The 144,179-nt window shown below is 45.2% G+C and overlaps 2 protein-coding genes across 2 annotated transcripts; both read right to left on the minus strand.

Annotated features, from left to right (window-relative positions):
- Positions 1 to 492: 492 nt before the first annotated feature.
- Positions 493 to 76,173, minus strand: LOC137522198 (carcinoembryonic antigen-related cell adhesion molecule 5-like). Its single transcript, XM_068242229.1, has 13 exons — positions 76,042 to 76,173; positions 75,549 to 75,902; positions 67,180 to 67,446; positions 63,315 to 63,572; positions 45,069 to 45,200; positions 40,418 to 40,500; positions 37,638 to 37,773; positions 22,481 to 22,831; positions 19,226 to 19,492; positions 12,165 to 12,314; positions 7,197 to 7,270; positions 5,298 to 5,330; positions 493 to 1,647 (listed from the first exon to the last, which is right to left on the minus strand). Exons 2-13 carry the CDS (start codon positions 75,883 to 75,885, stop codon positions 1,600 to 1,602), a joined length of 2,136 nt encoding a protein of 711 aa, XP_068098330.1. The 5' UTR covers positions 75,886 to 75,902; positions 76,042 to 76,173; the 3' UTR covers positions 493 to 1,599.
- A 48,401-nt stretch (positions 76,174 to 124,574) lies between these two features.
- LOC137522199 (carcinoembryonic antigen-related cell adhesion molecule 1-like) lies at positions 124,575 to 143,945 on the minus strand. Its single transcript, XM_068242230.1, has 6 exons — positions 143,786 to 143,945; positions 141,100 to 141,444; positions 133,853 to 134,119; positions 129,615 to 129,872; positions 125,995 to 126,129; positions 124,575 to 124,603 (listed from the first exon to the last, which is right to left on the minus strand). Exons 1-6 carry the CDS (start codon positions 143,943 to 143,945, stop codon positions 124,575 to 124,577), a joined length of 1,194 nt encoding a protein of 397 aa, XP_068098331.1.
- Positions 143,946 to 144,179: the final 234 nt, after the last annotated feature.

Here is a 144,179-nt window from a genome sequence, read left to right on the forward strand (position 1 = left end):
TGTCCTTCTACTCCTAAACATGACTCTTTTAGATATCTCAAGGTTTTAGTTTATGTATAAACATTTACAAAGCAGATTTAATGTTTCATGGTCTCTGCTCAATTGCAGTGTCTCTAAAGTCCCAGAGTGAAAATACATGAACTATTGACCTGTTTATCTTTTCCTCTCACAGTAAAAAGCCCAGGTATCTGCTTAGGAAAGTGTTTTTAAGCTTTAATTTGTTATCAGTGAGCCGACTGGGTCCTGACTGGAGAAAAACAATCAGTTCCATAGCTAATTATAAACTCTTTCAGGCAGGAAAGAAAAGAAAAGGAGCACAGCATAAGTGTCTGTATGCTGGCCACTGTATATGCACATGTCTATCTCACCATGTCACGTTATCTCTGGTACACTTTAAAGGAATAATATCAATACCCAAGTGTTCTAAAATGACAATGTACAAATAATGTCTAAGTAGCTGTGTAAACATTTTCCTACTTTTCATGTTAAATATCAGAGGCAAAAGCTGTAATTTATTGAGGGTAGGATTTAGCTATATTGGGACAAATCAATTGCAGAAGGGGTGTCTGCTTCAATGCACAGCCAGAGTTGCATATCAGACTACAGAAAGCAAATATCAAACATATCAAACTCTGAAAGCAGAAACAGTATGGAAAGCTGTGACAATTAGTTACATTTCCTCTGCTCTCTTCAGACACTTCAGTCAGAAACACAGGACACAGAAGCTGCAGCTGTCGGGAGCTTTCTCTCTGTCACACACAGAGTTACACAGAGTTAACTGATCAAGTGTGAGGGGAATTTCCCCTCTCCTCATGGCTCAGTCTGCGTCAGTAAAGTTTGAAAGTATTTTGATAACAGTAAACAAAGAGGTTGCTACTAATATGTATACACCAGTACTTAGCAGCACTTCCCAAACAATTCCTGTGTCAATTGAAAAAAATATGTGAATCGATAGTATTCCTTTAAGGACTTTCTTAGCTCAGGATATAAGAAATGGTAGCCCCCTTTGCATCCTTTGAAGCAGGACCACTTGGTAAGGTAGATACTTTTTTCCGATCAAGAAAAAAACAACTTTCTGGTCTGGCCCTCCTCTTGCAGCCCCCCCCCCCCCCCCTCCAGTCAAGGGCCATGTGAGTTGGCAACATTGGAGCCACAGAGCCTTCTCGGGCAATACCAACCTGCAGGTACAGGTTTCATAAAGCTTATGCGCACAGTATTTGTTTGTTTATGTTTTTCAATTTTTGATAAAAACATTAAAAAAACATACATTCTAAAAACTGGTGAAAAGTTTCTCTAAATTTTAAATATTTGGGCCGACATAGTTTTAGATGACTGTAGGGAAGTATGTAAAAGAGGTGAAAGAGACAAAACATACAGTATAACTGTAGCAAATGCTGCATACACACTCTGCATCAAACAACTGTTCACAACTGTTTCAAAGGCAAATAAAGAATATATGACACAGCTGCACTCGGTGAGCTTCTGGCAGAGGGGCTGACAGTGGGCAAAAATAAGACTAAACAGTAGAGGTAGAGGATGGAAACCCAGATACATCAAACTGTCCCAGAATGGAGACTCCAGAGAAACAAGCCGCTGATTCTATCGGTTGAGCTCATTGTAGGCACTTTCTGATGCATACTGAAGAACCTGAAAAGAAATTAAATTAATAAATAGAATTTAGCGAACACTTATTCATCAGTTCTGGAGCTTCACACTGACAGTGATGATCCTAATCAGCTAATTACGATTTCGTGAAATTGTGTTTACATTTTTGCAATTACGCCTATACGTAATTACGATTTGTACATTCAATTGATGTTTTATAATCATTCATAATTTCCTGTCATTTTTGCGTAATTTCGTGCTGACTTTAGCAGTGAAAGGCCTCAATACTATTGTCACCAAAATTGCTTTCCCTTTCCCTTAACATACTTAGCAGTTTTGGTGAGCATGTATGGGAGCTTTGCTATTATTGCCAAAGTTGGCATGAAATTACGCAAAATGTTGTGTAATTATGCGAAATTACACATGGATTACATTTACAGGCAAAATTAATAACGAATTTTCCTGAAATTTCGCATTACAATTTAGCCTTGTAATGGCGAATTACAATGCGAAATTACAATTAGGCAAAATTTGTGCTTACTATCAGACACTCAGTAAAGGGGCCCATACACTGGTCGATTTCAGCCATCGATCGATTCTATAGAATCAATCAATCAGAAATCGATTCTATCAAATCTATTGATCAATCAATTTGTGGCCAATTTTGATCGATTTTGATGGATTTGATCTGTCTGACAGGATAGAAAATCAAGGTCAATCTGCTGCTGGTAGCAGATCCATGGCCCATAAGCCCCGTCTACACCATACAATTGTTTGTGCGATTCGATTCAATACGACGTGTCCGATCGAATCAAATCCCGATCGGACATGTCGGATTGAATTAAACCGACCAAAAAATTGTATGGTGTAGATGTGACTGTAGAGTTGCATTGAATCTTTTGGTCCAATAATGCATTTAGCTAGATTTCCAGTAGATTTAATTCTGAAATCTATTGGAAATCTGTTCCTAGTGTGTGGCACACATCAGATAGATTCCTGTCAGATTCAACTTGACAGGCATCTGACAGAAATCTATCTGATGGTTGAATCTGCTGCAAATCTATAAGTGTATGACCACCTTTACTGTTGCCTGGACTGGGTAATTACAAATGATCCTTTAATACTTGGGCACTGATAAGGCTTAAAGCTATTACCAACACCAATCACGAAAAACGAATGAGGCTTACCGGAGCCCTCAGACCCCAAACTATGAAGTTTTGGCACATTTTATCAAAATCATTGGCTTGTCAAATATCTGATAACTCCTCCCATGATCTATATCAGTGCTGTCCAACTTCATGGACGTGGGGGCGTGGCTAGCATCTGATTTTTCGGCTAGAGGGGGCAGAGCATCAATGTCCTGGCTTTGGGGAGGCAGAGCCAAGCGCCAACAAGAGGTGGGCCTGCCAGAGGAGGGGGACTGACTCAAAAAATAGTCCGGGCAATTTAGCCCGCAGGCCACCAGTTGAAAAGCACTGATCTATATTACTCCATTCCCAGCAGAGTATCTAATGTAATGGGAACAATAAAGAAAACAACCGCTTGTAAGTGCATACCATTAACAGTTACATTTAGATCATAAATATCCTCCATACAATAAAAACTTTTATTGTTTCAACTGACATCCGGGCCTGTACTCTGGGGGCCCACGGTACATATATGCATATATCAGACACCGCTGCTGTGCAGCCAATGTCCACCCCGTCCCACTGATTTTGCTAATGTGCTTCATCAGAAACAATTCTGGCCAATTAGCAACAATAGTTGTACAGATACACTAAACTGCAGCAGAAAAGTAAGCTGTTTGTTCTGTTCTATGGAAAGGGGATGGTGAGTGAAGGATGAATGATATTGCTGAACTATAGCAGTCATACATAACAGTTGTGTAGTTATACACCTTATTGTTGCCCAGTTTATTTTTTTTTCTCTCAGTTTTCAAATATGCTTCTAGGTGGCATAATATGGTATAATTATAGAGTTATGGGAATATAAATACTACACTGAGCAGTTTTTCCCTAAGGTCATTGAAGTCTAGTTTTCCAAAACAGAGCAGTACTGCCGTAAAATGCTTATTGCTTCCTGCTACTATTTTGTAAATGTATTTGGTGCCAGTGCAATAACCTAATATTATGGGAGCTAGGATCCACTGAAAACGGGCTATGGAAGCCTCTCTTCTGCACTCTTCTGCATAGTAGCGTAGTAGAGCTACCTGCCCCAGCACTGCATCCAGTCTCCTCTTCCTGGCAGCCGCACGCTCTAATCTTGTATACTGCTGCTCACAATGCATGTCACATGATTGGTAGCTGGGTATGCAGCATAGAGCTAATGGCTTCCAAGAAATAAGAGGCGATCCAATGCAGCGCTGAAGCATACTTATAGGTGAAAGTATGATGTTGTTGTGTGCCTGGGGCAAAAAGGAAGCCCCACACCCAGTGGCGTACCTACAATAGGGCTGCAGGTGCTCACAACACCGGGTGTAGTCATGGCTAGTGGTACCACTGTGGTGCTAAGCCACTGTGTTCTTCCACCTGGGACCTTTTTTTTATAGCTTGGGCAACATTTGGGAAAATAGCAGCACACAGTGCAGGGGACTGTACTACTTCCTGCACTAGATGTAGCACCCCTTCCCCTTCCTGTCCCATGGGCAATGTGTCTCTTCGCTCTCTACACACAGCCTGCAGTGAGTGAATGTGCAGAGCAGCAGGGTGAGTAGAGAGAATGATTGCTGTGCTGCAGCTGGGACATTAGCAGAGAGAGGTGTCAGGAAGTGTTTATTGCTTCAGAAGTTGCCTGTCATTAGTAGCCATGTGCACTGGCTGCTGTAATACCAGAGTGCCCTAGACTATTGATTATTCATCCTGATCAGAGTAATTAATCAATAATGCAGGGCAGTCTGCTGTTGCAGAAGCCAGTGATCCAGGTGCTGACAACCAACTTCTGTAGAGAGCAGAGAAGCAAGCATCAGGCAATTTGGATACGTTTGATTGCAGGTAATCGTATCTCTTTTCCCAGCTCCCCCTCCCACCATGTTACCTTCCCCATGACTCCTTCATCTTTTTAGATTTTAGTGGCTTCTTTTTACAGCATGTCCCTGTCAAACAGCAATGGTGATGTCTGCAGTCCTGGTGAGAGGTCTTCCTGCCATTTCTCCTCTCCCACCAGGCTCTCAGTCTTGTGCCTCTGCCTCTTTATCCCCCCCCCCCCCCTACGCATCCCCCTGTTTCGTATGTCACCCTTTTTTGACTGTCATCAGAGGAGTTTACAATCTAATTGTACCATGGTCATAGTCTAATGTCCTACCATATTATTATTGTGTACTATTTATAGTACTATTTATAGTACTGACATTTTCTGCAGCACTGCATAGTTGTCAACTCTGTCCACATCCTGATGACTCCTCTTCCTTCAAATCCCCCAAAATTTGCAGCAACATGCTTTCCTCCCCAACCCGTCAACCCTCACATCCAAAAAAATTGGCTGTTGGGGGAGGGGGTGTCTGTAAATAAGCAGCGCCGGGTGTCAAATTCCCTAGGTACGCCACTGCCCACACCCCACCATTTATAAAAAAAATGGGAGGAGGTGAGTATCAATGTACAGTAGAACATTGCTGATCTAGTCAGCAGCTCTTGTTCTGCTGTAAGTTTTTTATGTTACAATTAGATGCTCTTTAAATATTTAAACACTAGACTTACCATATATGTAGGTTCTTCTCTTGACTTCTCAGCCTAAATGTAAACAAAAATAAAAAATAAAAATACTAATTTACAACAAAGTTAGAAAATGTGTTGCAGGGAATATATGATGCATTAGATTAATTATTATAAACTGCTGGCAACAAGTTTTTGTGGACTCCCCAAAATAAACCCATAGGGACCTGATTCACAAAGCGGTGCTAACAGTTAGCATGCTGGTGAAAAGCCGTTTATGACGCCTAAACTCAGTTTAGGCATGATAAGTTTAGGTGTGATAAGTTTAGGCATGATAAGTTTAAGCACCAACTGGGTTAGCACCGCAGTGCACAGGTGATCAAAAGTTTTGCGCTAGCAAAGTCTGGTGCACTTCGCATAGAATTTAATGGCGCTGCTTTGCGTGCGGGACTTTGCGCGCGACCTAAACTTATCTAAACTTATCACACCTAAACTTATCATGCCTAAACTTATCATGCCTAAACTTATCACGCCTAAACTGGCTTTTCACCAGCGTGGTGCAATGGTTATCACGCCTAAAGTCTCTAACTGGGTTAGTACCGCTTTGTGAATCGAGCCCATAGTGTAATATTTCCTCCATTGGGACAGATTGGATAAAGTGCCTGAATATATACAGTACATGTCTACACACACTTTCAGCTGAAGCCCAACTGCAGGAGAAAGTTTTAGTTTCAGGACAATATGGAAATGTTTGATTTTCTCCTCACTTCCTGTCCCTGGGACCTCCATAGATTTTCCTAGCCTTAGCGTGAACCCTGGTGGTCTCTGGACAGGACTCCATCTTTTTTGCAACTGTGTAAAAGGAGGAGAGGGACAGGATTTAAGGGACATTTTTCCATATAGGCTATATTGTATTTTGTATTCACACTGTTAAAACTGAAATAAAATGTTGCTCAAGAGGTAGACTAAAAATTGTCTTTCAACCCAAATGCATTATTGCAATAAAATCATTCTTCAATGTGTTAGCATGTTATTTATCCAGCTTGCCACTTGGTGGCGCAAGCTGCTCACACATGCTGTTTTGTTCATCTATCTCCTTTGGTTCTGTTATATTGTAAACATTATATACTTAAAGAGAACCCGAGGTGGGTTTGAAGAATGTTATCTGCATACAGAGGCTGGATCTGCCTATACAGCCCAGCCTCTGTTGCTATCCCAAATCCCCCTAAGGTCCCCCTGCACTCTGCAATCCCTCATAAATCACAGCCACGCTGCTGACAAACAGCTTGTCAGAGCTGGCTGTGTTTATCTCTATAGTGTCAGTCTGCTGCTCTCCCTGCCTCCTGCAGAACTCCAGTCCCCGCCTGCATCCCTTCCCTCCCTGCTGATTGGAGGGAAGGGACGGGGGCAGGGACTGGAGCTATGCAGGAGGCGGGGGAGCAGCCGAGACTGACACTACAGATGTAAACACAGCCTCAGAGCATGGCTGTGATTTATGGGGGATTGCAGAGTGCAGGGGGACCTTAGGGGGGTTTGGGATAGCAACAGAGGCTGGGCTGTATAGGCAGATCCAGCCTCTGTAAGCAGATAACATTCTTTAAACACACCTCGGGTTCTCTTTAAGTAATACTTCATAAACTTTTTTTCATATTTAAATATTTTCGCTCTCCATCAGCAGAAATCAGGTAGATAGCAGCAGCAGCATCTGTAAGCTGCATTTTGATTTATGAGGGTTGCCGCACAGTTATCACATTTTTAAAATGTCCCCTGCCTACAGCATGCTTTTGGGATGAAGAGTGTAACATGAATGCAGCCAGTGAAGCGAGACTTGGTGAGACCCATTCTGCATCGCAGGTACCCTGGAAAGGCCATGCTCAATGTATACAGCTTTTTACTGGACGAATAAAGTTATGGCTAATTACAGTAATTCTTTATCTTACTTACTGTCGCCAGATCCAGCACATTGTCATATATGGCATATGAGTCTTCTCCTGCCATTTCTCTCTCCATGGAATATCCTAAAGAGATAATAAAGGATACTGTATGAAATTTAAGAGGCACTGCAGTAACGTATAGTAGAAGTATAGTAGTGTGCAGTCAATTATTTAGGATGCTCAGATGTAGAGTTGGGCCGAACGGTTCGCCTGCGAACGGTTCCATGCGAACTTCAGTGGTTCGCGTTCGCGTCCCGCAGGCGAACCTTTGCGGAAGTTCGGTTCGCCCCATAATGCACATGGAGGGTCAACTTTGACCCTCTACATCACAGTCAGCAGGCCCAGTGTAGCCAATTAGGCTACACTAGCCCCTGGAGCCCCACCCCCCCTTATATAAGGCAGGCAGCGGCGGCCATTAAGGCCACTCGTGTGCCTGCATTAGTCAGAGTAGGGCGAGCTGCTGCAGACTGTCTCTCAGGGAAAGATTAGTTAGGCTTAGCTTGTTCCTGTCTGGCTGCATACCTGTTCTGTGAACCCACCACTGCATACCTGTGCTGTGAACCCACCACTGCATACCTGTGCTGTGAACCCACCACTGCATACCTGTTCTGTTCAGTGGACCCGCCACTGTATACCTGTTCATTGAACCCACCACTGCATACCTGTGCTGTAAACCCACCACTGCATACCTGTGCTGTGAACCCACCACTGCATACCTGTGCTGTGAACCCACCACTGCATACCTGTTCTGTTCAGTGGACCCGCCACTGTATACCTGTTCTGTTTAGTGAACCCGCCACTGCATACCTGTTCTGTTCAGTGAACCCACCGCATCAGTGCGCATACCTGTTCTGTTCAGTGGACCCGCCACTGCATACCTGTTCTGTTTAGTGAACCGCCACTGTATACCTGTTCTGTTTAGTGAACCGCCACTGTATACCTGTTCTGTTTAGTGAACCCGCCACTGCATACCTGTTCTGTTCAGTGAACCCACCGCATCAGTGCGCATACCTGTTCTGTTCAGTGGACCCGCCACTGCATACCTGTTCTGTTTAGTGAACCGCCACTGTATACCTGTTCTGTTTAGTGAACCGCCACTGTATACCTGTTCTGTTTAGTGAACCCGCCACTGCATACCTGTTCTATTCAGTGGACCCGCTACTGCATATCTGTTCTGTTTAGTGAACCCGCCACTGCATACCTGTTCTGTTCAGTGGACCCGCCACTGTATACCTGTTCTGTTTCAGAAAGGACCTTCAGCGCAGCTGGAGGCATTGTCACAGAGAAGAGAAGTCGCCTAAGTCACAAAAGTGTTAAGTACCTCACCTTTATCAAAATGAATGAGGCATGGATCCCGGAGGGCTGCTGCCCGCCCCAAGACTAAGTCAGTCCCCGCACATACAGCATCTCTGCCTGCACGCCGTGTGACTGGCTGCCTGGCCTGCCCCAAAAAGACTAAGTCGCTCCCAGTCCCTCCACACAGCATGTCTGCCTGCAGGCCGCTTGACTACCTTCTCCGCCACCACCAACAGGGTCCGGGACTCCAGGCGGATTGCTGAATTTTTTAGGCCGCTGCTAGCAGCGGCCGCTGTAATAATTTTTCGGGTGCGTGTACATGACTGCCTAATTTTTCTGGCTGCACTGCGGGCAGCTGCAACAACAAAAGAAAAGGCATGTACATGCGCCCATTCCCCTTCGTGATCATTACCTTGCCGTGGTGAAGGGGCTTGCGTATCACAATGGAGCAATGACCGGCGCCTAGATGAGTGTCTCGGGGGGCACACCCACGATAATAAGGTCGTTGCCTCATTGTGGTCAGACCAAATTTGATCAGCTGGACAGTCACTGTTCTGTCATTCAGCTACATCAGCCAGATGACCATATGGGCTGTAAAGCCACCAAAACCTGCACTCTCGCCATGGTGCGCACCAGTAAAGCACGGCCGTCACTACACAAACAGCTGTTTGCAGTGCGTTACACGATGAGTTTGGTGTGTCAGTGTGAAGCAATACCTTAATTACACTACCTGATTGATGTATACACATGCAAGATGTTTGAAAGCACTTTAGGCCTGTCATTTAGCATTCAATGTGATTTCTGCCCTTAAAACGCTGCTTTGCGTCAAATCCAGATTTTTCCCGGGGACTTTTGGCATGTATCCCACTCCGCCATCCCCCCCTCCAGGTGTTAGACCCCTTGAAACATCTTTTCCATCACTTTTGTGGCCAGCATAATTATTTTTTTTTTCAAAGTTCGCATCCCCATTGAAGTCTATTGCGGTTCGCGAACTTTAACGCGAACCGAACCTTTCGCGAAAGTTCGCGAACCCGGTTCGCGAACCGAAAATCGGAGGTTCGGCCCAACTCTACTCAGATGTAGAGGTGTCACAAACATCAATGTTTGGGTTTGTGGATGCCAAACTCGAAGTTTGAGTTTGCGTGAACCGGTTGAACCGCCATAGATTTCAATGGGCTGGTGAATTTTAAAACCAACAGGGACACTTTCTGGCGACAAAAGTGATGGAAAAGTTGTTTCAAGGACTGTGGTATGCCGGAGGGGAAACTATGTCAAAAGTCCCAACAAAAATTATGGAGTTGACTCAGAGTCGGGTTTTAAACTTTAAACGGCAGAAATCACAGTACATTCCTACATTTGAGGCATAAAGGGCTGCTTTAAAATGTGTGTATACATGGTGGTAGTTGTAAGGGTTATGTCTGCTTCACAGTGACAGACTAAACGCCGAATTTACTGAGATTGAGCGCTAACAGGTCTGTAAGGCCCTTCGGTGTGCGGTGCTGCATGTGTGCTCAACTGAACGGACCAGTGGGGCGTGTAGCACAGGTTATGATGGGAAGTTATTAATAGAACTGTACGATGGAACCAGTGTACAACCTAATTAGTATTTTTTTTTAATTTGGCTTATTTGTGAGCTTCTCCGTGTTAACTAGTTACGCGACCAGCCACATGAGATTGAGTGCTACCAGGTCTGTAATGTGACACTGGTCAGTGACACTGACAAGAGATGCGATGACTTAGCTGTGCACATGTATGCATAGGTTTTGTAAATTGACGTAAAAAAAAGAAAAATGTTTTGCAACGCTGTAGCAAAGGCAAGACAGTTGAATGTTTGTTGCATCCCTGGTGAGTATAACTGGCAAGCACAAGCATATATGGGTCTGCATGTTGGTTTTTATACAAAAAAATGTAATTGTTATTTAGAAAAAAATGTTATTAGTGCACTGGGTGGGGATTGCCTTCCTGGAAAAATAAGTTCTTCTGGGTACCTTCCACTGCGGTGTCCAACAAATTTTTTTAAGGCCTCAGACTCCACTATCTTGTATGGTAACAGCGGGCTAACAGTTCCGACAAACCAGCTGTCAGATGCTGGGCAAGGGGGTGACTGGCAGACATTGGCTTCTTACGCTCAAAAATTTATTTGACAGAAACCTGACTGAGAGGAAGTTGAAGGTTAGTTGCCTTTAGTTGTCAGGCTCTCAGGACAGGGAAAATAAACTTCTCCCCCCATGAGGCCCCCTGCGGCTGCATCCCTTGTAGGGTCTATTGCTACGCCCCTGGGCACTAGAAGATCCAACTGCAGCAACCTCTGCCCCAATGTCTGCCTACATGCGCTGCCCTAAATGCCTGCATGCGCAACCCCGTCTGACCACAAGTGTGGCCACATCCAAACGTGCACGACCACGGCCATCGAATGTGCACTACAATGGCATGCATGGATGCAGATTTGGGGATTTTATTTGGATGGATGCAAGAGGCAAGCATGTACTCTTTTCACAAAATGAAATGGATTATCTGTTAATTTGTTGAATATTGTTTGCAAAGTCAGTTGTTCCTAGTTTTTTGATCAGCTACTTCCTTTATATCTTTATTCTGAATGAAGGTAAAATATTGATATGCCCATACGTGTTTACCCCTGCAGGTCATGTCATTGCATAATGCACAGTAAAAGTTGGTAGTACCGATAAGATTCCCATGTGCTTCCTGCTCATGGCAATCTTACCAACCTATAATGAATAATTCCCATAATAAGATAAACGTGTATGTACAGTGCCAGTCCTACATTCAACTAAGCGGTGTTCCTTTTTTATTTTCCTTATTGTAAGAGTCAAGAATCCAGGGTTTGTTTTCTGCAGGCAGAACTCACTGAGAAGTAATTACAGGTAATAAATCCAACATTTAACTGAAATAAATACTTGCGAGAGCCAGAAACAGATGTATAGTTGAATATTTGTCTTTATGTGAGTTGAATACATATTAGAGGCAGTCTAGACTTTAAAATGACATTTTTAGCCTTTCAAAGCAAAATAAGACTATGGGCTTGATTCGCAAAGTGGTGCTAACTGTTTAGCAAGGGTGTGCTAAACAGTTAGCGCGCAAAGTGTCGTTTGCGGTCTTTTGCGCGCGCAAAGATTCACGCGATTGCGGACTTTTGCACGCGCAAATCGCGGCAAGTTTAAAAGTCACATTACTGCAGCAGACATATATATATGTATATACATTTGCTCAGTTAATACACATAAAATTAATCTAAATATTAATAATCAATACAGTCCTTATAAAGAAAGAAATAATTATTGGTAAAACCTATAATACAATGTATTACTTTGAAATACAGTTAAATGCTGGATTCTGCCAGTGATGCTTTGGGCCAGTGAAACATTTTTGTTGGATTGTTTTGGTTCTGGAGGATTGTTGACGTGTTCTTGTTGCAAGGCCGTCTCAGCTAGCTGAATACTCATAGCTGATAACATATGCTATGTTTTGGGAACAGGCCTCATAAAATATGAGAAAAAAAGAAGGGTTTTTCCCAATTAGTTAAAGATGTTAAAATGGTGGCATCTGGCGGTTGAAAATATTATATTTATATCTTCTTAAGAAATATATAGAACATGCCTCTATGGAAGTAAGGCGCAGTAGGTACATTAGATTTCATTCATTTCTCTTTGCCTCCTCTACATACCTCTTGTGACCTCGTCCCTCACAGGCTGTACACACTTCTTATATAGGAGGAAGCAGACAGTAAACAGCACTGCAACAACCACTGCCACTGCACAGACCACCCCACTAATGAGCGCAGTGCTTGCATTACACGTGGAGCATTCTGCTGTATCTGAAAACAAAAATAATTCAAAATCAACTTAATTAGCCAAGTACAACAGAAGTCACACTCGGAATTATTTATGGTACACACGGCATTGGTAATAGTGCAATTAACAGATGTTAAAGGACACCTGAAGTGAGAGGTATGTGGAGGCTGCCATATTTATTTCCTTTTAAGCAAGTTGCCTGGCAGCCTTGCAGATCTATTTGTCTGCAGTAGTGTCTGAATCACACACCTGAAAGAAGCATGCAGCTAATCTTGTCAGATGTGACAATAATGTCAGAAACACCTGATCTGCTGCATGCTTGTTCAGGGTCTATGGCTAAAAGTATTAGAGGCAGAGGATCAGCAGGGCTACCAGGCAACTGGTATTGCTCAAAGGATACCAGAGCCCAAAAGAAGAATAGAAAACAGGGGGGTAGCAAGCATGTATGGTGAGCTGTCCTGATGCTCCCCCCTCCCCCCGTTCTCCTCTCTCCCCATCGAGCACCTGCAATTGCCCTGTGGCCTGTCATCTGGTCGGTTTGGTCGGGATCCAGTGTACCTGCGCTGGCCGGGCTGTACGCGTACTACAGCACGCAACCACATCCAAAAGCGATCTGCGCATGCGTGTAACCTCACAATAAGATCACGCGCATATGCAGAGCACCTTCAGCTGTTTCTATTCATTTTTTTGGGCTCCGGCATTGCTTAAAAGGAAATGAATATGGCAACCTCCATATACTTCTCACTTCAGTTCTCCTTTAAAACAAAAGACTGTAGGAGCTGGTATGACAGTGGCGGTCACTTAGGGCTTGTTCACACCTAGGACGTTTTGTGGTTTTTTGTTTTTTTTTTGAGCGCCGGCGATTTTAACCTCTTGACGACCAGCTAACGCCGATTGGCGTAAACTGGTCGTCTGCAAGTTTCCATGGAAACGGCCGCTCGAGCGGCCTTTCCATGTCCGTTCACGGAGGTTGTCTCCGTGAACAGCCGGAGAGCCGCCGATCGCGGCTCGCCGGCAAAATGTATACACGCGAGGAAGAAATCCCCGCTGTTTACATCATACGGCGCTGCTGCTCAGCAGCACCGTAAGGCAGATCGGTGATCCCCGGCCTCTGATTGGCCGGGGATCGCCGTCATTTGATAGGCTGAAGCCTATCCTACAATGCGCAGGACGGATATCCGTCCTGCGCAGCTCAGAGGGGAAGGGAGAGGGAGGGAGAGGGACGGAGCTCTGAAAACGCTGCGGAGGGGGGCTTTGAAGAGCCCCCCCCCGCAAAGCGCAGAGAGCCGGCGGCGATTAGACCCCCCCAGCAGGACATCCCCCTATTGGGAAAAAAAGGGGGTAAGTCTGATCGCCCTGGCTAAAACCTGATCTGTGCTGCGGGCTGGAGAGCCTACGCAGCACAGATCAGCCAGAAAGCCACTGGTCGGCAAGTGGTTAAAGAACACCTTAAAATCGCTTGTGCAATGAATCCTTATGGGATAGTTCATATCAGCGGGTTTTGTCTGCATTCCGCTCACCATTTTTAGGGCGTTTTTCTACAATGGAAGCTGTAGGAAAAGCACAAAATGCTCACAAAATCGATTTGTGCAGCGATTGCGTTCTCGCTTTTAAGAATTAATACATTGTATTTATTATTTTCCGGGTCAAAGAGTTCACTTCCTGACTTTGTAGTTCACTTCCTGACTTCGTCAGGAAGTGAAAAAATAGAATCGCTCTGCAAAAGCGCTTTGAAAAGCGCTGTACACAAAATAATACTGCGCAGCTAGCTAAGCGCCAGGAGGGGGGTGGGGACACACTCACAAAATCGCAAAACTCTCTAGATGTGAACAAAGCTTTACAGCGCCATCTGGCATCTTTCTTTTTTTTAACTCAAAAAAGCAGTTTATTTAAATGTCAAGGTAATGCTACAACACTGCCGATGTGAAGCAGAATTCAAGCACAAAGTTCAGCACATTTAGACAAGATAACGTACTGTAAGGTCACTTAGTCCAGTATAGATCTTCAGTGCAATGGGGTATCTCACAATAAAAAGGTGGGTATAGCTGACATGTTACAAAGTAAGTTCCTATAAGGTATGCAGCACATATATTCACATATATAACTTTACATGTACATATTATTACAAATTATAAGGAGGATGTTTGTCTGTCTATCCACCTGTCCCATATTAGGTGAAATTTGTTGGGGGCCTTCCTATGTATATAAACCAGCTTCTTATAAGAGATCATATTATCCACACGTCTCACCCAGTCTGCAAATAGTGGGGGTCTGCTGAGAGCTATTTAAGAGAAATTTCTTGTCTAGCGTGAAAGAGGGTTTGACACATAAATAATTGATCATTATTTTGAATATCCTCATCAGTGATGAGGCCAAGAAGACATAGTGCAGGGTCAAGTGTGACTGGGCATCCCATTTTGTCATGGAGAAACTTTATTACCTGGGACCAATATGTAGCAACGGGCGGACACTCCAAGATCAAATGAAAGAAAGTTGGTTTGGGTGTTAGACATTTGGGGCATTTATCAGAGCGGTTTGTGTCAAACTTAGCCACCTTAACGGGGGTAAGGTATGTCTGGTGAATAATGTATAGTTGAGTAAATTTTTCCCTTAGGGCCCGTTCACACTTAAAATCGCAGAATGCCGGCGATTACCGCTGGCGTTTTGCGGGAGTGATTTTCCTGCGATTAGCGTGGAAAAATCACTGGACACTGCGGCGGTTTTGGAGCGATCGCGATTAGCGTGCTATGCACGCTAATCACGATCGCAAATCGCGGAACGCTCATCGCCGGCAAACCGCTGCATGCAGCGCAGTTGCGGTTATCGCTAACCGCAACCGCGGCAGTGAGAACACTGCCACTCGCTACATTGTGTAGCGGTTCTTGCAGAACCGTTAGCGGTTTGCCGTGAACGGGAATCGTGCGATTCCCGCTCAGGTGTGAACGGGCCCTTATGCAGGGAGAGACTAATCTTACTGCTGATAGAGCATATTCCCAATCATCATCTTCTAGAGTTAAGCCACATGCAACCCATTTATCTCTTGAAGGGGCGTTGTAAGTATCAGCTTTGTGGTGTATGAGAGCTGAATAGAGAGTACCAATCATCATCTGGGATCTTAACCTCCTGAGCGGTATGGACGAGCTCAGCTCGTCCATCACCGCCGGAGGCTGCCGCTCAGGCCCTGCTGGGCCGATTTTTATCAAATAAAGCAGCAGCAGCGGCGAAAGAGGGCCCCCCTAGCCGCCTGAGCCCTGCGCAGCCGGAACAAAAAGTTCCGGCCAGCGCTAAGGGCTGGATCGGAGGCGGCTGACGTCAGGACGTCGGCTGACGTCCATGACGTCACTCCGCTCGTCGCCATGGCGACGATCTAAGCAAAACAAGGAAGGCCGCTCATTGCGGCCTTCCTTGTTTATTATGGGCGCCGGAGGCGATCGGAAGAACGCCTCCGGAGCGCCCTCTAGTGGGCTTTCATGCAGCCAACTTTCAGTTGGCTGCATGAAATAGTTTTTTTTTAATTAAAAAAAAACCCTCCCGCAGCCTCCCTGGCGATCTCAATAGAACGCCGAGGAGGTTAATATACTGTATTATGTATAATATACATTTTCAATGAGCAGACATTTTAATGGGCTGAAGCAGAATAATCCAAATTCGATTAGTGCATTTTCACGCTACCTAAATTTTCATAATTTGCATAAGAATTTTCACAATTCTTCTTCAACTTAGGCTATCATTCATAAAGCATTTCCGCATGCGGAAATGCTTAATACCGCTGACTTTACCGAACACTCAGCAAAATCCCCATTCATAAAGGCTCTTTCCGCATGAAAAGCTGACATTCCCGTGAAGAGCGATACATTTCCGCCTTGTGCGGATTTTTCTAGATTAATCTAGAAAAAGTAACAAACACATCCATTCATAAAGATTAGAGCAAGCGGTATGCGGAAGGAAAATACCGCTTGCTCGACAGTAGCGATAGGCGGGCGGATTACTTGTGAATGAATGGGACGGACCTCCCAAGCAGCATCAGACAGAGGAGCACGGAGGGAATCGGGCATCTTTTATGTTTCCGCATGTCTTCCGCCACGCTACCACCAGCTTCCTCCAGAAAACCTCTGCACTTGTATCGCAACAGGCAAGTTTTTTATGAATGACCACCCTGAAGTCTTAAGTACCGATTGCGGAGAAGAACGGTGTTTTCCCGCACTACCGACTGCACCTTTATGAATGATAGCCTTAGAATTATTTGCAACTCGCTGACCACCCGTAGCAACAACTTTACAAGGAGGTCCTGGGGCTACCTAAAGAAAAGTTGAACTTCTGCTGGAGAAATTCTTTTAAACTGGACACTAATTCTCTTAAAGGAACACTATATCAATACCCAAGTGTTCTAAAATGACAATGTACAAATATTGTCTAAGTAGCTGTGTAAACATTTTCCTACTTTTGATGTTAAATATCAGAGGCAAAAGCTGTAATTCGTTGTGTGTAGAAATTAGCTGTGTTTGGAATCTCTCATTTGCAAAGGAATGAATCTTTGCAGTTTGGCATGCTAAGAACAGTGTAATATTGAAACAGAGTGATATGAAATGCTCCTGGTTTCAGGTTTCACACACTCACAAATGTTTATGTTGCACATAAGATGCATTTCCTCTGCTCTCTGCAGGCACCTCTCTGAGAGCTTTCTCTCACACACAGGGTTAACAGATGTAGTGTGAGGGATCCCCCTCCCCTCATGTTCCACTCAGCATCAGTTTTGGCGACACTGAAGTGTGCAAGGAGTTATATAACAGTAAACAAAGAGATACGCATTCAAATGTATACACCAGTACTCAGCAGCACTTTCCAAACTATGCCTATCTCAATTGAAAAAACATGTTAATCAATAGTGTTCCTTTAATTCTAGTCTACAGTATATTTTGCTACCACTAAGTCCCCTAACCCTAAGGCAAGGTTGACACCTATCATTGGGATAAAAATAACTTTTTTTCTGCATTTATTTTTCATGTTAAAAATTCATGTTCACATGCAAATTTTGTGCGCATTTTTTAACCACAGCTAATGAGTCAACAGGAATTTGCATGCAATGTGTGAATTTATGTTGTGAGATGTAAGCGGGTTTTTGTGCATGCTAAAATGCAAACGCCAATTTTGTGAATTTTAGAAGTGCGATTCTCCATTGGCTTTTATGAGCTGTATGCTAAATTGCTTTTTACACATTTGCAATTCACACGGAAATTTTAGTAAGTATGAACACTGCTTGTCTAACTCTAATTCTGATAAATTCAAATGACCCTAATTCTCCTAACCTTAATCCCCTGGCCCCAATGACTAATTGCTAACCTCAACTCTCCTAATCCTAATTCTAAACATTACCCCAATTCTCCTACATCGGTGGCGTAGTGGTTAGCGCCCTCGCCTTGCAGCACTGGGTCTCCGGTTCGAATCCCAGCCAGAGAACTATCTTCAAGGAGTTTGTATGTTCTCCCCGTGTCTGTGTGGGTTTCCTCCGTGCACTCTGGTTTCCTCACACATCCCAAAAACATACAGATAAGTTAATTGGCTTCCCCCTAAATTGGCCCTAGACTACAATACATACACTACATGATATAGACATATGACAATGGTAGGAATTAGATTGTGAGCTCTTTTGAGGGACAGTTAGTGACAAGACAATATATATACTGTACAGCGCTGCGTAAGATGTTGGCACTATATACATATAAAATAATAATAAAGTCTAATTCTCCTTGCTCCAGTTCTGCTCATAACCCTAATTCTCCTAAACCTAATTCAGTTAAGCCTAACTCTCCCTCTAAATTCTCCATATTTGTCAGTTACATATGTACTGATTGTGTTATCTCCATCTGTTGGCAGTTTGTGGTAAGTGTTGGCATTTTTTTTATTTTTTTTATTTTTACCAAGCTCAGACCATCAGGCCCACTCCTTTTGATTAAAGGGAGATGCTGTGTGTCAATATGTGTGAAATGTGTCTGACAGCCTGAGGAAGAATCTGCCAATTTGAAACCGTCATGCTACCTAGTCCTAGACCCGACACATGATTTCTTCATGTTTTTTTTTTTTTTTTATGATGTTACAAATAAAGCTTAGAAAATGTTAACTAGTGCAGAGCCTTTGTGAGGACTACAGATGGGGGGCCAGGGAGCAGCACCACAAAGGTAACTACAGGCTTGCACCCTGCCTTTCCCCAACAGCCCACACAGTGGCGTAGCTAGAGGTTATAGAGCCTCATAGCAAAACTTTCATGGGGCCATCAAGATGCAGACACACAAGCAATGTCACCTACCCCTACTGTATAGATATGAGTCAATTGGGCAATCAACATTGCATATAGTCCATGGGAACTAAGACAAAATCAGAAGGTGAAGAAACACAAGAAGGTTAATTGTGAATCAAGTTTCAGTACACCAGGGCCCCATAGCAGCTGCTATGGCTATTGCTACCCCCCTGAGCCCACACCATTATGGGAAGGAACATTTTATACTTTTTCGTGCTATGATGCTTGGTTTACTTTAGCACATCAGCACCAGGGGTGTAGCAATAGGGGTTGCCGAGGTAGCAACCGCATCGGGGCCCTTGGGCCAGAGGGGCCCGAAGGGCTCTCCCTCAACTACAGTATTAGCTCTCTATTGGTCCTGTGCTCATAATAATCACTTCTATAGATATTTTGTATAGTGGTAATCACTAACAAACTGTTCCCCATCCCCTTCTTGCACCTCTGACACTGCAGTTGCCTTTGGCAGGTTTTGGTGTGCCGTATCAATTGTTGTGGGGCCCCATTATAAAACTTGCATTGAGGCCCACAGCTCCTTAGCTACGCCACTGATCAGCACTCGACCTTTTTTTAGGATACTACAAATGGACTAACATGACTAGAGTCACTTAGCCGGTGATATAATTAAAGGTAGGTGCTCACCAGATATGGACAGGTTGAAGAGGTCACTGGTGTTTTTGGTGGCTTCATTCTCAGCCTCACACTGATACACTCCAGCATCCTTGCGAGTCACTTTGGAGAACGCGATGGTCTTGTTATCTGCGGATACAGTGACATCAGGCGCGAGGGGGGTGTTGTCCTTCCTCCATGTCACCCTCTCAGCATTGTCTGCGGAACAGGTCAAGTTGAGGGCGTCATATTCTTGGATGTCCGAATGGGAAGCTGCTATGACAGGTTTGCTGACACGCTCTGTAAACAGAATGTAGAATATTACACAGAAGACCAACGCAAGGCAATAGTTAACCTTACGCAGAGGGATCTGAAAGCAGCTTTGGCTGGACACTTATTCCCATTTTTCTGTACCAATATCATACTTTCAAATTATTTAAATTAAAATAAAGATGTATGCATAGAGGAGAATTCCACAATCTTTAAAGAATAACTATCAAAATTAACTAAAATTTTAAATGCCACATATATTTCCAGCAATTACTAGCAAATAGCAATACAGAGGCTTTTTTTATCTATTCATGTTTTTTATGAAGAAAATGACATTTACAGAGAACAGTTCTCACTGTGGGCATTACTGTGGAGGACTGTGTCCAGCACATCCAGCATACACAATCAATCTTCACTGGCTCTAATCCTGTGACCGGAATAGCTCTGTCACCCAGCCCCCATACAACCTACAGACATACAACTGGTATGGGTGAGTAGTTCTGTGCATGTGCTCATTTGTGCTGCAAAATTCATATTTCTTTCTTTTATAGTTTTTGAGATATTCATGTTTTTATAAAGGTCAAAAGGTCAATCAGGCCCCCCTACAACATCACAAAGGCTGAGTGAGCCTGAGTGAACTTTTGTCGGTTGGTAGTCTTTAATGCCTTTTCACCCCAAAAATTGGCAGACATTTTTTTTAAATTAACGCCAATGTATACCATTATCGCAAGAAATTGCGACAAGCAGGAAAGGCCCAATTCGCCATAAGATTGAGCATAGAAAATTTGCTCGCTCATTCCTAGACGTCATCGATCACGTTTTGGGCCTTGTCTACGTCACTCAGACTCTCCTACTGGAATATCTTTCCTGCTTCTAACACACCACCATCAAAAACAAATTGTTCATTTGCTGGTTTATTCTGGGAATACACAATGAGTTTTTTTTATCAGATTTACTGGCCAATCGATTTTCTGATCAATTTTCCAATTGTGTTTCCAATCAATTTCCATTTACTTCTATAAGAAAATTGATCAGAAAAATGTTCTAAATCAGATCGGACCTGTTGTAAATTATCAATCGAGCCATCTATCTGCCAAAAAAACCTCATGTTGTATTCCCAGCATAACACTGTGACAGGTGCCGTCGTTAATACAAATTCAATGTTACTTGAACTTGTCAGTGGTTTTGATGTTGTGGCTGTACAGTGTCTAGGATCCAGTGTAGTGGTATAGTGATCACCATAGCAGCCATGGCAGCTGCTATGGGAACTGTAGCCAGGGGGGGCCCAAGGTTCTTAACCATCGTTAAGGGGATTGGCTGTGGGCCTCATGGAGACCTGCCCCTATTTGTAGAGTAGCGAACGTAGAGCTGAATGGAAGTTACATACCTCCCTGGGCTCCACCGATGGTCTTCTTTCCTATTGAGGCTTCCCCCGTCCTCCTGTGTCCCACGGCGGTCTCGCTGAAGCCCCCGGAACGCACAGGTGACAAATCCGCCAGCCTGTTCAATATTTACCTTTCCAGGCTCCAGCGGGGGCGCAGTATCCGCTCTTCTGATGGACATAGGCGAAAATAGCCGATCTCCGTCGGGTCCGCTCTACTGTTCAGTAGAGCGGCCCGACGGAGATCAGCTATTTCTGCCTATCTCCATGGGAAGAGCGGATACTGCGCCTGCGCTGGAGCCCGAGAGGTAAATATTTACATCGCCGCTGCTCTGGTAGGATTTTCGCCGCCGCCGTGGGACCGAGGAGGATAGGGAAGCCTCAATAGGATCAAGAGGCTTCCCCCACCCGAGGTGAGTACCCCTCAGGGGAGTTTTTTTATTACAGATTTTCTTTAATGATTATCACTCTTAAAGTGTATAGAAAAGTGATTATTATGAGCACAGGACCAGTAGAAAGCCAATACTGCAGTTGAGGAAGGGCCCCTCGGGGCACCTCTAGCTCAAGGGCCCTGATGCGGTCGCTACCTCTGCACCCCCTATCGCTACGCCCCTGCACCCCCCCCCGCGCAGACCCTCCCCCACCCGCTATTACCCCTCTGCTCCCCAGGGCCCTGAAAGTATATTAGTAGCAACAATTGCCTCAGTCCCGATGTGTGAGCGAGCGGGCAGCAGCTGCACTTTGAGACACGCTGTCTCTCTCTCACTCTATGATCCTGCGCGTGCCTCAAAGCGCAGTTGTTGCTTGCCCGCTCATACGCCGGGACTGAGGTAATTATTGCTACTAATATACTTTCAGGGCCCCGGGGTGCAGTGCGAGCGGGGGGAGCAGGCACCCAGGATCGGTGCTGCGGGGCCTTATCAGAGGTCGGGGCCCTGGGGCAGTTGCCTCCTTTGCCTCTATGGTAGAGCTGGCCCTGCCGGTTCTACACTTTTTGCTGCCTGAGGCACACTTGTGAGGAGGCACCCTCCACCCCCCGGCAATTTGAAATTGTTGCATAGCACCCGACAATTTACTCTGCTTCATTTAATGTTCTCACATGACATGCTGCAGCTCAACACAACAGCACACTGGCTGGCTGTGAGTCTATGACAAACAAACTGCTCACCCTCCGCCACTCCATTCCTCCTCAGTCAGGACAGCAGTGCTACCTCTTCCCTTCTGCTGTGTAAGTCAAATGAAACCCTGCTGCTCTCTGGCCTCCCCCCTCCTCACTCACTGTCAACCTCCTCACACAGCACAACAAGCTGCTTTTCCCCAATGATGACCTCTTGACCTCGCTCTCCTCTCGCTTCTCCTCCTACTCTGACTGCATGCTGTTAGTGTAAACACAGTACAAACATGCTGCCCCTGTAATCTCTGTACCTGATGCAAGTGTTTTATCTTGCTTCATGAGAGAACCAGCCTTGCCTACTGAGCACCTTTCTTAGTTCTAACTGTGAAAGTTACTCTGTAAAAATGATGAAACAACTTGCAGGATGCACAACCTCACAATGAAGCTACTTTTCTGTTTGTAGTACAGTAAAATGGATAAATGAAAATATTCGTAGCAATAGAGTAGATAAACTAGTACCTACCATACACTTTTAGGTAAACTGAGGCTTCCTCTTGCGGGTCAAATGTCTGTATTTTAACAATGTAATTGCCGCTATCTTTCATGCGAAGCTCCGTGATGGTGAGGGAACCGTTATCGAACTCATGGACTCGTGAATGGTACTGTTGCCCGTAGATTGAAGAGCGATCACCAATACCGATGGAGGTGAGGATCAAATGTGCATGGCTTGTATCTCGTCCCTTAAACCAGTTGTAAGCCACCAGCGTTCCAGTAATCCCAGTAACGTTAAAGGTGACAGAACCATGAATCACCGGATACTGAGGGACTAGCTCAATGTTAATTCCTGAAGCCAAGGCCATCCACACATTGAGAACTGAAACATATAATATGTCAAAGTTAAAAGCAATGGCTATATTTACAGTAGATAGACAAATGTGTCCACCTCCCTGGATGGACTCTATGGGCTTGATTCACAAAGCGGTGCTAACAGTTAGCACGCTGTTGAAAAGCCCCTTATCATGCCTAAACTGAGTTTAGGTGTGATAACTTTACGCGTGATAAGTTTAGGTGTGATAAGTCCATAGGTGTGATTGCGTGCAAAGTCCCGCGCGCAAAGCAGCGCCATTAAACTATATGCGAAGTGCACCAGACTTTGCTAGCGCAAAACATTTGATCAGCTGTGCACTGCGGTGCTAACCCAGTTGGTGCTGTAGTTATCACGCCTAAACTTATCACGCCTAAACTTATCACGCCTAAACTTATTACACCTAAACTTATCACGCCTAAACTTATCACGCCTAAACTTATCACGCCTAAACTGAGTTTAGGCGTGATAAGGGGCTTTTCACCAGCATGCTAACTGTTAGCACCGCTTTATGAATCAAGCCTATTATGAGCTCTATGTGGACTACAATAATATATAGCCCCATATAACAAGTTCACCACTATTGGACTCTCAAGACGGATGTCCCACCACATGCTAGGTAACTGACCAAAAAGTGAATAAAAGAGGAACTTTAGCAAAAAAAAAGGGGAGATACTGGTTGCTTGGCACTTGGAAACAGCTGTTATTTCCCACAATGCAACACTGACAGGAAACTGTCAGACCCCCTGATGATCTGTTTGGGAAAAGGTAAAGATTTCTCATGGGAAAGGGGGTATCAGCTACTGATTGGGATGAAGGTAAATCTTTGGTTACTGTTATTCGTTAATGGGATGAAGCTCAATCCTTGGTTACTGTTCCCCTTTAAGCAAGTATGCAGTGGTGTGAAAAATTATTTGCCATTTCCTGGTTTTTATCAGAGCTGCATATTTTTCACACCACAAACTGTCTGATCGTTCAAGTAATGATGGACACAAACAGCAAGAGCCTTCAATGCAGGAGCACAATATACTGTTTATAGTGAAATTAAAGAGCACCTGAAGCGAAAGAAATACGGGGGCTGCCACCCTTATTCTCGAATAAATAGGCTGCAGCAGCCTATTGGGCCAATCAGAGTGCGGGGATCACGTCCTTTCAAGTGACTGGACCCAAAGCGGCAAAGGGCGGGACGAGTGGGGCGCTCGCTATGCTGCACTACAGCAGCATAGGTTGCGCTCCTGTCACTGGGATTGATAATGCACGATACGCGGCCACTAGCGCACGTAGCATGCAGACTCTGACACTAAGGGCAGGCTGATGAAATAGCGCGAGTAACAGGAGGTTACTTGCGCTATTTCTGTTAATGAATCAACTCCACTGATTGGAAGGGAGCAGATAAAAAGTTCAGTAGTTCAACATTTGTTCCGTGTGCGATCTAAATTACATTGAAAAACTTTTCTCATTTGCCTGAGACAGGAAAAAAGTTTAAAAATAGATTATAGCCTTTAATAAAAACCTTTTTTTCATGAAAATTTTCATTCATATTATTATATTCTGACAGAGGGGTATATTTTGAATGACTACTGTGAACCGCTAAACACTTCATTCATAAAAACAACTAAAATTCTAACAAAAAATAAATTAAAAAACTACAAATTGTGAGACAGTCCAGGTAGTCCTGTGCTGGTAAGGCAATGTATAATAAGGCTGGATGGGTTAAATCCACTTAAAGTCAGGGCCTGAATTTAAGCCAAGGCACATAGGCTATGGCCTAGGGCACCACAGGATCAAGGGCAGGTGAGAAGCAGACTATACTGGGGTGGAGGGAAGGGTCACCTGGTTACCAATACTGGAGGTAAGGGGTCATCAGGTTATTTATATGGAAGGGGTTGGGGTCATCTGGGCTCTTATACTAGAGGGAAGGGTGGAGGAGTCATCAGACTACCTGTACTGGAGGGAAAGGGGGGGGGGGGGGTCATCAGGCTGTCTAAACTGGAGGGAAGGGAGGGGGTGATCAGATTATCTAAACTGGAGGGGGGGGGGGGAGAGTTATCTGGATACCTATACTGGAGGGAGGGGGAGGGCCATCTGGCTACTGGAGGAGGGCGGCTGCTGACAGTGGCCTTGGGCAGTAAAGAGTACAAATCCGGCCCTGATTAAAGTGTACCGGTAGGTGGAAAAAATGCCCTTAATGGGTACCACTACCTACCTTAGTAGAGCGAAGTCTCTGGATAATCCAGAGACTTCCCCATCTCCCTCTACCTCAACGTTCCAGTGCTGGGACCCCCTCAAACCTCTATGACACGTGTTTTTCGATGTGTGTATGCCATTAACTAAGTACCATGGAGCCACTTGGGCTTCTTCCACTGAGCAAGAGCAACTCTATGCTATTACGCAGGTGCAAGGCAGGTGTAGCCTCGCTCTTTGATGGACAGCAGAATAGCCACAAACTTTCAAAGAATCCCAGCTACAAAAGGGGGTCTGAAAGAGGATGTAGGAAGCCTCTGGAGGATCTGACCTTTCCTTTTTAAAAACTCACAGGTTTGCGTTAAGCATTATACACACACTATAGTAAACTCGGGCAACGCAGCCGATAATGACCACCTCTGCCAAGAATCTAGAGTGAGCAAAGCGGCTTCCGACCCTCATGGCTCGACCAGCAATCAGCATTGAGAATCAATACAGCCAAGGGCATTGTCCTCTCCACACACCCCTCCCACCACGTGACGTGAGGTTCCTTGTGCGCCACTTCGTTGGCCCTGCTCCTGGAGGCTAGCAACACGTCTGTACAGCCTCCGCCCTCCAATGTCACCTGCTTGACTCCAGATCCCTGACGGGCAACATTCCTCGTACATGTGTACGAGGCTTCATTCTGTAAGTGGAAGCAAATCTAAAGAAAGAACTGATGACATCAACTTTGTCTATACTATAGTCCTCCTGCTAAATACGACTTTACTGGCATCCCAGAGTCTTATTTTGTATTTTCAAGCTGAAGCTCTTGTTTGACTCAAGGCTGAAAACTGTTAACTAAAAGGTTATACATTGTGATAGGTTCAATAGGTACAGAATATTTCTCACATTACCTGCTATCCTAGGCCCGTTCATGGCCATGTCTCAGCCCGATGCTGCTGCTCCTTCTGTGTAGCATCCTGTGTCCTGAGACTATCTGTAGCACATTGGGTTCTTCTTTCAGGATATGCTGCTGTGTTGTGATAAGAGCTGAATATTTCCTCAATGACAAAGGAAGCGATCCCAAAACTGCTGAGTGAGTTGGTTGGATGAGAGGACTCACTGATGTATTACATACAAAGTACAGTGAGTGACGCAGACTTAATTAGCACTTGAGAAATCTACTAACAATATTCTCCTTCCTCTCTCGCCACATCTTCTCATTTTCACACATGACTTCTCCTGAGATGCCCCTCTTCTTTAGAACTCCCTTCCACAATCTATTTGATTTTACATTCACATATGACTTCTCTTGAGATGCCCCTCTTCTCTGGAACTCCGTTCTACAATCTATTTGATTTTACATTCACAAGCACGTTCTCAAAAACTCACAAACCAGAAATTTGCAGCGAGCCCTCTTGACTTTAATGGCAGACATTCTTTTAAATCCTTCAGGGCATCTTTGCAGCCACAATTTCTTTTAAAGGTACCCTGAGCAGTACCTACAATCAAAAATTTCACTTACCTAGGCCTTCCTCCAGCCCAATGTATGCCGCAAGATCCTCCGGCGTCCTGGCTCCTCTCCGTGTCGCGCTGGTGGCTCCATTACCGGCAACACCCGGGCCAGGTGTCGGGCCGACTCACCCTGAATCATGACGCTACGAGTAATTATGCCAGCCACTACGCGTCATCGCGGCAGCTGGCGTGACAGTCCTGTGCATGTATGCGCGTTTTTCTAACTCTAAACCGCGCATGCGCAGGATTGTCATGCCGGCCGCTGTGATGACGCATAGCGGCCGGTTCTATTACGCGTAGCGTCATGATCCAGGAAGAGTCTGCCCGACACCAGGCCCGGGTGTCGCCGGTAATGGAGGCACTGGCGGGACATGGAAACGAGCCAGGAGGACGCTGGGAGACCTCTTAGCCTACGGTGGGCTGGAGGAAGCCCAAGGTAAGTGAAACTTTTGATTGTAGGGTCCCTTTAAAAACGTGTACAAAGTGCAACAAAACCCAGACAGTGGCATGGCGGAGGGGGATTAATGGGGGGGATTAATGTTCTGCAAAAATACATATGTTACGCAGAGGCTTTTTTTCATGCTTTAATGCCAAAAATCGTATATGGTTTTTAGATTTTTCATATTAAGGTCTTTTAATGGCTGCCGTGTTTACCTGCCTAAAAATTGTTATGTGCAGCCCCAGTCTGAGATGCCTGAAAAAAGTTGCGTTTATCTGCCTAAACATTTTAACCACTTTACCCCCGCCCGTACGGATTTCTCCGTCCCTTTTTCCATCCTTTAACCCCCAGGGACGGAGAAATCCGTACTTTCCGCGCTCCCATCGCTGTCCGCGCTCCCGCTCGTAAACACGCCGCCCGCCGCTAGTAAACACGCCGCCGCCCGCTCGCCCGGAGATCAATGAACGGGAAAATCCATTCCTGTTTGTTGATCTAAGCCCCACAATGATCCGCTGCTCTCCGATGGGCAGCGCGATCATTGTGAAAAAAAACAAAACACTCACAGCCTCCTAGTAATTTCTGCGAGCGTCCGGAAGGACGCTCGCAGGTCGCAATAAACAAAAAGTTACTGTTGCCATCTTGTGGCCAAATGGTAAAACTACACCCTAAGCTTTTTTTACATATAAATAAATTAGTGTTACACAAAAAATTAACTCATTACCTCCCACACTCCCCATTTTTTTTTTTTGTAATAAAAAAAAAATTAAAAAATTTACAATTAAAAAAAATACATAAATAGTTACCTTAGGGACTGAACTTTTTAAATATTTATGTCAAGAGGGTATAACACTGTTACTTTATAAACTATGGGCTTGTAATTAGGGATGGACGCAAAACTGAAAAAAATGCACCTTTATTTCCAAATAAAATATTGGCGCCAAACATTGTGATAGGGACATAATTTAAACGGTTTTATAACCGGGACAAATAGGCAAATACATTTCATGGGTTTTAATTACAGTAGCATGCATTATTTAAAAACTATAATGGCCGAAAACTGAAAAATAATTAATTTTTTTCCCACATGTTTCCTATTTTCCCATTAAAACACATTTAGAATAAAATAATTCTTGGCATAATCAACAAAGATACCCCCCTATATATGGGCAGACTACAGGTTTACAATTAGCTTTCATCAATAAAACAGTTGAGGTCTACCTCCACGTTTAATCCCTTCGGATACAATGTTATTGATGAAAGCTAATTGTAAACCTGTAGTCTGCCCATATATAGGGGGGTATCTTTGTTGGGGTATATATGGAATAGGAAGTATGCGTTGGTGGTTGGATAGGGAAAGAGGGGGTCACTGAAGTTTTAGGTGATGTATATACAGGCAAACGGTTCCATGAGGGCAAATGGTGATACATATGAGCAGCTAATTTATAGTAATATGCAGACAGTCATGCACGCAACTATGGTTGTAATAAAATTTTAAACTTTTAACCATGAATGTATAGTATTGATTGTATAACCTTGAATGTCTAAACTTGATGATGTTTTATTATGTATGGGATAATATGTTTATGTGTATGGGCATATTGTAAGTGCGAGCTCCCGGAACGCGGAAGTGAGTCGTGGAGCGCATAGACTAGTAAGGCGTGGAGCGCACCGCGCCGGAACAGTTACACTGGGGAGGAGCGAGCGATTGGTATATCTAGGCTCTATCCGCAAGGTGGCTTCATCCCCTGAATGAGTCACGCAGGTGACGAAATCGATAGGGAGGAGCCACATGCGGAAGTAAGGGCACGCGTGGAGGGTGAGGACTTGCGGAGGAGACGCCGGAACGGGACCCTGCATTAACAACTAAGCGGCGGCCAGCCCGGGAGGTCGCACGGGGGGGAGCCCGTTCATGTACTCCACAAGCTTTCTGAAATACCTCCTAAACGTGAGTGCAATAGCTGAATAAAGCACTGTTGTTTTTAACAAGCTGCGCAATGAGGTTTTATTATTGTTTATTGAGGTATATTGTGTGAAGCAAGTATCCAGTCTTACCATTGAAGAACTGCTGGTGGTAAAGAGGATAAGGAGGATCGAGGGTGAGGGGAGCCCATTAATGCCCCAAAAGCGTCTTTGGCCGATGTAATCCAGGCCCTCTACTGTTGGTGAGTGAGGATCTCACAGGGTGATATTGGTGGAGGTGTAGCGGATTGACAGACCATCATAGGAAGCGCTGATCTGATACTAAGGCATTCAGGTGAAGAAACAACTCATTCTTTGGCAGAAGCGCACCTATATGTAGATGTATATATATGTACTGTTTCAGGACGCTGAAATTTTATCACATTGATGGACATTATTTGATCATATTGATCTACTAATCCCCACACAGATAGACATTTGTTTATCTTTTTTATAGGTGTTTTCTCGTTGTGGTATCCCAATATTTCCTGTTATATGTACTCAGTCTGTGTAAAAGGTCCTTGTGTTCAGGTCCAATAGGAGCTTAAAGCGCTGTAGTTGGTTGTGGATATAATTACCAGCCTAAAACATTGTTCTTGCAACCACACTGGAGGCCAGAAAAATTGGGCAATTACCTGCCCAATAAATATTTGAATTTTAGCCTCTGTATGAGACACAGGCCAGAAGTAAGTGGCAGGGATGTAGGGATGCATTCGTATGAACATTTTCATGTGAGTGTGAGAAGGGTTAAAGGGGTTCTGTGGAGCCTATTAAAAACAAAAATCTGACACTTACCTGGGGCTTCTATCGGCCCCCTGCAGCTGTCATGTTCCGCGCCGTCCTCTTACGATTCTCCTTTACCCGCCCCTGGCCAGGTCTACTTACCTAAATAGACGAATAGTACTCGCTCCCGCGCACGTCATCGGGAGCTTACTGCGCAGGCGCAGTATGACATTTTCTTGTACTGCACCTGCGTAGTAAACTACCTATGATGCGTGGGGTAGCGAGCACGGCCACGCAGTCGCAGTTCTAATTCAGGAAGAATTAGACAGGGACCAGCGGCGGGGAACGGATGATCGTAGGAGGACAGCGTAGGACATTACAGCTGCAAGGGGCCGATAGAAGCCCCAGGTAAGTGTCAGTTTTTTTTAATAGGCTCCACAGAACCCCTTTAACTGTCTTTGCCATTTTGCTGGCCACACTCCCTTTAGCACCTCCCTTATAACGTATTTATATTTCTATAACTTAGTTATCTGAACACGGATCAAATAATGTATGCCTGGCTTTACAGCAAAAGACCATTTTGGTGGGAGCAAATAAGCTTCTTAATATGTTTTGGGATGTGAGAGGATGCCCAAAAGGCCTGGCATTATCTGTATGTAATTGATATACAACTGCTACTATTATGTGTATATCACTCATATTTTCCTATTTGCAATATTTGTAACTGATATCTTCCTGTCAGTGATATAATACACAAAATGGTATTTGCCGTATCTGTATGTCGCTGATAACTGTTTTTGGTAATATATGAATTTTATGATGGCTTATTATCTTAGGAGCATGTGTGACATTGTGGCATGATGGTAGTGGTGTACCTAGGGAATATGACACCCAGTGCTGATTATTTACAGATTCCCACCTCAGTATGTGGACGGAGCTAACCATTATGAAACTCTGTAATATATACAGTGCTGCAGAAGATGATGTCAGTGCTATATACATACACAATAATAATACGGTAGGACATTAGACTATGACTATGGCAGAATTGGATTGTGAGCTCCTCTGAGGACAGTCAGAAAAGGGGGACATACGAAAGAGGGGAATGCATAGGAGGGTGGGGGATAAAGAGGTAGAGGCACAAGACAGAGAGCCTGATGAGAGAGGAGAAATGGCAGGAAGACCTCTCACCAGGACTGCAGACATCACCAATGCTTTCTGGCAGGGATATGCTGTTAAAAGAAAACACTGAAATCTGAAAAGAGGAAAGGGTCTTGGTGGAAGACAACAGGGTGGGAGGGGGAGATGGGAAAAGAGATAAGATTACCTGCAATCAAGCTAATATAAATTGCCTGGAGCTTGCTTCTCTGCTCACTACAGAAGTCGGCTGTCAGCACCTGTATCACTGGCTTCTGGAACAGCAGACTGCCCTGCATTATTGATTAATTACTCAGATCAGGATAATTAATCAATAGTCTAGGGCCTAGGTTCTCAACGTGTGGTACGCGTAATTCAGGGGGTACTTCTGATGGTTCCAGGGGGTACTTGGGCTTGATATACTTAAAGGCCCACTATCGCAGAAAAATGTAAACTTTAAAATACATGTAAACACATACAAATAAGAAGTGCATTTCTTCCAGAGTAAAATGAGTCATAAATAACTTTTCTCCTATGTTGCTGTCACTTACAGTAGGTAGTAGAAATATGACAGAACCGACAGGTTTTGGCCTAGTCCAGTGATGGCTAACCTTGGCACTTCAGCTGTGCCAAAACTACAAATCCCATCATGCCACTGCCTCCCCAAGTTATGCTTAGAGCTGTCAGAGTATTGCAATGCCTCATGGGACTTGACGTTCCAGCACAGCTGGAGTGCCAAGGTTAGCCATCACTGGCCTAGTCCATCTCTTCATGGTGGATTCTCAGCATGGACTTTGTTCTTTATAAAGACATTCCCTGAAAAGGATTTATGCAATGATAGATGGAGCAACCGCCATTCGCTAAGTGCCTTTGAAAATAAAGAAAACCCTGAGAACCACCCATGAAAAGATAGGCTACTCTAAAACCTGTCAGATTTCGACTACCTACTATAAGTGACAGCCAGATAGGAGAAAAGTAATTAATGGCTTTGTTTTACTCTGGAAGAAATGTACCTCTTATATGAATGTGTTTACATGTATTATACCTTTTTACGATTTTCACGGTTGTGGCCCTTTAACCAAGAATAACAAATTTAGAGTTTTAGAAAAATGATAAATCTTTTTTAAACTAAACCAAATTTGTATTTTAGCTAATTAAAAGCAATAGTAAATGTTTGGAAATTGTTTAAAAACAATTATCATGTTTGTACTACAATTAAATATATATTTGTCAAATGGTACTTGAGATGTTTACTATGCTAGGGGGTACTTGGTGAGTACAGGGTTTTAAAAGCATACATATCAATAAAATCTTGAGAAACACTGGTCTAGGGCACTCTGGTATTACAGCAGCCAGTGCACATGGCTACTAATGACAGGCAACTTCTGAAACAATCCCAGCTGCAGCACAGCAATCATTCTCTCTACTCACCCTGCTGCTCTGCACCTTCACTCACTGCAAGCTGTGTGTAGAGAGCGAGGAGACACATTGCTCACGGGACAGGAAGGGGTAGGGATGCTACATCTAGTGCAGGAAGGGGTAGGGGTGCTACATCTAGTGCAGGAAGGGGTAGGGGCAGGGCCGACCCGCTCATGAGGCGGGGTGAAACTTTTGCCTCAGGCGGCAAATTTCCAGGGGCGGCATCCGCCCGTCCGTGCGGGGAGCCGGCCGCCGAGCTGGAGGGGTAGCTGGCAGGACGGGGGTATTGGGCCTAGCGGCGGGGAGGGGGGGTCGGACCTCCCCCCTCCCTCGCCTGGGTCCCCCGTCCTCCGCTCCCCTCCAGCCTTACATAGAAGCAGCCGCTATTTGTAAGAGGCACGGGCGGGGAGGACTCACCTCTTCCTCGATCAAGCGTGCGCTCCACTGACGTCACTTCCTGCAACGCTGCAGGAAGTGATGTCAGTGGAGCGCATGCTGGGAAGAGGTGAGTCCTCCCCGCCCGTGCGTCTTACAAATAGCGGCTGCTTCTTCTATGTAAGGATGGAGGGGAGCGCAGTTCGGGGGACCCAGGTGAGGGAGGGGGGGGTACAACCCCCTACCCGCCGCTAGGCCCAATACCCCCGTCCTGCCAGCTACCCCTCCAGCTCGGCGGCCCCCCAGAGCGCCCCCCACCGGGGAAGGGGGGTGGCGGCGGAAATTTTTTTTTTGCCTCAGGCGGCAAAAAGTCTAGGGCCGGCCCTGGGTAGGGGTGCTACATCTAGTGCAGGAAGTAGTACAGTCTACTGCACTGCCTGCTGCTATTTTCCCAAATGTTGCCCAAACTATGAAAAAATGTCCCAGGTAGAACGCACCCTAGCCATGGCTACACCCGGTGCTGTGAGCACCTACAGCCTTAGTAGGCCACTGCAAAATGGTTGTTTGTGAGAAAGTCCTTTTTTTTTTTTTTTTAATTGACCATGCACACAGTTTGACCCTACCAAAAACTCTACCTAACTCCTAGCTGTGATCATGGCAGTATATCTACACCCCACAGGAGTACTGTTCCCATTCCATTGGCGTCGATAATCATCTGTGTATTTAAATGGCCGTTGCGTGGGCGTTACAGGACAGATTGGTGAATGGGAACATGTTTATGAATAATCTCTGCTGTAACAGCAGAAATTATTCATTGAAAGACAAACAAACAAACTGTAAGGATCCCGCCTGTCGGTTGCAGATTGGGGTATAGTGTCTATTGGGCAGCGGAGCTGCAGCCGAGCAGTTTTGATTTCTCTGCCTGCATTTGGTTGCTTGGTTTTGATTGCATGTCATTGCTATTTGCAATCACTCTGCAGTTCAGAGTAGCCCAGGATGTTGTCATGAATCCACCTAGGGCTTGCTGCAGTTGAACTGCAGCCAGAGAGCTGTGGATTTCTTACATGCATGTGGTTGCATAATCTGGCATGCATTTGTAATGAGAATCCTTTCCATTCACAGGCAGTTTGCAGCCTTCAATCAGTGTAACACAGGATTGCATGATTACCATTCAGCTGTGTGGGATTTTTCATGTCTGTTCCCATTGGCTGATATCCATAGAAAAACCTGCCTCTCTTTCCAGATCTCACCTGACATAGCGTCCAACTTAGCTTTAGTTGTTTGCTTAGTTCATGGTGTGAAAGTTGTATTATTGTATTGCATTATCTTGCCTTGCCTGCCTGAACATTCACTGCACCCGCGGGGGTGCAGCGAAGTCTTTACCATCCTGTTAGTTGGAGACTGCCTTCACTGGTAGTATTCCTGCTTATTCTGTTCCTGTGGACGTGACTGTAGCAACAGTTGCTATTAGTTACGCTCCTACCTGTTTGTCTTGTCTGTGTCAGTGTGGATGTTTGCTTTGCTGGGCAAACAATCCTCCTGTCTGTCTGTTCCTGCTAGTCCTGTTCCTGTGGACGTAACTATAGGCTGCGGTTGCTATTAGTTACGCTCTTACTTGTTTGTCTTGTCCAAGTCACTGTGGATGCTTGCTATTGCTGGGGAAGCGATTAGATTGGCAAGCATTCAGTCTGTCTCTCTTTTGTCTGTCTTGTTACTCAGCCAGAGGCCCAGAACTGCGGTTGCCCTGAGCAACCAGTGTGTCTTCTTTGCTGAGAATTCCATTTGTCTGTCTGTTGTCTGTCTTGTTACTCATTGTGTTGGGCATCAGAGGCTCAGGGCTGCGGTCGCCCTGAGCAACCATTGTATCTTGTTTATTTGTGGCGGTTATAAGAAGCTCAGAGCTGCGGTTGCTCTGAGCAATCTTGCTCCCTTGTCCATAACTCCTGGGGTGATCTTTGTAACCTCTTCCATTATCTAATATCACCCAGCTGCATATTCTTGTTTGTTCTGGTGGTACTCTGGCTTTCTCTGCCTCAGCCGCTATATCTTGCACCTCCAAGGCCTGGGTGTAACCGAAGTCGGGCAGGTGTTATTTCCTCACCTCCCGTTCAAGCGGGGATGCGCCACATAGAGTGAAGAAGGTGGTGAAAGATTGGGGTATAGTGGCTGAAAGAAAGCAGGATATCTGCCAGGCATTACACAAACAAACAAAAAAACACTGTTTCATTATAGTATATAAAGCTCTGATTCAGCTCTCTTTACTTGATGCCATCTAGTGGACAAATGTAATAGTGCACTTCATTATTATTTTTGTCCACAAAAAAATAATAATAATAAAAAAACACATATAAATAAAAACTCTTTTAACCACTTTCTGTCCCTACAGTTACTATAATAGAAAAACCTTAAAAAATAGAAACCAAAGTGACAGAAGTGACATAAATACATTGTTACATTAGGGACTTTCTAAATATGTATGCCATCAAGGTATATTATTGATTTTTTTGCTAATAAGGGAATGTAATTAAAAAAAATACACTTTTATTTTCAAATAAAATATTGTTGCCATACATTGTACTAGGAACATCTTTTGAATGTTGTAATAACCGAGACAAATAAGCAAATAAAATGTAGGGATTATATGTACAGTCGCACATTTTATTTTATAACTATAATGGCTGAAAACTGGGAAATAATGATTTTTTTTTCACTTCTTTTCTTCTTATTCCTGCTAAAATGTATATAAAATAAAATAATTGTTAGCCAAATGTACCACCCAAAGAAAGCCTAATTGGGGGCAAAAAAAAAACCCAACGTGTAGATCATTTTTATGAGATAAATAGTGATAAAGTTATTGGTGAATGAATGGACGCAGTGCTGAAATGTGAAAATTGCTGAGGCCAATAAGGGGAAAAACCCCTTAGTGGTGAAGTGCTTAAAAGTGTGCTGTTGACTCCGCCCCCTGTCCTTCCAAATGTTAAGGTTTCCAGATATTTTGGGCCTTTTGGCCATGAATAATTAGAAATTAGGTTGGCAACCCTGCTCCTATGGAAGGTAAGTATGTGTTTTTTCTCCCAAGATAAATAGGTTCTCTTTAACCTCCTTAGCGGTAACCCCGTGCTGGACACGGGGTAAGCCGCCGGAGGGTGCCGCTCAGGCCCTGCTGGGCCGATTTTCATAATTTTTTTTTGCTGGACGCAGCTAGCACTTTGCTAGCTGCGCCAGCACCCCGATCGCCACCGCCGCGCGCCCGATCGCCGCTATCCGGTGCGGCGCGCGCCCCCCCCCAGACCCCTGCGCTGCCTGGCCAATCAGTGCCAGGCAGCGCCAAGGGGTGGATCGGGTCTCCCAATGACGTCCCGACGTCGCTGATGTCGGTGACGTCATCCCGCCATGGCGACGGGGGAAGCCCTCCAGGAAATCCCGTTCAAAGAACGGGATTTCCTGATCGCCTATCGCCGGAGGCGATCGGCGGGGCTGGGGGGATGCCGCTGAGCAGCGGCTATTATGTAGCGAGCCCTGGGCTCGCTACATGATTTAAAAAAAAAAATTTAAAAAAAACTGCTGCGCTGCCCCCTGGTGGTATTTTTCATACCGCCAAGGGGGTTAAGAGTTTCAAAAATTGGCATATTTCCTTGCCTTGTGATTAATACAAAAGAGTCAAAAGTGCACACCATTCAATGCCTTACCAACCTACTCTGTGTAGGCAATACCGTAGAAAAGTAAAATATTTCATATCTGTCCTGTCCATAAATATGTTTTTAATAACAGACCAGGCAAGCAAGCTGTTCCGTAGAACATAATTATTATGCATCTCAGGTAAAGCTTTGTGTGATCATCTCACAGTAGACGGGTCAGGGATTTTCTCCTGATTTCCTGATCCTTTATCAGTCAGAGTTCTTCACAGCATAATGCTGAAATTATTATTACATAAAGACATTTTTGGGGCATCAACCTCAGTAAATCTCATTTGTTTTGAATACCACCTGAAATAAAAAAAAATACATGTATAACCCTAAATGCAGAAACTAAAGGCCCCTAGGTAAAGGTAAAAGTTCAGTCTTTGGGTCCTTGCAGTGATCCTAATCCTGTTACTACAACAACTGCAGCTAGACTACTACTGCTACCACTACTGCTACTACTAAACTCCCATCCCCAGGCCCTCCCAGCAAGCATGGCCAGTACAGGAACCTCCCTCCCCTCCCGGCTTGGGTGGCCAGTACAGGAACCTCCCTCACCCCACCCCCCTCCAGAAAGAGTGGCTATTACAGGAACCTCCCTCACCCCATCCAGAAAGAGTGGATATTACAGGAACCTCCCTCACCCTCCTTCCCCTTCCCCAGCAAGTGTGGGCAGTACAGGAATCTCCCTCACCACCCCCAAGCAAGAGTGCCTAGTGCAGAAACCTCTCTCATCCCCCCTCCACCTACCACCAAATATGGTCATTACAGGAAACCTCCTGCCCTTCCAGCAAGAGTGGCTGGTACAGGAACCTCCCTTACCCCCCCCCCCCCCCCCCCATTTCCAGTAAGTTTGGCCAGTACAGGAACTTCCCTCACCTCCCCCCCTTTCCAGTAAGTGTGGCCAGTACAGGAACTTCCCTCACCCACAACTACCCCCCCAATAAAGCAGGGATGGCCTGCACTGGAACATCCCCCCCCCCCTTCCTTTCACCCTTAGCATAAACCTCTCCCGAGCAAGTACCTCCACCCAGGTATCTCCTTTACATCAATTTTCCTGCTTTCAGTTCTGATAGGGTCTCTTATCAATGCAGCAACACAGTGTGCTGAATACCTCTGTCCGTTAAGCTCCGGATTCATGACTGAAGTCAGAGGAGACTCGATCAGCTCAGATACATGCATTTTACATTGTGATACTCAAATGGGCAGGAGAGAAAAGAGTAATGTGAGAGCGGTGCAAGTCACCCTGGCCCCCAAACTCCTCCCCCTACCCTGCAGGGTTGCAGAGCCGGTCAGTTGATCATTACACCTGTGATTACAAGCATCTCAGTGCTCATCATATACTGCTACTAATTCCGCTGCTGGGACTCCTACTACTGCTACTACATTGCGTTACTATTACTTCTGAGACTACTACTACTGTCATGACTGTAGTTAGTGATCAGCCTGGTCACCTCTTGTCTGGTCACATCATCATGTATATATGCGCCCTCTTGTGTGTTTGCTTGTCTTCTTGGCAATGGAGTGGGGAAGGACATCTAAGAGAACAATATATGAGCATAAACGTTAGCAGTAGGTTACCCAAAGAAAAAAATAGGCCTAATAGGAGCATAACTGTACATCAAGGCAAAGTAGGAGAGTCCCTCTAGGGATCCTCACTCTAGCACTTCTGTCTACAAATGTGAGGGGGGTTATGGGGGCATGTTCATCGAAAAAAAAGCACATGGAAACTTGGGCCAGTGATTACAATAGTAAAATATTGGCACACTGATATTTTACTATTAACATATAAAACATCGGTATTAAAAATACTAATATTTTTACTATGGCTAAACCTAGGCCTTTTTACACACAGAATCCCCACCACCACCACCACCACACAAAATTTCTACCTGACACCTATCTGCTGATACTAATTAAACAGGTTGAACTGCCTAAACAAACACAGATACAGAGAAGTGAATTCCTTCAGCCACTACATGTGGAATAAAGACTTTTCATTGTGCGTTCTGAAAGAGTCCAGGGGCTTGATTCACAAAGCGGTGCTAACCTACTTAGCACGTCTAAAGTCTTTAGACGTGCTAACCAGGGTGCTAAGTAGGTTAGCACCGGATTTCTCAATCAGATCACGCGCTAACTTTGCGCGCGCAAAGTTTTACGCGCGCAAAGTTTTATGCGCGCTAAGTCCCATAGGCTTTAATGGGCACTTCGCGCGGTGCGCCCTGCGCTCTGTGCAGTGTGCGCGTAAAGTTTTACGCGCGTAAAGTTTTACGCGCATAAAGTTTTATGCGCGAAAAGCTGGTTTAGACGTGCTAAGGGGGTTTTCACAGGCGTGCTAACAGTTAGCACCGCTTTGTGAATCAAGCCCCAGGTCTGCTTTAAACAAAGTTGACTGCAGGCATGAAAAACATTCACTTTAAGGAAACCCTACCAGTCATATATGGGCATTTATTCCATAGTAATGAAAACTGGACTGGCAAGATCTATTATGGAGATAGAAACTTTAACAAACTGCCTCTTACTCCTCTTTCAACAGTAATGAGTGGGTGACTTCAGTATCCTTCCTGACTGCTGAATGGTGACTGATGGTTTTTCAGTACCAACTCTGTTAATCTACTGGTACTCCTACCCCTTCTACTACTACCACCACTACTACCAACACTACTACCCTTACTACTGCTCCCACTAAGACTAAGACAACTTGTTACTACTAGTAGCACTGCTACTAAAGAGTTGTGAATTGGAAAGGGGTTTTTAGCAGCCTATTTTAAAAAGGGACTTAATTAAAATGGGCCAGATACAATTCACTTTTTCTCTAAAGTTTTCTCCTAGGAGATAATATTTCTTGTTCTGTTTAGAATAACTTGCAATTGAAAAAGTACCCCCCCAAAAACAGGTGAAAAAGTGCTGTCAAAATTATTCTGAGTATTTTCTTCTTTGCCGGTGGCTTAAAGAGAACCCGAGGTGAGTTCTAACAATGCTAACAGCACACAGAGGCTGGGTATGCATATACTGCCCAGCCTCTGTTGCTATCCCAAGCCCCCCTAAGTTCCTTTTTTGCTCTGCTATGCCCCATAAATCATCAGCCGAGCTTTGCCGGCTGTTTACTTCTGTAAGTGTCAGTTTCGGCTGCTCCCCCGCCTCCCCCATAGCTCCGGTCCCTGGCACGCCCGCTTCCCTTCCCTCCAATCAGAGGGGAGGGAAGGGACGCAGGCAGTGACCAGAGCTATGGAGGAGGCGGGGGAGCAGCGAGACTGACACTTACAGAGGTAAACAGCCGGCTGCAACACGCTGTGTGTCAACAGCTCGGCTGATTATTTATGTGGCATAGCAAAGCGAAGGTGGAACTGAGGGGGGATTGGGATAGCAACAGAGGCTGAGCAGTATATGCAGACCCAGCCTCTGTGTGCTGTTAGCATTGTTAGAACTCACCTCGGGTTCTCTTTAAAAGGAACTTTATTAAGGTGTGAAAATATTACCTAGAAGAAAACTTAGGAGAAAAAATGAATTGGATCAGCCCAATATCAGTTAATAAATGGAAAAAATTAACGTGATGACAGTGTTGGAAATCTGCGTCTAGTAGGTCACAACAGAACAACCAACAGATGAAGTTCTACAATATTTGCTCTAGTCTACATCAGTCATCAATTCCATCTTCCTCGTCATCATCGTAATCTACTTCCATCAATCTCCTCCTCCTCCTTGTCTTATTATCCTCATCCACATTGTCCTCCACATCTCTATTCTATATTTCCTAATAATGATTTTTTTATTCCTTCTCCTCATCTATAGTCACCCCATCACTATCCTAACACTGCTCCTCTTCTTCCTAATCACCCTTTTCTCCTCCTCTTACCTCATCACAATTCTCCACCCCCTAATAATCATTCTTATTGTTCCTTCGCCTACTTATTATTGTGTTCTTTCTCTCCTTAGTAGCAGAGAAGGATTATCCACCAGGCAACCTATGCAGGTGCTTGTGGCCTAGTGGGAGTTAAGGGGCCCACCTGCTACCTTCTATGACCTCTCTTTACTTCTGCTTTCCAAAAGAACCACAAGGGAGCCCACAATCCACTACCTTGCCTTGGGCCCTATTGCATCTTAATCCATCTCTGCTTAGTAGTCATTCATTTTCTCATTCATATCCTTCTTCTCATCCTCCTCTTCACCTAAACTGCTCACCTTTTCTTGTACTGCATTTGCATACATCTGCTCATCCGGCAAAATTGTGCATTGCTGCTGATGTTGGTCGTCAGGCATCACTGCTGTAAGACAAACATATTACATAGGTGTTAGTCAGCTGCTTAAGAACTTTGACCTCCCCTCCCCCTTCCCCCCATTACAGTGTTAATCACAGGAAGGTAGAAAGAATAGAACATCACATCTTGTACACATAGCTAGGAATATTCCTAAAATATACTGATGAAGACTACACTCTACAGCAATCCCTGGTGCCTAGTGGTTCTTCCCTCCCTCTCATTCAGTAACCTTTGGCGATCAATAGTTTCCTACTTATCCATATACATTAATCCCTGTCCAGTGGACCCCCCTCCCCCATACAGTAATCCCTGGTGTCCAGTGGTCTCCTCTCTCCCCAACACATACAGTAATCACTGGTGTCCAGTGGTTTTTCCCCCTCATCCATGCAGTAATCCCTGGTGTCCAATGGTTCCCCAATGCTCCCATATAGTAATCCCTGGTGTGCAGTGGTCCCCATCGCATAGTAATCCCTGGTGTCCAGTGGTCCCAGCCCCATCCCACTGTCATATAACAATCCCTGGTGTCCAGTGGTCCCCATCCCATTGTAATCCCTGGTGTCCAGTGGTCCCAGCCCCATCCCACTGTCATATAACAATCCTTGCTGTCCAGTGGTCCCCATCACATTGTAATCCCTGGTGTCCAGTGGTCCCCATCAAATCCCCCATCCCCCAATATTGCAATCCCTGGTGTCCAGTGGTCCCCATCACCCCCCCCCCCCCCCCACACACACACACACACATAGTAATCCCTGGTGTCTAGCAGTTCTCCCTCTACTTAATGCAGAGATTAGTGCAGAGAGCGAGGTTTGGGAAGTTACTCTCCTCTCTGCACAGTGCCAGCATCGCTTCTATTAGCCTCTCCCAAAGATAGCTGTAATTACAGCCTGAGTGATGCAGCGTGATTTAAACTTTAACAAAATCTCCTAACAATCCGATCAGATTAATGAAAGGGATCCGTGACAATCCTGTGCCAGGCCGATGTATTCTGCGACAATCCTTGGCCAGGCCAACGCATTCCATCATTTAGCCTATGGGGGAGCGCATTTTCCTGGGGCTACAGCAGGATCACAGCAGTCTACAGCCCACATGTTCTGCCACCACTCACCGCTGCTCGGTCCCCAGTACACAACCCGGGAAACATGAGGATCTACATTGGGCTACAAAAGAGCAATGGGAATCCTCAGCAAGAGACAATTCTCATTGGTTCATGGAGGACTAATGAAAATTCTCCCTGTTGCTAGGGAGAATGGGTCTATTGCTTCCTGTGAAGAGCCCCCTGCTCCTGCTGGACTGAGCAGTGGAGGAACACGTGAGCCGCAATCACTTTGGACGGATGGAGGCTGAGTGGATGGCGCAGAGCGGATGCAAAATGAATGGAGCTACTGTGTTCATTTTGCATCCGGGTAACTAGAAATCACTAAAAAAATCTTTGAATGGGGCACTCCAGCTATCGTTGCTGGAGGGAGGAGTGCTGATGGTAGCCTGAAGTGAGAGGGGGGAGTCGGGCCCCCTCCCCACTGCTGTTTGTGCCCGCTTCTCTCCCTTCCTGCCCCCCTCCTGCCTCTAAAAATGCCCTCCCCCCAGGCTTCTTTCCCTAAGGGCCCCCCTGCGGCTACATCCCTTGCAGGCAGGGCCAGCGCTACCATAGAGGAAAAGGGGGCAATCGCTCCAGGGCCCCAGAGCCTGTAGGGGCCCCCAAGGTGCCTCCCCATCTTAATTGTTGCTCCCCAGGTGCCTGTGCAGAGTCTTTGGCAGAGTAGCATATCACTTGTGCTGGCGGGCAGCTGAGACACTACATTGCCTAAGACTCTGCAAGGGCCCCAGGGGCAGGGAGCACAGTTAAGTTGGGAGGAGATTGGGATGGTCAGGGGCTAAGGTGGGAAATTTGGCTGCAACAAAGGGCCTCTAATGCTGATTTTTGGTCGGGGGTGTCTGTTGGGGGGCCCCAGGCTAATTTAGCCCTTGGGCCCAATTGTTGCTAGAACCAGCCCTACTTGCAGGGGCTATTGTTACGCCCCTGTTTCTATGGCAGTGTTCACTCATAAATCTGTACATTTTGGCTCCCACTTGGGCGGAGAACGGACATTTGTTGTCTATTTTCTGCTTATCTTAAAACTGACAGTGACCGGCTCCTATTTTATAAATAGAAGCCGTTCACACTTATCACTCTGCAATGGATCTGCGGGAGTCATTGCAGTAAGTGGAGCTCAATTCTGTGCAGTCCGCAATAATTCCGGGCAGGCGGATAGCCTATGGAGGGAGCGCATCTGCCCTGGGCTACTGCACGACCACAGCGGGCTAAAGCCCACGTGTCTCACCCGCCACTCGGTTCATGTACACAGCCTGATGGCCAGTAAAAACATGGGCATTTCCAATGGGCTGAAAAAGACCAATAGAAATCCTCATCAATAGGCAGTATTCTCATTGGTTCAAGGTGCACCAATGAATATTCTCACTGTTTCTGTGGAGAATTGGTCTATTGCCTCCTATGGAGAGCCCCTTGCTCCTGCCAGCCTCCCGGGCATGGCCGGCCTTTGACCTGAGCGATCGGAGTGGTCGCTCAGGGCGCCGGCTTCCAGGGGGGCGCACGTGATGTGCATTCAACTGGCCCTGGCCTCATTTCTCTTTGCTAGCTGTGGGCTCTGTCTATGGCTGCTGCCAGTGATAACTCTGCCTCCGGTGCCGCAAGGGGTGATGGGGCGAAGACTCCAGGAACCTGCCGCTGCCTCTTGCTGAGTCTGTGTGAACCGTGCGTGCCAGTAGCACCACCCCTCGCTCACATGTGATGTCTGCGCTGCGCACTAATCAGAGAGAGACCTTCTTGTCACTCCTGACTCCAGCCCATCTTCTGTCCCCAGCTACAAGCAGAAAAGTAAGATTCCCCAACTGCCTCCCGGTTGGGAGGGGAATGCCTATATATGCTAAAGGGGGATCTGCTTGTATACTATACACTATTTATCTGCCTAGCTATAAAATAAAAGGGGTATCTGTTTGTATATACTAAAGGGGGGATATGCCTATATACACTAAAGGGGGATCTGCCTATATGTACTAAAGGGTGGATTTGCCTATATATACTAAACGGGGGATCTGCCTATATATACTAAAGGGGCGACCTGCCTAAATAAACTAAATGGGGGGAATATGTCTATATACACTAAAAGAGGGGGGTGGGGAATCTGCTTATATAAACTAAAAGAGGATCGGACTGTTTACACTAAAGGGAAGGATCTGCCTTTATACAGGGTGGGCCATTTATATGGATTCACCTTAATATGGACATTTATATGGATACACCAGTTTATGTGAATGGTGAGGTTAGCAAACAAAACGACCACTATTGGTCTGACACTAACCCACATTGGATAGATCCCTCCAAGACTGTTGGAACAAAAAAATTGATGGTATGGTGTGGTATATGGGATGTATCCATAGATAAGGTGTATCCATATAAATGGCCCGCCCTGTGTATTAAAGGAGGGATTTGCCTCTATACACTAAGGGGGGGGGGGGGGGCATCTGCCTATATACACTAAAAGGGGATCTGTCTACTATATATACTAAAGGGGGATCTGCCTATATACACTAAAAGGGGGGGGGGAAATCTGCCTATATACACCAAAGGGGGGAATCTGCCTATATACACTAAAGGGGGGGATCTGCCTATAAACACTAAAGGGGGGGATCTGCCTATATACGCTAAAGAGGGGACCTGCCTATATTCACTAAAGGGGGGGACCTGCCTATATAAACTAAAGGGGATCTTGCACATGGGCGTGTGTGTGCACGCGCACGTGAAGAGGATGAATGGGGGGGGAGCACCAAAATCTGGTTATGCTCAGGGCGCTGTGAAACTTAAGGCCGGCCCTGCTCCCGGGTGAGTACAGAGGGACCGAGTGGCAGCGATCTGCGGCAGGAAAGGTGAGCAGTGATCGCTTCAGATGGGTGGACACAGACGGCAGAGTGACTGTGCCCATTTTGGATCTGCTAAAGTAAGAACCAAGCCTTTTCGGTCTGGCCCAGTCCTGTCAGTTTTGTATGAATTTTTTTGTGTTTCTGTGGCTGTGTTCACACATCAACTGACAGGACAGGACAGTACTGGACCGGAAATGTACAGATTTATGTGTGAATTTATGTGGCAAGTGGGTGATCCTGAAAACAGATCTGAGCCAGGGCTCCCCGAGGCTCTGTGTCATTTACAGGTGGTGGGCGCGGCGAGCAGCATCAGTGGTGGGGGGCAGGACCAAAACCAACTCATGCGCTTTAGCCCCGCCCCTTGCATGATCACCAGCATTATTTTGTTGTTTGACGTGCCGGCTCTGGTCCTACAGGGGCGGGAGAGAAGACAGGCACAATGGCAATGGAGGGGCCGGCGATGATAAAAGTATCAGGTGTAGTCCGACACTTTGATCACAAGACGGCGCTGTGCCGCATTTTATTGGCTGACGCAATTTGCTATGTCGGACTCTGCCGGACTTTGGGCCTATACAGGAAAAGGTCAATGTCAGATGTTCGTCAAAGAATAGGAAAGGGTCAACCTCACAGTTACAGGTTGCTCCATTTAGGATACATACGTGTCTCTTCCTTCTTCTTTATTGGAAATGCAAATCTTTTACACAGCAGGACAGCTGCAGTAATGACCAGTATAATTCCCAGAGCAGCGCAGCTGATGATGACAACAAGTGATGTGACTCTAGGCCCGGATTCTGGAAGAAGAGAACACAGCATAATTTACAAAAGCCATGATGATTTTCCACATAGTGGAGCAGTTACCCGGAGCAACCAATCAGGATTCAGCTGGTAAATAAAACAAGGTTTGTGATTGGTTACCCTGGGCAACTACTTCACTTTTGCTTCTGATTTGATAACTCTGCCTTTATGTTGCCAAAATAGCCAGCCCCTGATATACTAAGACATCTGCAGTGATTCCTCAGTATCCCCAGTTTAGTATCTTTAGCTAGGGTATATCAGATCATAGTAAGGATTGCTTAAAAGAACTTCCAGTCTTTGGTAGTTGAAACCAACCTGTTATGGCCTGTTATTCCTGCCAAGGCCTAGATTTCAACTACTCTTGCCACGGAGTCTTGCCACTCTCGCCAATACCGTTGCTTTGAAGCTGCTGCTGCCTACTTGCATAGCTCTCTAAGTCACCATTCAGGTATCGCTGTGTCCCCACGTAAGTTGGCCTCCAACTCGCTGCAGACTTAGCATTAGAATGGATACTTCCGTCACATCGCGTTCAGTGTGCTAGACACCAAAGACTTTTGGTGCCTTAGTGGCATCTTGCAGCAGCCAACGCACGTACTGATGCACAGTGTGAAAGGTGTACATTTGCTTTCACCGCCCTGTTACTTTGGCAGAGGGTTCCTGACTGACGGATCACCCTTCTGCCGCTGAAATTCCATGCAGGCTTAATTGCTATTCCCCCACCAAGTGCTATTCACTCGGAAGGAGAAGTAATTTGGTCCCCTGCAATCGTCGGATCTCCGAAATATCAGCATTGCTGCTATAGCCACACCAAAGTCAGGCACTACATGGCGCACAGAGTGCATCGAGAAGCCCTGCCTCGGTGTAAAGGGAGCCTAAGTGTAGACGTGTCCTAATTTTCCTGTGTAAATGCTGAAAAATTATGTCGAGGAAGAGCTGGCTAATTTTGTGGGATAAATGCCCGCCGCTAATAATGCAGGGGAGGAGCTGGCTATTTTTTGTGGGGGAGAAACGCTGCTTAATTTTATGGGGGCAGTGGGGGGCACCGCCAGTCTGGATCTCTCCGTGATACGTGAGGGAGAGTCAGGGGCTGCTGAACACACAAACTACATCCTCGGCATAGGTGGCCTCCAACCGAATGCCTTGACCAAGAACTGTCTAGTGTGTGTACAAGCCTTTAGATGCAAAAAATAACACTTTAGATGTAGTTAGACAGGTTTGGGCTGGTTTAAGCGGTACTGGGACCCAGGAGCAAAGGTAATCTGGCCCCTGCCCCAAACAGCCCCTCCTCGCTGCAAAGACAGCATCAAGGGCTCTAGATCCGGCTGCTCACCACCCACCGTCCTTCCCACACACACACCTAGGTCACCTCCCGACTACTCCCCAGGTCCCTGGCACGATGTGTGGGTGCATTGTAATAACTCTCCGGTCCTTACATGCTGCTCTGTCTGTGCTCTGTTTTCAGCCCCACCGCCTGCCTCTTCTACATGTGGTGCATTTTATACTTAAATAACCTGCGCCGGATCATGGAGAATAGGCAGACAGCCATGAAGACAGAACAGTGTGCTAGGTCAGGTGAGTTCTTACAATGCAGACACTAATTGTGCAGGGTCCTCGGGGAGACAACCTGAGGGGCCAGGTGATGAGGCGGGTTTCCAGCAATTGCCCCCTTTGCCTTAATAACAGTGCTGGCCATGAGATAGGTAGCTGACTTTGCTTATGTTTAAACATTGCTTTTAAATATCTAGACTAGAGTACGACAGAGATGAGATGAAGAGAAAAGAAGTTAAGTTGAGGTTTTCCTGTATATAGGCATTCCTTGCATATGTTATATTACCTGGCAAAGAAAAAAAGTAATTACAAGTAATAGATAAAAAGAGAAAGTTTAAAGTAATAAAATAAAAAAGCCATGAATCCGATTTAAATTGGAACTCCACTTTTGTTATAAAAATGATGTGTATATGATTTATACACAATGGCCTCGATTTATAAAGCATTACCGCATGCAGTAATGCTGAAAACAGCTGACTTTACAGAGCAATTAGAAAAATGTCAATTCATAAAGGCTGTTTCCGCATAAAAAACTGAAATTATCGAGCAGTGAGTCAAATTACCGACTACCGATTACCAACAAATGTCAGCAAATGTCAATTCATAAAGACTAGATCATGCCGTAAAAGCCTGAAATTTTACCGGCACCTCTAGTGTGCCGAAAACAGAGCAGAGAGTGAGTGATACTGTGGGAAGCCAGTTGTGACACACACAAGCAGAGAGGGATAAGCAATGAATGACAGGAGCAGAAGCCAATAGAAACAGCCCCTGTCTCCTGCAAGTCCGGATGATGGATTTTGATAGGATCTGCAGGCTTCTCAGGCGGGTCTAGCTGTTCTACCCCCCAGGCAGTGAGCAGAAAAAAAAAACGAACAAAAGAGGCTACCCCTGGGGCTGTTCGGCCGCTAACCTCTTAGGTTCCTGTTTGAAGATGCAGAGGAGCTAGTGGGGAGATCACCTAAGCAAGGCATGTTTAAAGTTTCTTGTAAGTTAATCTAAGCTGTGGCAAATAAATAAAATGTTAAGAAGGACTAATTGATAGATTCAGAGGGAGCAGAGGCAGTATAACAAACAGTGTAGCAAAAAATGTACATCTAAAGCAGTATTTAGGTAAAAGAGGCGCCCTGGTGTGTAATAAAAGCATTTAAGAACAGTTTAAAATTGACAAGAAATTGAGGTAGCTTACCTCAATGACAAAAAAACCTTTGCATTAACAAAAGATTTTATTGGTGATAGCACAGGCAACGCGTTTCACGGGTCCAAGCCCGCTTCCTCAGGCCAATACCAGTGCCTACATTTACAGGAAAGAAACTCCTCAATATACTAGTTAGTACCTTAATATTGTATACATACACATACAAATATAGTACGAAAATATTATCATTATTATTGCTGCGTTATGCAATTTAATTCCGAGTCTGTTCCTATATTTCAAGCATTGATTCTTAGTAAATGCTTCTTTGTATGGATTATAGGTCATAGATATTAATATAAGATAATATTTATATATGTTTATACTAGATATTAAGGGTATTTGCACTTATTTCAAGGAATAATAGTATGTGTGCGCCATAGGTGCACAAATAAATAAATAATTGGTACTAATAACCATATTTAACCATTTAAGCCTAACTGGACGAATATATTTGTCCAGTGTAGTTGTGGAGACTGCACCACCAGTTTGTTACTAAATGAGGCATATGTGGTATCATTTTAACCGTGACAGGTTGTAGAATACATTTTGGTGTGTCTTAAAGCTTGGGCGAACGTCACATAAAAAATGGGTCTAACATGAAAAAGTAATTTTCAAAACTATGATCAAACTTGGGAAAGTCTTAGCAAAACTACAAGAGACATACCTGGTAACATTGTAACCCTGATAAGTTGTAGAATTGAGTTTAAAAAGTTTTAGGGTTGAGGCCCATGTCTTGTGTATTCTTTTTAGTCACAAACTGAATCAAAAGCAATACATTTTTCACATATTCTGTACCAAAAGAAAAGACTTATAAAATGAAAACAATGTGACAAAATGTAAGACAAAAAAACATGTTACCTTAGGAACTTGGTTTTTTAAATATGTATGCCATGAGGGTATATTACTATTATTTTTGCAAATAAGGTCTCATAATCATCGATAGTGTACAGTGAGGAAGCAAAAAACACCTTTATTTCCAAATACAATATTGTCACCATACATTGTGCTAGGAACATAATCTAAATGTTGTAATAACCAGGATGGATGAGCAAATAAAATTTGTGGGTTTAACCTATAGTTAGCACTGTTTATTGTAAAGCTATATTGGATGTAAAATGAGAAATAGTGTGTTTTTTCTATTTTTTACCTTTATTTCCCTTTAAAATGCATAGAAAATAAGGTCATTACTAAACAAAATTTTCACACACTAAAAGCCTATTTTGTCCTGAAAAAAACAAAACAATATATAGATAATGTAGGTGTGATTGATAGTAATAAAGTTATTGATGAATGAATGGGAGATGCGCTGACATGTGAAAATTGCTCTTGTCCTGAGGTGGTTAAGTTTCATGTATGAATAAGTAAAATTCAAAGGATACCATAAAACACACTTATCTTGCTAAAATCTAGGAATGCATAAAATACTAGGACTACTAATAGGGACTAATATCATAATATCTTGTTATATATAATAATAAAAACTAACGCCAATCGCACTGTAAATTCTATATAGCCCAGCGTGGGATTCCCCCCTCTAGAGGCTCCCTATGCTAAACCTATTGCATAGTTTGGTAAGAAAAACAAAAGTTTGCTTTCTTAAAACAGAAAGAATTTGCGATAATTCAGGTTGGAGTGAGCTCGAGATGTCTCCCAGGGCATCACTGCTGAATATATGCAAATTAACCATTCTACCCTTAGAAGCTAAACACGGAAACAGTAAAAAAGGGCGCAGGTGGCTAGTGGACAAATCGGGCGCCGCCATTCACTCCCATAATAATTATCGTTTACTGGGCGCCGAACAGGAAAAAAGGGCGCCCGAGAATAATAACGTTTTCCAACGGCGCCCGAAGATTTTTCATGTTTTATAACTGCTTGTGATGATTTACGTTTCCTATTTCAATAAAACATTATTTTAAATGTTATCTCTTAGTGTTTGTAAAACCTTAATTTTTAACGAAACAAAGCGATCAGTACGTAACGTAAATTGTTATATATTTTATCCCTTACTGTTTTTAAAACATTATTCTACACACAATACTAAGGAGGGTCTTAGGTTTAGGTACCATCAGGGGGGTCTTAGGTTTAGGCACCAACAGGGGGGTCTTAGGTTTAGGCACCAACAGGGGGGTCTTAGGTTTAGGCACCAACAGGGGGGTCTTAGGTTTAGGCACCACCAGGGGGGGTCTTAGGTTTAGGCACCACCAGGGGGTCTTAGGTTTAGGCACCACCAGGGGGGTCTTAGGTTTAGGCACCAACAGGGGGTCCTTGGTTTAGGCACCAACAGGGGGTCTTAGGTTTAGGCACCAACAGGGGGGTCTTAGGTTTAGGCACCAACAGGGGGGTCTTAGGTTTAGGCACCAACAGGGGGGTCTAGGAGTTAGGGGTAGGTACAGGGAGGGTTACTTAGGCACCAACAGGGGGGTCTTAGGTTTAGGCACCAACAGGGGGGTCTTAGGTTTAGGCACCAACAGGGGGGTCTTAGGTTTAGGCACCAACAGGGGGGTCTAGGGGTAGGTACAGGGAGGGTTACTTAGTAATTTTTTTTTAAACGTTATTATACATTTCACTATTTAAACGGAAGATTAACGTTTTTACAATTGCCGATTTCATGCACATTATTTAATGATTTATAACTTTATAAAACATTAATTTTAAACGAAATACAGTACAATATATTTTTAAACGTTATCCATGCTTATCGCTTAAAACCCCGCGCCCTTTTTTCCCAGCGCCCCTTTTTAACGTACGCGTTAAACACACCTCCAGAACCGCTGGAATGCAATGATGTGTCAGCTTGTTAATTTGTACAGAGCCATAATAATCCAACATGCATACAGACTGTCGGATTGTTTGATCCTCATCAGTGCATGGCATGGATTAATTTGGCTCTATGCAGTAGGGCTTGTAACACCGAGAGGTACAGACTAACCAGCAAGCTCATGGTGACCCAGAACTCATTAGAGTGTGTAAGGCAGTGCTGATCGTAATGGAAAAAGCTACGCTTACGGATCATTACGCGTAATTTTACGCTATTACGCATTACGAAATTACGCTTACGGCATAGACATTCAATTTCGGTACATGTCTGTAATTACGCATTGCCCTTACGCAATTACGCGTAAGAATACCGTAATTCAAGTTGTTTTGTTATAGGCTTACGCGTAAATTCCTACTAGCAATTAATGCGTAAGGTCATGCTGCCAAGCGGAAAAGTTGACGCATGGATCAATGTTAGGTAGCCGCCGACTTTAAGGGTTAATAGCAAAGCCCCCTTAAGTGCTAAGAGCCTCAAATTTGGAGAATATATTAAGGAGATCAGAAGGAATAAGAGGGAAATTTTTTTTTTCAAAAAGACCTTATAGTTTTTGAGAAAATCGATGTTAAAGTTTCAAAGGAAAAATAGATACATTTAAAAACCCGCCGACTTTAACGGTTAATAGCAAAGCCTGCTTAAAATTTAGAAACACCAAATTTACAGGGTATATTAAGGGGATCAGTGGGAATAAGAGGAAAAAATTTTTTTTCAAAAAGACCTTATAGTTTTTGAGAAAATCGATTTTTAAGTTTCAAGGGCAAAAATGTCTTTTAAATGCGGAAAATGTCAGTTTTTTTTGCACAGGTAACAATAGTGTTTTATTTTCATAGATTCCCCCAAGTGGGAAGAGTTTTACTTACTTCGTTCTGAGTGTGGGAAATATTAAAAAAAAAACGACGTGGGGTCCCCCCTCCCAGACCTCTTTAACCCCTTGTCCCCCATGCAGACTGGGATAGCCAGAATGCGGAGCACCGGCCGCGTGGGGCTCCGCACCCTGACTATACCAGCCCGCATGGTCCATGGATTGGGGGGTCTCGGAAGGGGAGGGGCAGCCAAGCTTTCCCCTCCCCCTCCGAGCCCTTGTCCAATCCAAGGACAAGGGGCTCTTCTCCACCTCCGATGGGCAGTGGAGGTGGAGGCCGCGATTTCCTGGGGGGGAGGTTCATGGTGGCATCTGGGAGTCCCCTTTAAAAAGGGGTCCCCCAGATGCCCACCCCCCCTCCCAGGAGAAATGAGTATAGAGGTACTTGTACCCCTTACCCATTTCCTTTAAGAGTTAAAAGTAAATAAACACACAGACACTTTGAAAAAGTATTTTAATTGAACAAAAAACATAACCACGAAAAAAGTCCTTTAATATTCTTAATTAACCATTAATACTTACCTGTCCCTTTAAAAGCCAGTTCCCACGCAATATCCTCGGAAATATACTAATCAGTTACAATGTAACAAAGCTATTACAATGTAACACCCGACGTCACTCGCCGCCACCGCCGCGTCTGCGCTGACCCGACAGAGCTCTGAGCTATATAGCTCAGAGCTCCCTAAGCATCTTTGTATTTGGGCTCCAAGGAGCCCCATTGGTCCTTAGCAGACCAATGGGGTTCCTTTAAATCAGAAGGAACCCCATTGGTCTGCTAAGGACCAATGGGGCTCCTTGGAGCCCAAATACAAAGATGCTAAGAGAGCTCTGAGCTATATAGCTCAGAGCTCTGTCGGGTCCGTGCGGGACGCTAAGTCCCCGCCGCCTCCCGCTGTCCTCCCCGCCTCTTCCACATGTCACCCACATGTCACCCACATGTGGGTGACATGTGGGTGACAGATGTGGGCGGGGCTGACAGCGGGAGGCGGCGGGGACTTAGCGTCCCGCACTGACCCGACAGAGCTCTGAGCTACAGGGGTGAGCCTGGGGTGCCTGGCACCTGGGTGCAAGATTTTCTCTGGCGCCTATGGGAGTGGTTAAATTAACCACGCCCAACCACATAACCACACCCATGTCCTTCCTAATCACACCCACACCTTCCACCTCTTTACGCATGCATGTGATACCCCATTCCTACCCCTCTTCCATGGGCTTGCTCCTGGCTGGCTTTGGCTTCCTGCGAGTGACAGTCTGCTAGTCTCTGGACTGACTCAGGCTGAGAGGCTCTGCGAGTGCGACGCAGTCACACACTGCGTATTTATGGCTGCCTGCGGCCACCCTACTCTCGCTCGCTGACATCGGCTCCTCCCCCCTGCCAAGCCCAAGGTGGGCTGCCTGTATCTTTCCCGTTGCGCCACACAGCCTGCCAGTGTTGCCAACCTTTCACGTTATTTTTTACTGACAAATACCTAAAAATTTACTGACAAAAGATTATTTTTACTGACAAAAATTCCCCACTAAATGCACATAAGAGACAGCTTTTCCCCATGTAAATGCACATAACGAGAGACTGCTTTTCCCCATGTAAATGCACATAACGAGAGACTGCTTTTCCCCATGTAAATGCACATAACGAGAGACTGCTTTTCCCCATGTAAATGCACATAACGAGAGACTGCTTTTCCCCATGTAAATGCACATAACGAGAGACTGCTTTTCACCAGCAAATGCACATAACAAGAGACTGCTTTTCACCAGCAAATGCACATAACAAGAGACTGCTTTTCACCAGCAAATGCACATAACAAGAGACTGCTTTTCACCAGCAAATGCACATAACAAGAGACTGCTTTTCACCAGCAAATGCACAAAACAAGAGACTGCTTTTCACCAGCAAATGCACATAACAAGAGACTGCTTTTCACCAGCAAATTCACATAACAAGAGACTGCTTTTCACCAGCAAATGCACATAATGACAAACAGCCAGTGTCCCCAGGATATGTAGCCAGGGGGTATATGTGCCCGGGATAGGTAGCCAGGGGGTATATGTGCCCGGGATAGGTAGCCAGGGGGTATATGTGCCCGGGATAGGTAGCCAGGGGGTATATGTGCCCGGGATAGGTAGCCAGGGGGTATATGTGCCCGGGATAGGTAGCCAGGGGGTATATGTGCCCGGGATAGGTAGCCAGGGGGTATATGTGCCCAGGATAGGTAGCCAGGGGGTATTATGTGCCCAGGATAGGTAGCCAGGGGGTATTATGTGCCCAGGATAGGTAGCCAGGGGGTATTATGTGCCCAGGATAGGTAGCCAGGGGGTAATATGTGCCCAGGATAGGTAGCCAGGGGGTAATATGTGCCCAGGATAGGTAGCCAGGGGGTATATGTGCCCAGGATAGGTAGCCAGGGGGTATATGTGCCCAGGATAGGTAGCCAGGGGGTATATGTGCCCAGGATAGGTAGCCAGGGGGTATATGTGCCCAGGATAGGTAGCCAGGGGGTATATGTGCCCAGGATAGGTAGCCAGGGGGTATATGTGCCCAGGATAGGTAGCCAGGGGGTATATGTGCCCAGGATAGGTAGCCAGGGGGTATATGTGCCCAGGATAGGTAGCCAGGGGGTATATGTGCCCAGGATAGGTAGCCAGGGGGTATTATGTGCCCAGGATAGGTAGCCAGGGGGTATTATGTGCCCAGGATAGGTAGCCAGGGGGTATTATGTGCCCAGGATAGGTAGCCAGGGGGTAATATGTGCCCAGGATAGGTAGCCAGGGGGTATATGTGCCCAGGATAGGTAGCCAGGGGGTATATGTGCCCAGGATAGGTAGCCAGGGGGTATATGTGCCCAGGATAGGTAGCCAGGGGGTATATGTGCCCAGGATAGGTAGCCAGGGGGTATATGTGCCCAGGATAGGTAGCCAGGGGGTATTATGTGCCCAGGATAGGTAGCCAGGGGGTATTATGTGCCCAGGATAGGTAGCCAGGGGGTAATATGTGCCCAGGATAGGTAGCCAGGGGGTAATATGTGCCCAGGATAGGTAGCCAGGGGGTAATATGTGCCCAGGATAGGTAGCCAGAGGGTAATATGTGCCCAGGATAGGTAGCCAGGGGGTAATATGTGCCCAGGATAGGTAGCCAGAGGGTAATATGTGCCCAGGATAGGTAGCCAGGGGGTAATATGTGCCCAGGATAGGTAGCCAGGGGGTAATATGTACCCAGGATAGGTAGCCAGGGGGTAATATGTGCCCAGGATAGGTAGCCAGGGGGTAATATGTGCCCAGGATAGGTAGCCAGAGGGTAATATGTGCCCAGGATAGGTAGCCAGGGGGTATATGTGCCCAGGATAGGTAGCCAGGGGGTATATGTGCCCAGGATAGGTAGCCAGGGGGTATATGTGCCCAGGATAGGTAGCCAGGGGGTATATGTGCCCAGGATAGGTAGCCAGGGGGTATATGTGCCCAGGATAGGTAGCCAGGGGGTATATGTGCCCAGGATAGGTAGCCAGGGGGTAATATGTGCCCAGGATAGGTAGCCAGGGGGTAATATGTGCCCAGGATAGGTAGCCAGAGGGTAATATGTGCCCAGGATAGGTAGCCAGGGGGTAATATGTGCCCAGGATAGGTAGCCAGGGGGTAATATGTGCCCAGGATAGGTAGCCAGGGGGTATATGTGCCCAGGATAGGTAGCCAGGGGGTAATATGTGCCCAGGATAGGTAGCCAGGGGGTAATATGTGCCCAGGATAGGTAGCCAGGGGGTATATGTGCCCAGGATAGGTAGCCAGGGGGTAATATGTGCCCAGGATAGGTAGCCAGGGGGTATAGGGTCCCTGTTTAGGTAGTGACAGGAGCGCACCCAATCCTCCCCTCCCGCCGCTGCTGCCTCTGCCGCCGCCGCTCCCTCCTCACCTTGCAGCAGCTTCAGACCTCAATCAGCAGGCGACCCGACCAGTAAGAAGGCGCCAGGCGCACCCGCTCTATATGCGGAAGTGATGTCACTTCCGCATATCAGTGCGGCGTGCTAGGTCCTAGCGCCCGCCCGCCTGATCGAGGTCTGACGCGGCGCCGGCGGCTAGAGGGAGGGAGGGAGCGAGCGAGCGGCGGCCACAGGGGGAGAGCGGCGGCCGGGCGGCGCCTCTCAGAGGCAGGCGCCTGGGTGCCTTGCACCCGCAGCACCCGCCCAGGCTCGGCCCTGCTGAGCTATATAGCTCAGAGCTCTCTTAGCATCTTTGTATTTGGGCTCCAAGGAGCCCCATTGGTCCTTAGCAGACCAATGGGGTTCCTTCTGATTTAAAGGAACCCCATTGGTCTGCTAAGGACCAATGGGGCTCCTTGGAGCCCAAATACAAAGATGCTTAGGGAGCTCTGAGCTATATAGCTCAGAGCTCTGTCGGGTCAGCGCAGACGCGGCGGTGGCGGCGAGTGACGTCGGGTGCGGTGGTGTTACAAAGTAACAAAGTTGTTACATTGTAATAGCTTTGTTACATTGTAACTGATTAGTATATTTCCGAGGATATTGCGTGGGAACTGGCTTTTAAAGGGACAGGTAAGTATTAATGGTTAATTAAGAATATTAAAGGACTTTTTTCGTGGTTATGTTTTTTGTTCAATTAAAATACTTTTTCAAAGTGTCTGTGTGTTTATTTACTTTTAACTCTTAAAGGAAATGGGTAAGGGGTACAAGTACCTCTATACTCATTTCTCCTGGGAGGGGGGGTGGGCATCTGGGGGACCCCCTTTTAAAGGGGACTCCCAGATGCCACCATGAACCTCCCCCCCAGGAAATCGCGGCCTCCACCTCCACCGCCCATCGGAGGTGGAGAAGAGCCCCTTGTCCTTGGATTGGACAAGGGCTCGGAGGGGGAGGGGAAAGCTTGGCTGCCCCTCCCCTTCCGAGACCCCCCAATCCATGGACCATGCGGGCTGGTATAGTCAGGGTGCGGAGCCCCACGCGGCCGGTGCTCCGCATTCTGGCTATCCCAGTCTGCATGGGGGACAAGGGGTTAAAGAGGTCTGGGAGGGGGGACCCCACGTCGTTTTTTTTTTTTAATATTTCCCACACTCAGAACGAAGTAAGTAAAACTCTTCCCACTTGGGGGAATCTATGAAAATAAAACACTATTGTTACCTGTGCAAAAAAAACTGACATTTTCCGCATTTAAAAGACATTTTTGCCCTTGAAACTTAAAAATCGATTATCTCAAAAACTATAAGGTCTTTTTGAAAAAAATTTTTTTCCTCTTATTCCCACTGATCCCCTTAATATACCCTGTAAATTTGGTGTTTCTAAATTTTAAGCAGGCTTTGCTATTAACCGTTAAAGTCGGCGGGTTTTTAAATGTATCTATTTTTCCTTTGAAACTTTAACATCGATTTTCTCAAAAACTATAAAGTCTTTTTGAAAAAAATTTTTTTCCTCTTATTCCTTCTGATCTCCTTAATATATTCTCCAAATTTGAGGCTCTTAGCACTTAAGGGGGCTTTGCTATTAACCCTTAAAGTCGGCGGCTTTTTTATATTATACGGGAGCGTAATATTACGCGATTACGGCAGACTGTGTAATTTCAATGGGAGTTTACTGTCTTACGCGTAATTTGTTACGCGTAAAACGTAACCCACGGTCTACGCGTAATTAATTACGCGTAATACCGTAACCTTACACGTAACGCTTACGGCGCATTTGTAGTGAATTACGATGCGTAATTACGCTAATGCGTAATTTCGGCCCAGCACTGGTGTAAGGGACTACAATGGTCCTAAAAGCCCCTTACTAAGATGTTAAGAAAAACAAAAGTTTGCTTAACTTAGTTTGCTTAGTTTGGTAAGTAAACCCTCTTCTTGTATTTTCTTTCCATTTTTATCCTGCGGATACATCGCTCCCCCTGCTGACAAATCCTGATATTATGCACTATGCTGTTTTTATACATCAGTGACTGGCTAACTTTTTAACATATAGGTAAGCGCAGCCCATTGAGCCCAGCGTTCCCTAAGGTATGTCCCCTGATTTCATGTAGCTGGCCAAGTCTTTCTAGTACAATTTTTATTATTATATATAACAAGGTATTATGATATTAGTCCCTATTAGTAGTCCTAGTATTTTATGCATTCCTAGATTTAAGCAAGATAAGTGTGTTTTATGGTATCCTTTGAATTTTACTTATTCATACATGCAACTTAAATATGGTTATTAGTACCAATTATTGATTTATTTATTTGTGCACCTATGGCGCACAAATACTACTATTCATTGAAATAAGTGCAAATATCCTTAATATCTAGTACTAGCCGACCCGCGGCGTAGCATACGCCGCATAAGAGTGTAGAGAGCAGGAAGGGGGTATTGGGCACAGTGGCGGGGAACTGGGTCCCCCATGTGTGCTCTACATCCAGCTTAAGCTCAGCAGGAACCCCCTCCCCCTTACCTGGGTCCCCATGTGCACTTCCCCCCCCTTACCTGGGTCCCCATGTGCACTCCCGCCCCCTTACCTGGGTCCCCATGTGCACTCCCGCCCCCTTACCTGGGTCCCCCATGTGCACTCCCCCTCCTGCTTAAGCTCAGCAGGAACCCCCCCTCACCTGGGTCCCCCATGTGCACTCCCCCTCCTGCTTAAGCTCAGCAGGAAACACCCCCCACTCACCTGGGTCCCCCATGTGCACTCCCCCTCCTGCTTAAGCTCAGCAGGAAACACCCCCCACTCACCTGGGTCCCCCATGTGCACTCCCCCTCCTGCTTAAGCTCAGCAGGAACCACCCCCCCCCCCCCCCTTACCTTGGTCCCCCTCCTGCTTAAGCACAGTAGCAGCCGCCACTATTAGTAAGAGACAGCGGGCAGGGATGACTCACCTCTTCCGTGTTCCATCGTGTGTTCCACTGTTGTCACTTCCTGCAATGGTGCACACTGTATTGGTGTAATTTGCCTTTTTAAAACAGAAGGTAATCTGCAATAATTCAGCTATATAAGTGAACATTTGTGGTTACCCACAATGCACTGCTACTAAATATGCAAATTACCCCTTTCCCCCCTTGGTAAGCCAAGCAAGCAACCAGAGCTGCTGGTGTATAGCAAGCATATAGCTTTAAATTTTACACAGTCATATCAAACCCACATGAAGACAGCCTGTTTCAGACTTTTGGCCCTCATCAGTACATGGCAGGGATTGATACAGCTGTATGAGATAGGGCTTGAACCCGTACAACAGAGTAACCAAGCAGCTCAGGGTGACCCAATGTACTAAGAATGTATAGGGGGATAAAAGGGACCAAAAAAGACCTCCTACTAAAAAAAAGCAAAGCTTGGTGTAATTTGCCTTCCTAAAACAGAAGGAAATATGCAATAATTCAGCTATAAGTGAACATTTGTGGTTACCACCAAATCCACTGCTACTAAATATGCAAATAATTCCTTTTCACCCTTAGTAAGCCAAGCAAGCATCCAGAGCCACTGGTGTATAGCAAGCCTATAGCTTTAAATTTTACACAGTCATATCAAACCCACATGTAGACAGCCTGTTTCAGACTTTTGGTCCTCATCTGTACATGGCAATGATTGATACAGCTGTATGAGATAGGGCTTGGACCAGTACAACAGAGTAACTAAGCAGCTCAGGGTGACCCAAACCACTCGGAATGTATAGGTGGATAAAAGGGACCAAAAAAGACCTCCTACTAAAAAAAATCAAAGCTTGGTGTAATTTGCCTTCTTAAAACAGAAGAAAATCTGCAATAATTCAGCTATAAGTGAACATTTGTGATTACCCACAATGCACCACTACTAAATATGCAAATTATTCCTTTTCACCCTTAGTAAGTCAAGCAAGCCTATAGCTTTAAAGAGACTCCGTAACAAAAATTGCATCCTGTTTTTTATCATCCTACAAGTTCCAAAAGCTATTCTAATGTGTTCTGGCTTACTGCAGCACGTTCTACTATCACCATCTCTGTAATAAATCAACTTATCTCTCTCTTGTCAGACTTGTCAGGCCTGTGTCTGGAAGGCTGCCAAGTTCTTCAGTGTTGTGGTTCTGCTATGAACTCCCTCATCCATGCCCCTCTCTGCACACTGCCTGTGTGATATTTAGATTAGTGCAGCTTCTCTCTGTTCTATTATCTTTTACAAGCTGGATAAATCCTCCTCTGAGCTGGCTGGGCTTTCACATACTGAGGAATTACATACAGGCACAGCTGTCTGCACTCTGCAGGAAGAAATAGCCTGACACTTCAGTGGAAGATAGCTGCAGGGGGAAAGAAACACACAAATGATCTCTTGAGATTCAAAAGGATGGCTGTATACAGCCTGCTTATGTATGGATGTATTTTCTATGTGTGGACATACTGTACATCAATCTACTTCCTGTTTTGGTGGCCATTTTGTTTGTTTACAAACAAACTTTTAAAAACTGTTTTTAACCACTTTTAATGCGGCGAGGAGCGGCAAAATTGTGACAGAGGATAATAGGAGATGTCCCCTAACGCACTGGTATGTTTACTTTTGTGCGATTTTAACAATACAGATTCTCTTTAAGTTTTACACAGTCATATCAAACCCACATGTGACAGCCTATTTCAGATGTTTGATCCTCATCTGTACATGGCATGGATCAATATGGCTGTATGAGATAGGGCTTGGACCAGTACAACAGAGTAACCAAGCAGCTCAGGGTGACCCAAACTTCTAAGAATGTATAGGGAGATAAAAGGGACCAAAAAGCCCTGCTACTAAAAAAAACAAAGCTTGGAGTAATCCTCCTTCTTAAAACAGAAGCAAATCTGCAATAATTCAGCTATAAGTGAACATTTGTGGTTACCCACAATGCACTGCTACTGAATATGCAAATTATCTATCTTTGCCCTTGGTTTGATATGACACTACTTCTTCTTCTTCTTGCTTGGACCAGACCCTTCTTTTTGCTTGGACCGGCCCAGGGGGCAGGGCACTACTTCTTCTTCTTGCTTGAAGGTTGAGGCACTTACTCTATTATATATATAGATAGATAGATAAACATATATAGATAATATCTAATATTAATATTAATATCTATGACCTATAATCCATACAAAAGCATTTACTAAGAATCAATGCTTGAAATATAGGAACAGACTCCAAATTAAATTGCATAACGCAGCATTAATAATAATAATGATAATATTTTCGTACTATATTTGTATGTTTATGTATATAATGTTAAAGTACTAGTATATTGAGGAGTTTCTTTTCTGTAAATGTAGGCACTGATATTGGCCTGAGGACGCGGGCTTGGACCCATGAAACGCGTTGCCTGTGCTATCACTAATAAAATCTTTTGTTAATACAAAGGTTTTTCGTCACTGAGGTAAACTACCTCAATTTCTTGTCGATTTTAAACTGTTCTTAAATGCTTTTATTATACACCAGGGCGCCTCTTTTACCTATATAGTGCACTCCATACCCCCACACGACACCCGTTTGAGAGGTGGAGACAGAGTACCCGTGGTTTCACCATGGTGGATATCTGTTTCCCTTCTTTCTACAAAGAGAGCGACCGCATCCAGGTACCCGGTGACCTCCACGGGTGGAGTTGGGTTTATTGTCTTCACCTGCTTCCTGTGGTCGGTTGCCCCTCTGCAACCCACCTTTGTGAGTAGTTCTTTACTTTCACATTTACCATATTTGCCTTGACATACTACACCATTGGGTTTCCTTTTTGTCTCCTGTGCCTTTTTCCAGAGGGTGCCCTGACACCCACATCCCACCACATGTACATCTAAAGGGATGTTGGGGTGTCACTTACTATTGTAATGCCCTCACTGCATGGAGTTTTTGTCTATTGAAGCGCAGGGGCGTAGCAATAGGGGTTGCAGAGGTTGTGGCCGCATCAGGGCCTTTGGGCCAGAAGGGCCATGAAGTGCCCTCCGTTAACTACAGTATTAGCTCTCTATTGGTCCTGTGCTCATAATAATCACTTCTATAGATGCTTTGAATAGTGGTAATCATTAACAAGCTGTTTCCCATCCCCTTGTTGCACCTCTGACACTGTAGTTGCCATTGGCAAGTTTTGGTGTGCTGTATCAATTGTTATGTATAGAGTGCTTAGGGGGCCCCATTGTAAAACTTGCATCAGGGCCCACAGCTCCTTAGCTATGCCACTGTTGAAGCGATAGATTACCAAACTTCTACCGCACCTGTGAACATTTTTATAAATTAGCACACAAAAGTCTAAAATGTGGTGATTTACCGAGCATTTTACATTTACTACGTGCTCTATGAATCAAGGCCAATGTCGTTTAAAATATAGTGTCAATAAAATTATTGTTCCGGGACAGTCTGCAGCCACCAGCCAGCCTTTGTAAACATGCTAAATAATGCTTCCTGTCAGCCATGACAACCATTGACAAAGAGTATCTTGGGGTACAGTCCTTTATATTGTGAAGGATCCAAAACACAGTCCTTTTTCAGGGCAATCCACCTTGCCCACTAACACTTATTTGTAGCTTTAAAAAAGGACTATATGAACTGATGCAATCTCAAAAGAGGCAGAAAAAGTCTCTGAAAAAGCTTTATTGACACATGTAGAAAAACATCAAAGACACACGATTCTTCAATATCACAGTGATAGGTCTTGAAAGCACATAAGTTCCCACCTTGCAGCACCTCATTACAGCCGTTGGGAAGGTTTAGTGTGTCTGGTGAGTACAGACACCCCCCAGTATATGGCTCTTGACGCCAGATTGGTCTTCTTGTTCTTGGTTGAGCTACACAGAATTGGGTATCACGGCCTGATGAAGGACGCATACAATTTTATATAAAAGCCCGAAACGAACATGTGTCGTAGCCTTGAAGTCAAATACCCGTAAAGCTACAACCGTTTGTTGATTCAAATCAATCTTATGTGCTTTCAAGACCTATCACTGTGATATTGAAGAATCGTGTGTCTTTGATGTTTTTCTACATGTGTCAATAAAGCTTTTTCAGAGACTTTTTCTGCCTCTTTTGAGATTGCATCAGTTCATATAGTCCTTTTTTAAAGCTACAAATAAGCCATGACAACCACCCAGTGTTTGGTGAAGAGAACAGTCCCATATGCTTGTATTCAAGTCCCCTTTTTCTTTAGAATCAAGATACAGTTATTGGACTGTTGGATTACTCATAGCTACAGGGGTATAGAATGCCAAATCGCTGCTCACAACCCATGTGCAGCCATGCCCACTTATGACTTATAGCCACGCCCTCTTAGTATTACAGTTGTTATTCAGCTAACTGCAAAAGGTGAAGAAAAGACAGAGACCTTCCTTTTGTAATGTTTGCTGACATTTTGTAATGCATATAATTGTCTTGGAAGTATTTATATGTAACTAGTAAAAAGGCCCGTCCGTTACAAAACGGGCGCTAGGTCACAGCCGCTACCCCCCGCAGTGCGCGCACATACGTGTCCCACTTGCTCGTTTCCCACCACTGTCTGAAATATATGCACACAGGGAGCTGCTTGCTTGGCAGTTGGAAAAAGCTGTTCTTTCCCACAATGCATTGAGAACCTCTGTGAACCACAGACAGCAAACTGTCAGATCCGGCCCTGTGTCGTAACTGCCTTGCGCACATGCTCAGTACAAAAAAGCAAGGGACACACAACCATTCAGTTGATGTTGCAGGGACACTTGCATTTTATCGTATAGGATTGACCCATGCATGTTGAGTCACACTTGAACGTTTGCAAAGTCTTACCTTTCACAGTGACGTAGATGGAGCTGGCATCAGAATGCTTTGTTACTGAGTTGGTCGCTTCGCAGGTATAATTTCCCTCATTTATCACACTGACATTTTCAATATGGAGAGTGTGATTTGGAGAGTGGGTCAGTATTTTTCCATTGAACCTCCAGGTGTAGCTGGGTGGGGGGACAGAATCCGAGATGCAAGTCAGTGAGATGTTGGATCCAGCAGTCACTTGTGAGGGTCCTGTGATGGTCACATTTTCAGGGCCGTCTGGCATAAAGTGAAAAGTAATAACATATGAAGAAGAAACCCATTCCCCAAAACACCACAACACACATCTCTGTACAGCTACACAGGCTTTCAGGCCATAATTGACATATGAATACTTGCCATTATGTCCTGTGGACACCATGTACAAGCATTGCAAAACAATTTGCATACATTTTTGTAGATGTTTTCTTCATGATAAATTCATGTTTGCTGTTAGTGTAAAAATGAATCTTCAGTGTCACAAGTAGGACATGTAAAATGTTATTTCACGCTGTCACATTTCACAACCGCTCTTAAAAAAAAAAGAAAAAAAAAGAAACAAGTAGTGCCATACACAGTTTTTTTATTTTTTTTTTTGCACCTTTCACAGTTCAGGAAGTCTATAAAGTCACAGTAGTGTGTTGGAAATATTAGACTTCAACAGACCACCATAGCTGTAATCATTTTTACAGAGCAGATCCTATAGCACAACGTTTGAAAATTAAGTCTCCATTTCTACCTGCAAACACCACCCTCTGCCTGCACTCACCACCCTCTGCCTGCACTCACCACCCTCTGCCTGCACTCACCATCCCCTGCCTGCACTCACCATCCCCTGCCTGCATTCACCATCCCCTGCCTGCACTCACCATCCCCTGCCTGCACTCACCATCCCCTGCCTGCACTCACCATCCTCTGCCTGCACTCACCATCCTCTGCCTGCACTCACCATCCTCTGCCTGCACACACCATCCCCTGCCTGCCCTCACCATCCTCTGCCTGCACTCACCATCCTTTGCCTGCACACACCATCCCCTGCCTGCCCTCACCATCCTCTGCCTGCACTCACCATCCCCTGCCTGCACTCACCATCCTCTGCCTGCACTCACCATCCTCTGCCTGCACACACCATCCCCTGCCTGCCCTCACCATCCCCTGCCTGCACTCACCATCCCCTGCCTGCCTTCACCATCCTCTGCCTGCACTCACCATCCTCTGCCTGCACACACCATCCCCTGCCTGCCCTCACCACCCCCTGCCTGCACTCACCATCCCCTGCCTGCACTCACCACCCTCTCCCTGAACACACCACCCTCTGCCTGCACTCACCATCCTCTGCCTGCACTCACCATCCTCTGCCTGCACACACCATCCCCTGCCTGCCCTCACCACCCCCTGCCTGCACTCACCATCCCCTGCCTGCACTCACCACCCTCTCCCTGAACACACCACCCTCTGCCTGCACTTGCCATCCTCTGCCTGCACTCACCATCCTCTGCCTGCACTCACCATCCTCTGCCTGCACTCACCACCCTCTCCCTAAACACACCACCCTCTGCCTGCACTCGCCATCCCCTGCTGGCACACACCACCCTCTGCCTTCACTCACCATCCTCTGCCTGCACTTACCATCCTCTGCCTGCACTTACCATCCTCTGCCTGCACTCACCATCCTCTGCCTGCACTCACCATCCTCTTCCTGCACTCACCACCCCCTGCCTGCACTCACCATCCCCTGCCTGCACTCACCATCCCCTGCCTGCACTCACCATCCTCTGCCTGCACACACCACCCTCTGCCTTCACTCACCATCCTCTGCCTGCACTCACCATCCTCTGCCTGCACTCACCATCCTCTGCCTGCACGCACCATCCTCTGCCTGCACTCACCATCCTCTGCCTGCACTCACCATCCTCTGCCTGCACTCACCATTCTCTGCCTGCACTCGCCATCCTCTGCCTGCACTCGCCATTCTCTGCCTGCACGCGCCATCCTCTGCCTGCACTCGCCACCCTCTGCCTGCACTCGCCACCCCCTGCCTGCACTCATCACCAGTGGCGTAGCTATGGAGCTATGGGCCCCGGTGTGAGTTTTACATTGGGTCCCCCCAAGCACTCTATATGTAACACTTGATACGACGCAACAAAACCTGCTAAGGTCATCCACAGTGTCAGAGATGTAAGAAGTGGGTGGGGAACAGTTTGTTAATGATTACTACTATTCAAAGCCTCTATAGAAGTGAATATTACCACCACAGGACCAATAAACAGCTAATACTTTGGTTGAGGAAGAGCCCCTTGGGGCCTCCATGCGGTCGCTACCTCTGCAACCCCTATTGCTACGCCACTGCTCATCACCATCCTCTGCCTGCACTCACGATTCTCTGCCTGCACTCATCACCATCATCCATCTGCACTCACCATCCTTTGTCTGCAATCACGATTCTCTGCCTGCACTTGCCACCCTCTACCTGCACTTACCAGCCTCTGCCTGCACTCGCCACCCTCTGCCTGCACTCGCCACCCTCTGCCTGCACTTGCCACCCTCTGCCTGAACTCATCACCATCCTCCATCTGCACTCACCATCCTCTGACTGCAATCACGATTCTCTGCCCGCACTCGCCACCCTCTGCCTGCACTCATCACCATCCTCCATCTGCACTCACCATCCTCTTCCTGCACTAGCCATCCTCCATCTGCACTAGCCATCCTCCATCTGCACTCACCATCCTCTTCCTGCACTATCCATCCTCCATCTGCACTCGCAATTCTCTACCTGCTCTCACTATCATCTGGGGCTATGAGTAAGGACATTGCTGTCTGAAACATGTCAGCCTTTTTATTCCATCTTGTTCCATCTTCCTGTCGGAGAGAGCGGATACTACTTTTTATTTCTGATTCGCTGCTCGTGATTCCAGCACCTCAGGATGGGGTGTTTTTCTTCTCACCATCATCTGCCTGCACTCACCATCCTCAGCCTGCACTTGCCATCTCATGCCTGCACTCTCCATTGCCTGCCTGCACTTGCCATCGTCCATTGGCACTCGCCATCCTCTACTGGCTCTCACCATCCTCGGCCTGCACTCGCTATCCTCTGCCTGCACTCGCCATCCGCTGCCTGCACTTGCCATCCTCTGCCTGCACTCACCATCCTCTGCCTGCACTCGCCATCCTCTGCCTGCACTTGACATCCTCTGCCTGCATTCCCCATCCTCTGCCTGCACTTGCCATCCTCCATGTGCACTCGCCATCCTCTACAGGCTCTCACCATCATCTGCCTGCACTCGCCATCCTCTGCCTGCACTTGCCATCCTCTGCCTGCACTCGCCATCCTTTGCCTGCACTTGCCATCCTCCATCTGAAATCACCATCCTCTACTGGCTCTCATCATCATCTGCCTGCACTCGCCAACCTCTGCCTGCACTATCCATCCTCTACCTGCACTTGCTATTCTCTGCGTGCACTGAGTATCCTCTACCTGCACTCGCCTTCCCCTGCCTGCACTCACTATCCTCTGCCTGCACTCGCCATCCTCTGCCTGCACTTGCTATTATCTGCCTGCATTGACCATCCTCTGCTTGCACTCGCCATCCTCTTCCTGCACTCACCATCCTCTTCCTGCATTCCCCATTCTCTCCCTGCACTGGTGATCCCCTGCCTACACTTGCCATCCTTCATCCTTCAGTTTTCACTATCTAGTTTTAGAGCTAGATCACAGATGCCCTTTTAGGTCATATTCACACACCATTCTGCCACTCCTTATCTTGCTGCTAAAACCTTTAATATCACCTTGATTATATGGGTCACCATATTTAGTCCAAGCAGGATGCAGATATTCAGTACTCACAGGCTACTGTTAGTTTGTAGGGATCGCTGATCCTCTTAGTGATGAGGTTTTCAGCCTCACACCGATAGTCTCCAGAGTCTGTACGGATAAGCCTGGGGAAGGTGATGGTCCTGTTATCTGGTGATAAGGTAGCTCTGGTGGGTACAGCAGAACCACTTTTACTCCATGTTATCCTCTTAGCATTAGATGAGTCACATGTGAATTTGATGGGGTCATTTTCTTTTGACACAAGACTGGATACTGATATAACTGGGTTTGTAACAGGATCTGTGATTTAAAATATAACTTATTAAAATGAACACTTGCTCTTGAAGAACTAGTACCTAGTGATGAGCGTAATGACTTAATTACAATATACTATAAATTTCACATAATTCCCAAAATTACGATAATTCATCCAGAAAGGTGCTAAGAGAAAGAGGGAAAAGGATAGAGAGACGAAAATTGTATTGTATAATATAGCCAACTTGGAACAGCAGCATAAACAAGGTAATGATGAGAATATTCTGGATGAGCTGGTTAGAGAAAGGGAACGTTTGAAAAATATCCTTCTCCTACAAGTTAACTGTATGGCCTTGAGATGTAAAAGTACATTTTACGAATATGGGAATAGATGCGTTTCAATGCTGGCAAAGGCAATCAAGAGGCAATAGAAAAGCAATTATATACAGTATCTAGCATTTGTGACGCGCAGGGAAAGATATGTCATAAATTGGAAGATATTGCTAAAGAATTTAGAGCCCACTATAAAAAGCTTTATAATTGCCAGTCTCTGAAAAGGGAGCAGAAGAAAGGATGAGGGAGAACATGCAATATTTGAAGCAGAGTGGCTTGCCCAGACTGTCAGACAAAGAGGCCTCGGCCCTGGAGTCTCCGATTACATCAGAAGACGGGATTACAAGCGATTATTACAAAAAGTTCGGGGAGCAGGTCATGGGACACTTAGTAAGGGCACTCAATAGCGTAGCAAATGAAGGGTCACAAGGGGTTATCTCTTTCCATATGTTGGAGTCCTTTATCTTGGTTCTGCATCAGGAAGGTAAAGACCCCATACAATGTCAGAGCTATAGGCCAATTGTATTGTTAAATGTAGATGTCAAATTTTTCGCCAAAGTGTTGGCAAACAGAATATCCCTGTTGATGAATAAACGTATACATCCAGATCAGGTAGGTTTTATTAGGATCAGGGAAGCTAGAGATAATACTATAAGAACTCTTAACCTGGTGCGATGGACGGTCACCCACTCCAACCCTGTCATGTTTCTATCTATGGATGCTGAGAAGGCTTTTGACAGGGGTGAGTGGGCTTTCAACGAAGGGGAGCTGAAATGTATAGGCATAAAGGAGAATATGAGGAATAAGGTTATGGCATTATACTCCGAGCCTAATGCGAGGTAAGAGTAAATGGGGTGGTATCGGAAACTTTTCTTTATAAAGAACAGGACCCGGCAAGGTTGTCCCCATCCCCATTGATATATCGCTGGAGCCCGTCTTGTGCAGGGTGAGGCGGGTCTCAAACACACGGGGTATCGTGGTGAAGGGTTCTGAACACAAGGTGGCGGCATATGCCAATGATATGTTATTTTATTTCTATCAAGAATTCCTAAATGGAAAGTAATAAGGATTGGTAATTATATATGGAAGGGATTAATTGGTAATAGAAGGTGATTGTGTAGCATAAGTGATGAAGATATATAAAGTATGGAAAGAAAAAGGAGTTGAATTAAAAGGGAATGGACTAGTTCAACCTTTTCCATGTAATTCATGTATTTTGTAGCCCTCTCCCCTATTTATTGGATAAATGTGTTATTTGTATTTTTCCAACCTGAAAATAAAGATAATTTAAAAAAAAGTAACTCCATTTTTTTAACAACGTGATACTATATATTGAAATACAAACTTTTTTGTTGTACAATATTGTTACAGTTACCATACATGTAAACCTGCAGGGTGCTGGCAGGAAACAGTGAGGCTTGGCTCCCACCAGCTGCCAGACCACATACGGCCAGTGGGAGTGGACAGTGTATGGTCAGCTCCAATGGTCCGCTTTGAACCGGCTGGAGAACAGGTCAGATGCGTTTCAACCATAAGCTTTATAGGAATTACATCCTCCTGTCTAGGATTAATGCGGACGACACAGAAGTGCGGTCCATTTACGGATCCATTGCAGACTGATAAGGGTGTTGGAAAAATATTTTATTGGCACAGGTACAGCCACGCTGCATCTATTTGAAAAGGACGCCTGGAAAAAAAAGGGCGCCTGGTGTAGCCCATATATGCCAAATTCAGCTACAAAAAGGGTGCCTGGTGTAGCCCATATACCAACTTTGGCTACAAAGGGCGCCTAGTGTAGCCCATATATGCCAAATTCGGCTACAAAGGGCATCTGGTGTAGCCCATATATGTCAAATTCGGCTACAAAGGGTGCCTGGTGTAGCCCATATATGCCAAAAACCTTGTAGCTGAATAAAAAAATATGGGCTACAAAGGGGCGCCCTTTTGTAGCAGAATCAAAAACCTTGTAGCCGAAAAAACTTGTAGCCAAATAAAAAATATGGGCTACAAAGGGGTGCCCTACTGTAGCCGAAAACCTTGTAGCCGAAAAAATATGGGCTACAAAGGGGTGTCCTACTGTAGCCAAAAGTAGCCAAATAAAATATGGGCTACCAAGGGGCGCCCGCTTGTAGCCTATATCAAAACCTGGGTGCTCTTTTTCACCACCCTGTAGCCGATATTTGCAGAAATAACATTGATGTCTATGGTGGTGCTCTTTTCATACAGGCAGCTCAGGCGCCCTTTTCAACGGATCCCGCTACGCCTGCACAGTAGCACAGTGCCAGTTATGTATGAGCAGCTTTGGTGTACTGAGTATACCACATCCAATTAAAAAAAAAAAAGTTCTATTGTAGATAATAAACACAAATTTTGTTTAATATAATGCTACAGTGTGTATTTTTTTTACTATGAACTGAAAAAATAAAAGTATTTCAATTGTAAAAATCAATCTTATTGGGTCAGGGAACATATATTCCCTTTCACTAATCACGGCTGCAGCAGATAGTGCCGGAGGTGTGTACAGGAGCAAGCTCAATCATGCACAGCTGTGCTTCAGTTACACAACTTGTATCTACGTCCTCGTGGCTCAGATGAAGTCACAGAGGACGTAGATATACTGTAGTGTTGGAAAATGTATTTAAAGAAAAATACTCTGTAGTCTTATATATGTTACGGCCAAAACCAGAAATCGGTTTCTAGAACTGGCCAATTTGATGTCGGCCAAAGTCCAAAATGCTGGGAATTTCTGGCATTGGCCGGCCAGTTCTAGAAATGACCAAAGTCAGTCGGCCAAAGTCCAAAACGCAGCTGCTCTGCTGTGGCAGTCAGGTGAGATGGGAGAGATCAAATTACAGTGGTGATTAGTCACAGATGAGGGGGGATGCTTTGCTGGGCACTATGCATGGATGGAGGGGGGGCTTTGCATGGCTGGGGGGATTTGCTGGGCACTTTGCATGGCTGGGGGGATTTGGTGGGCGTTTTGCATGGCTAGGGAGGGGAATTTGCTGGGTGCTATGTTTGCATGGCTGGGCGGGGGGGAATTTGCTGGGCGTTTTGCATGGCTGGGGGAAGGAATTTGCTGGGCGCTTTGCATCGCGGGGGGAGGAAAATTTGCATCGCGTGGGGAGGAGGAAATTTGCTGGGCGCTTTGCATCGCGCGGGGGGGGGGGGGGGGGGGATTTGCACGCTTTGCATGGCTGGGGGGGGGGGGGTGTGCCGGGCGCTTTGCATCGCGGGGGGGGGAATCATTTGCAGAGTGCTTTGCATGGCTGGGAGGGGGGAATTTGCAGAGTGCTTTGCATGGCTGGGAGGGGGGGGGGGAATTTGCAGAGTGCTTTGCATGGCTGGTGGGGGGGGGGATGTGCTGGGCGCTTTGCATGGCTGGGGGGGATTTGCTAGGTACTTTGCATGACTGGGGGGGGGATATGCTGAGCGCTTTGCATGGCTGGGGTAGTTTTGCTGAGCGCTTTGCATGCCTGGGTGCTTTGCACGGCAGGGGGGATTTGCAGTGAGCTTTGCATGGCTGGAGCAGGGTGGGCAGCCTGTGCTATTTCCTATTTGCAGACCTCAGATCAGAGCGGCGGAGAGAAGCAGAGCAGCGCGCACACTACCCGCTCTGACCCATACACTTCACATGCGGAAGTGAGCAATGACGTCACTTCAGCATGGAAGTGTATGCGTCTTGCGGGTAGCGTGTGCGGCGCTGCTCTGCCTCTCTTTGCCTCTCCGATCCGGGTCGTCCTGATGTGAGGTCTGGCTAGCGGGGGAGGAGAGGTGAGCGGCACTTCGGGACTTGGCCGGCCACACTTAGCCAGAATGCGTTCTGGCCGGCCAAAGTCCGTAGGGAAAGTTTATTTTGAACATTGGCCGCATGAGCTGGCCACTTCTAGATTTGACCGGCCAGAACCCGAAGTGGCCAGACTTCGGGTTCTGGCCGTAACATGTATAAAGAACAGCACCTGCTTTGTAACATTCAAGCACAGACTTCCCTTTTGTTAATGATTTGCTCCAATGCAGCTTCAACCTACACACAACGAATTACAACTTTTGCCTTTGATATTTAACATGAAAAGTAGGAAAATGTTTACACAGCTAGTTAGACATTATTTGTACATTGTCATTTTAGAACACTTGGGCATTAATAGTGTTCCTTTAAAGGGACACTTAAGTCAAACAAAAAAAAAGAGTTTTACTCACCTGGGGCTTCCAATAGCCCCCTGCAGCTGTCCGGTGCCCTCGCCGTCTCCCTCCGATCCTCCTTGCCCCGCCGGCAGCCACTTCCTGTTTCGGTGACAGGAGCTGACAGGCTGGGGACGCGAGTGATTCTTCGCGTTCCCAGACACATTAGCACCCTCTATGCTGCTATATGGTATATGATATATGCTATAGCAGCATAGATAGCGCTATTGTGGCCAGGAACGCGAAGAATCACTCGTGTCCCCAGCCTGTCAGCTCCTGTCACCGAAACAGGAAGTGGCTGCCTGCTGGGCCAGGAGGATCGGAGGGAGACGGCGAGGGCACCGGAAAGCTGCAGGGGGCTATTGGAAGCCCCAGGTGAGTAAAACTCATTTTTTTTTGTTTGACTTAAGTGTCCCTTTAATGAGTGCACGGAAAAAGGGTGCCAGGAAAAAAGGGCCCGGCTGGATAAAGAAATGGCGCCGGTGGATAGCGTTAATGAACTTAGTTAACAATAAATACCATTTTAAAACAGTTGGAAATTGATAACGAAAATATATTAATGTTAAAAATCAGTACGTAATTCAACAATACAGCTTAACCCAACCCTACTCTCACACAGAACCCTCCCCTGGTGGTGCCTAAAACTAACCACTCCCCTGGTGGTGCCTAACCCTAACCACCCCCCACCCCCGTAGGTGCCTAACCCTAACCACTCCCCCTGCAGAAACACCCTTTTACCCATAGAAACGATAATGTAACGGTCTGCTCAGCTGTCTGCACGGGCAGATGGCTGTTTGTCCATTCCTTAAGTCTGAGGGCTGCAGGTCTCTGGAAAAAAGACCTGCCTGTGCTTTGCAAGTTTCAGACCTGCTCTGCTGCTGGGCAGTTTGCATACACTTGTCATGCAAATGGCCCAGCTGCCTTCTTTGAAGGCTTGCAGTATAAATGCCATGTGATCCCAGAGTCCTTTGCTGCTCATAGAGGTTTGTTCCTGGCGTGCTGGACTCACCTGGAGTGTCAGCCACTGCTATCTTAGTATAGTTAATTCTTGGGGAGTGCTCCTTGAATTCCTAGTTAGTGCAGTCAGTTTGTGTATATTTGTACTGCCTATTCTGGCCTGTCTTGTCTGTCGCGATTGCGCTGTCGCCAGCGGCGGTTGATAGCGAATCGCTCTGTCTTGTTTGGATCGCACTAGCCTCTAGCGGTAGCGGCTGTGGATCCTTCTGATCTGAGTTCCTGGAGTGTAAGCTGGAGCAGTGGTTGCTACTGGCTACCTCATTTGTCTGTCTTGTTTGGATCGCACTAGCCTCTAGCGGTAGCGGCTGTGGATCCTTCTGATCTAAGTTCCTGGAGTGTAAGCTGGAGCAGCGGTTGCTACTGGCTACCTCATTTGTCTGTCTTGTCTGTTTGTGCTTATTTGTGGCTAGTTAGGGTGGCGTGCTTGTCTCTGTTGCGCTTTTCGTGCGGAGACCGCACTGTAAACGCGTTCGCTGTTGCGAATGAGTGCGCTGTTCGCGTTTAGCTAGCGTTTGTTATTTTCTTTATCCTCTGATTGTTGTTTGCTGTGCCTTTGCTACTCTCGTGCTCTGTCCTGCTCAGTCTGGTGTCACTATTTGGCAATCGCCATTCTTGCGATTGCGTTCCCACTTTGTTTCCGCCGTTGTGTGTTCACCGTCGCTGGGTGGCGACTAGTTTGGTGGACACACATTGATTCTGTCTCTATGCTCTCTCTCTTTGTGGGCTATCTTGCCTTGCGTTGCTTCTTTTCGTACAATTTCCATCTGGCATTTGTGGCAGCGCAGAGGGTTTATTCCTCTGCACTCCACAGCTCCATCTGCCGGTGGGAATTCCCCTCTACTGTTGCTTGCACCAAAAGCTGGGTTCTAGTATCTTGACACGCTTGTGGAGGACTTCCGCAGTGTCAGCGCACAAGATGTGCGCTGACACTGCGGAAGTCCTCCACAAGCGTGTCAAGATACCATGGAGATATCCCACAATCGTTACAGATAATATCTTGATAACTTAAAATCTGTACATACAAACAAAATAATATGACAAAAACTTTGGACCCGAAAAGGCTGGCACCACAAAAAAAATAAAATAAAAGTAAAAAATAGCTCTTTATTGGAATGTCATTAAAATGACATGATAGCCAATGTAAAAATAGGCTATGGCAGCAAAAATGACTATCATGTCATTTTAATGACATTCCAATCATTTTTACTTTTACTTTTTTGTTTTGCCAGCCTTTTGGGCGCATTGCTTATAGATCACATTGGTACTGAGATCTTTGGCTTTGGCACACAGAAGCTCCACTTTTTGATTGGGTGCTCATCCACCTTCTATTTGACTATGACAAGAACTATAACGTTGCAAGCTTCTAAAATGATAACATACTTCAAAAACTTTAATTTTCTAATGTTGTTACAGGGGTGTAACTAGAAATCACTGGGCCCCCCTGCAAATCTTTGGATGGGGCCCCCTTTCCCCCCTCGCACACATTGGGCTCGATTCACAAAGCGGTGATAACCCAGTTAAAGACTTTAGGGCCTCGATTCACCAAGCGGTGATAACTCAGTTATCACGCCTAAAGGACTTTAGGCGTGATGACCTTTTCACCACTGAGTTATCACCGCTTTTTCCTGCTCTTCGCGCGAAGTTACCGCGCGAACGCGCGTTCGCGCGTACGCGCGTGAGAGCGCGCGCAAAGTCCCATAGGGTTTCATGGGAGCTTCGCGCGAAGCGTCGGGTGCTGCGCGCGCACTTACGCGCGTACGCGCGAACGCGCGTACGCGCGGTAACTTCGCGCGAAGCCCTTCTTATCATGCCTAAACTGAGTTTAGGCGTGATAAGGGCCTTTTCACCACGGTGCTAACACTTTGCACCGCTTGGTGAATCGAGCCCTAGGCGTGATAACCATTTTTATCATGCCTAAACTCAGTTTAGGCATGATAAGTTTAGGCATGCTAAGTTTAGATAAGTTTAGATCGCTTGCAAAGTCCCGCACGCAAAGCAGCGCCATTAAACTTTATACGAAGTGCACCAGTCTTTGCTAGCGCAAAACTTTTGATCAGCTGTGCACTGCGGTGCTAACGCAGTTGGCGCTTAAACTTAGCATGCCTAAACTTATCACACCTAAACTTATCATGCCTAAACTTATCACACCTAAACTTATCACACCTAAACTTATCATGCCTAAACTGAGTTTAGGCATGATAAAGGGCTTTTCACCAGCGTGCTAACTGTTAGCACCGCTTTGTGAATCAAGCCCTTTGTCTGCAAAACTTTGTAATGATTCCTTATCAGTGGCTAAGCAGATGCAGTCATTAGAACAATTGTGCAAAGAGCAGTAAGTGTTTTCTCTCTGTGCTCTTAGTTGTCAGTCTCTCAGGACTGGGAAAATAAAATTATCCCGCCGCAGCTGCATCCCTTGCAGGGTCTATTGTTACGCCCCTGATTGTTAATGATATTTATAGGTCGCCTTTTTTTTTTTTTCCGCTGTATTCACAATAATTGCATTAGAGTCTATGGATGGTGGCGCACTTTTCATTCACTAGCCACCGTCACCCTTTTTTCCTGCTACGCCTTTAGTAAATCATGATGTCATTTCTTTGTATCTTCATAGTATTACTCACCCCATAGTATTACTGTACTTAGGTCCAGGCTAGCTTGAAATTGTCTCTCGGTTTGTATTTGTACAGTGTAATAATCCATGTCTGTGGTCTGAAAATGTAAGATCTGTAATGATGCATTGGGGAAAGCATTGAAGCGAGCGTTATACTGAGATCCCTTAAGTAATGGGGTGCCATCTCCTGGTATATATGTAAGGATCTGAGTCTCAGGAAATTGTTTAGTTCCTTTATACCAGATGAATGACCAAATCTTCCCGGTAACTCCAGTAATACACAGAGTGATGGATCCCTGGGACTGAGGGACGGGTTGAATACTGATCATTCCACCAGCCTCACTCATCCACACGCTGAAGAGAACTGCAAGAGAAAATAGAACTATTACTAACATGTATTTATATGCAGAATACGGCATATTGCAGAATATGTGTCACTAATAGGGATGGTCAGTCAATTCCAAATTAATGCAGAATTATGGTGGGGGGTAGTATTTACTAACCTGGGGCTTATTTCAGCCCCTAGCAGGTCTACCAGGTCCCTTGTTCTAGTGTTGATGCCCTCCAGGGTGTCGCTGTCCTTTCTGAAAGATCCCCGACCACAGCTGTGGTTGTGGCCATTGCCCATGCGTGGGCCCATCTGTGCGCCTCTTGGGATCATGCTCCAATGACCAGGAGCATTCTGTGCTAGCACAGTTCACAAACACTTAAACTGCACATGTGCAGACTGCTCCTGGTGTTGTTAGTGGGTGTGTTTGTAGATAACGGCATTTTGTGCTGTTCAGTTATTATCATACCAGTAAAGAATAGACAGCCCCAATTCTATGGGCGTGTGAAGCGTGCAATCTTTTTCTCCTGCTGTCCGTCGCATGGTAACAGCGCCCCCTGTGATGACGTGACCGCATGTCATCACGGGGCACTGTTACCAATGAGACAGATGCTGGCAAAGGAAGAAGACTGAGGCTGTGTGTGATCGGCGGAAGGAAGGTGAGTTATAACTGATATGTACGCTCCCCCCGCCACTGCAGGCACCTACCTTTCTAACCTATACTGCAGGCACCTACCTATCTAACCAATGCTGCAGGCACCTACCTATCTAATCTATACTGGAGGCACCTACCTATCTAACCCATACTGGTGGCAACTACATGGGCTACCCTATACTGGAGGCACCTACATAGCTAACCTATACTGCGGGCACCTATAGCTGGCTCCACGGGGGAGGGGAGATGTTTACACCCTCGCCCTTGGTGAAATTTAGCCTAGAAACTGCCCTGAAGATAGATAATGGCATTTGTGCTGTTCATTTTTTTTTATGCCTGCCAGTACTAAAGATGCTGGCCCCTAGGCTCATGGAGGATTAAACAACAGCGAGTTTCAAGCATGTCTTAATCGACCTTCTATTTTTTTTACTTCTTATTTTACTATGTCCTGTTTATTTTTTCCTCTTCTTACTAGTTGCTCTTATAAATTGGTACACCGTCACTAGTCTTTAGGCACAGGCCTGGAATGGCTGTGCCTGGAAAAGGCACTGCTAACTGTCACACTTTAGGGCTGTGAAGAATCTGGTGTGTGTTACGTCCCCAATCACCCTTCGATGCATTACTAAGCGATCTACCTGTTCTCCTACTCACCATACCTCTCTCTCCATTGTGCACCACTCCCATTGGCCCACCTTTCCCCTCAATAGCAACAGAACATGTGGCTAGCCTCCAGGCCTCTATACAAGTATAGGTGCTCCCAGTATAGGTAGCCAGGTATAGGTGCCCCCAGGACAGGTATCCAGGTATATGTGCCCCCAGTATAGATAGCCAGGTATAGATCCCCCCCCCCCAAGTATAGGTAGCCAGGTTTAGGTGCCCCCAGTATAGGTAGCCAGGTATTGGTGCTCCAGTATAGGTAGCCAGTTATAGGTGCCTCCAGGATAGGTAGATAGGTATAAGTGTCCCCAGTATCCAGGTGTAGGTGCCCCCAGTATAGGTAGCTTGGTATAGGTGCACGAAGTATAGGTAGCCTGGTATAGGTGTCCGAAGTATAGGTAGCCTGGTATAGGTGCCCCCAGTATGGTAAGCCAGGTGTAGGTTCCCCAGTATAGATAGCCAGTTATAGGTGCCCCCAGTATAGGTATCCAGGTATAGGTGCCCCCAGTATAGATAGTCAGGTATAAGTGCCCCCAGTATAGGTTGACAGGTATAGGTGCCCCAAGTATGGGTAGCCAGGTATAGGTGCCCCCAGTACAGATAGCCAGGTATAAGTGCTCCCACTATAGGCAGCCAGATATAGGTGCCCCCAGTATAGGTAGCCAGTTATATGTACCCCAGGGTTACTGCAGAAGGGGGAAGCAGCGGGCACACACTGTCACGGAGAGGAGGGCCCAACTCCCCCCTCTCTCATCTCGGGCCCCTTATTCATTGCTTTCCCTTTCAGTAATTACAACAGCATCTGGGCAGGGAATGCGCCGGACTCACCTCTTCCGAGTTCCATGAGATGGAGCTCTGGTCAAAGGTGAGTCCCGGCATGTTCCCTGCCGGACATTTTTGTAATTTCTGGAGGGATGAGCAATGAAGGAGGTGGGGAGCTGCCTCCCCTTCCCCGTTACTGGGTGTTCCCGCTGCTCCCCCTTCCTGTGCTGCATCCCCCTTCTGGACCTAAAATGGCCCTGATTGGCCCCAGAGACGCCCCCCCCCCAGGCTTCTCCCCCTACGGGCCCCTCCACGGTCGCACCCATTGCAGGGGTGATGGTTACGCCCCTGCTCTATTATCCAATGTGCACCAAGACGGCCCTACAAGTATCAAGTGATGCCCCATATCGATCTGCTGGTTGCATTACTAAAAGTGGGACTTTTTTTGTCTTTTAATAATGGGAAGAAAGACTATTTTGTCCTGCAGAGATGTCAGAAATGACACAGAAACCTAGTGGAGAATGCCTGAGGTAATTTTTTTTTTGTTTTGTTAATTTTGTGCCATTTTTTATTTATTTACTTTAATTTACACTTTCAAAACACAGGAATACTTTAGGGGGTGGAAGAGGGCATATCTAGTAAAACTTTAAGAAAGTTTCTGCGCACTTAAAGCGGAAAAAAAAACAGTTTCCCTTACCGTGGAGGACTAGCACGGGACAGGACAGCTGCTGGGGACTAGGGGAAGCCCCAGGTAAGCAAAACTGTTTTTGCAGGAATCTTCAGTTCCCCTTTAAAGCCCCCTTTCACACTATGGCCCATATGCAGTTAACTTTTTCTTCTGAGTTTTCTCCTAGGAGATCATTTTTATCTTCTCTGTAAAATAACTTTCCAGCATTTTACAATGGAAAAAGTACCAAAATGTAGGTGAAAAACAATTTTAAGCATTTTCTTGCTTGCTGGGGTTTTAAAAGGCAATTCATTGACAAGGGCCCGGCCCATATGCAATTTAGTTTTTCTCCTGAGTGTTCTCCTAGGTGATCATTTTTCATATTCTATTTAAAATACATTTTCAGAACTTTGCAACTGAAAAAATACCAAAAAGTTGATGAAAAGTACTATAAAAATTATTTTGAGTATTTTCTTGCTTGCTGTTGGTTTAAAAAACATTTTATTGACAATTTTAAAATTGTCACTTAGGAGAAAACTCAGGAGAAAAAGTGACTTGCATATGGGCCCATGCTCATGTGCAATTTTGTACTACAAAAGAAATTGCTATTTCTAGCATCTAGCATTTCTCATCAGCTTTGCTAGAAATTGCAATAAGGTAGATTATTATATAGAGTGCATATGATATAGAACACTTTAGTACTAAGCCTCTGTAGAAGCGCAGAGTGCCAAACGGCTGTCAGGCTTGCAGACCGCTGCACCCACCACTCCTTGGGGTTGATTTACAAAGCCCTGCTAACTGATAGCATGGCCGCGCTATGCTTTGCATAAAATTTTACGCGATAACAAACGTTTCCGCACGCTCATGTGGTGTGCCGTGTTTCCTTTTGCATGCGGTGTGCACACGTGCAAACATTTGTTATAACGCACAAAAAGTTTAATGCGCAGTAAACCGGCCATGCTTTCCGTTAGCATGGCTTTGTGAATGCACCCCCTTATCTTCCACCTGCAATGGTATGTGCCTCACATTTTACTTGCTAGTTGCTAGATGACATTATTCATGTGAAGTTTTCACAATAAAGAAAGTTGTCAGCAGTGCCTTTATTTCACCCTCCTCTTTCTTTTGCCTACAAACTGTTGATCTCTATGCCTGAGCGCGCTGATTGATACCATATGCAGGTTTATGTGCTCAGCTACTGACATCTACTCCCAAGCCGCATTGCCAATGCTCTATCTCTTTTCTTGTACACTTTAGTACTGTATCTCAGGAGTTAGTACATCCTCATGTGCAGCACATGACCCTATTTGGGTGAAAGAAATCTGAAATCCCATCTTCAAAATCCCTCTCTTCATGCCCAGCAGAGGATCTTATATTACCTGTAAGAGCGCATCTCCATGTAGCTGAGTACGGCAGTCTGACACCTTCATCACAGCACATCTTCTTCTTAATGACAAGCCACAGTAGGAGACACTGAGGATGTGGTCGCCAGTTATTGTAAGAGGCAGTCGTTTTCTGTAATTGTGTGCATCCGCTTCTTGCTATTAGATTATTTCAAGAGGCACCATCTTGATATATACAGTAGTAGAATGTAGTAAATTATTCAGGATACCCACTTTTATGTTATATTGGTATGTAGCCCTTCCCTCCCAGTGATATCACAACCTAGGTGGTCAAACAAATCCTGGTAATCCAGGGTAATGTGTAGCACCATCTTGTGTGTGTAATAATGTAATGGTTAAGGGCTCTGCCTCTGACACTGGAGAGCTGGGTTCAAATCCATGCTCTGCCTACTCAGTAAGCCAGCGCCTATTCAGTCAGAGACCTTAGGCAAGTCTCCCTAACATTGCTACTGCCTATAGAGCATGTCCTAGTGGCTGCAGCCCTGGCGCTTTGAGTCTGCCAGGAGAAAAGTGCAATACAAATGTTATTTGTTTTGTCTTGTGGCCAAAAAAATAAAAATTAAGATACATTCAAAAATAAATTTACTATAACTATTAAATCCTTCTAAACCCTAAAGTTACCAAAATAAAACACTTAAAAAAACATTTAAAAATACTTAAATAGTTACATTATGCATGTCATGAAAGTATATTACTGTTAGTTTTGCAAGGACTTGTAATTATTGATAGGGTACAGTGAGAAATCAAGAAACAAAAAAAAATATACCTTTATTTCCAAATAATATATTGTCGCTATACATTGTACTAGGAACATAATTTAAATGTTGTGATAGCCGGGACAAATGGGCAAATACAATGTGTGGGTTTTATTTACAGTAGCATTGTTTATTTTAAAACGATAGGGGTCGGAATTGGAGAAATAGTGTATTTTTTCATTTTTTTTCTTGTTTTTCCCTTTACAATGCATACAGAATAAAGTAATTACTGGAAACAAGTATCACCCTAAAAAAAAAAGTCTAATTTATGTTTAAAAAAACAAGATATAGATCATTTAGGTGTGATAAACAGTGATAAAGTTATGGCAAATTGAATGGGTGAAGCACTGAAAGGTGAAAATGGCTCTTGGGTTCTCCTTTTGAGGTCTGGACAGATAACAACCCACTGGCCGATCTACAAATTGCAAAACTTATGCCTGGTACATACCATGCAATTTCCCATCAGATAGATGGGCCGACAAATAATTTCCAACAGATCCGATCGGATTTCCAATCTTTTTCTGATGGATTTTCTGATCACTTCTATGCAAATTGCTAAAAAAAAACGATTGGACCTGTTGGAAATTATCTATTCGACCCATCTATCTGATGGGAAATTGCATGGTGTGTACCGGGCCTTATGCTTTGGAACAGAGTTGCGCTGCCCAAATCTCCAAATACAGCTCCAAATATAACCATTCACTATAAGCCTGGCAAGAACAATCATGTTACTGCACTCTCCAGGTTCCCCAGCAGGGGTCCAAATAGAGATAAGGATACCAATGCAGAGGGAGTGGAAATCCCAGACCTTACCAGATTACAAGTGAAGACTTGTGATAACGTTTGTGGACAATTTATCGTTGCCGTCAATTAATTCATTCAAAGCAGGGGGTATGCTTTGAAAGCAAAACCAGGCAAGAGTTATGTAGCTTGGCAGAGATCTGAAAGTCGCACACTACCCCAGGGGCATAACTAGACTTAATAGCCCCCCCCCCCTGCAAAAATGTTGGCATGGGACCCCCTTGGTCCCCGAACCCCATGCGGTTCACGTGATTGGGAGCCATCGAATGGCAGCAGACACTGTTCTGCTGTGAAGCAGCATCTAGAAGAGGAATAAATGACAGATACTCCAGCTACTAGCTACTCTGCATGGCGGGAGGAGATGGCAGGGATGGTTTTTGTGAACAAACGGGGAGGTTTTCTTGCTAATTGACTGCACTTGTGGTTGGGGAGAGGAAGGAGGAAGGGCCCCTAAAGCCTCTGGGCCCCCTGTGATGGCAGGAGTCACAGGGGTGATTGCTATTCCCATGCACTACCTCCAACCATCCCCAAGGAAGTGGAGCCTGTGAGAGATTTAATCAGATGATCCTGCAGATGTTACGTGGGCTGGAATGTGAAAGGAAGCGAAGATGGCCTATATATACCCGGCCAAGCTAGTGTAGCATTATAGTCACACGGTGCACACTGCCATTGGTCGCTCTCTATACCATGTGCTCTTTGGTCGAACCAGAGGGAGTTCTTAAAATCTATGGACATCTTTCTCAAATTAACTCTACAGGGTATACTCCTCATACATGGATTCAAGAGGTGAGGAGAAGGCAGCAGGAAGCATTTTACAGTCTTTAGTAAAAAGCAGAAGATGGCATACAAAAGAACTTGTCAGGAGACATACAGCAGCAAAGCTTAGAGACTGTTCACCAAGCCCCAGAACACACCAGCCGCCATTCTCAAGGGTCGATCTTTGGAAAGCCACCCGAGAGACTCATTGAGTATGAGGAAGTGCAAGAACAAACCTCTAATGTACCAAAGTGCTTCCAGAATGGAGAAGAGCTAGTACTCAGAAAGGATGTGCCACCTTAAAGCTGAACTGAAGATCGCTGTAAAAACTAACAAGTTTCACTTACCTGGGGCTTCCCCAAGCCCGCTGCAGCTGTCCTGTCCCGCGCTGGTCCGGTACCATCCTCCATTCTCCCGCAGCAGTGCATTTTCATTACTAATGACTTGTAAGTCAACGGCAACTGCACCTGTGCACCCGGGGCCACACCTATCTTTCTTCGTGTTACCGTCCTGCACTTTTAGCCAGAGACGCTGAACAAGATTATGGATCAGATGTTTCTGACAAAAATCTGCCAAGATAAGCTGCATGCTTGTTTCAGGTGTGTGATTCAGATACTATTGACCAGAAAGATCAGCAGGGCTGCCAGGAAACTTTTTTTTTTAAATAAATAAATGTGGCAGCATACATTTGTCTTACATATGCAGTTATGGTCGTGTGGATGCCCTTCTAAATTAGGAAAGCATATAATCTCACTAATATCATCTTTCCCCGGAAATAAGACAGTGTCTTATATTCATTTTTGCTCTAAAAGATGTGCTAGGACTTATTTTCAGGGGATGTCTTATATTTCTATTAGGAAGTGTCTCTCAGCAGAACATTTCCTGTTCCTTTGTACTGTGATGTTCATGGATTTGAAGGTATGCTACTGTGCTGATCAGGCCCCTGCCTTGTCATCCCTGCACACTGCTGATAACCTTGCTGCGTGCTGGGATGACAGAATCGGTGCCCGATCGGCACTGCACCACTGTGTCCCCGCTCGCTGGCCGCCTCTTGTTCCTATGCAATATACTGATCAGGCACCTGCGCTGTCATCCTTGCACACAGCTGGTAACCTTTCTGGGTGATGGGATGACAGGACCGGTGCCCGATTAGCACTGTACTGCTGTGTCCCCACTTGCAGATTGCCTCTTCCTCCTGTGCAGTGTACTGATCAGGCACCTGCCCTGTCATCCTTGCACACAGCTGATAACCTTGCTGTGTGCTGGGATGACAGGATCAGTGCCCTGAATGGCACTGCACCACTGTGTCCCCACTTACTGGCTGCCTCTTCCTCCTCTTTAACTTCCGCTAGGACTTATTTTCAAGGTAGGGCTTATATTTCAAGCATGCTCAAATTTCCAGCTAGGGCTTATTTTCAGGGAAAGAGGGTATTATAAATGCGAAAGTTTGGATGTTTGGATGTTTGTTACTTAATCAATCACGGAACAATGGCTGAACGGATTTGAATGAAATTTAGCACACACATAGTACATTACCTGGAATAACATATAGGATACTTTTTAACCACATAACCAAAAAGTGGGTGGAGACAAATATAAATTTCTTTTGGGAAAATGTAAACTGCAGCCATTCTTACACTATTAATGGTACGGCTCTCAAACTTTGCACAGTTGGTCACTAGTTGACTGAGATTAATATTCAGAAAAGTGGGTGGATCCTACAAAAGCCAATCAAAATTCACCTATTGATTTTCAAGTGGAATATTTAACTGCTGCCATTCTTGCACTGTTAATGGCACAAGCCTCAAACCTGGTACAGTTGGTCATTGGGGGACCGGGGTTCAAATTTAGAAAATGTTCAACCAGATTTGTTTCATTTCAATGCAAATTATTGATGATAAAGGTCGCAAACCTCACAAACTAGGTGATTGAGTAATTGTGTGTAAGGGTTAGAAAAAATGGGCGCAGCCAACACCAGCCAATATATACCCGGGAAACACTGGGCCATCAGCTAATTTACCATAATTTCTTTCTGTGGTAAGAGATTTCACATCTCACTCTTACTGTGAAGAACCCATTCTAAAAAGGCAGTCAAATCCCCTTTTCTCCATACATAGTTAATTTCCTCTTGTCCTTTGTACAGGGCTATGAATACAAAAAAATCCAAGTCTGTATATTGCTTTCAAATGTATGTATACATGTCAATCAGGTTGCCTCCAAGTTATCTCTTTACTAAGTAAACCCAGTTTGTCTAACCTTTGGTGAGACATTCAATCCCCTTGATTGATTAACATGCTATTTTTTGTACCTGTTCTAAAATGCACATTCTCCCTACAGTGTGGAGCCTATAATTGCATCCAAATCTGACCTCACAAGTGTAGCATAATCATTTCTTGTGTATTTATTTTCCATAGAGTTATACATTTTTTTTTAGTTTGGCTGCTGCTGCTTGGCATTGAATATGGTTTTTATTATCACCCAACAATTCTAATTCCTTCTCCAAGTCCAATGTTCACAACTGTACACGTTTATTTTATAGCTATGTACAGATGAGACTAAAAACATTAGAATATCATGCAAAAGTCAATTTATTTCAGTAATACAACTTTCAAAGATGAAACTAATATATGAAATAGGCTCATTACATGCAAGCAACATATTTCAAGCCTTTATTTGTTATACTTTTGATGATTATGGCTTACAGCTTATGAGAACCCCCACATCTTAGACCATTAAAATATTGTCAAAACGTTCAATAGGCTCAAAAAGTCAAACTCTAATCAGCTTATTGATCCAAAACACCTGCAAAGGGTTCCTATTTCATATATTAGTTTCACCTTTTAAGTTGAATTACAGAAATAAATGGACTTTTGCACAATATTCTAATTTTTTGGAGTTTCACCTGTAATTGGCACATCCAAATTGCATGACCTTACATTTCTCAACACCTCCATATGATTCATTATAATGCTAGGCTGCAGGGGTGAGCCTGGGGTGCCTGGCACCTGGGTGCAAGATTTCCTCTGGCGCCTATGGGAGTGGTTAAATTAACCGCGCCCAACCACATAACCACACCCATGTCCTGCCTAATCACACCCACACCTTCCACCTCTTTACGCATGCATGTGATACCCCATTCCTACCCCTCTTCCATGGGCTTGCTCCTGGCTGGCTTTGGCTTCCTGCGAGTCTGCTAGTCTCTGGACTGACTCAGGCTGAGAGGCTCTGCGAGTGCGACGCAGTCACACACTGCGTATTTATGGCTGCCTGCCGCCACCCTACTATCGCTCACTGACGTCGGCTCCTCCCCCCGGCCAAGCCCAAGGTGGGCTGCCTGTATCTTTCCCGTTGTGCCACGCAGCCTGCCAGTGTTGCCACCCTTTCACGTTATTTTTACTGACAAATACCTAAAAATTTACTGACAAAAGATTTTTACTGACAAAATTCCCCCACTAAATGCACATAAGAGACAGCTTTTCCCCATGTAAATGCACATAACAAGAGACCGCTTTTCACCAGTAAATGCACATAAGAGACCGCTTTTCCCCATGTAAATGCACATAACAAGAGACCGCTTTTCCCCATGTAAATGCACATAACAAGAGACCGCTTTTCCCCATGTAAATGCACATAACAAGAGACCGCTTTTCCCCATGTAAATGCACATAACAAGAGACCGCTTTTCCCCATGTAAATGCACATAACAAGAGACCGCTTTTCCCCATGTAAATGCACATAACAAGAGACCGCTTTTCACCAGTAAGTGCACATAACAAGAGACCGCTTTTCACCAGTAAGTGCACATAACAAGAGACCGCTTTTCACCAGCAAATGCACAGAAGAGACAGCTTTTCACCAGCAAATGCACAGAAGAGACAGCTTTTCACCAGCAAATGCACAGAAGACACAGCTTTTCACCAGCAAATGCACAGAAGAGACAGCTTTTCACCAGCAAATGCACAGAAGAGACAGATTTTCACCAGTAAATGCACATAATGACAAACAGCCAGTGTCCCCAGAATATATAGCCAGGGATATATGTCCCCAGTATATGTAGGCAGGGGTATATGTGCCCAGCATATGTAGCCAGGGGGTATATGTGCCCAGCATATGTAGCCAGGGGGTATATGTGCCCAGCATATGTAGCCAGGGGGTATATGTGCCCAGCATATGTAGCCAGGGGGTATATGTGCCCAGCATATGTAGCCAGGGGGTATATGTGCCCAGCATATGTAGCCAGGGGGTATATGTGCCCAGCATATGTAGCCAGGGGGTATATGTGCCCAGCATATGTAGCCAGGGGGTATATGTTCCCAGCATATGTAGCCAGGGGGTATATGTGCCCAGCATATGTAGCCAGGGGGTATATGTGCCCAGCATATGTAGCCAGGGGGTATATGTGCCCAGCATATGTAGCCAGGGGGTATATGTGCCCAGCATATGTAGCCAGGGGGTATATGTGCCCAGTCTAGGTAGCCAGGGGGTATATGTGCCCAGCATATGTAGCCAGGGGGTATATGTGCTCAGCATATGTAGCCAGGGGGTATATGTGCCCAGTCTAGGTAGCCAGGGGGTATATGTGCCCAGTCTAGGTAGCCAGGGGGTATATGTGCCCAGTCTAGGTAGCCAGGGGGGTATATGTGCCCAGTCTAGGTAGCCAGGGGGGTATATGTGCCCAGTCTAGTTAGCCAGGGGGGTATATGTGCCCAGTCTAGGTAGCCAGGGGGGTATATGTGCCCAGTCTAGGTAGCCATGTGCCCAGTCTAGGTAGCCAGGGGGGTATATGTGCCCAGTCTAGGTAGCCATGTGCCCAGTCTAGGTAGCCAGGGGGGTATATGTGCCCAGTCTAGGTAGCCATGTGCCCAGTCTAGGTAGCCAGGGGGGTATATGTGCCCAGTCTAGGTAGCCAGGGGGGTATATGTGCCCAGTCTAGGTAGCCATGTGCCCAGTCTAGGTAGCCAGGGGGGTATATGTGCCCAGTCTAGGTAGCCAGGGGGGTATATGTGCCCAGTCTAGGTAGCCATGTGCCCAGTATAGGTAGCCAGGGGGGTATATGTGCCCAGTCTAGGTAGCCAGGGGGGTATATGTGCCCAGTCTAGGTAGCCAGGGGGTATAGGGTCCCCGTTTAGGTAGTTAGTGACAGGAGCGCTGCGCTCCGCTCCGCTCCCCTCTAGCCGCCGCAGCTCCCCCCTCACCTTTCCGCAGCTTCAGACCTCAATCAGCGGGCGACCCGACCAGTGAGAGGGCGCTGGACGCACCCGCTCTATATGCGGAAGTGATGTCACTTCCGCATATCAGTGCGGCGTGCTAGGTCCTAGCGCCCGCCCGCCTGATCGAGGTCTGACGCGGCGGCTCCGGCGGCTAGAGGGAGCGAGCAAGCTTCGGTCACAGGGGGAGAGCGGCGGCCGGGCGGCGCCTCTCAGAGGCAGGCGCCTGGGTGCCTTGCACCCGCAGCACCCGCCCAGGCTCGGCCCTGCTAGGCTGTCAACATCCTTCTGTTTTTGCATGTCACTATCTTGCTTAGTGTTGATTATTCTTCATAATTGAGTTTTAAAGAAAGATTTTTTTGTAAAAAAAAAAAAAAAAAAAAAAAAAGAAAGAAAAAAGCTTTTATTGAATAACTTCAGTACATAGTATAAGCAATACAGTGCAAACAATGAAACTTCATAGCGCTCAGTCTTTGTAATACTTTTAGAAAAATAGCTACTGGGATATTTTGCAAGTCAGATTTCCACAAGTAGCTGACTTTAAAGAATGCCTCTTAAATGAGTGACAGGTATGTAAGTGGCTGACTCAATCCTGACTCAGACAGGAAGTGACCATAGTGTGACCCTCACTGATAAGAAATTGCAACTTTAAAACACTTTCCCAGCAGAAAATGGCTTCTGAGAGCAAGAAAGAGAAAGGGGAATTTCTTATCAGTGAGGGTCACACTGTAATCACTTCCTGTCTGAGTCAGGACTGAGTCAGCCACTTACATACCTGATATTTAACTTTTTCAGGCAGAGAAAGAAAAAAAGGAACACAGCCTAGTGATTTGTGTGCTAGGCACTGTACATACACATATATATCTCATCATGTCACACGTCACTTCGGGTATCCTTTAATAGCTTATAAGAGAGCCCCAACTTTTATTAATATTATTGATTTATAAAGCAGCAACATATTCTGTACTGCTGCACAACGTAAGAAACAAACATGGGGTTTGCACTTAATAATACAGACAATGGTATACAGCAATATACAAAATACAGAATTGGTAATTACAATAACAAAAGTAATATGAATAAAATGTATAACAATGCCAAGTCACAAAAAAGGTGAGAGAGCCCTGCTCTTGTGAGCTTACAATCTAAAGGTAAATTAGTACATTCAAATGTGGGTGTAGAATAAAAAAAAATATTATCAAAGTGTACCTGTAGTTAAAAAAGTGGCCCAGATAAGTAATAACCTAGGTAGAGGGAAGCCTCTAGATATTTCAGAGGCTTCCCCCATCACTCTCCTTCTCTACGAGATCCCCATCAACAAGGGAGTAGAGCTGCACAATTCAAAGGTCTCCAAGGGTAAACCCAGGATTTTCTAGGGGGGGGGGGGGGGGGGTCCTGAAAGGTCTCTCTCAGCCACAGCCACACACAATATAATAATATGATAGGACATCAGTCATGATAGGACATGACTCTGTAAAGTGCTGCAGTATATGTCAGTGCTGTATAAATACATAGCAATAATATGTAAATGCAGACTGAGGCGCCAGAAGAATAAAACGTACTAAACCTGTTAAAATGAGAGGTGGCAGAGGTTAACTTACCTCTTCCAAGCAGACACAAAAAGACTGTTTTATATGTTCAAAACAACAAGGATTCATAAACTCATTTCTCCTGGGAGGGGGGCAGGCATCTTGGGTCCCCTTCTTAAAAGGAACTCATAGATGCCACCATGAACCCCCCCCCAGGGAGAGTCGTCGCCTCCACCCCCATGGATTGGACAAGGGCTCTGAGGGAAAGGGGAAGACCTGGCCACCCCTCTCCCCTGGAGCCCCCACATAACATGGACCATGCGGGCTGGTATAGCTCAGAGTGCGAAGCCCCAATCGGCCGGGGTCCGCATTCTGGCTATCCCAGCCTGCATAGGGGGACAAGGGGTTACAGAGGCTCGGGAGGGGGGACCCCACATCATTTTTTTATTTTATTTCCCACACATTTTTTTTAAATATTATTTCCCACTATCCTTTTAACATATCCTGAAAATTTGGTGTTGCTAGGATATAAGGGGCCTTTGCTATTAACTGCTAAAGTCGGCAGGAATTGTTTCACTAAGAACTGTCATTTACAGCATTTAAATGTATATGTTTTCCTTTGAAATTTTAAAATCGATTTTCTCAAAAACTATAAGGTCTTTTTGAAAACATTTTTTTCCTCTTGTTCCCACTGTTCTTCTTAAGATATCTGGCAAATTTGGTGTTCCTACCATGTAAGGGGGCTTTGCTATTAACTGCTAAAGTCGGCGGCTTTTTAATCACGAATACTTTTTTGTTTTAGTTTTTGAGAAAATCGATTTTAAAATTTCAAAGTTCTTTTTAAAAAAAATTTTCTTTAAGTTGTAGCCTCACCTTTATAATCCAAGCAATTTTGGTAATTGTAGCATGTATGGGGGCTTTGCTATTAGCTAAAATGCTTTTCCGTGATCACGGCCGTGATTAGCAGTGATTGCCTCATTTTCGGGAAAATCCGAGTCGAATTCATGAGTCCGTTTGAAATCCGGAAATTAATCACGCCATTTCCGGATTTTTTTTCAACCACGGCTTAATAGGTCAAATCCGTGATTGTGGGGTATCTGAGCATCACTGCTTGTTGTTTTGAATATATACAACAGTCTTTTTGTGTCTGCTTGGAGGAGGTAAGTCCACCTCTGCCTCCTCTCATTTTAACAGTTTTATTCTTCTGGCGCCTCTGTCTGCATTTACAGTTTTTGTGTCCACCCTTGGTGGATGGGTGTTGCCCCTTATTTCTAATCTACAGAGAGCGACTTCTTAATCCTGAGTGGGGAGAGGTCTAATCTCCCCACCTGCTGATATAGTGGTTACCTGGATGGTAACTCTTGTTTGTGAGTATCCCTGCATACTTACATTTACATATCCATTCCACCAGTACATAATACACTATATTGGGCTCTCTCTAGACTTTCATTGCCTTAGCGTATCAGGATCCAGAGGCTTCCCCTCCCAAGTTAAGTACCCCCCAGGGACAGTTTTCTCCCCTCAGGTACACTTTATTATGTATGTCAGTTAAAGTCCGAGTAGATGGATCGGAGAAATCCTCATTCCTAATCCATTACAAGTTAGTCACATCGTTCAGAGTTCTTCTTCCCAGAGTGATGTTGTAATTATAATTATAAAGAAACATTTTTTGGTATCGACCTTAGTAAATTGCATTTTTTTTGTATTCAACCTGAAATAAAACAAATATACACATTATTATCCTAAAAACAAAAGCTAATGATCCTTATGTAAAGGTAAACGTTTAGCCTTCAGGGCCTTGCAACCCACCTAATCCTGTTACTACTACAACTGAAGCTAGAACTACTACCATTACTGCTGCTACTGCTACTATTACTACTGATACTTCTACCCCCTCCCCTTAGCAAATGTGGACCCCAGCAAGTGAGGCCAGTACAGGAACGTCCCTCATCAACACACCTCCTAGCAAGTGTGGAGGTGCAAGAGCCTCCCTCCCCTCAGCAAGTTCAGCCAGCACAGAACACAATCCGCTCTCCCAGCAAGTGTGGTCAGTACAGGAACCTCCCTCACCTCCCCCAGCAAGTGTGTCCAAAACAGGAAACTCTCTGATCCCCCCACCCCCTGTCCAAGCAAGAGTTGCCAATACAGGGAACTCCTTCACCCCCTTCCCCCCAGCCGGCAAGTGTGGCCAATACAGGAACCTTTCTCACTTCCTTACCCTCCCCCCCCTCAGCAAGTGTGGCCAGTACAAGAAACCCCCGTCCAGAAACAGTGGTTTGTACAGAAACCTCCCTCACCTTCACCCCCACCTCAGTAAATGCGGCCACAGTACAGAAACCTCCCTAACCTCCTCCCCAAGCAAGAGTGGCTTGTAAAGGACCCCCCAGCACCAACCTACTACAGCTGCAGCTAAAACTACTACAACTATTACTGCTGCTACTACTTACTACTACTACTGATACTACTACTACTACTATGCCTCCTCTGAGAAGAGTGAACCCCAGCAAGTGTGTCCAGTCGAGGAACCTCCCTCACCTCTTCTACCTTCCCCAAGCAAGTGTGGCCAGTGTCACAGACCGCTAGGCCGGTCTGCGGGTGGGTCAGTCGATCAGCGTCAGAAATCCTCTCACACGTTCATTTGTTCATCACGAAGGGTAACCCGCGTTCGCAATTTGATGAACTGACTCACGAAGGGAGCGTTCTGATACCAACCGAATCACTCCACACACATACAATTCAAAGATCTGCCACCAAGCGAGTTACACAGCCCGCTACTGTAATTATACTAGGATTTGGAGAACGCTCTATTAACCCTTAGCAGTATGCAGGAACCTGGGTCAGATCTGACTATCTGAGCCGGATTCACGCATACGGGTTATAAATGTATACTTCTATTAAACACAGGGTAGCGAGTTCAGGAGAATAGGTACGATTGTGTATGTTCAGCAACAGGTCATAACCGCTAAACGATTTTTAAACGTTTAATAACACAAATGCATTACATACAGTTATATACACCTATTAACATATAAAACACAGAGCTTAAAAAATAAAAAGGAATAAAATCAGAAAGTTCTTACTTAGTTAGCTGAGCAGTCCATTTGAAGAATGAAGAAAATAGTCCAGTTTAAAAGGTAGGCATTCAGGTTAAACTTCCTTTGTACACAACATGTGCCCGGTTCTCCGTGAGCACATGTCTAGACTTCCCTGCTCGATGGAAATTGAAGAACTGAGGCGGAGTTCCTCGCAAACACTTTTTACTGACCTCAGTTTTGGGGCGGTCACTACTTGGAAAGTAGGTGTGTTTAAGGCAGGGTTCCCTCCTGGAAGCCAGGTTGCCACCCTCAGACTTAGAGCAAGAAATGTACCAATTTATTAATAATTTGTGTGACTCGGCCCAAGATTAGTGTATCGCAAATCCGAGCCCATATTCATAAGCAGCATGCGACTCTGTATTAAATGAGGCTATACATGCCCAGTCTAACGAATTCGCTCTACGCATGCCGGATAAAGTGGATTCTCTATTGATTCCTGATAGCCAGAAAATTATAAATCATGTGAGTGATAGAACTGATTTCTGGGTATCAGGAAATGTGTTTGTTGTCTTTCTGTGCCAAACCCATCTTGAATTATTAATACATTAAGGATTCCTTTGTTTGAGCCTCTGAGTTTGGAGGGAATTTTAAATCTCAACCAGTTTGAGGAGGTTTGGGGGAACATGAGCTGTGTGACCAAATGGCTTCTGCCCAGGGGGTCTGGCCACTTGTGAATTCTTTCCTGACCTGAACAGGATGTGGGGGAGGCTACTTTACTCCTGCAATGCTCTCAGAAGAAGAGCAAAGAAAGGTATTTGTTATTCTACCCAGGACTGACAGGAACTGTGCACGACCATACGAAAATCGTTCGCGTTTACGCGCACGACTTTCCGTAATGTTTGTCACAGCCAGTACAAGAGCCACCCTCACCACCATCCCTCCCAGAAAGTGTGGCTAGTACAGGAACCCCCCCTCCCCTAAAATGTGGCCTGTACAGGAACCTCTCCCCCCTCCCCCCTTTTTCCTTCAGCAAGAGTGGCTAGTACAAGAACCTCCCCCTCCCACACCCACCCTTGCGAATGTGGCCAGTACATAACCCTGGCCCCAATCCCCAACACCAATCTCCTCCAAGCAAGTACCTCTGCTCTGTACATTTCTGGATCCACGTGACATGCATCGGGAGCTGTATAGTAGTGTTCAGCACAGTACAAGTGGCTGAAGTGAGGGGAGACCAAGCAAGAGCAGGTAAATGCACTTGCATCAGTTGATGATTACATCTATGTTTATAAGCACCGCACTGCACAACATAAACTGCTACTAATTCCACTGCCTGGACTAATACTCATTGTATTACTATTACTTTTCTTGAGACTACTGCAACTGGCATTATGTAATTAGTATTCAGGCTGGTCACCTTTTTTTTGGTCACGTCATTTGAAAGGGTGCCATGTTGTGTGTTTGCTTGTCTTCTTGGTCTTCTTGGCAATGGAGTGGGTAAGGACACCTGAAGGAACATTGCATGAGCATAAAAGTTCAGCGATAGATTATCAATATAAGCCTAATAGGAGTATCAGTGTCTATCAAGGCAATATAGGATAGTCACCCTAGGGACCCTCGCTCTAGCAACTCTGTCTACAAATGACTCTGTAGTGAGCGGGTCATGGGCCTGCTATATTTCCTTATAAAAATTGTCAGTTGCCTGGTTGTGCTCATGATATTTCTGAATCACATTCCTGAAACAAGCATGTGGCCAGTGTACAAGCTCTAAAATGAAAACAAGAATGGGAGGAGAAACTAAGACACACTCCTAGGGCTTGATTCATTAAGACAAATAGCATGCCTTATCCGAGTTAACGCGTCTTGTCAGAGATAACACCCCTTATCCGAGTTGATACACCTTATGAGAGATAACACACCATATCAGAGTAGCATAGCGAGCGCTACAAACTTATGCCTGCTAATTGGTAATGACGAGAGCTCCACTCGTCCTGCCCTAAGCCCCTGTGGCTTTGTAGCGCTCACTATGCTACTCTGATAAGGAGTATCAGCGTTGATAAGGCGTGTTATTCCTGATAAGGCGTGTTATCATTGATAAGGCATGCTATTTGTTTTAGTGAATCAAGCCCCTATTGTATTACATTGATGTAAACAATTTGGAATGAAAAGATAATGGGTACTCACAACATGCAAATTGGCCTGAGCAGAGTGGTCCCGGCCACGTCCGTGGCTGCTACAAAGGGTACCTGGGAGACTAGCTTGGAGCGGAGCCGTGGTGAGGGACACATAGGCCTCCAGGGAGGATGCCCCAGGTAAGTAAATCTGCTTTATTAAAATATCTCAGATATTTCCTTTAGGGCCTATGTTCAGAGTAGGCATGGGATTTTTTAAAGTGACAGTGAAGCGTAAAAAAACGAAAATGTATAATGTAATGAATTGTATGTGTAGTACGGATAATTCATGGAACATTAGTAGCAAATAAAAGACTCTCATATTTTTATTTTCAGTTATATAGCTTCTTCTATAACATTGCATCATTCTCTAATATTTGCAGCCGCTCGAGAGTTACGTAGAGAGTGCACTTCTCTTGCGCAGACTGGCCGCGACTGGCCGAAGTTACGGGACCCGGTCCTGGCGATACAGGAGGATGAGGATGGCGGCGTGGGAGCAATCTGTGTGCATGGGGCTGGAGAAAGCCCTAGGTATGTATAAAACTTTTATTTTCTATAGTCTGTGGTTTCCGTTAAGGTCCACTGTACAGGATTTGGAATATAACCAAGAGTATATTACCAAGGTCACATATATAACCAAGGTTACATGAAATGAATAATGACAGAGGTGCCTGGCTCTTCTACTGACCACATATGCTATAGCTCCGTTGTTATTGCCTGATGAAGCAGGATCAAACCTGCAAAACGCGTTGCATATTTGGAGTTCATAAATAAAATATATTGACTGTCCTTACTACAGTCGTTGTGTGTCTACTTGGAGGAGGTAAGTCCACCACTACCTCCTCTATATACCAGGAATTTGGTTTTTAAGCTCATTTAGCTTCCTTTTATCCTTTTGGCGCCTCTGTTCTCCTGCATAATGAAATGAATAATATCTGTACTTAAAGTGGAACTGAGCTTAAAACTTCAGGCCCATACACACGTCGGATTTTAGCGAACGACCCGTCGTTTGAACGTTCCGTCGTTCGGACGTTTTCGCGTCAAATCCGACGTGTGTACAGAATATCGTTCGGGTGATAAGACTGGTTACCAACGATCCGCCGGGCGGATCGCTGGTAACCAGTCTTATCACCCGAACGGTAGTCTGTACACACGTCGGATTTGACGCGAAAACGTCCGAACGACGGAACGTTCAAACGACGGGTCGTTCGCTAAAATCCGACGTGTGTATGGGCCTTTCCTCTCTGCTCTAAAAAAAAAAAAAATAGCCACAACATGATAACCTTTATGGGAAAAACATCTTCATTACAATTTATGAAGATCCTAAAAAAACAAAACAAAAACCTAAAGTGTTGCTTGGTTTCACTTTTGCAGAAGACACTTAAAGGGTGTGGCCTCATTGTTTACTATATGGAGAGCTGCCTCCACAGAGCTCTCCTGTAGTCTATTCACAATTGCTGATAAGGACTAATTAGACAGTTGATCTGCCTAAACAAACACAGAACACAGAGAAGTGATTTTTTTCCCAGCAACTATATGTGGAAAGACTTTTCACTGTGTTCTGTGCAAGTGTCTGGCAAACATTAAAACATATTCACTTTAAGGAAACCCCACTGGTGATATATGGACTTGTACACCATAGTAATGAAAACTGGACTATTATGGACATAGAAACTCTAACAAACTGACTCTTCCTTCTCTGTCATCAACAGTAATGAATTAGTGACTTCAGAATCTTTCCTGACCTGCTGAATGGTGAATGATGGTTTATGTATCAACTCTGTTAAATGTATAATTTGGATACTACAACTACCACTCCTCCCACCATTATTACTAAGGTACCACCAAAACCACTACTACTACCAGCACTACTAGCCCAAATTCTGCTACAACTACTACTATCATTACGACTACTACAACTTGTTACTAGTAGTAGCACTGCTGCTAAAGAGTTGTAGTGAGCTGGAAAGGGTTTTTTAACAGCCAATTATAAAAAGCTGCTTAATCATAGTATCATATATAAATGAAAAAAAACAACAATGGTGTTGGAAATCCCTGTCTAGTAGGTGACAACAGAACAACCAACAGAGGAAGCGCCACAATATTTGCTCTAGTCTACATCAATCATCAGCTTCATCTTCCTCATCATCATTGTAATCATCCATTCCATCAATCTCCTCCTCCTTCTTTGTCTCATCATCCTTATCCACTTCGTCCTCCACATCTCTGTTCTATATTTCCTAATAATGATTTTTACATTCCTCCTCCTCATCTATAGCCACACCATCACTGCTCTTCTTCCTTATCCTCCTTTTCTCCTCCTCCTACCTCATCACTATTCTCCACCTCCTCTTCACCCAAACTGCTCACCTCTTCTTGTACTTCATTTGCATATATACTCTCATCTGGCAAAGTTGTGCAGTGCTGCTGATGTTGGTTCTCTGGCATCGCTGCTTTAAGACAAACATATTACATAGGCGTTAGTCAGACTCTTTGCAACTGCAACAGTTCCCCTCCCCGATCCTTCTTGCCAAGTGGTCCCCCCTTCCCCCCATACAGTAATTCCTGGTGTCTAGTGCTCCCTGCTATTTCTTTGGTTTAGCAGCCCCCTGTACAGTAATCCCTGGTGTGTCCAGTGGTCCACACCCATACAGTAGTCCCTGATGTCTAGTAGTCCCCCCCATACAGTAATCGCTGGTGTCAAGTGCAGTGCTGGGCGTAATGGAAAAAGCTACGCTTACGGATCATTACGCGTAATTTTAGGCTATTACGCATTATGGAATTACGCTTACGGCATAGACATTCAATTTCGGTACATGTCTGTAATTACGCATAGCCCTTACGCAATTACGCGTAAGAATACCGTAATTCAGGTTGTTAAGTTATAGGCTTACGCGTAAAATCCTATTAGCAATTAATGCGTAAGGTCATGCTGCCAAGCGGAAAAGTTGACGCATGGATCAATGTTAGGTAGCCGCCGACTTTAAGGGTTAATAGCAAAGCCCCCTTAAGTACTAAGAGCCTCAAATTTGGAGAAAATATTAAGGAGATCAGAAGGAATAAGAGGAAAAATAATTTTTCAAAAAGACCTTATAGTTTTTGAGAAAATCGATGTTAAAGTTTCAAAGGAAAAATATATACATTTAAAAACCCGCCGACTTTAACGGTTAATAGCAAAGCCTGCTTAAAATTTAAGAACACCAAAGTCACCAAATTCACAGGGTATATTAAGGGGATCAGTGGGAATAAGAGGAAATTTTTTTTTTCAAAAAGACCTTATAGTTTTTGAGAAAATCGATTTTTACGTTTCAAGGGCAAAAATGTCTTTTAAATGCGGAAAATGTCAGTTTTTTTTGCACAGGTAACAATAGTGTTTTATTTTCATAGATTCCCCCAAGTGGGAAGAGTTTTACTTACTTCGTTCTGAGTGTGGGAAATATTAAAAAAAAAACGACGTGGGGTCCCCCCTCCCAGACCTCTTTAACCCCTTGTCCCCCATGCAGACTGGGATAGCCAGAATGCGGAGCACCGGCCGCGTGGGGCTCCGCACTCTGACTATACCAGCCCGCATGGTCCATGGATTGGGGGGTCTCGGAAGGGGAGGGGCAGCCAAGCTTTCCCCTCCCCCTCCGAGCCCTTGTCCAATCCAAGGACAAGGGGCTCTTCTCCACCTCCGATGGGCGGTGGAGGTGGAGGCCGCGATTTCCTGGGGGGGGGGGGGGTTCATGGTGGCATCTGGGAGTCCCCTTTAAAAAGGGGTCCCCCAGATGCCCACCCCCCCTCCCAGGAGAAATAAGTATAGAGGTACTTGTACCCCTTACCCATTTCCTTTAAGAGTTAAAAGTAAATAAACACACAAACACATAGAAAAAGTATTTTAATTGAACAAAAAACATAACCACGAAAAAAGTCCTTTAATATTCTTAATTAACCATTAATACTTACCTGTCCCTTTAAAAGCCAGTTCCCACGCAATATCCTCGGAAATATACTAATCAGTTACAATGTAACAAAGTTGTTACAATGTAACAACTTTGTTACTTTGTAACACCACCGCACCCGACGTCACTCGCCGCTCACCCGCCGGCCGCCGCATACACGCTAAGTCCCCGCCGGCTCCCGCCGTCCACTCCGCCCACACCTGTCACCCATATACATGCTGGCACCCATGGGTGCCAGCATGTATATAGGTGACATGTGGGAGAGGCGGGGAGGGCAGCGGAGCCGGCTGGGACTTAGCGTCCTTCACCCGACAGAGCTCTGAGCTATATAGCTCAGAGCTCTCGAAAGCATCTTTGTATTTGGGCTCCAAGGAGCCCCATTGGTCCTTAGCAGACCAATGGGGTTCCTTCAAATCAGAAGGAACCCCATTGGTCTGCTAAGGACCAATGGGGCTCCTTGGAGCCCAAATACAAAGATGCTTTCGAGAGCTCTGAGCTATATAGCTCAGAGCTCTGTCGGGTCCGTGCAGCGCAGACGGGTATGCAGCGGCGGCGGCGAGTGATGTCGGGTGCGGTGGTGTTACAAAGTAACAAAGTTGTTACATTGTAACAACTTTGTTACATTGTAACTGATTAGTATATTTCCGAGGATATTGCGTGGGAACTGGCTTTTAAAGGGACAGGTAAGTATTAATGGTTAATTAAGAATATTAAAGGACTTTTTTCGTGGTTATGTTTTTTGTTCAATTAAAATACTTTTTCTATGTGTTTGTGTGTTTATTTACTTTTAACTCTTAAAGGAAATGGGTAAGGGGTACAAGTACCTCTATGCTCATGTCTCCTGGGAGGGGGGGTGGGCATCTGGGGGACCCCTTTTTAAAGGGGACTCCCAGATGCCACCATGAACCCCCCCCCAGGAAATCGCGGCCTCCACCTCCACCGCCCATCGGAGGTGGAGAAGAGCCCCTTGTCCTTGGATTGGACAAGGGCTCGGAGGGGGAGGGGAAAGCTTGGCTGCCCCTCCCCTTCCGAGACCCCCCAATCCATGGACCATGCGGGCTGGTATAGTCAGGGTGCGGAGCCCCACGCGGCCGGTGCTCCGCATTCTGGCTATCCCAGTCTGCATGGGGGACAAGGGGTTAAAGAGGTCTGGGAGGGGGGACCCCACGTCATTTTTTTTTAATACTTCCCACACTCAGAACGAAGTAAGTAAAACTCTTCCCACTTGGGGGAATCTATGAAAATAAAACACTATTGTTACCTGTGCAAAAAAAACTGACATTTTCCGCATTTAAAAGACATTTTTGCCCTTGAAACTTAAAAATCGATTTTCTCAAAAACTATAAGGTCTTTTTGAAAAAAAAAAATTTTCTCTTATTCCCACTGATCCCCTTAATATACCCTGTGAATTTGGTGTTCCTAAATTTTAAGCAGGCTTTGCTATTAACCGTTAAAGTCGGCGGGTTTTTAAATGTATATATTTTTCCTTTGAAACTTTAACATCGATTTTCTCAAAAACTATAAGGTCTTTTTGAAAAAAAAAATTTCCCTCTTATTCCTCCTGATCTCCTTAATATTTTCTCCAAATTTGAGGCTCTTAGCACTTAAGGGAGCTTTGCTATTAACCCTTAAAGTCGGCGGCTTTTTTATATTATACGGGAGCGTAATATTACGCGTTTACGGCAGACTGTGTAATTTCAATGGGAGTTTACTGTCTTACGCGTAATTTGTTACGCGTAACAACGTAACCTACGGTCTACGCGTAATTAATTACGCGTAATACCGTAACCTTACACGTAACGCTTACGGTGCATTTGTAGTGAATTACGATGCGTAATTACGCTAATGCGTAATTTCGGCCCAGCACTGGTCAAGTGCCCCCCATTACACTCATCCTTGGTGTCTACTGGTTCAGTTGTCCCCCCACACAGTAATCCCTGGTGTCCATTGGCTCAGTGGTCCCCTCCCGTACAGTAATCCCTTGTGTTCAGTGCCCCCCCCCCCCCCCCATACAGTAATCCCTGGTGTCAGTTGGTTCAGTGGTCCCCTGCCGTACATTAATCCTTTGTGTTTAGTGGTTCCCCCCATACAGTAATCCCTTGTGTCTAGCGGTTCTCCCTCCCTCCCTCTAATGCAGAGATCAGTGCAGGGAGTGAGGCTTGGTAAGTTAGTCTCCGCTCTCCTCAGATTCAGCATCACTTCTATTAACCACACCCCAAGTGACGACAGCCCGAGTGATGCAGCGTGATTTAAATTTTATCCGCGTCACTCGAGTGGACATAACTGCAGGCTTGGTGTGTGGCTGTGATTCTTCTTCTGCCACTGCTCTGCAATAAATCTTCTGCTAGGACACAAGTGGGGACGTTGCAGGAAACAAGACAACAAGACCGTGCCCTATAACCCGGGATGGTCCTGGAGAAAATGGGATGGTTGGGAGGCATGCTTTAAAGAGGGAGGGTGAGAAGAGCATGTACTGTACTACAGAGAGCAGAGAAAAGAGGAGCATGCACTGTACTATGGAGTGGAGAGAGGAGAGGAGTATGTCCTGTACTATGGAGCGGAGAGAGGAGAGGAGCATGCACTGTACTATGGAGCGGAGAGAGGAGAGGAGCATGCACTGTACTATGGAGCGGAGAGAGGAGAGGAGTATGCACTGTACTATGGAGCGGAGAGAGGAGAGGAGTATGCACTGTACTATGGAGTGGAGAGAGGAGAGGAGTATGTCCTGTACTATGGAGCGGAGAGAGGAGAGGAGTATGCACTGTACTATGGAGCGGAGAGAGGAGAGGAGTATGCACTGTACTATGGAGCGGAGAGAGGAGTATGCACTGTACTACAGAGAGCAGAGAAAAGAGGAGCATGCACTGTACTATGGAGTGGAGAGAGGAGAGGAGTATGCACTGTACTATGGAGTGGAGAGAGGAGAGGAGTATGCACTGTACTATGGAGTGGAGAGAGGAGAGGAGTATGCACTGTACTATGGAGTGGAGAGAGGAGAGGAGCATGCACTGTACTATGGAGTGGAGAGAGGAGAGGAGTATGCACTGTACTATGGAGCGGAGAGAGGAGAGGAGTATGCACTGTACTATGGAGTGGAGAGAGGAGAGGAGTATGCACTGTACTATGGAGCGGAGAGAGGAGAGGAGCATGCACTGTACTATGGAGCGGAGAGAGGAGTATGCACTGTACTACAGAGAGCAGAGAAAAAAGGGAGCATGCACTGTACTATGGAGTGGAGAGAGGAGAGGAGTATGCACTGTACTATGGAGTGGAGAGAGGAGAGGAGTATGCACTGTACTATGGAGTGGAGAGAGGAGAGGAGCATGCACTGTACTATGGAGTGGAGAGAGGAGAGGAGTATGCACTGTACTATGGAGTGGAGAGAGGAGAGGAGTATGCACTGTACTATGGAGTGGAGAGAGGAGAGGAGTATGCACTGTACTATGGAGTGGAGAGAGGAGAGGAGTATGCACTGTACTATGGAGCGGAGAGAGGAGAGGAGTATGCACTGTACTATGGAGCGGAGAGAGGAGAGGAGTATGCACTGTACTATGGAGCGGAGAGAGGAGAGGAGTATGCACTGTACTATGGAGCGGAGAGAGGAGAGGAGCATGCACTGTACTATGGAGTGGAGAGAGGAGAGGAGCATGCACTGTACTATGGAGTGGAGAGAGGAGAGGAGTATGCACTGTACTATGGAGTGGAGAGAGGAGAGGAGCATGCACTGTACTATGGAGTGGAGAGAGGAGAGGAGTATGCACTGTACTATGGAGCGGAGAGAGGAGAGGAGTATGCACTGTACTATGGAGCGGAGAGAGGAGAGGAGCATGCACTGTACTATGGAGTGGAGAGAGGAGAGGAGCATGCACTGTACTATGGAGTGGAGAGAGGAGAGGAGTATGCACTGTACTATGGAGCGGAGAGAGGAGAGGAGCATGCACTGTACTATGGAGTGGAGAGAGGAGAGGAGCATGCACTGTACTATGGAGTGGAGAGAGGAGAGGAGTATGCACTGTACTATGGAGCGGAGAGAGGAGAGGAGTATGCACTGTACTATGGAGCGGAGAGAGGAGAGGAGCATGCACTGTACTATGGAGTGGAGAGAGGAGAGGAGCATGCACTGTACTATGGAGTGGAGAGAGGAGAGGAGTATGCACTGTACTATGGAGTGGAGAGAGGAGAGGAGCATGCACTGTACTATGGAGTGGAGAGAGGAGAGGAGTATGCACTGTACTATGGAGCGGAGAGAGGAGAGGAGTATGTACTGTACTATGGAGTGGAGAGAGGAGAGGAGTATGCACTGTACTATGGAGTGGAGAGAGGAGAGGAGTATGCACTGTACTATGGAGTGGAGAGAGGAGAGGAGCATGCACTGTACTATGGAGTGGAGAGAGGAGAGGAGTATGCACTGTACTATGGAGTGGAGAGAGGAGAGGAGCATGCACTGTACTATGGAGCGGAGAGAGGAGAGGAGTATGCACTGTACTATGGAGTGGAGAGAGGAGAGGAGTATGCACTGTACTATGGAGTGGAGAGAGGAGAGGAGTATGTACTGTACTATGGAGCGGAGAGAGGAGAGGAGTATGTACTGTACTATGGAGCGGAGAGAGGAGAGGAGTATGCACTATACTATGGAGCGGAGAGAGGAGAGGAGTATGTACTGTACTATGGAGCGGAGAGAGGAGAGGAGTATGTACTGTACTATGGAGCGGAGAGAGGAGAGGAGTATGTACTGTACTATGGAGTGGAGAGAGGAGAGGAGCATGCACTATAAAGAAGGAATGGGAAGAAGAGTATCTTTTGTATGGGGTGGTGCACAAAAGACCGGCCTGGCTGCCTGTTACATGCCCCACATGGTGACCTCTCACTCTTCTGGCTCTGTTTGGTCTTTGGCTTAATGAAGCCTGTTCCACCTGCATCTGCTGTCATATGGTTAATGCTCTCATACGGCTGCAGAGTCAGGTGAAGCAGGCTTCATTAAGCTGGTGAGTATGCCTGTATAGTGGCGCACGTGACAGGCAGCCAGACTGGTGTTTTGTGCACCACCCTGTGCTATGGAGAGGGGAGGAGGAAAGGGTCTGGGTCTGTGCTGTAGTATATGGACTATAGAGATATTTTGGCCCTTGGACTGAGCAACTGCCACTCAGTAAAGTCTGGTTCACACATACATCTGCACATTTCCGGTCCGGTCCAGTACTGTCCTGTGCCGCTCGCGGGTGCGCTCATGTTGCCCCTAGCGCTCTGTGCAGGTGCTGTAGTACTGCGCCTGACCAGAATGCTTCCAGCCATGTGATCGTGGCCCCCAGTGGCACGTGCGCACACTCACGCATGTGCAGAAACCACCAGACCACAGTTGACGTCTACTACGGAGGGGAGCGTAGAAGATTGGCTGCCAGCGGAGCTGCGATGAGGGACATAGAGACTTCAAGGGGCTGGAGGAAGCCCCAGGTAAGTAGATCAGCATTTATTGTTTTTCGCTCATGTATCCTTTAAGAATAAAGAAAACCCTGTGATTCCCAGTGAGGAGATGGACCAGTCTATAAACTGTCAGATCCAAGTTTTTTTCAGTTCACTAACACCTACAGTATATGGTAAAAATTTCATGTTCAGCAATTTACCTCATGCTGTAAAATTATTTAGTATTTACTAAGATTTTCACATGTGTTAACAGTTCGGTAATTTACAGAAAAATTGCATGAAAATGTACTAAGATTCTTACCTCATGCGGTATTTCATCTGGCATTTCATTCAGTATTTGATGGATAATGGCAGTGCAGGGAGAATGGATAAAAGATGTGATACAGATAGCATTCTATTTTATTATAGGAGCAAGTAAAGTGCAAGTCCAAGAAGACCATAGGAAGAATGAGAAGAATGCCAACCATAGGATTAATGAACGATGAAGAATGCAAGGGGAAGTGCTGTAGACTTTAGACACATCATTTAAAGATTGGTACACACTGCTGACTATGATCGATTATTTGCAAAGTCGGTCATTTAATGCCTGATCACCATAGTGACTTGTTCTTATCATTCAATCTTGCCGTCATTTGTGCAACAGATTTTCAGACGATGTTGGTAAGAAGCAGGGGTGGCTCTAGTGTGTGTGTGTGTGTGTGTGTGGGGAGCCTTGCCAGTGTCATAGCACCCCCAAGCTGCTCCTTAGCACCGGCAAAGCACCCCCACATATGTGAGAAGTGGCTTGCTGGGCCCCTGAAGTGCCTCTGCTGCTCTCCCTCCCACCCTCCAACTGCAGAGTGGAAGCGTTAATAGCAGCACAAGACTCACCAGTTCTGAACTTTCATCTCTAATTTGGCTATGTGAACACACACCTATTTTTCGCTGTAGAATGCTGCCGCAGGTACCTATCTGCCTAGCTACCTCTCCAGTGGACCCAGCACTTTCCTAACCCCCTTAGTAAAAAATTCCTGGAGCCGCCCCTGGAAAGAAGAGTCATTCGCTGGGCATTTTAACCGATATTTTCTTCCCATGGGACCTTTAGTCACCAACAGCTCCAGGCTGGAGATAAAATACAGGTGAAACTCCAAAAATTAGAATATCATGCAAAAATCTATTTATTTCAGTAATTCAACTTAAAAGGTGAAATTAATATATGACATAAGAACCTTTGCAGGTGTTTTGAATAAATTAGCTGATTAGAGTCTGACACTTTCGGCATGATTCACAAATCTTTTTCACCTGTTTTCCTCTGTTTTCATCTTATCAATGTTACATTTTTAAGGTCCCAAAAAGCAAAAATATAATAAAATTAAGGTAAGAAAAGTAATATTGAAATGACGTTAATCAGGAACAACTGGCTTTGATTATTTTGCTTGTAAAAGTGCTGAAAGGTTGTTTTTACCAATTAGATGATAAATAAGTCATTTATGAGAAGTTTTGTGAATAGAGCCCTTTGAGCCTAGTATATTATTTTCACAATATTCTAATGGTCTAAGATTTGGGGGTTCTCATAAGCTGTAAGCCATAATCATCAAACATTTAAGAAATAAAGTCTTAAAATATTGCACTGTGCATGTAATGAGTCTATTACATATGTTAGTTTCACCTTTTAAGTTGAATTACTGAAATAAGTTTACTTTTGACCAACGGTTTTACCTGTAGCGAACATCTCACTTGTTTTGATACTTTCAGTCACAGCGCCAGGGATTTACGTTGCAAGGAAACTCCAATCCACCTCCAGAGGCCCCTCCTATGCTATGGGTGCTGTGTGAGATACTCTCAGCCACCCAGTAAAACAAAAAGGAGAAGGTGCTCTCAGTGGATAAATGTCAGGCAAAGATTTATTGGAAGTGATAAATAAAAACAGTAAAACTCACATCATGAGGGTCCTACACCAATTAGGACCCTCTACGGTTTGATCGCTTCCCACCCTGTGGTACTCAGCAACAAATGCGATCAGAGATGCATAGCCCGCTCTCGTCCCTGACTAGTTTCGGCCTCCCGCCGTCATCAGGGGATACGAGAGCGGGCGGGCTGTACAATATTTATATACACTAAAAGAATTAGGTCATTAACTCTTTCCAAAGGAGTTCCATGTCCCCGCACCGAGCGCCGACCCGGAAGCCAATTACTTCCGGTCGGCGGCCATACTGGTTCCTGTGACGCGGCTGGAACGCGTAATGCGTTCCACCATGCGACCACATAACGATGGTGCGCATTAGAACGGAGACGCAATTGGAACGCGTAATGCGTTCCACCATGTAGACAAGACGAGAGCGGGCTATGCATCTCTGATCGCATTTGTTGCTGAGTACCACAGGGTGGGAAGCGATCTAACCGTAGAGGGTCCTAATTGGTGTAGGACCCTCATGATGTGAGTTTTACTGTTTTTATTTATCACTTCCAATAAATCTTTGCCTGACATTTATCCACTGAGAGCACCTTCTCCTTTTTGTTTTACTGGGTGGCTGAGAGTATCTCACACAGCACCCATAGCATAGGAGGGGCCTCTGGAGGTGGATTGGAGTTTCCTTGCAACGTAAATCCCTGGCGCTGTGACTGAAAGTATCACTGTTTCTGTGGAGGAGAAAGGGTCCTACCCTTAACACGGCTGCAGAGGTTGTTGCTGTAGAAAGAGAAAGGAAGAGGATTTTGTGTATATCCTTGTGGGGCGCCTCTGTTTGCTACAAAGAAATCTCACTTGTTTTACTGCATGCTCTATTCTTTGTAAATTAACATTTATTGAGGTATTTATCTTATAAGACGGTAATTTACCTCACCTGTTGGTAGTTTCGGTTTTCCATGCGGTAACAACCTTAGTGTGTTGACAGCTGACAAAATGTTTGGTAAAATCAGCTGTTTTCTGATTTTCCTTATATGGTAACGCTTATTGATTTGAAGCCCTACCATAAGTGACAGCGACAAAGGACAAAAGTAATTTATTGTGCATTTTACTCTGTGACAAAGGTACAGCCTATGGCCTCAATTCACTAAGCTTTATCAAACACTTTATAAAACGTTTGATAATTTACCTCATGGGTAATATCTAATTTTGAATTCAATAAGGTGTTATATATTTATCGAATGTTTTATCGATAAAACGTTCAATACATTTATAACACCTTAGTGAATTCAAAATTAGATTTTACCCATGAGGTAAATTATCAAACTTTTGATAAAGTGTTTGATAAACTTCGTGAATTGAGGCCATATGCATATAGACACATGTATTTTAATTTTTATAATCTTATCGTAATGATGTTAGTTAGTAATGTATCATGTATATCATTATAAACCATGAAAAAGATGGTAAACGAAGTACATAGCTAGTGACAATCGTAATCTGCTAATTATGGTTATGCAAAATTTTGTGTAAATTTTCGCAAATATGGTCATACGTAATTACCATTTGGACATTCACTGATTCATAATTTTACGTAATGTTTCCATAATTTCATGCCAACTTAGGTGGTTAAAGGACAACTGTAGTGAGAGGTATATGGAGGCTGCCATATTTATTTCCTTTTAAGCAATACCAGTTGCCTGGCTATCCCGCTGATCCTCTGCCTCTAATATTTTTAGCCATAGGCCCTGAACAAGCATGCAGCAAATCAGGTGTTTCTGACATTATTGTCAGATCTGACAAGATTATGTGCACACTTGTTTCTGGTGTGATTCACACTACTGCAGCCAAATAGACCAGCAGGGCTGCCAGGCAACTGGTATTGTTTAAAAAGAAATAAGGAAAAACCTGCCACTTCTGTCAGATTTATATTGCCTATTGTAAGTGAGAGCATTATAGGAGAAAAGTAATGTATGCCTCATTTTACTCTGGAAAAAATGTACTTCTTATTTGTATATATTTGCACATATTTTACATTTTACAGTTTTTTCGCTGTAGTGTCCCTTTAAGGAGAAGGGTGGGAACAAGGTGAAAAAAAATGCAAAGGAAAATGGTGTTTAAACTCAGGAAAATGACCGTTTAAAAAACATTTTTCCTTTGCAATTTTAAAATCAATTTTCTCAAAAACAACAAGGTCTTTTTGAAAAATTATTTTTTTTTGCCTTGTTCTCACTTTTCCCCTTAATATATTGAGCAGTATTGGGGATGATAGCATTTTAACTAGTGTTGATCGAACACCTAAATGTTCGGGTTCGAGTCAGTTCGGCCGAACGTCGTCCCGATATTCGGCATGTTCGGGCCGAATTCCGAACCCATTGCAAGTCAATGGGGACCCAAATATTTCTGCTTTGCAGGCCAGAAAAACCATAACAAATGAGGGAAACTTCTGCAAAATGGCTTGGTAATAGTGTGTGTGTGTGTGTGTGGGGGGGGGGGGGGGCAAATGAGATCCTGGAAAGCTGTCGTAGTACTACAACCCTAACCCTGTCCTGATAATCCTAACCCTAATCCTGAAAAGCTGTCGTAGTACTACCAATGGGACCGGCAACGCTAACCCCGCAGCACACAGGATGGAAGAGGAGGTGCAGGAGGAGAAGGCCACGCTTTGAACACAACCCAGACCTTGCGTGAGGCCAAATTGGATACTGAAAGCAATGCACTTTGTCGCCATGCATTGAAAAATATAATAAAATTGAAATATTCCTGAAAATGGCACCGGCAACGCTAAGCCAGGCTGGCTTAGCGTTGCCGGTGCCATTTTCAGGTATATTTTAATGTTATTATATTTTTCAAAGCATGGCGACAAAGTGCATTGCTTTAAGCATGCAATTTGTCCTCATGCCAGGCCTGGTTTGTGTCTCAAAGCGTGGCCTTGCTCTCCTGTGCCCGCTCTGCCATCCTGTGTGCTGGCTAAGCCAGCAAACAGGATGGAAGAGGAGGTACTACAGGAGAGCAAGGCCACGCTTTGTGACACAACCCAGGCCTGGCATGGCAACAAAATGAATGCGTAAAGCAAAGCATTTTGTCGCCATGCAGTGATAAATATAATAGAATGAGATATTCCTTAAAAAGAGAGCGGCAACGCTAACCATGCACACATGATGCAAGAGGAGGTACTATAGGAGAGCAAGCGACGCTTTGTGACACAACCCAGGCCTGGCATGGCAACAAAATGAATGCGTTCAGCAAAGCATTTTGTCGCCATGCAGTGATAAATATGATAGAATGAGATATTCCTTAAAAAGAGAGCGGCAACGCTAACCCAGCACACAGGATGGAAGAGGAGGTACTACAGGAGAGCAGGGCTACGCTTTGTAACACAACCCAGGCCTGGCATGGCAACAACATGCATGCGTACAGCAAAGCATTTTGTCACCATGCAGTGATAAATATAATAGAATGAGATATTCCTTAAAAAGAGAGCGGCAACGCTAACCCAGCACAGATGTTCATGGTGCTGGGTCGTGGGGTGTTGCAAAGTCATTTCCAATCCACGATTTATTCATTTTAATTTGTGTCAGACGGTCTGCATTTTCTGTGGAGAGGCGGATACGCCAATCTGTAACGATGCCTCCAGCAGCACTGAAACAGCGTTCCTGAGATAACGCTGGCTGCAGGGCAAGCCAGAACTTCTATTGCGTACAATGCCAGTTCGTGCCAGGTGTCTAGCTTAGAGACCCAATAGTTAAAAGGGACTGATGGATCGTTGAACACGGCTACGCCATGTGACATGTAGTCCTTGACCATCCTCTGCAGGCGAGCGGTGATGGAGGTGGAACTGCACGAACTGACCGTCCGTCAGAGCCGGGACAAGGTCCTCCAGCACCCAAGGCTGAGACACGAAAGTGCGCCCCTCCATCCCTCCACCCAAGCCGTCACACACTGATTGCTATTAGACTAAGAGGCACCCCAGGGCCCCCAACACCTTAATCTCTAGTTATCTGGCTTGTAGTCACTTTCATGTATCTTCTTTTCTTATTTCTTTCTGCTTCAAACACAATTAGGAATGACAGCTGAATGAATTGTGCGCTCCCTCCTACACTGCGCCCTGAGGCTGTAGCCTCTCCAGCCTATGCCTCGGCCCGGCCCTGCCGTCCGTGAAGGCAGACTTTAGCAGCGACTGAGTCAGGAGGACAAAGTGGACGGTCAGTGCGGCAGCACAGAAGGACCATGGCAACTCACTGATAGTACCACAGTTTGATAGTGCTGCCCAAAAATTATATGCTTCCGTGGATCGGGGCAGTGGGAACGCAGATTTTAGTACCTAAACACACGATACAACATGTTTTTCGGGGTCTGAGGAACATACAGATCGTCCCGATCATCATCATCATCATAGAACTCTTCTCCTGACCCCCCCCCACCACCTCTGCCACCCCAACATCCCCAGACACAGACCCCTCATCGTCCTCAACATTAACTTGGGATGCTGGACTGAGCCCAACCTCCTCCTCCACATCAGGCCCCATCATCTCCTCAACGGCAGCCCTCAATAATCGCCCTGGCACCGGACCGAGGGACACAATGCTCTCGTCCGGTGAGGGCTGCTGCTGATCACTGGCTGCTGGAGTGGATGTTATAACTTGCGTGGGGCGTTGGCTGTTGCTGTTGTTGGGAGTGCTGCTCACAGCAACGTCTGTGAGTAACTCATGGTGGGCTCATATGTGTGCGGTGGAGTAGAGCTCATCAGAACAACCTCTGCGCACCTCAATCCCATCTGTTCTTCATGTTCTGTGCAGCCCTCCTGCCATTCCAATTCCTGCGCACATTGCTCCGGGATTTGGGTGTCTTCGTCCTCGCTTTGCTTTCAGTGATTGGTGCATTTTCATCATCCACTGCCTGTGAATCCAGGCACAAGATTTGTGGCTGTTCCATTGACCTTTCACAGATGGCAGTTTGTGCGGGTGCGAATAGCCCCTCCGAATAGCCCACTGTGTCGCACAAGAATTATTCAGACTCTGTATTCGGTTGTTGTGTGCATGTTGTAGCTGCTGGTTGTGTCACCTTTGTGCCCACTAGCTCCATATAACTGGCAGAGGACATTGTGCCTGACAAGGATGGTCTGGTGCTTAACCCGCTGCTGGACACTTGAGAGGTCAACCAATTCATTAAATCTTCCCGTTCTTGTGGATTAGTGGGGATTGTTTTTTGACTGGGGCAGATGAGCGGCATTGAGGGGGTTTTCTTAGGTGCACCACCACTGCCTGTACGTGAACCATCAGGGGAAACACCTCTTCCCCTGCCCCTCCTTTTCACGGGATTTCTTCATAGTAGTCGTTACATAGTCGTTACTTGTCACAAAGATTAAATATTTTTTTATTAAACAATATGCAGCAAAAGTCACAGAAAATACGTGTGGATTGGTGGTACGCAAGTGATCCCACTTGCGGCAGCACTGAAAGTGTTTTTTAATAAACAATACGCAGCAAAAGTTACTGAATATACGTGTGGATTGGTGGTACGCAAGTGATCCCACTTGGCAGCACTGAAAGTGTTTTTTTTAATAAACAATATGCAGCAAAAGTCACAGAACATACGTGTGGATTGGTGGTACGCAAGTGATCCCACTTGGCGGCACTGAAAGTGTTTTTTTAATAAACAATACGCAGCAAAAGTTACTGAATATACGTGTGGATTGGTGGTACGCAAGTGATCCCACTTGGCGGCACTGAAAGTGTTTTTTTTAATAAACAATATGCAGCAAAAGTCACAGAATATACGTGTGGATTGGTGGTACGCAAGTGATCCCACTTGGCGGCACTTAAGGTGCTTTTTTTAATAAACAATATGCAGCAAAAGTCACTGAAAATACGTGTGGATTGGTGGTACGCAAGTGATCCCACTTGGCGGCACTGAAATTGTTTTTTTTAATAAACAATATGCAGCAAAAGTCACAGAATATACGTGTGGATTGGTGGTACGCAAGTGATCCCACTTGGCGGCACTGAAAGTGTTTTTTTTAATAAACAATATGCAGCAAAAGTCACAGAATATACGTGTGGATTGGTGGTACGCAAGTGATCCCACTTGGCGGCACTGAAAGTGTTTTTTTTAATAAACAATATGCAGCAAAAGTCACAGAATATACGTGTGGATTGGTGGTACGCAAGTGATCCCACTTGGCGGCACTTAAGGTGCTTTTTTTAATAAACAATATGCAGCAAAAGTCACTGAAAATACGTGTGGATTGGTGGTACGCAAGTGATCCCACTTGGCGGCACTGAAAGTGTTTTTCCCAGAACGTCTCAGGACAGCAACCCTGAGACTTGTCTCCATCCAAACTACACTGGACAGGAACTAGATAAAAAAGATTTGCATAATTGGTTAGGCAGGCAGAACATATATAAACCCCTCATGCTCTTACCCCCTCAGTTGTCTTCCTGTCCACAGGACGCTAGATGTCGGGGAGGGCTGGCCACCCATGCTAGATTGCAGGAGCCTCGGCTTGGATGATCCCCTGGGCTGCGCACGCTAGTTTGAGTGCGTGGGATCATGCTGCTCGCACAGCCTTTCCTGGGATGGTCTGAGCGGAGGAAGCGGAAGCGGATCGGAGGCTCAGAAAGTCCCGCCCCCAAGTCACGTGACCGGCGCCGCACGTGACCCAGCGCCGGAAGCAGGAAGTTCCTGGCATCGGCGTGCGCTCCACTGAAGCGAGGCTGCAGGGAGGGAGTGAGAAGGCGGCTGACTCCGCAAACCAGCAGCTGTACAAGCGCTTCTGGGTGCTGTTTTTTCGCCAAGGTAGGCAGTCCTTGTATGAGGGGGGGGGCGGGCGAAATTTGGTGAGCTATTTAAAAGCTCGGCTATAGTCACATATGGTTGTTGGTGACTATGGAGGCTGCCACTGGATCTTCCTCCCAGGGCTCTGTGGAGTCAAGCTCCGTTCCCTCTCTGGTATGTGCAATGTGTTATTTGCTTCATATCTGATAGAGAGGTTTGTTTGGCGTTTCTTCAGGCTAATGGCTGGTATTTTGTTTGTATTTCAGCCTAAACCGGATAAATCAGACTCTAGATCTGAATCCAGATCCGGATCAAGACATGAGAAAGCTGATAAAATAGATAAGCCTGAAAAGCCTGACAAATCTTTACCTCAGTCAAAATCATCACATAAGTCAAGGAAATGTGCTGTTTGTGGCAATACCTTATCATCCTCATCTAAGGTGTTGTGTCAGGAGTGTACAAAGAAGATAGTTAGAGACGAAACTCCCTCTATGATGAAAGAACTTAAAGGTTGGATAAGATCTGAGATCTCATCTGCGGTGCAGACAATTAAAGCGCCTGAGATTTCCTCTAAATCAGATCCTATTTCAGATCCCCCACCTATTACAGAAAGACCGGGTCCATCCGGGCCGGCCCCTGTAGAGGATATTACTTTGAAAAGGAAAAGGAGAGAGGAGGATTCAGCTGAGTCAAACATGTCAGAGGGGGAGTTGGAAATTTCCTCATTGGAGGATATTCCATCAGAGACTGAAAAATCGACAGATAAATCTGTTAAGAATCAAAAGTTTGCTTTTTCAACTGACTTTATGAAAGAGCTGTTAGAAGCGATGCACCAGGCTATGGGTATTACAATTGAACGGAAAACTCTATCTCCCCTCGACCAGATGTATGAAACCCTTTCTGACCCTCAGATTGCTTTTATACCTGTACATAGTAGTCTTAAGGGGCTTATCAAAAAAGAATGGGATAATCCTGATAATAGAGCTTTTTGGCCAAAAGCATTAAATAAGAGATATCCTTATAGTCCGGAAGACCAGAAATGTTGGGGGACAGCACCTAAGTTAGACCCATCCCTGTCGAAAGTTTCCAGAAGGTCAGATCTTCAATTTGAAGATTTTGGGAGTTTAAAAGACCCAATCGATAAGAAAATGGATAATATCTTAAGAAGGGCCTGGGAGGCAGCATCCTTGAATTTTAAACTGTCAATCGCCTCCACTGCAGTAGCAAGGTCTTTAAAGTTATGGTTGTTAGAGGTACAATCCCAGATTGCCTCTGGAATCCCCAGAGAAGAAATATTGAATTTTTTCCCAAAAATTTTGCATGCAACTAATTACTTATCTGATGCAGCAGATGACTCAGTGAGACTCACAGCGAGGACCACCGCCTTGGTTAACTCAGCCAGGAGAGGAATCTGGGTGAAGACCTGGCAGGGAGACACATCATCTAAATCGAAATTATGTAGTATTCCTTGTGAAGGAAACTTGCTATTTGGATCCAAATTGGAGGAGACATTAGAAAGATCGGCTGACAGGAAAAAGAATTTTCCGTACAAGAGGAAAACTTTCCGCCCTAATCGTTCCTTTCGTGTCACGGACAAATCGGAACAGACGATTAAGGGTTCCCAGAGAAGAAAGTGGATCCCTAATAAAACTCAGCGATCAAGAAATAACCCCCCCTATGCTTCCTCCGGACAACAACCAAAGCAATGACGCCAGGATTCCAGTGGGGGGCAGGCTAGCCCACTATTACGAACAATGGCACACAGTCTTCAAAAACAGGTGGCTATTGGACATTATCTTAGAGGGATACAAGATAGAGTTTATAGCCCCAGCACCATCCCAGTTCTTTATCACCCCCCCTCCAAGTGCGTCAGCTCAGGCCAAGGCTCTCCAACTAGAAGTGTCGTCCTTACTGGAAAAGAGGGTCATCAGGAAAGTACCAAGGTGTCAAGAGAGACGAGGGTTTTACTCTCCTGTATTCCTCATCAAGAAACCTCAGGGAAGTTACAGATTCATTCTGAACCTCAAAAGACTGAACAAAGTAGTGAGATACAGAAAATTCCGGATGGACAACATCCGTTCAGTGGTAAACCTCCTACAGGAAGCCTGCTACTTGACGTCATTGGATCTCAAAGATGCCTATCTTCACTTACCCATTCATCTAGAATCTCAACAGTTCCTGAGGTTCGCAGTGGTGTTACAGGGAGAGGTAAGGCACTTTCAGTTTGTTGCTTTACCCTTTGGTTTATCATCTGCTCCATGGCTTTTTACTAAGGTCATGGCGGAAGTATTAGCAGGCCTTAGGCTTCAGTCTATCCAGATCATGTCATATTTAGACAGTGGCGGCTCCAGGAAATTTTTTTAGGGGGTGCTATGCAGGTGCTGGACCAATTTCCGGGGGAGCTGACGACCTGTGGCGCGCGAAGCGCGCCCACGGCAAACAGTGGGTGTGGCTACAACCTGCGGCACGCAAAGCGCGCCGCGGCGAAAAATGGGCGTGGTCATGACCGGATGAGGGCGGGGCTAACTGTAATTTAAAGTGAACCCAGGGTGAGAGTGATATAGTGGCTGCCATATTTATTTCCTTTTAAACAATACTAGTTGCCTGGCAGCCCTGCTGATCTATTTGGCTGTAGTAGTGAACTGAATTACACCAGAAACAAGCCATGCAGCTAATCTTGTCAGTTCTGACAATATTGTCAGAAACCCCTGACCTGCTGCATGCTTGTTCAGGGTCTATGGTTGAAAGAATAAGAGGCAGAGGACCAGCACGGCAGCCAGGCAACTGGTATTGCTTAAAGGGAGATAAATATGGCAGCCTCAATATTATTCTCACCTCGGGTTCCCTTTAAAAGTGCAACGCAAAGACAGAGGGCCCAAGTTTTGGTGACCCTTTTCCCAGAAAATTCACATAATTGTGCAGGTTTTCTCAAGAAAATACACGTAATGTGAGCAGATTTTAACAAAAAACACGTCCAATAACCCCAATATGCACAATCGTTATCAGATATGGCTCCAATATGCACAATCGGTAGCAGATATGGCTCCAATATGCACAATCGTTATCAGATATGACCCCAATATGCACAATCGGTAGCAGATATGACCCCAATATGCACAATCGGTAGCAGATATGGTCCCAATATGCACAATCGGTAGCAGATATGGTCCCAATATGCACAATCGGTAGCAGATATGGTCCCAATATGCACAATCGGTAGCAGATATGGTCCCAATATGCACAATCGGTGGCAGATATGGTCCCAATATGCACAATCGGTGGCAGATATGGTCCCAATATGCACAATCGGTGGCAGATATGGTCCCAATATGCACAATCGGTGGCAGATATGGTCCCAATATGCACAATCGGTGGCAGATATGGTCCCAATATGCACAATCGGTAGCAGATATGGTCCCAATATGCACAATCGGTGGCAGATATGGTCCCAATATGCACAATCGGTGGCAGATATGGTCCCAATATGCACAATCGGTGGCAGATATGGTCCCAATATGCACAATCGGTGGCAGATATGGTCCCAATATGCACAATCGGTGGCAGATATGGTCCCAATATGCACAATCGGTGGCAGATATGGTCCCAATATGCACAATCGGTGGCAGATATGGTCCCAATATGCACAATCGGTGGCAGATATGGTCCCAATATGCACAATCGGTGGCAGATATGGTCCCAATATGCACAATCGGTGGCAGATATGGTCCCAATATGCACAATCGTTATCAGATATGGCCCCAATATGCACAATCGTTATGACCGGATGAGGGCGGGGCTAACTGTAATTTAAAGTGAACCCAGGGTGAGAGTGATATAGTGGCTGCCATATTTATTTCCTTTTAAACAATACTAGTTGCCTGGCAGCCCTGCTGATCTATTTGGCTGTAGTAGTGAACTGAATTACGCCAGAAACAAGCCATGCAGCTAATCTTGTCAGTTCTGACAATATTGTCAGAAACCCCTGACCTGCTGCATGCTTGTTCAGGGTCTATGGTTGAAAGAATAAGAGGCAGAGGACCAGCACGGCAGCCAGGCAACTGGTATTGCTTAAAGGGAGATAAATATGGCAGCCTCAATATTATTCTCACCTCGGGTTCCCTTTAAAAGTGCAACGCAAAGACAGAGGGCCCAAGTTTTGGTGACCCTTTTCCCAGAAAATTCACATAATTGTGCAGGTTTTCTCAAGAAAATACACGTAATGTGAGCAGATTTTAACAAAAAACACGTCCAATAACCCCAATATGCACAATCGTTATCAGATATGGCTCCAATATGCACAATCGGTAGCAGATATGGCTCCAATATGCACAATCGTTATCAGATATGACCCCAATATGCACAATCGGTAGCAGATATGACCCCAATATGCACAATCGGTAGCAGATATGGTCCCAATATGCACAATCGGTAGCAGATATGGTCCCAATATGCACAATCGGTAGCAGATATGGTCCCAATATGCACAATCGGTAGCAGATATGGTCCCAATATGCACAATCGGTAGCAGATATGGTCCCAATATGCACAATCGGTGGCAGATATGGTCCCAATATGCACAATCGGTGGCAGATATGGTCCCAATATGCACAATCGGTGGCAGATATGGTCCCAATATGCACAATCGGTGGCAGATATGGTCCCAATATGCACAATCGGTGGCAGATATGGTCCCAATATGCACAATCGGTAGCAGATATGGTCCCAATATGCACAATCGGTGGCAGATATGGTCCCAATATGCACAATCGGTGGCAGATATGGTCCCAATATGCACAATCGGTGGCAGATATGGTCCCAATATGCACAATCGGTGGCAGATATGGTCCCAATATGCACAATCGGTGGCAGATATGGTCCCAATATGCACAATCGGTGGCAGATATGGTCCCAATATGCACAATCGGTGGCAGATATGGTCCCAATATGCACAATCGGTGGCAGATATGGTCCCAATATGCACAATCGGTGGCAGATATGGTCCCAATATGCACAATCGGTGGCAGATATGGTCCCAATATGCACAATCGTTATCAGATATGGCCCCAATATGCACAATCGTTATGACCGGATGAGGGCGGGGCTAACTGTAATTTAAAGTGAACCCAGGGTGAGAGTGATATAGTGGCTGCCATATTTATTTCCTTTTAAACAATACTAGTTGCCTGGCAGCCCTGCTGATCTATTTGGCTGTAGTAGTGAACTGAATTACACCAGAAACAAGCCATGCAGCTAATCTTGTCAGTTCTGACAATATTGTCAGAAACCCCTGACCTGCTGCATGCTTGTTCAGGGTCTATGGTTGAAAGAATAAGAGGCAGAGGACCAGCACGGCAGCCAGGCAACTGGTATTGCTTAAAGGGAGATAAATATGGCAGCCTCAATATTATTCTCACCTCGGGTTCCCTTTAAAAGTGCAACGCAAAGACAGAGGGCCCAAGTTTTGGTGACCCTTTTCCCAGAAAATTCACATAATTGTGCAGGTTTTCTCAAGAAAATACACGTAATGTGAGCAGATTTTAACAAAAAACACGTCCAATAACCCCAATATGCACAATCGTTATCAGATATGGCTCCAATATGCACAATCGGTAGCAGATATGGCTCCAATATGCACAATCGTTATCAGATATGACCCCAATATGCACAATCGGTAGCAGATATGACCCCAATATGCACAATCGGTAGCAGATATGGTCCCAATATGCACAATCGGTAGCAGATATGGTCCCAATATGCACAATCGGTAGCAGATATGGTCCCAATATGCACAATCGGTAGCAGATATGGTCCCAATATGCACAATCGGTAGCAGATATGGTCCCAATATGCACAATCGGTGGCAGATATGGTCCCAATATGCACAATCGGTGGCAGATATGGTCCCAATATGCACAATCGGTGGCAGATATGGTCCCAATATGCACAATCGGTGGCAGATATGGTCCCAATATGCACAATCGGTGGCAGATATGGTCCCAATATGCACAATCGGTAGCAGATATGGTCCCAATATGCACAATCGGTGGCAGATATGGTCCCAATATGCACAATCGGTGGCAGATATGGTCCCAATATGCACAATCGGTGGCAGATATGGTCCCAATATGCACAATCGGTGGCAGATATGGTCCCAATATGCACAATCGGTGGCAGATATGGTCCCAATATGCACAATCGGTGGCAGATATGGTCCCAATATGCACAATCGGTGGCAGATATGGTCCCAATATGCACAATCGGTGGCAGATATGGTCCCAATATGCACAATCGGTGGCAGATATGGTCCCAATATGCACAATCGGTGGCAGATATGGTCCCAATATGCACAATCGTTATCAGATATGGCCCCAATATGCACAATCGTTATGACCGGATGAGGGCGGGGCTAACTGTAATTTAAAGTGAACCCAGGGTGAGAGTGATATAGTGGCTGCCATATTTATTTCCTTTTAAACAATACTAGTTGCCTGGCAGCCCTGCTGATCTATTTGGCTGTAGTAGTGAACTGAATTACACCAGAAACAAGCCATGCAGCTAATCTTGTCAGTTCTGACAATATTGTCAGAAACCCCTGACCTGCTGCATGCTTGTTCAGGGTCTATGGTTGAAAGAATAAGAGGCAGAGGACCAGCACGGCAGCCAGGCAACTGGTATTGCTTAAAGGGAGATAAATATGGCAGCCTCAATATTATTCTCACCTCGGGTTCCCTTTAAAAGTGCAACGCAAAGACAGAGGGCCCAAGTTTTGGTGACCCTTTTCCCAGAAAATTCACATAATTGTGCAGGTTTTCTCAAGAAAATACACGTAATGTGAGCAGATTTTAACAAAAAACACGTCCAATAACCCCAATATGCACAATCGTTATCAGATATGGCTCCAATATGCACAATCGGTAGCAGATATGGCTCCAATATGCACAATCGTTATCAGATATGACCCCAATATGCACAATCGGTAGCAGATATGACCCCAATATGCACAATCGGTAGCAGATATGGTCCCAATATGCACAATCGGTAGCAGATATGGTCCCAATATGCACAATCGGTAGCAGATATGGTCCCAATATGCACAATCGGTAGCAGATATGGTCCCAATATGCACAATCGGTAGCAGATATGGTCCCAATATGCACAATCGGTAGCAGATATGGTCCCAATATGCACAATCGGTAGCAGATATGGTCCCAATATGCACAATCGGTGGCAGATATGGTCCCAATATGCACAATCGGTGGCAGATATGGTCCCAATATGCACAATCGGTGGCAGATATGGTCCCAATATGCACAATCGGTGGCAGATATGGTCCCAATATGCACAATCGGTGGCAGATATGGTCCCAATATGCACAATCGGTAGCAGATATGGTCCCAATATGCACAATCGGTGGCAGATATGGTCCCAATATGCACAATCGGTGGCAGATATGGTCCCAATATGCACAATCGGTGGCAGATATGGTCCCAATATGCACAATCGGTGGCAGATATGGTCCCAATATGCACAATCGGTGGCAGATATGGTCCCAATATGCACAATCGGTGGCAGATATGGTCCCAATATGCACAATCGGTGGCAGATATGGTCCCAATATGCACAATCGGTGGCAGATATGGTCCCAATATGCACAATCGGTGGCAGATATGGTCCCAATATGCACAATCGGTGGCAGATATGGTCCCAATATGCACAATCGTTATCAGATATGGCCCCAATATGCACAATCGTTATGACCGGATGAGGGCGGGGCTAACTGTAATTTAAAGTGAACCCAGGGTGAGAGTGATATAGTGGCTGCCATATTTATTTCCTTTTAAACAATACTAGTTGCCTGGCAGCCCTGCTGATCTATTTGGCTGTAGTAGTGAACTGAATTACACCAGAAACAAGCCATGCAGCTAATCTTGTCAGTTCTGACAATATTGTCAGAAACCCCTGACCTGCTGCATGCTTGTTCAGGGTCTATGGTTGAAAGAATAAGAGGCAGAGGACCAGCACGGCAGCCAGGCAACTGGTATTGCTTAAAGGGAGATAAATATGGCAGCCTCAATATTATTCTCACCTCGGGTTCCCTTTAAAAGTCGCAAAGACAGAGGGCCCAAGTTTTGGTGACCCTTTTCCCAGAAAATTCACATAATTATGCAGGTTTTCTCAAGAAAATACACGTAATGTGAGCAGATTTTAACAAAAAACACGTCCAATAACCCCAATATGCACAATCGTTATCAGATATGGCTCCAATATGCACAATCGGTAGCAGATATGGCTCCAATATGCACAATCGTTATCAGATATGACCCCAATATGCACAATCGGTAGCAGATATGACCCCAATATGCACAATCGGTAGCAGATATGGTCCCAATATGCACAATCGGTAGCAGATATGGTCCCAATATGCACAATCGGTAGCAGATATGGTCCCAATATGCACAATCGGTAGCAGATATGGTCCCAATATGCACAATCGGTAGCAGATATGGTCCCAATATGCACAATCGGTAGCAGATATGGTCCCAATATGCACAATCGGTAGCAGATATGGTCCCAATATGCACAATCGGTGGCAGATATGGTCCCAATATGCACAATCGGTGGCAGATATGGTCCCAATATGCACAATCGGTGGCAGATATGGTCCCAATATGCACAATCGGTGGCAGATATGGTCCCAATATGCACAATCGGTGGCAGATATGGTCCCAATATGCACAATCGGTGGCAGATATGGTCCCAATATGCACAATCGGTAGCAGATATGGTCCCAATATGCACAATCGGTGGCAGATATGGTCCCAATATGCACAATCGGTGGCAGATATGGTCCCAATATGCACAATCGGTGGCAGATATGGTCCCAATATGCACAATCGGTGGCAGATATGGTCCCAATATGCACAATCGGTGGCAGATATGGTCCCAATATGCACAATCGGTGGCAGATATGGTCCCAATATGCACAATCGGTGGCAGATATGGTCCCAATATGCACAATCGGTGGCAGATATGGTCCCAATATGCACAATCGGTGGCAGATATGGTCCCAATATGCACAATCGTTATCAGATATGGCCCCAATATGCACAATCGTTATCAGATATGGCCCCGAATATGCACAATCGTTATCAGATATGACCCCATTATGCACAATCGGTAGCAGATATGACCCCAATATGCACAATCGGTAGCAGATATGACCCCAATATGCACAATCGGTAGCAGATATGACCCCAATATGCACAATCGGTAGCAGATATGACTCCAATATGCACAATCGGTAGCAGATATGACCCCAATATGCACAATCGGTAGCAGAAATGACCCCAATATGCACAATCGGTAGCAGAAATAACCCCAATATGCACAATCGGTAGCAGAAATGACCCAAATATGCACAATCCGTAGCAGATATGACCCCAATATGCACAATCCGCAGCAGATATGACCCCAATATGCACAATCCGTAGCAGATATGACCCCAATATGCACAATCCGTAGCAGATAAGACCCCAATATGCACAATCCGTAGCAGATATGACCCCAATATGCACAATCAGCATCACCTGAAAAAGAAAAGAAAAACCCATTTACTCACCTACAGCCAGAAGACCTTCTTTCCCGACCTCCTGTCCCGAGTCCCGACCTCATTGTGGCGCGCAGCGCCCGCGCGCCCACGATCCTCTTCATCCCGACGTCAAGACGAGACTTCCTGCCTGCATGCAGAGAGCAGGGCTACGGGAAAATGGCCGCCCGAAGCCATGCACTGCAGACTCGAAGTCTGCAGAACAGGGCTCCGGGCGGCCATCTTACCGTAGCCCTGCCTGCTGCTCCGTGCTGCCGCTGTGTGAACTGACTTGGCGTCTTTTAGACGCCTGAAGTCAGTTCACTCCAGGGGGTGCTTTGGGGGTGCTTGGACAATTCTAGGGGGTGCTCGAGCACCCCCTTGCACCCCCCTGGCGCCGCCCCTGTATTTAGATGACCTGCTTATTTGGGGCCCTTCAGTGGATGTTGTGAATGACCAAATGAATATCACTATAAACTTCCTTCAATCCCTGGGGTGGTTAATTAATTGGGAAAAGTCAGCCCTAACTCCCCGCCAAAAGATGGAATTTTTGGGGTTTGAGATCTGTACAGTCAGCAAAAGACTTTTTTTTTTGCCTAGTAGAAAATCAACAATGTTGTTAAAGTCTGTTCTCTCTTTTCAGAACCTGAAGTTAATATCTCTGAGGAAGGCTATGGCACTATTGGGGACAATAACATCTTCCTTCCCGGCAGTACAGTGGGGTCAGCTTCACTCCAGAGTTCTACAGTCCTGGATTCTATCCAAATGGGACAAACGCATCTCCTCTCTGGACAAAAGACTCTTAGTCCCATGGAGCGTAAAACAATCCTTACTCTGGTGGATCGAGCCTCAAAATCGCCTGAAAGGGAATCTTTGGGAATTCCCCACACAGTGTGTCATAACAACAGATGCGAGTTCTTGGGGATGGGGAGCTCACCTCGATTCTCACACAGCCCAGGGACAGTGGTCGAACAGATCTCGTCTTCGGTCCTCAAACAGCAGAGAGTTACAGGCAGTTTGGGAATCTCTACAAGTATTCATTACTCAGATTCTACAGGCACATGTCACGATCCGCACAGACAACAGTACTGTGGTTGCTTACATAAATCATCAAGGAGGCACAAGGAGCAGATCGCTGCTACATCAATCATCAAGGATGCTACATTGGGCGGAACAGAATGTGCAGTCCTTGAAAGCTGTTCATCTAAAAGGAACCTTAAATTGCCTAGCGGATTTCCTGAGCAGAAAGAGGCTTTCACAGGACGAGTGGAGCCTCAACGACCGAGTGTTTCAACAACTTACAGACCGGTGGGAGGTGCCTCAGGTGGATCTGTTCGCCAGGAGAACCAATGCGAAGTGCCGTCTGTTTTGCTCCCTGTGTCCCGAAGACAAGCCCTGGGCCCTGGATGCATTCTCAATCAATTGGGGTCACCAGACTATGTACATGTTTCCCCCTATCCATTTGATATCGAAAGTGATCAGCAAGATTTATCGAGACAGAGCTCAGGGAATTCTAGTGGTCCCATACTGGCCCAAGAGACCGTGGTTTGCACTGTTGCAGAGGTTAGCTTCAGAACATCTAATCCTTCCAGACCACTCGGATCTATTAGTCCAGGGGCCAGCAGTTCACCCCAACTTGAACCTCCTTCATCTTTCTGCCTGGAGCCTGAGTGGCGATTACTAAAGGGGAAAGGCTTCTCTAACAAACTTTCAGAGACTCTTATACAAAGCAGAAAAAAGGTTACACGTCAGATCTATTATAAGGCATGGAGAGTTTATAGTTCCTGGTGTGACGCCAACGCCAGAGAGCTGGCGCAATCAAATTCTGTTTTGGAGTTTCTTCAAAGTGGATTTCAGAAGGGTTTAAGCATCAGTACCCTGAAAGTGCAGGTGTCAGCTTTGAGTGTCTTCCTGGACAGAAGGCTGGCGGAAGAGGAATATGTCATAAGATTTTTTAAAGCTTTGAAAAGACTTCGTCCTGCTGTTCAGAATAGAGTACCGCCTTGGGACTTAAACACAGTACTGCAAGGGTTATGTGATCCTCCGTTTGAGCCTTTAGAAGAAAGTTCAGATAAACATTTGTCACTCAAGACAGCATTTCTCTTGGCGATAACATCAGCCAGAAGAGTGGGAGAACTACAGGCATTATCCATCCTAGAGCCTTACTGTATTGTATCAGATGACAGAATCACACTGAAGTTGGATCCAGCTTTTTTGCCTAAGGTGGTATCAAAATTCCACAGATCGCAGGAGATATTCCTTCCCTCTTTTTGCAATAATCCAGCAAACCAAAAGGAGGAAAGACTGCATCATCTGGATGTCAGAAGATGTGTTATGGAGTACATGCAACGCACCAGTTCATGGAGACTTTCGAACGCCCTCTTGGTGCTATTTGCAGGAAAGTTCAGAGGTAAACAGGCTTCTAAAGCAACTATAGCCAGATGGATAAAACAGGCTATTAATCTCGCTTATACCAAACAAGGAAAGCAACTTTCAGCTAAAGTGAAAGCTCACTCAACCAGAGCAGTATCAACTTCATGGGCAGAGAGGGCAGGAGCATCGGTTGAGCAAATCTGCAAGGCAGCCACCTGGTCAAGTCACAACACATTCGTGAAACACTATAGGCTTGATGTCTTATCTAGTGCCGATTTAAGTTTCGGCAGAAAAGTGTTACAGGCTGTAGTCCCTCCCTAATGGTTATCTTGTATATCATCTCAGGGTTGTTGTCCTGAGACGTTCTGGGAAAGACAAAAATTACTTACGGTAATGTCTTTTCCAGAAGTCGGAAGGACAGCACCCTTTACTACCCACCGCTGTTTCTATTAAAATTTATTTTGAAGCATCATTATGTGTGGAGTCTTTTTTTTACCAACTGAGGGGGTAAGAGCATGAGGGGTTTATATATGTTCTGCCTGCCTAACCAATTATGCAAATCTTTTTTATCTAGTTCCTGTCCAGTGTAGTTTGGATGGAGACAAGTCTCAGGGTTGCTGTCCTTCCGACTTCTGGAAAAGACATTACCGTAAGTAATTTTTGTCTTTTTAATAAACAATATGCTACAAAAGTCACTGAAAATGAAAATACGTGTTGATTTTTAACAGCCCTGTCGGTGCTGCAGCTGCTGTCAGCGGTGAGGCTGGAGCCCTGTGGCTGGCCTGGCTGGCAGTGAGGCCTTGTGGGTGCTGCAGTCAGCGGTGAGGCTGGGGCCCTGTGGCTGGCCTGGCTAGCAGTGAGGCTCTGTGGGTGCTGCTGTCAGCGTGAGGCTGGGGCACTGTGGCTGGCCTGGCTAGCAGTGAGGCCCTGTGGGTGCTGCAGTCAGCGGTGAGGCTGGGGCCCTGTCACTGGCCTGGCTAGCAGTGAGGCTCTGTGGGTGCTGCTGTCAGCGTGAGGCTGGGGCACTGTGGCTGGCCTGGCTAGCAGTGAGGCTCTGTGGGTGCTGCTGTCAGCGGTGACGCTGGAGGCTGGGGCCCTGTGGCTGGCACTGGCAGACAGTACGCTACGCTAAACTCCCTACCTACCAAAAGCTAAACCCCAAAACAAATGGCGCCGATCACGCACGTTCAGGTACTTATGCACCCGAACACGTGACCCGCTCGGCCAATCACAGCGCGAGACGCGCGTTTGGCAGAAAGTTTGGCCAAGGACAAGTTCGAGCCGCATGGCCGAGCATCCATCACGGACACTGAGGTGTTCGGATGGTGTTCGCCGCGAACTCGAACACCACAACATTTCCTGAATCCTGAACAGTGGCGAACACTGTTTGATCAACACTAATGTTAACCACTAAAGTCGGAAGGAAATCACACAAACATTACGCAAAATTACGGTTCCTGATTATGTTTACAAACAAAATGGATTACGGTTAATTAAGATTTTACCCAAAATTTTGCATTACGATTTTGCATCATAATTGCGAATTACAATGCAAAATTACGATTATGCAAAATTTGTGCTCATCACTCACTATACATAACTTTTCCAAAACCAATTAAAATATTTATTGCTTGGCACAGATACACTGCCCAGACTCCTTCCCTTTTGCTTCACTTTGCTTTGTCACTACAGAAAGCAGGAGGCAATGACTAGCATTAATCTCACAGTTACAGGTTGCTCCATTTAGGATACATACGTGTCTCCTCTTCCTTCTTCTTTATTGGAAATGTGAATCTCTTACACAGCAGGACAGCTGCAGTAATGACCAGTATAATTCCCAGAGCAGCGCAGCTGATGATGACAACAAGTGATGTGACTCTAGGCCCGGATTCTAGAAGAAGAGAACACAGCGTCATTTACAAAAGCCAGAGTGAAGCTGTTACCCAGAGCAACCAATCAGGATTCAGCTGTTAACCACTTGAGGACCCACCCTTTACCCCCCCTTAAGGACCAGCGCTGTTATTTGTGATCTGTGCTGGGTGGGCTCTACAGCCCCCAGCACAGATCAGGGTGCATCTAGAGCGATCAGATCGCCCCCCTTTTTCCCCCACTATGGGGATGATGTGCTGGGGGGGTCTGATCGCTCCTGCCTGCCGGTGTTGCGGGGGGGGGGGCACCTCAAAGCCCCCCTCCGCGGCGAAACCCCCCCCCCCCTCCCTCTCCTACCTGGCCCCCTGGTGTTCCGGGCTGCACAGGACGCTATCCGTCCTGTGCAGCCAGTGACAGGACGTCCCCTGTCACATGGCGGCGATCCCCGGCCGCTGATTGGCCGGGGATCGCCGATCTGCCTTACGGCGCTGCTGCGCAGCAGCGCCGTACAATGTAAACAAAGCGGATTATTTCCGCTTGTGTTTACATTTAGTCTGCGAGCCGCCATCGGCGGCCCGCAGGCTATTCACGGAGCCCCCCGCCGTGATTTGACAGGAAGCAGCCGCTTGCGCGAGCGGCTGCTTCCTGATTAATCAGCCTGCAGCTGGCGACGCAATACTGCGTCGCTGGTCCTGCAGCTGCCACTTTGCCGACGCGCGGTATGAGTGCGCGGTCGGCAAGTGGTTAAATAAAACAAGGATTGTTTTATTTAACAGCTGAATCCTGCGATTCTCAGACCACATTGATTGTGTTCTGTGTTTACACTTTATATGTGATTATACCGGTTTATTAACCGGCTCCGTGTTTGCTGAGCTTGCCATGGTGAGAAGGAGCGTATTAGTAACGCCCCCTGGTGACGTTAGTAACACATGTCTTGGTCACATGACGCTGTGTACCTCACTGTGACGTTTTACACATAGGAAGCGCAGAGAGTGGGGACAGCGCTGCAGCTAGCACTACAGTAACGACTGGTAAGATGTCTACATATGTCTACATGTTTGATGAGCAGTTTCCACTGTGATCCTGTAACGCTGGCCGATGCAGGCTATGAAGTGTACACTGAATATACAATAATCGAGGTCAGATCGTCAACTGAGGTGATACACGTGAAGTCAGATATATGCGGTACACAGGGACTGAGGCAGAGCAAGGTCAATTACAGGCTAGGATCATACACTGGAAATCAGATGGCTAAAGTACAGTAGGCTAAGACAAGTGCAAAAACATTATACAACCTGAAGTCAAACACATAGGTCAGATGGCTGCGGTACAGTTAAGGATTAGGCAGAGACAAGGTCGTTAGGCTAGCCGAGGTCAATATCGAGTATCAGAAGACAGTAGCACAAAGGGATGAGACTTTAATCAAAGTGGAGGGCTTGCCGGGTCAAACACAGAAAACAATCACAATAATACAATATACAATACTAACTAAGGATAGATATATATTGCAAACACTGCATATATATCTATCTCAGCAGAACTTTAACTAGACTGAGTAGCAAAGCAAGGTCCAGCGCTCAGTGACCTGATAGCTATAACGGACAGCGAGTAACTGAATGACCAAGGCTTATATAGCAGGAATAGAGCACAGACCAAGCCCCCAGGAAAATAAGACCAATCAGCAACATCCCTGCAGCAAGTGTCAGCTGACCGCAGGAATCAGCCTCCAGAAACCACACCAGATAAGTTTGTTACAGGTCCGTCCTGCTCTGGGTGAGCGGTTGGTACATTATGTGGGCTGGACTCTTTGATATAATTGGATCACAATATTTGCCTATTATGGGCTGCAGTTTTCATCCCACTTTTCTTGACCACTGCTGATTTTTGATTGGCTAGGGGATCTTGCACCTGATTGGTGCTTGAGCTCAGAAGTCACTACATAAAGGTGAACTTTGTATGTTGTCAGTGTGATACTAATTTAATACAGCTTGTGAAAGGTCTGGTGACTAAAACAGCAATGCTGTCGCTGGACAGATGATTGTCATACTGCTTTTTTAATCAATAAAGAGCTTTACTTACTACGGATGTTGCTGACTTGACTGCGGAGGTGTTATGATCACTTCTGCAGCATGTACTGCTGGCTGCAGTTTTACTGAACACCAGCAGTTTTTGATTTCTTTGCATGCATTTGCTCGCATAGTTTTGCGTGCGCTTACACTGAGCGTTGATTCCATCTGCAGTCGCTCTGAAGTTAATGACAGGTTAATATGCTTTTGTGAAAACAAACATTGTCTGTTGTAATGGAGTTGCAATCCCTTTCTTGCAGGCTGCATATCATTGTCTGCCCTTTCCTGCTGTCAGCCTGTGATTAATTACCATTCACCTGTGTGGGAATCTGCATGTCTGCTCCCATTGGATGACCTCAGTATAAAGGACTGCTTCCTGCAGTGCTCCATGGGCTATCATGGTCTCAGATTCAGTCTGTTACTCTGTCCGAGCCCCCTCCGTTTCTAGATCTCGTGTGGACTGCACTGACTCCTGTGAAGGGGTCAGTGAATCCTTTCAGTTCAGCTCTTGTTATCAGCAATTGTTACTCTGCTAGTCTTGCATCATATATTGGTTCATCGCCAATATATACGCATACTAGCGCGTTTGTTATTTTCCTTGTATTTGTGTTACGTTAATACATCAGTGTCGCTGATATATACGTACTCGAACTGTTTATTTCCTGTGTTCAGTCAGTTAGTTTCCAGCACGTTTTGGTAGGTTGCGCGTATCGTGATCACCCGATCTTAGCTAGTTCAGTCCTGTTCCTAGTCCTGCTCCAGTTCTTAGTCAGTGTTCCTTGCTTATGTCATATATTGGTTTATCGCCGACATATACATATGTCAGTTAGTCGTTTGTAGTTCATTGATAGCTGTAATCGTAATACGCTAGGAAATCATACCTATTGTATATTTGTGTGTATTACATCTGTCTTCTTTGACTCTATTTTCCCGACTATTCTGTCCTGTCTTTGTGAGGCACGCCACCGCTGCAATCGCATTGGCTGCCTCATTTCCAGTCTGTCTTGTCTTGGACATTTGCTGTCACTTAAGCAGTGACTAAGCAAACGTTAATTCTGTTACCTGTCCTGATCTTCTGAGTTCTGGTTTATGCGCTCAGCGCTACCTTGCGCTGAGCCACTACAGTGAAGGGATTGTTTGTGGCTGTTCGGATCTACGCCTGCTCTGTGCGCCACATCTCCTGTTGGAGTCAGTCCTCTCCTCCACTAAACTGGGGATATCCTGGTTCCTTGTGCTAGCGTGTGTACCTTCTTCACGTCAGAATCCACATTGTGTGCTGACTGTGGAGGATATACCACCAAGCTTAACAGGAGGAAGCTGCAAAAGGTGATGGAAAGGCAGAGACCTTCCTTCAGTAGTGTTTGCTGACATTTTGTAATGCATATAATTGTCTCGGAGGTATTTATATGTAGTCACACTTGGAACGTTTGCAAAGTCTCACCTTTCACAGTGACGTAGATGGAGCTGGCATCAGAATGCTTTGTTACTGAGTTGGTCGCTTCACAGGTATAATTTCCCTCATTTATCACACTGGCATTTTCAATATGGAGAGTGTGATTTGGAGAGTGGGTCAGTATTTTTCCATTGAACCTCCAGGTGTAGTTGGGTGGGGGGACAGAATCCGCGATGCAAGTCAGTGAGATGTTGGATCCAGCAGTCACTTGTGAGGGTCCTGTGATGGTCACATTTTCAGGGCCGTCTGGCATAAAGTGAAAAGTAATAACATGAAGAAGAAACCCATTCCCCAAAAACACCACAACACACATCTCTGTACAGCTATACAGACTTTCAGACCAAAATTAACATATGAACATTTGCCATTATGTCCAGTGGACACCATGAACATTTGCCATTATGTCCAGTGGACACCATGAACATTTGCCATTATGTCCAGTGGACACCATGTACGAACATTGCAAAACAGTTTTCAGAGCTTAGGTGCTACATGGTAGGTTCATGCATACTGTTAGTGTAAAAAAAGGAATCTTCAGAATCACAAGTAGCACATGTAAAATGTAATTTCACACTGTCACATTTTGCAACCACTCTCAAAAACAAAAAAAGGAAAGGGTAGTGTCATAAACTGTAATTTTGTGCACATTTTCACATTTCAGGAAGTCTATAAAGTCACTTTAGTGTTGTAGAAATATTATGCTTCAACAGACCACCATAGCTGTGATCCTTTTTATAGAGCAGATCCTATAGCACAATGTTTGCTGATTAGGTCTCTGTTTCTACCTGCACTCACCACCATCCTCTGCCTGCACTTACCTAATTGTACTCACGACCCTCTGACTGCAATTGCCACCCTCTACCTTTACTCGCGTCTAGTTAAAAATGGCGCCGGCAAAAAAATGGCGCCCCCTTCTGCCCGATATATGTTTAAAACGATATTTATCGTTTTAAAGGTTAAAATAGTGCAGACCTTTTGAACGAAATTTATCGTTTTAAAACTTTTTCTTTTTGTCCTGCCTGAACGATATTTATCGTTTTAACCCTTGCTTTGCTGCCGTTTGGAAAATATCTGCCCGCCGGCTTTAATGTTTAATAGCAAAGCCCCCTTAAAAGCTAAAAACACCACATTTGCAGGGAATGTTAAGAAGAAAATTGTGAACAAGAGGAAAAAATTTTTTTTTCAAAAAGACCTTATAGTTTTTGAGAAAATCGATTTTGAATATTCTTCTTCTGACCGTGGGAAAATTAAACGCCCGCCGACTTTAGCGGTTAATAGCAAAGCCCCTTTAAATGCCAGAAACACCAAATGTGTAGGGAATGTTAAGAAGAATAGTGGGAACACGAAGAAAAAAAAATGTTTAAAAAGACCTTATAGTTTTTGAGAAAATCGATTTTAAATCTTCAAAGAGGAAATGTTTCTATTTAAATCGCGTACTGACATTTCCGTGGAAACTTTTTCCGCCGACTTTAGCAGTTAATAGCAAAGTCCCCTTAAATCCTAGCAACACCAAATTTGCAGGATATGTTAAAAAGATACTGGGAAACAATATTTAAAAAAAAAATTGAAAAATTTTATTAATTTTTTTTTAAATAAAAATGTGTGGGTTATGTTCAGAGTGTGGGAAATTTTTTGAAAAAAGCCTTCCCCTCCCCCCCGGAGCCCTTGTCCAATCCATGGACAAGGGGCTCTTCCCCACCTCCGGTGCCCCAGGAGGAGGTGGGGGCGACGACTCCCTGGGGGGGGGGGTTCATGGTGGCATCTGGGAGTCCCCTTTAAAAAGGGGACCCCCAGATGCCCACCCCCCTCCCAGGAGAAATGAGTATAGGGCTACTTTGTACCCCTTACCCATTTCCACAAAGGGTTAAATGAAATAAAAAACACAACAACGAGAAAAGTCCTTTAATGTTCTAAATTAACCAGAAATACTTATTTGCAGTTTGCCACAAGCCATGTGGGGGACACAGCAACCATGTGGAAGAAGGTGCTCTGGTCAGATGAGACCAAAATGGAACTTTTTGGCCAAAATGCTATGTGTGGCAGAAAACTAACACTGCACACCACTCTGGACACACCATCCCCACTGTCAAATATGGTGGTGGCAGCATCATGCTCGGGGGGGGGGGGGGTGCATCTCTTCAGCAGGGACAGGGAAGCTGATCAGAGGTGATGGTAAGATGGATGGAGCCAAATACAGGGCAAACTTGGAAGAAAACCTCTTGGAAACTGCAAAAGACTTGAGACTGGGGCGGAGGTTCACCTTCCAGCAGGACAATGACCCTAAACATAAAGCCAGGGCAACAATGGAATGGTTTAAAACAAAACATGTCTATGTGTTAGAATGGCCCAGTCAAAGTCCAGATCTAAATCCAATCGAGAATATGTGGCAAGATCTGAAAACTGCTGTTCACAAACACTGTCCATCTACTCTGACTGAGCTGGAGCTGTTTTGCAAAGAAGAATGGGCAAGGATTTCAGTCTCTAGATGTGCAAAGCTGGTAGAGACATTCCCTAAAAGACTGGCAGCTGTAATTGCAGCAAAAGGTGGTTCTACAAAGTATTGACTCAGGGGGCCGAATAATTATGCACACCCCACTTTGCAGTTATGTATTTGTAAAAAATGTTTGGAATGATATATGATTTTCGATCCACTTCTCACATGTACACCACTTTGTATTGGTCTTCACGTGGAATTCCAATAAAATTGATGCATATAAGTGGCAGTAATGTAACAAAATGTGGAAGACTTCAAGGGTGCTGAATACTTTTGCAATCCCCTGTAACAGTTGTGTTATGTAGAATAAGATCAAAAGTAGTCTCATCTGTATCAATGTATCTGTGTCAATAGCTGTGTATCAAGTAGCTGTGTAAAACTTGTAGTAATCTTCTTAAAGAAATAGCATAAAAAATAGCTTCTAAAAAAACTTCTTGCTTTGCTTTGAATACTGTAAATAGTTGACATTTAAAATAACCATAACTCTTTAATTACCTTATCTTGTGAGAATTAACTTCATTTGGAATGTTTATACATTTCGACATTTGATATCGGGTCATATTTGACGCAGTTAATTAAAATTGGATGTCACCAGCCATCTTGTCTGCTGGTTGACTTATTTGCCCCAGACATTGGGACTTCCAAACATTAAACAATGTCATTTATGACGCATTTCTGATAATGTGTCCTTTTGCTAATTAGTTTGAAATGTCTCTGTACTTTCCCAGACATAAGATTGGTCAGGTTGACACTGTAACACTGTAAAGAGTCTTCAGCAATGTAAGGCCTATTGAAACATACAGGGCTTCTAATATACCTACCGTATTTATATGTAACGCTTATTATATAATTCTTCTTAAAACAATTAATCATAGAATATATAATTGTATATTAAAACTTAATAATGTTCTGTCTAAATCATGTAAAACAACAAGCTGTATTAATAATATTAATTTTATAAGACTATGAAACCGCCAGGTGGCATAATTGTCCTAAATACGGGACAATAGAAAAAACCTTACAAACTTGAATTGACATTCCAAAGGACAATCATAGTCAAAACAACTTTGTGGAACACAGCTGATGTGTTTTGAAACTTTCACTGCAGAATCCAGCATTTAAATGTATTTCAAAGTATCAAATTATATTAAATAGGGTTTAACAATAATTATTACTTTCTTTAGAAGGACTGTATTGATTATTAATATTTATATGTAGTAATTGAGAAAATGTATATATATGATTGCTGCAGTAATGTGACTTTTTAAACTTCTTCTTTTCAATCTTCACACAGTACGCTTATCTACAACCTTGACATTTGAAAGTTGCTTCTAACATAAACAAAAAAAGGTTTAGCTTCTGTAACTAAAATAATCTTATAAGCTTCACAGCCTGGAATATGCTGAGATGTCACAGAGCAATATTTTAAAGAAGTACCCAAACTTTACAGTTTACAATAAAATTTTGCATAGAACATTAAAACTTAAAACATACACATATGACAGCTTTTCCTGGATAAATAAAGCGCTAGAATTGTGACACCTGCACTTGCCATCCTCCAGTTTTCACTATAGTTTTAGAGCTTGACCACAGATCATATATTTTTATGGAAATATTGAAAATTACACACCACTCTGCCACGCCTTATCTTGCTGATAAAACCTTTAATATCACCTTGATTATATGGGTCACCATATTTAGTCCAAGCAGGATGCAGATATTCAGTACTCACAGGCTACGGTTAGTTTGTAGGGATCACTGATCCTCTTAGTGATGAGGTTCTCAGCCTCACATCGATAGTCTCCAGAGTCTGTACGGATAAGCCTGGGGAAGGTGATGGTCCTGTTATCTGGTGATAAGGTAGCTCTGGTGGCTACAGCATAACCATTTTTACTCCATGTTATCCTCTTAGCATTTGATGAGTCACATGTGAATATGATCTGGCCATTTTCTTTTGGCTCAGGGCTGGATACTGATATTCTTGGGTTCATAACAGGATCTGTGATTTAAAATATTTAAAATATAACATTAAAATGAACACTTGATCTTGAAGAGCTAAGTTTACAAACACAGTGGGGTAGCTACAGAACCATGGACCCCAATGCAGGCTTTGACAATAGCCCCTCCCCCATTGCTCCATTTTTTTTAATGTGATACTTCATATGTCATTAAAATACAATCTTCTTGTTTTAGAATATTTACCTTTCATGTTAAACGTGCAAGGTTTTTGCAGCAACCAGTAAAAGTCCACAGTTTGATAAACTAAACTGCTGCAGACCTCATTTTACATTGGAAACAATTTGGCTTAGTTATCCTTCCCCAAATCTAGGGACTTTGTTCTTGCGAATAAAAAAAAACAAAAAACAATAGGGTCAGCATCCTGTATAGCCCTGCTTACCTGCTAAGCAGCTTAACAAAGGTGATTCATCCCCCAAAAGCAGGGGCGTAACTAGAAGTCCCCGGGCCCCCCTGCAAGAATTTGAGTGGGCCCCCTCACCTCCACCCTGGGGCCCGCTCATGGCCCTTTTGGGGGGGCAGGAGGGGTCGCAGCATGAGGGAAGAGCTTTGCACATCAGCGGGGCTCTCCCCTCCGCACTCCCCTCCTGCATCTATCTAAATGGCAGCAGTGGCAGTGGCAGCAGCAGCTATAATTACCTCCATTCACCACCGGAGGTCTCCGATCTGCAAGGGCTTCACATTACTTCCTGTTTCCTGTTTTAACAGGAAGTAATATGAAGCCCTTGCAGATCGGCAACCTCCGTGGTGAATGGAGGTGATTATAGCTGCTGCCGCCGTTGCTAACAATTAGATATATGCAGGAGGGAAGCGCAGAGGGGAGAGCCCGAGGTAAGGGAGGGGAGACTGTCCCCCCTCCCCGCTGATGTGCAAAGCTCTCCCCTCATGCTGCGACCCCTCCTGCCCCCCAAAACGGCAATGGGCGCCTCCCCTCCGCGGGGGCAGGGGCTGCTTCCTCTATTGTTACGCCAGTGCCCAAAAGTGCCCTGTCCCTGCTTTCTATTTTGCTGTTACACGACTGAATAATTAAAGAGTTACTTTATAATACATACAGTGGTGGTGACCCTCCATTGTTTGTTTGTTTTTTGTTGGTCTTGGCACACATTTTTGTTCTTTTTGCCATTGGGGCAGTGGCGTAGCAATAGGAGTTGCAGAGGTTGCGACCGCATCGGGGCCCAAAGGGCCCTCCATCAACTACAGTATTAGCTCTATATTGTTCCTGTGCTCATAATAATCACTTCTATAGATACTTTGAATAGTGGTAATCATTAACAAACTGTTCCCCATTCCCTTCTTGCACCTCTGACACTGTGATTGTCATTGGCAGGTTTTGGTGCGCCGTATTGATTGTTGTGTATAGAGTGCTTGGGGGGCACCATGAAAAACTTGCATCAGAGCCCACAGCTCCTTAGCTACGCCACTGCATTGGGGTGTTCCTCTGCAAATGTAAAGGTAGCAATACACAAATATATTTTCTAGTTTGATGAAACAGTAAAGCAGACAAAACAATTGATGGAAGTGTATCACTGTTAGAATGAAGAAATTGTCATGTAAATTCTGTCAATTAAAAAAAAATAAATTAAAATTGATCTTAAAGAGACACTGAAGCGAAAAAAATATATGATATAATGATTTGTATGTGTAGTACAGCTAAGAAATAAAACATGAGGAGCAGAGACATAAATCTAATATTTTTTCCAGTACAGGAAGAGTTAAGAAACTCCAGTTGTTATCTATGCAAAAGAGCAATTGAGCTCCACCACTTTCAAAGTCAGAGAGAGCTCTGTCTTCTGAAGCTTGTTATCTCAATTGTCTGGCACTGTATTTTCTTTTTCTCACCAGAGGACAGGTCAATAGTTCATTTGCCTGCTTTGTAAAATTATTTAGAATGCTGAGTAGTGTGTAAACTGCAAATATTAGAGAATGATGCAATGTTATAAAAAAAATCTATAACTGAAAATAAAAATATGAGAATATTTTCTTTGCTACTAATGTTCTAGTATTTATCTGTACTACACAACCAATTCATTATATCATAAAACATTTTTTGGCTTCAGTGTCTTTTTAAGAAGGAACCAAAATGCTTTTTTAAGTGTCCCAATTTGTTACAATAAAGGACTAAGTTGCTATTACAGTATCCTTGGGCGATTGGGGTCTTTCTCCTCTTTTGTATATACATGTCAGTTCTTTAACCTGTTGCACAGGATACCTGTATTGATTGGCCTATATTTTTTGCATGATTGTTTGCTGGTTGGTGCTGACTTATTTTGTAGGAACCAAAATGCTTGTGATCGATTTCACAAGTTTGGTGGTTTAGCAACTGTAAGCGATCAATTCAAGTTCAGTGTTGTTAGTGTCGATTTAAGTATCGATTTTAATGCAAGAGGTTCATCATGTTTTGCATAGTCTGGTGTCTAATCTGAAGTTGATCTTAACATTTTACTTTTTGCTATGCCAATTCAGTTTAACAGTATTTTCGACTGAGAGTCTAATCTGACAGGATATGAAAAGTGCAATCATACCAGTGTGTGGTATCTTTGGGATCAATCAATGTACTGTAGATTCTCAGTAAAAGCAGGACGTTTTGAGTCAGGATGACACCATTTATTGGCTTATTTATAAGAATAAGAGTAAGCAAGCTTTCGGCTGTGCAGCCTTTTTCAGACTTCAATCTGAAGAAGGCTGCCTAGCCGAAAGCTTGCTTACTTCTAAAGCGGTTTAACACCCAGCATTACAACGTAGCTTAAAAAGATTGCTTACAGCTTACAAACTATTATGCCAGATTTTTTTTTAAGCAGAAATTCACTGAATGGGTTAAACATGACATTTTAGTGTTGGATTTAACTAGGAATCCGCATCCGTTCTTATCTGTAGTTACAAATTTATCTTTATTTGGAATACAAATAGACCTTTGAAAAGCCTGCCGGGGAAGCCCTCTTTGTTCTCTCAGAGCAGTGTTTGTTTGTTACATTGTAGATAGATACATTTGTAACTAAACAAGCAAGCACGGAGGAGGATTTCTAGCTAAATGCAGCACTAAAATGTCATGTTTAATCTATTCAGTGAATTTCTGCTAAAAAAAAAAAATCTGGCATAATAGTTTGTAAGCTGTAAGCAATCTTTTAAAGCAAAGTTGAAATGCTGGGTGTTAGACCACTTTAATCTTTTTAGTTAGCCAATAAATAGTATCATCCTGACTCAAAACCTATTGCTTTTACTGATGGCTTACACAGTACATACTACATTCTCAGTCTAGTATCGTTAAAAAAAAGAATCTTTTCATGGTTGAATATTGTATGGCCAGATTAAAGCAAGTTTCATCCGTTTATAGTAACCGTTGCTAGGAACACTCATTGCGTCCATAGATGTACGGGGGGCAGTGTGCTTATGTGTTCCTCTTTCAATAGACAGCTTTTGCTGACATTTTTTAGATTGTAGTACCGTTGCTAGGGACGCCTATCGCATCTTCAGATGTGCGGGGGGCGAGGTTTCCATGCCCCGTGCACTCTGGAGAGTGATGGGGTATATACCCTATTGAGTGAGCACTCCGCTCAGTATACTGGTGGGCCGGGCTGTTTGGGCGAGCCATCCATTTGCACCGATTGGTGTGTCTCACTCGCCGTCCCTATTTTCCTATTGGCCGAGCTTAGCCGGTGACCACTTCCGGTTTTCGGTTCCGGCTCCTGGAGCGCAGATGGCGTTCAGGAAGTGCCGGCCCGGCGGTCCAGGGTGCGCTGTGGTTGCGTCCTCCTCTTGCAGCTAATCACAAGTGAGTATACTATTTAAGGGGTGATTTTTTTTTGGGGGGGGGGCTCATTTGTCCTGAAGAAGCACTCATGAGCTGAGTGCGAAACAGCTGTCGACATTTTTGCATGCTTGTCCCTCTCTCTCCCAGTGGACTGTTGCTGTTGTACTGCTTGCAACTATTTTTTAATGCATAGTGCATTTTTTCAGTTTTGTGTCCGTCACTATTTACAATCTCTTATTTGCAAAAATAACAGTAATATACCCTTATGACATACAAATTAAAAAAAAGTTGAGTCCCTAAGGTAACTATTTATGTATTTTTAAATGTCATTTTTTTAAATTTACAAATGTTTTATTTTGGTAACTATGGGAGAGTAGGGGAAGTAAAGGGTTATTTTTAATGGGGGATTTATGTCTTCTTATTTGATTTCATGTTTTAAAGTGTAATTTACTAATTGATCACTAGATGCCCCCCGTTTATTCCTTCTGTCTACTGATCACACTACACAGGAAGTAAAGTGTGTATGCTTTACTTTCACTGGCATCTCATTGATGCTGGTGATCACTGATTAGTGTACTTACAGTCGATGATGAGAATGCACATAGGAGTGCTCGTGGGCGCAAGCTACGGGTGATCACAACGGCAGCCGTATATCTACAACCCTCAGACTTTATTCACCCTGGCGTTCTGATTAAATCGCCAGGGTGGCTGCGGGAGGGTTTTTTTTAAATAAAAAAAAACTATTTCATGCAGCCAACTGAAAGTTGGCTGCATGAAAGCCCACTAGAGGGCGCTCCGGAGGCGTTCTTCCGATCGCCTCCGGCGGCCAGAAGTAACACGGAAGGCCGCAATAAGCGGCCTTCCGTGTTTCGCTTACCTCGTCGCCATGGCGACGAGCGGAGTGACGTCATGGACGTCAGCCGACGTCCTGACGTCAGCCGCCTCCGATCCAGCCCTTAGCGCTGGCCGGAACTGTTTGTTCCGGCTACGCTGGGCTCTGGCGGCTGGGGGGACCCTCTCTCGCCGCTGCACGCGGTGGATCGCCGCGCTGCAGCGGCGATCAGGCAGCACACGCGGCTGGCAAAGTGCCGGCTGCGTGTGCTGCTTTTTATTTCATTAAAATCGGCCCAGCAGGGCCTGAGCGGCAGCCTCTGGCGGTGTTGGACGAGCTGAGCTCGTCCAGACCGCTCAGCAGGTTAAATGAAGTCCTGCGGGGTGTAAATATACTGCCTAACAGGGATTAGTAGGTAAATAAAATATATATGCAGGTGTAAAAGGAAAAATTAGAATATTGTGCAAAAGTTCATTTATTTCAGTAATTCAACTTAAAGCGGACCCAAACCAAGCATTTTTTTAAATTAAAAATATTTAGTTGCACCCCTCTGACACATACAAAGATAAATAAACACTCCTTCAAGCCTATAAGCATTTCAGTGCATACTTTTCACCCTTCTCTTTTCATAACTAGGGTTATACAGGTGGCAGCCATTAGCAATTCCTCCATTGCCGGACACCACCTACTCCACCAGTTTGCCGGATTTTGTCCCGGCAATTTGAAAGGAAGGGAGGGGTTCCTCCAATAAATGTAAAATATTTTATATTTGTCATCATGCAGCTGAAAAAAGGCTGCTATTGATTATTATAATTTAGAAAATTGATTTTATTTCTGAAATCTTGTATTTTTAATTTGGGTCCACTTCAAAAGGTGAAACTCGTATATGAAATAGGAACCCTTTGCAGGTGATTTGGATTAATTAGCTGATTAGAGTCTGACACTCGGAGCCTAGAATATTGAACATTTTTGCAATATTCTAATTGTCTGAGATTTTGATTTTGGGGTTCTCATAAGCTGTAATCATCAAAATTATAACAAATAAATGCTTGAAGTATCTAGTCTTTCATGTAATGAGTCTATTTCATATATTAGTTCCACTTTTTAAGTTAAATTACTGAAATAAACTAACTTTTACACCATATTCAAATTTTTCGAGTTTCACCTGTTTAAATTGTATATATAAAAAAAACACCATACATTCCCTTTACAGAGAACCCGAGGTAGATTGAAATGAATAAAAAAATATAGATACTTACCTAATAAGAGGGAAGCCTCTGGATGCTCCAGTGGCTTCCCATGTTCTTTAGGAAACCACCACCGTGACAACGCTCCCCTTTGTGTATGGGTGCAGCTATACTGCGCCTACAAAAGTAAGTCAGTACCCGTACACGGCAGGGAGAGAGGCCACAAGAACATATCCAACAACCTCATTCCGGAAGCCAGTGCATATATCTAGTAATGACGGGCAACTTCTGAAGCACTAAACATATCCTGTCACCTCTACCTGCCAATGTCCCAGCTGCAGCACAGCAATCATTCGCTCTACTCACCCTGCTGCTCTGCACCTTCACTCACTGCAAGCTGTGTGTAGAGCAAAGAAACACATTGCCCATGGGACAGGAAGGGCATGGGGTGCTACATCTAGTGCAGGGAGTAGTACTGTCCCAGGTGGAAGAACAAAGTGGCTGAGCACAGCGGCACCCCTAGCTATGGCTACACCTGGTGCTGTGAGCACCTGCAGCCCTGTGGTTGGTATGCCACTGCGCCTAATGCCAATTGGTGTCAAGTCCTTGGGGGCGTGTTTTGCAGGAGATTGTGCATGCCGATGCTTGAATGATGGAGGTCCGCTCTGTCATCAGTCTCCCAGTGGCGATTGCCGCTAGGAGACTGTTAGATGGCGAAACCGCAGTCTACTTACATTGTACAGCACTGCGATCTAAGGCATCGCTGTATTGGGGACAGCCGTGTCACTCGGCTGTCCCCTGGCAAGGCACAAGAGCGATCGGCTATCATAGGCTGATGCCATTGACAGCCAATCACTGTCACTGGCTGGCGGGGAAAGGGAGGGAGGGAGGGAGGATAGTAAAATAAATAAATAGGCAAATGTATTTTAAAAAATACTGTATATAAACAAATAAAAAAAAAATTCTAGCAGAGATCAGAGTCCACCAACAAAAAGCTGTGTTGGTGGGCAGAAAAGGGGGGGGGGGATCACTTGTGTGCTGAGTTTTACGGCCCTGCAGCGAGTCCTTAAAGCTGCAGTGGCCTAATTTGTAAAAAATAGCCTGAACACTGGGGGGGGGGGGGGGGGGTGTAAGCCTAAGTTCCTGAAGTGGTTAATCATGATTCCTTTTCTCTGAATCTTCATAGTATTACTCACCAATTAAACGTAGGTCCAGGCTAGCTTGAAACTGTCTCTCGGTTTGTATTTGTACAGTGTAATGATCCCTGTCTGTAGTCTGAAAATGTAAGATCCGCAATGATGCATTGGGGAAAGCACTGAAGCGAGAGTTATATTGAGTTCCCTTAAGTAATGTGGAGTCATCACTCGGTATATATGTAAGGATCTGAGTATTAGGGGATAGTTCTGTTCCTTTATACCAGATGAATGACCAAAGCCTCCCAGTAATTCCAGTAACACTCAGAGTGATGGATCCCTGGGACTGAGGGATGGTCTGAATAGTGATCCTTCCACTGGCCTCATTCATCCACATGCTGAAGAGAACTGCAAGAGAAAACAGAACTATTACTATCATGTATTTATATAGCGCTGACATCTTTCACAGAGTACATGTCGCTAATGGGGATGGTCAATGGAATGCAAATCATTCCAAACAGAGGCAGAATTTTGCTAAATTTTTATACACAAATTTATGCAGCAAATTTGGGCAGCACGGTGGCGTAGTGGTTAGCGCTCTCGCCTTGCAGCGCTGGATTCCCGGTTCAAACTGCAGCCAGAGCAACATCTGTAAAGAGTTTGTATGTTCTCCCCGTATCTACGTGGGTTTCCTCCTAGAACTCCTGTTTCCTCCCACATCCCAAAAACATGCAAATAAGTTAATTGGTTCCCCTCTAAAATCTCCCTAGACTACAACACATACTCTACACGATATACACATAGACATATGACTATGGCAGGGATTATATTGTGAGCCCCTCTGAGGGACAGTTAGTGACAAGACAATATACTCTATACAGAGCTGCGGAAGATGTCAGCACTATATCAATTTTAAATAATAATTATAATGCAGCTTGAAAATGGACCAGTAACATCCCGCCGTTGCTTCATTCAGTTGCTTCATTGAAAAGCTGCATATATTTGTATAATTCTGCATCAGTTTGGAATTATTTTCATTTCATTGACCATAGCTAGTAACTAACTCGCCCAGGGGCGGATTTACCCAGTGGCGTAGCTAAGAAGCTGTGGGCCCCGATGCAAGTTTTACAATAGGGTCCCCCAAGCACTCTATACATAACAATTAATACGGCACACCAAAACCTGCCAATGGCAACTACAGTGTCAGAGGTGCAAGAAGAGGAGGGGGAACAGTTGGTTAATGATTGCCACTATTCATAGTATCTATTGAAGTGATTATTATGAGCACAAGACCAATAGAGAGCTAAAACTGGAGTTGTAGGAGGGCCCTTCGGGGCCCCTCTGGACCAAGGGCCCCGATGCGGTCGCTACCTCTGCAACCCCTATTGCTACGCCCCTGGATTTACCATAAGGACTGGTTCTCATGGACGGCAGGCAGCTTCTGCTGGCTGGAAGCCGCGTTGTCCTGTGACGTCTCATTGGGGGGACGGCAATCATCAGCTTCCCATTGCGAACGGCATTTCTCGTCCTCGCAAGGGAACATAAAGACGTGGCTGCTAGGCAACCCTAGAAGCCGCATGCGACTTCTAGGGCCGGCTCAAACGACGGGGAAAATCGGGATCGGAACGCTGCGTTTGCGCAATCGACGGTAATCACGCAATGTTTAACACTCCCATTCACTTGAATGGGAACGTTTAGCCGACGAGTCCCGGGCGCTTAGCAGTAAATGCCGCCAAGTGTCCATGTGAACCGTCCCTAAGGCAGGTGCCTACAGGTGCTTAATGATGGAAAAGCGGCTTCCTCCCCTCCCCTACTGCCTCCCTCTTTCTTTTCCTATGCAGAGTCCCGAGCAGAGCGTAAATGGGAGGTTACTCACCCTGCTCTCAGCATTCCACCAATTAGATCTCCCTTCAGGCGGGGATACCACTAGTTACTTAATACTGAAGATACTTCTGGCTACCTAATACTAAGGGGCACCTGTAGCTACTGTACCTATGATGGGCAAGGGAAATAATGGTGAAGTGACAGCTGGGCCAGCCAGCACACTTGTGGTGCAGTTTGGTGGTGGCTTGTAGGTTCATGGAGGGTAAGGTTTAGGGTGCCAGGAAATCTATGCGTATAGGCTCCTGTAATGTAAATCTGAACTTGCCTTTAAGGCGGTTGACCATCTAACCCCTACCATATTCTTATGGGGTAAGGAGAACAATTCACTAAAACATCTTTCACACACTAGACTAAACTTTTGCCGTACGTACAGCGTGATGTGATGGGCACAAATTTTACATATTCGTAATTTTGCATCAAAATTTGCAAATTGTAATGCAAAATTTCAGGGAAAGTCGTAATTAAATTTGTCTGTCATTTTTGGGTAATTTTTGCATTATTTTGTGTAGACTTTAGCAGTTTATAGAAAAAAAACACATTCATGCTACTTTGATATATCCACGGACACTGCACTCTCAATAGATCCACCAATCTTCCAATTCTCTGTGCCTTTACACTCCCGATATAGACATATATAAAAAACAAAAACAAACATAGCGTGATTCTGTAAAAATAATATATTCTACCACGTGAAATTGAGCTTTCATGTGGTCCCACCACACTCAGATCTCACAGCTCCTCACCCTCCGCGCAGGCTGCCAAACCACAGACAGCTTATACGTTTATTCCCAGTGATTTGAAAAGAAGCTTCCATAATCCAACACACTGTGCTGCATATACACCACCAAGATCTCCAGCCTCTCACCTTTCCTATATGCTGCCAAATTATAGGTCAGCCATAACGCATAGTCATTCCCAAACTCGCTGTCTCCTTCCTCATCTACACCTTCATAATGGTAATATCCATCAAGCTTTTTCCTATTGACTAGAAAGGAGTCCTCATAACGTAAAACTGTTGCTTTCATGTAAAAGTTTAAAAAATATTGCACTCACATATTTCCAAAGAGTTTTGCGCATATAAAATCCACAAGACGAGTCCTCAGTCCACATCCTTAAGCTCCGCCCAACGCGTTTCGCATAAAATAACTCATCAGGGGCTGGAGACGTTAGACCAATGGGCAGCATTTATACCCTGACTCCTCCTTCCCATCACGAGACAGCAGCCAATACACGGCAGTCTCGTACGGAGCAAACTCAGT

The sequence above is a fragment of the Hyperolius riggenbachi genome, chromosome 6 (assembly GCF_040937935.1).
Source record: "Hyperolius riggenbachi isolate aHypRig1 chromosome 6, aHypRig1.pri, whole genome shotgun sequence".
Classification (NCBI taxonomy): Eukaryota; Metazoa; Chordata; class Amphibia; order Anura; family Hyperoliidae; genus Hyperolius; species Hyperolius riggenbachi.

Coding starts and splice junctions, on each gene's coding strand:
- LOC137522198 (XM_068242229.1), bottom strand. CDS start 75,885: ATGAGTGAGGCTGGTGGAATGATCAGTATTCAACCCGTCCCTCAGTCC. Junction 40,501..45,068: donor AAAGAAGAAGGAAGAGACAC/GTATGTATCCTA, acceptor TTTGTCTTACAG/CAGTGATGCCTGACGACCAA. Junction 12,315..19,225: donor CTTCAACCTGTCCATATCTG/GTGAGCACCTAC, acceptor TTTTGTTTTCAG/ATACAGCAGAATGCTCCACG.
- LOC137522199 (XM_068242230.1), bottom strand. CDS start 143,945: ATGAAAGCAACAGTTTTACGTTATGAGGACTCCTTTCTAGTCAATAGG. Junction 141,445..143,785: donor TTTGGCAGCATATAGGAAAG/GTGAGAGGCTGG, acceptor TTTCTCTTGCAG/TTCTCTTCAGCATGTGGATG. Junction 126,130..129,614: donor CATCTACGTCACTGTGAAAG/GTGAGACTTTGC, acceptor CTCTTCTTCTAG/AATCCGGGCCTAGAGTCACA.